A 144,179-nucleotide genomic window follows, 5' to 3' on the forward strand; every position below is an offset into this window, starting at 1 on the left:
AGTTTGACGTTGAATTACATAGTCGATTATCGAGCGCAGATTCCTAGTAGGTTGTATCCATGTAAATTTGTGGATGTCTCTACGTTGAAAAAATCCTTTGAGACACATTGTTTCACAAAAATCTCTAAGTCGCATTCCGTTGTCATTGGTTATTTGTTCCCCATATCTTCCTACGACTCTATTATTTTCTTCTCTACCTACTCTGCCGTTTAAATCTCCTAGTAACCTAGTACATAAATTTAATAGTTTTCTTTAACTTGAGAGATTATTTCATTCATCTTGTCGTAGAAATCGTCTTTACTTTCTGGATCTGCATCTTCATTTGGGGCATACACTCCAACAATTACGATATTGTGCCCATTCTTTTTCATTTCCAGCATCAGCAGTTGTTCATTTACTTCAGTCCACGATTTAATATTATTTTTAAGATTTTTTCGAATAGCAATAGAGACTCCTCTCTTAGCTCTGTTATCTTTGCCCACTCCACTGAAGATATGAATATACTCTCGTATCTCTTCATTTCCTTTTCCCTTTTTCTTGGTTTCGGTAAGAACACATACATCTCTTTTTCTTTCCGCTAATTCTTTGAATACTTCTGCTTGTTTGGTTTTTAGTCCTTGCACATTTCATGTAGCCAATATCATTTTTCTTTTCCGTTGCATTAGTCGTCTTTGTTTTGATCCTTCCGCATTCCGAGGAGTTTTGTCGAAATTTGTAGCATTTATTTCTTTTGACAAGGGACGAGTTGCTAGCCCATCGCCTCAACCCTCCTCCTTTATCCGGGCTTGGGACCGGCACAGGCATTTACTAAGCTACTCAATCCACCCAGCACTTACCGGAGGCGAGCACCCCAACTATTTAGAAAAATAAATTATATGTAACCTAATTATGTACAAAATGATACAGCCAAGTTATTATTAATTAAAGAAAAAATTCATGTACCTAAATTTAAGAGAGAAATGCAGTAATGATTCTAGCTTAAAAAAGATGCAGCCACCCTTACCAAGAAGATTATGGTTACAATAGTTAAGAAATATAATAGTTATATAGTTATATAATAGTTAAGAAATAAGTTTATTGTATATTCCTGAAAATGTTTATCACCTCTTAACAAAGTACCTCGCACAAACCTTATGGTAATTAGGTCCCAGTGAATTTAGTTCATACTTTGGGAAAATACCCTTTGAAGCATCCTGATAAAAAGTTCTCATGGACACATCTCGATCGTATTGAGGATTTTCAAGATATAGAGGCACAAACTAGGAAAATTAAAAGATTTACTGGGTATTCCAATTCCCTGAGTTACTGGTTATCTGGGAACATGTGGAAGTTTGGATTAAAGAAAAGTACTAGCAGTCTAGGATTTTTTCCTGGCTATCCATTGGCGATCTTTACTTTGACCTTGACCTTCAACGGACGTCACCTTCTAGAGTTTCGAGGGTTTTCAGCATTAAATTGATATAAACAAGTTACTCATGGGTTTTTGGGATCGCTAAACACGAATATGCCATCAGAATTGACCTCCGGAGGACGTGGTGGCCAGGGTCACTGCAAGGGACGTCATCTTCTAGAGTTTCGATGGTTTTCGGCATTTAATTGATGCAAGTGAATTACTGGAGGGTTTTTTGAGGTCGCTAAACATGAATATGCCACCAGAACCGACTCCCGAAACACCTGGTTTCCAAGGTCAATGAAAGGGGCTCCTGAAGATTCGAGGGTCTTCGATAATACATTGATGCAAACGGATTACTCATAGGTTTTTGGAGTTGCTGAACACGAATACCCCATCAGAAGAGACATCGGAGTACCTGGTGCCTAAGGCACATCATGCTTTGGCGATTCGAGAGCTTTCTCTACTAAATTAATGTAAACTGATTACTCACAGGTTTTTGGGGCTGCTGAACGTGAATACGCCATCAAATCCGACCCACGGAGCACCTGGTGCCTAAGGCAGGTCTTCTTCTGGAATTTCGACAGGTTTTGGCATTAAATTGCAGATGGGTATTACTCATGGGTTTCTGGGGCTGCTGAATACAAATACGCCATCAGAACAGACACCGGGGTACCTGGTGCCTAAGGTACGTCATCTTCTGGGGTTTCGAGAGTTTTCAGTACTAAATTCATGCAAGCAGCTTACTCTTGTGTTTTTGGGGTTGCTGAACATGAATATGACTTAGGTAAAAGACTTTGGAGTATCTAGTGACCACGATAAATAACACTATCAAAATAGAATATAGTAAATCGATCTTAAAGTTAATGAAAGAAAAACATTGTCAGATATAAATTGAGTTTATATTTATAAATAATTAAAACAATTGAATAGCACAACATAGTTATTTTAATAAAAACCTACAAATAGCAAAAAAAATTTTCACCAATTTGTATGCTTTCTTTGAACAGCAACTCAGAAAACCTCCGAGTACTCGATCCGAGTACTCGATGTGTACCAATCCGTTTGCATCAATTTAGTACCGAAAACTCTCCAAACTCGAGAAGATGAATAAACTTAGGCACCAGGTGCTCCGTGGGTCGAATCTGACTGCGTATTAGCGTTCAGCGCCCCCAAAAAGACAAAAGTAATCCGTTTTTATCAATTTAATGCTAAAAATCCTCGAAACTCCAGATGATGACGTGCCGTAGGCACAATGTGATTCGTGGGTCGGATCTGATAGTATATGCATGTTTAGCAACCCCAAAAACTTAAGAGTAATCCATTTGATTCCTCCGAAACTCCAGAGGATAATCTGTCTTAGGCACCAGGTGCTCCTGTGTCTGTGCTGATCACATATTCGTGTTCAGCAACCCCAAAAACCTATAACTAATCCGTTTGCATTAATGTAGTACCGAAGACCCTCGAAACTCTAGGAGCCCCTTTCAGTGACCTTGGAAACCAGGTGCTCCGGGAGTCCGGGAGTTTTGGTGGTATATTCGTGTTTAGCGACCTCAAAAAACCCTCCAGTAATTCATTTGCATCAATTAAATGCCGAAAAGCATCGAAACTCTAGAAGATGACGTCCCTTGCAGTGGTCCTGGCCACCACGTGCTTCGGAGGTCAATTCTGATGGCATATTCGTGTTTAGCAATTCCAAAAACCCATGAGTAATCTGTGTATATCAATTTAATGCCGAAAACCCTCGAAACTCTAGAGGATGACGTCCGTTGAAGGTCAAAGTGAAAGTAAAGGTCGTCATTGGATAGCCAGGAAAAATCCTAGACTACTAGTACTTTGATCCAAACTTCTACAGGTTGCCAGATAACCAGTAACTCAGGGAATTGGAATACCCAGTAGGATCTTATAATTTTCCGAGTTTGTGCCTCTACATCTTGAAAATCCTCCATACGATCGAGTTGTGCCCATGAGAACTTTTCATCACAATGCTTCAAAGAGTATTTTCCCAAAGTATGAACTAAATCCACTGGGACCTAATTTCCATAAGATTTGTGCGGGGTACTTTTGCCTACAAAAGGTTTGCTGCCTTTTATTATTGTGTGAGGAATATAGGTCGCAAACAAATGTCGTGGCTGCGAAATATAAAGAACTGGATAGACATAACTGACACTGGTGAATATAGCACGCCGCAAAAGACAGAGGTCTGACTTTACGACAATTCGCCAACGAACTATAGTGCACTATGACCACCATAATATTATATGGTGATGGTGTATATGTTACCATTAAAACCCGATTTCAGTTAAAACCCGAATTTACTAGGAAAAACTAGTTTTAACTATGCGCCTTAGACAATTCTAGTTTTAACTAGTCAAAACTAGATTTGACTGCTAAATTTAGTTAAAACTAGAAATCCAGAACACATTTCATTTAGAATAGTTTATACTAGTTCAAATTAGTTTTTACTGGAATTACTAGCAGTGCCGGATTAACCATTAGGCAAAGTAGGCAGTTGCCTAGAGGCCTCGACCCCAAAGGGGACCTCGCAGGGCCCAAAGCGAAAAAATAATAATTAGAATTAAATAAGAACTATAAATCATACTTATGTTGAAAATTTCAAATATCGCGCAACACCATAAAAGTGACGTATAAAATTACATTACAATACCTACTTTGATTCACATAGAAAGTCTATGCTGTGAGAATAAATCACTAATAAATGCCCTTTGGTAGAAGAAACAGTATTACAGATGGAAATAAGAAAAAAATTCGATAGTGGAGCAGAAAACGCAAGAAAAAGCAGGAGAAAGAAAAGATCCTTAAGCGAGATCTAAAACAGAACCAAAACTTATTTAAACTCAGTTTCACACAGAAATCCATAGCTAGTGAAGCTGCAGCCAATGAAAATACATGTGATGAAATAGAAATTACTGAGGGAAGCATAACCTCCGTAACTAAAGAAGATGAAAAAACATGTAACGACACTTCTATTCCAGTTCAAGAAGTTAAAGAACCAGAAACCAAAACTAAGACAGAAATTGAAGTTAAAGATAAATTGAATATGTAAGAATGTACATAAATACATAATGTCAATAAATGAAAAAGTACGGAAATTTTGGATTGGGAAAGGTCCTCATAATGTAAAAACTTTGAAGGAAGTTTTTCAGCATAAAAAAGAAATTTTAAAGGCGTTACCATTTTTACACAATCTACGGTTTTTCGAAAACATATCAGTGGAACAAAAATTAAAAGAGATTGGCTAACGTATTCTCTTTCAAGTGGAATATCATATTTTGGGTTTGTTCAGTCCGTGTACAACTTTTTGTCAGCCTCTACCCACCATTGGGAAGTTACGATCAAATGCTTAAATGAAACTCCACTAAGCGATCACATTCGCCACGATCTAGTCCTTAAAATATCAAGCAGCACAGATGGACTGCAAGGATACATGCAACAAGACCTTTGTCTAAAGGTTATAACACTTTCAAATCAACTCTTCATACTTTTACTGAAGACACTAATTAGAAAGCTGAAACAGGTCATGAGGCTCAGTGTTTGTTAGTTTGTTGAAGAAATGTCAAAAAAGAAACATTCATAATGAATTAGTTTTGGTCAACAATTTTAGAACGCTGTCAGTAAATCATTACAGAGTGAACGTCAAACTGCAGTTCAGCCTCTAAATTCACTTGAGCTCTTAAAATACCATAGAGATAGGTATGTACTTAATTTTGCTTACTGCGAGCAGAATGCCTGAATATTTCAACTCGAGTAAACAAAAAGCGAGCAAGAAAACTATATTTTGATGATGTTAATTCCAATAAAATTTTTCTACAGGATGGACAAAAGTTAAAGGTTGAAACGTATCTACGAATGTTCGATAAGATAATAACTGAGCTGAGTTGTTTGACAGTGTACGGGTCAGTGAACTTAGTATTTGGTCTTTTGCGTTTTTCCAAAATGGATTGAATAAAGAAGTGTGCTTCAAAACTACAGGAAAACTATCCTGATGATATTGAATCTGAACTTGAAGATGAACTAGAGCAGTTTAAATATTTTATAGCCCAGCTTCAAGACTTATAGGTTGCATAATAGTATATTATGCAACGAGCATTTAATGATGGTCATTATGAAACGAGTATGAGGGATACGAAACGAGCCGTATGCGGCGAGTTTCTTATAGAGTACGAGCTTCATAATGATAATTAAATGCAAGTTGTATACACTATTTTTTTTTATGATCATTCACAACCTCACTAAGGGGCCTCAAGATTCTTAATCTGGGCACATCCGGGTCTGATTACTAGCGAATACCAGTTAAAATCGTTGCGAGAAGAGACAAATAATACGATTTGGCTTGTTCGGGATAGGGTTAGTTACGAAGGCGGCTGGTTGGTAACAAACTAGTGTGTACAACTGTTGATTTTTCCGCATCGTTTTTATTGGTTATATTACACTACTGTGTATTATTCACCGTGAGTGATAATGTCAAAGATCAGATTAAGAGCAGAGATATAAGAGGAAATAACGTTTTTTGGAAAAGATCTTACAAAAGGAACAGAGCGAGAAGAAAGAAAATCACTACCGTGTTGCGACCAAAAGCATGTAGGTAGGTATAATAAAATTAATGGCCGAAGTAAAAGATGCGGAATGATTGTCTGCCAAGAAAACACCAAAACGATTTAGAATTGTTGAAGTTGGCGAAATAAAAAAGTTGGCTTCTAGAACTGAACCCATCAAATATTAGGTTTGTTCCAACCCATCACAAAAACTGTTCTTGAACGGTTATGACTATGCGCAGTAACGAAAAATGTGTTACTGCGCATAATAATTCGTTATTGCGCATGCGCGTGACGATTTAAGAACGGGTTTGTATCGAGTTAGAACAAACCTAATAGGTACCTGCTGAAGACATTTTTGACATAATTCAAGCAGCCCACATTGTTATCGGTCATGGAGGTTGAGATAGGTTGAACTTGCTTATCAATTTATTAACATAATATATATTCTTGACTTTTGGCGCACCATGCATTTTACCTTCCAATAATGGCCGAGAGTTCGTTAATGCAGTTATAAATGAGGTAATGTCATACTGGCCTGAGGCAAAATTATTTCATGGAAAACCAAGGCACAGCAAGAGTCAAGGTTCATTCGAGCGAGCTAACCAAGTCGAGAAAATGTTAGCAGTCTGGATACAACGTGGTCAAACGGACCACTTCTTCCTATCTGCTGCTAAAACTTTTGCTTCTTGCCACGATGTTCCTCTTTTCTTAATTATTTCCTTTACACTAGTGTTCCAGCTTTTCCTTGGTCTGCCCCTCGTGCTTTTACCCACTGCTTTGGCCTCCCATGTCATTTTCACTTGTCTGTCACCACTCATTCTTATCATGTGTTCAGCCCATTTTAACTTCTTTTCTTCAACTTTTTCGTTGAGCGATTTTACCTGTAATTTAGGTCTTATATCTTCGTTTCTTCTTTTGTCTAATCTTCTTTCTCCCACCACTTTTCTTAAGTATCTCATTTCTGTAGCTTGTAATCTTTTTCTTTGTCTGTCATTAAGTACCCAGTTTTCTGCCCCATATATTGTAATTGGCATATATACGGTTTTATATACTGTCATTTTGGTTTTTCTCGATATTTCTTTTTTGTTTAGGAATTTGTATACAGTGAATAATAAGTTCTCGTTGCCAATTTTATTCTATTTCCAATTTCATCTTCTTGTGTACCTTTGTTGTTGAACATTATTCCCAAATACTTAAAGAGGTCTACTTGCTGGATTTTTTGCCCTTCGATTTCAATATTCACAGTTGCTTCTTTGTTGGCTATTGTCATTACTTTAGTTTTCTCCATATTTATTATTAAGTTGTAGTTTTTTAGTTCTTCGGCCCAGATTCTTATGTTATCTGCGAGAGCCTTTTCAGTTCTTGCAACTAATACAATGTCATCAGCAAATGCACAGCGACACTGGTGCCATATTCGTGTTTAGCGACCTCAAAAAACCCTCCAGTAATTCATTTGCATCAATTAAATGCCGAAAACCATGGAAACTCTAGAAGATGACGTACCTTGCAGTGGCCCTGGCCACCACGTGTTCCGGAGGTCAATTCTGATGGCATATTCGTGTTTAGCGATCCCAAAAACCCATGAGTAATCTGTTTATATCAATTTAATGCCGAAAACCGTCGAAACTCTAGAAAATGACGTCCGTTGAAGGTCAAGATCAAAGTAAAGGTGGCCATTGGATAGCCAGGAAAAAATCCTATACTACTAGTACTTTTCCTTGATCCAAACTTCTACATGTTGCCAGATAACCAGTAACTTAGGGAATTGGAATACCCAGTAAATCTTATAATATTCCGAGTTTGTGCCTCTATATCTTGAAAATCCTTCATACGATTGAGTTGTGCCCATAAGAACTTTTTATCAGGATGCTTCAAAGTGTATTTTCCCAAAGTATGAACGAAATCCACTGGGACATAATTTCCATAAGGTTTGTGCGGGGTATTTTATCGATTTTGATACGGGATGCAGAATTTGTTTAGTATATTGTAACAAATTTAAATTTTTCCGTATGTTTCCTGTTTTTTCTTCCGGAAAAAGAGGTTTTTTTCCGGCACCCAATTTTTCCGGAAATTTTAAATCTCTAGTACAGACGGCTTCCAGGGAAAAAACCGGCATTTGTTGGGGCCACGCCCATTATTATTATTATTGCTTTATTACCCGGCATATTTTTTAAAGAAGATACGATACACCTTCTGTAGTTGTAGTAATAATACCTACATAGTAATATTCGATCAATCACCGTATATCGTTTTCGAATTTTTTTTTATATAAAAAAATATATGTACATATTTTTTAATATTACTGTTGGGAGTTGGGTGTGTAAAGGCACCCTATCGATCGAGCCCTACCTAAACCCAACTTATCTTCAGTATATAAGTTGCGTAAGATAGTCGTTCCCCCATCCGTACACGTTAGCTGTTGTCCACGGCGGTAGTGAGCGCGCACAAGTCACTTTTGAACTTCAAGCGGAGTAGTAATGTCAAATACTCTCTGAGTAGTACCTACCGGTTACAGAAGGAAATGTCATTTCAAAAATGGAATTCGATCAATTGGGGTGAAGTGTAACTTGATTGAAGAACAATCTTTTCGAAAAAGTGCTTTTCGTATTTTAAAACTTTGTGACAGGTAATACAGTGCTGTGAAGTGATAAGTCTGTTTTTTTTGGAAAAGTTGCCCTTGTGAATTATTAATCGACATTTTGCGACAAAATAGTAAGTAAATAATGTTATTATTTTTTGTATTCGTGACTGAAAGGTCAGGTATATGTGTCGAATGCGATAAGAAGGACGTGCTTCTGATAGTACTAGAAAATAGTATTGTTTATTGAAATGATCGCTGATAGAGTGGTTATCGATATTTGGACATTGGTCTTTGAATTTCACACACAACTTCGTCATAGGCTGGTTTTATTCGTCTTTGTGATTTTCGATTATTCCAAAGGTTAATTCGGAAATACAGAAAGTATTTCCTAAAAAGTGCGCAAAATAACATGCGTTCAATTTTTAAAAATTTCAAAACAAAAACTCTGTATTTTAAAAACAAAAAATTTGTTCACACATTTAAAAACTAGATTAGACTTAATCTTGTTTATATTTTAATAATAGATCATTAAAAATTAAATATAAATTTTATCATACAGTCCCTGAACTATTTATTAAGAATTTTTACATCATACCGAATGATACTTTTAATCTTCCTCTTCTATTATTGAGGTAGGATGATAGACGTAAATTAGGGAATATCTATTTTTTTTCTTTAGATGGCTATTGAATCTCCTTTGTTTTTAAGGTTTGCCGGTTACTGGTTTGCCTTTTGGTTCTTAAATTACGTGCCCTACTCTATTTGTGCTATTATATTGCTTCCCATCTTCACTTTCACTTATCACAATCTTACTTACTTAATCCATAACTCTTCTACCTTTCGGTTTGATTTATTGCGGAGTTGGGTTCTCCGTCGTTTTCTTCCACATTTCCTTCTATCCATGAAAAATGCTTTTGTTTCCTCCCATTTTATTCCTCTTTTGTCGGCCGCTTCCCTCACTTCTTCTGTCCACGTCTTTCTTTGGTCTTCCTCTCTTCTTTCTTCCCATATCTTTCGCTTATTCATATATCTGTCTTACTATTTTTTCTTCTCCTCTTCTCAGTACATGTCCAAGCCATCTAAGTTGTCCTTGTTCGATTATTGTTGTAACTGGGTGTATTTTCAGATTTTCTCTAAAGGTTTGATTTCTAATTTTATCTTTCCTTGTTTTTCCCTATATTGTTCTCAAAAATCTCATTTCTGTGCTTTTTAGTCTATTCTTGTGTCTTTTTGTTAATGCCCAAGATTCACAGGCATATATTATGTTAGAGTGGGTTTCACAACTTTTTTAACTATTTCCGTTTTTATACTCTTAGGTATTTCTTTCTTATTTAAAAAGTTACTCTTGATATTATTGTACAGCAGTGGCGCACCTAGAATTTTCCTCTGGGGGGGGTTGGCTTGGGTACAGAAATTTTTTTGTATAGTTTGTTAAAGACAAGTTACATTTTCCTACTATCCTTTATATGCCCTGGGAGGGGTTTTAACCCCCCCCCCGGGTGCGCCACTGTTGTACAGCTTACCAGTCTTTGCAATTCTTTCATTTATCTCATATTATAATTTTCTATCCCGGCTTATGATTACCCCCAAATATGTACTTATATCTGTCTACCTGTTTAAGTTGCTTGCCATCTACTTCTATTTTGTATTTTTCTTTTTGTCTTCCAATTATCATTGTTTTTGATTTTTCTTTGTTTATTTTCATGTTTCTGATTTTTAGCTCTTCATACAGTATGTTTATATTTTCTTATAATAATTGTTTTTCTGGCCCCCCAATGATCACCTGGTCGTCTGCGTAGCATAGTTGTGTTATTTGTATCATTCTCAACTTCCAATATCCTCCATTTGTGTTTGCATTTTTTTATTACGTCATCTAGTACTCTTACTTATCTATATACTTAATATTCCTCTTCTATTATTAAGGTAGGATGATAGATTTTTCGCATCCTTTATTATTTTCATTGTTATTAACATCTATTTTATCTTTAGGTGACTATTTTAAGTCTGCTTTGTATTTAGGATTTGCCGGTTACTGGTTACTGGTTTGTATTTCGGTTCTTAAAAATTACGTGCCCTATTCTAATTTTGCTATTATATCGTTTGTCATCTTTACTTTGTGACCAAACTACCTTAATTACTGGTCAACTTACGGTTCTTTACTTTTGCCGCACTTCTTCTGTATCATACAAAAACTTAACCTACTGGAAAAGGTGCTCATAACCTGAAATTTCGAGGTATCGTAATTTTGCTATCAAACAATCTGAACGAACTTTATGAACTATGAACTTAAAAAAAAATAAAAAATCCTGTGGAAAAATATAAAAGCCTAGTCTTGTGAAACCCTGTTCTGGGCCCTCGAGATTGTGAAAGAAATGTATGAGGGAGTAACAAGTAGTGATATGGCAGATGTGGGAGATACTCATAAATTTCTTGTGAACGGAGGATTGCCTCAGTCCTTTTGTATTCTAATTAGTGTTGAGCCAGGTAACAGGGTAACATTCTCTAGTGCTTGATGTATGCTGATGACGTAACAAGAACAGTCGATGCAAGACATTTTCTTCCTGCCCACTTTACTTCTTCCTTCAATCTTTCCTTTAATTAAGGTTTGCAGAAATTGGTATCTTTCCTTTTTAATTACGTGCCCCAGATATCGTTTTTCCCTGTTTAATTGAGCATAGCAGTTGTTGTTCTGTACCAAATCTTAGTACTTATTATGTGCATAGTACATATTTGTGAAAACTATTAGTTTTAATGACTTAGGATCGGTATTACAGAGTAATGATGAAAATAGACGAAGATGAAATAGTGAAATAGAAACATTAAAGAGGACCAAGAACAGGATATGTCGGTTCCAGGAATTGATACTGGTATGGCTTGCCCCCAAAAAGAAACTTGATGGAGAAAGGTAATTAGACAAGCTAAGTCCACATTAGAATAAATACAGAGGAAACAAAACAGAAAAATTTAACAGATAAAAGAGAGAACCAACAATGAAGTAAAGAACTAGTTCTTGAACAATGAAGAAAACAGGAAAAAGTGGAGGACGAAGAGAAGAAAAGACTTTGACATATGTCCAAGAATGGAGTATCTCAGATACAGGAAATGATTTTGTTCTGGGTATACAATTCACTTTACCTATTCTTCTAAAAACCACTGACTGCATTCTTCAATGTTTCTATTTTATAAGCCAACAGGGCAAAATCCAAGAGTCTGGGCCTTACATAGGTTTGGGAAAATAGATTATTTTATCCTAACTTTCATTTGTTTCATAATTTCTAATTTATTTAAATTATCAAAATATAGGCCGATTATCTTTTGTTTTTAACGTTTGCAAAAAAGATGTGGTCAGAATACCACAGCTCTCACAATTTTTATCATAACTAAGTAGATTAATGAGGTTAGATTAGATGCTATTGGGATTCCTTAATGTAGTAAATGCATAAAAATAATTATAAAACTAACGAGAAATAATATTTAATTTAGTTTAAATATTGTCTTATCTTATTTTGAAATCATTTTATTGTATCCGGTACACTCTACAGTCTACATCATATTACTCTCACCATGTCTGTGATTTTCTTTCTGAATATTTAAGTCTTTAAGACAAAATTGGTCAAACAATACTTTAGATATTCCTCTTCCTCTATGGCTTCGTCTTCCTCCGTTATTATATACTCACCGGAGAGGCTTCTGACCATTCTTTTGGCCTTTTTTCTTGCTCGCAAATATTTATTACCAATACATACATTTTCTATGTTAATATATTGTTATATGTATATTATTTCGGCTCCTTATCTGAATAGTTCTGCAGAAATCAACATAATATTATCAAAAACCTGTTTTTTGACCAATAACTCATATTGTAGAGCTCAACCTTGAATTTAGTCAAAAACCGTAACCCATAGATAGTGTTTTCAATATAACTGTCAAAGTCTACGAGCGAAGTCATATTTTTTCCTTTGTTCAAAAAAATCGAAATCGCCCACGTATTTGCAAATTGAGGTAATCTTATAAATATTCATAATTTTATAAATTGAATCACTAGTTGATGATTTTAAGCATAGAAAGTGACGTTTCAAAATCTGGTCAAATTTGTAATACACGGCAGGTTTATCAATGTAACTTTATCTAAATTATTTAAATTTTTGTTAAATATGCGAACTGTGATAGGTATAAATCGCCTGACATGTCAGTTTTTATGTCACAGTATACGAATATGAACCTAATTAGCAAAATATGTTTTTTTTTAAATTGTTTATCAGCATAAACCGTATTATTCTCAAGAAGATAGATAATTATATTATAAAAGTTTCTTCAGAGACTTCTGGATTTATTACTAGTACTACTATAGTCCATTTTTATGACGGAGAGAGTAAAATAGCATAAGTTTAACTATAATTTTATACATAAGTTATAATCTTGGTCATAAAGATGGACTATACTAGTGTTTTTTAATCTGTGGGTCGCGACCCCTAAGGGGGTCGCGATGCCTTACTCGGGGAGGCGCCGATTGAAAGAAAAAGTTGAGGTTTTTACACAAAAAAAACACAATTTTAGTGGAAGGATGTGCTTGTCTATTTTTTAAAAGTTTAACAAGTTGTGGTGCTATTTTTGAAACGTTAATAATCAAATTATTTTCAAATTGCAGTCTATTTCTCTTTTTAGTTTTAATGTCTACCATTGAAGAAAATGTCAGTTCATACAAGTATGAAGTGGCGAATTGTATTAATAATTTAAGAGCTTTCCTTGTATGGCAGTCAATGAGGGTATTTGGCTCAGAATTCCATCCTACTACATGGATTTTCTTGATATTTTCACAGTAAGTAGGGAATAGCTCAAGAAACAAAGTTTACCCTATGCCGATGTGCGCTTTTATCTTGGGGGTGGTTCCCACCCCTTCTCGGGGGTGAAAAATGTTTTGGTTAAAATAGCCACGGAAGAGGCTAAAAAACCTAATTTTAAGCAAAAACTTTTCTATAATTGTTTTTTGAAAACTCAATACTTTTTGAATTGTTTGTGATTGAAAATGGGCCATTTTCATTGAAAAATGGCACCTTTTCGGACGGATTTTTGCGAATACCTTAAAAACTGTGCATCTAACAAAAAATCTGTACAAAATATTTCTGTAGGTTATAAAAAACAAAGAGATTCGTTCCTTTATAAATCATCTAGTTAAAATACAAAGAGGGATATGGTAGGTAAGAAGAGTTTGTTTTTTTGCTGCATGCTCGAAAAGGTGTATTTTACTTGAAATAACAGAGAAACGGTCGATTTTAAGTGTATAATGAAACTAATAATTTTTGTAGTGCTTGAAAATACCTTTAAAATAAGCAATACTAAATGTCGATTACATTTAAACTAAGCAAGATAATCTGCAAAAAAGTTGATGACTATAATCTATTTTATAAAGAAATGCATATATTGTATATAAAGTATATTTAACCCTTCATCCATCAGAATTTAAATACATCATTTTCCTTCTACAATACTTTTTATTATAGTGTTATTTCTATGCTCAAAAAGTAGGACTGGTTTAAAATGAATGGTTTTTGAAAAAAATAAGATCAAATTATAGAGCGCATTTTTGAATTTTCTTAAAAATCTTCCTTTTTCTCCACGTAACTCAAAAATGAGATACGAAAAAAAGATGCCACACAAAAATGTAGGCTTTTTCAGATAAAAATTTCCTTTTTATTTTTTATTACTGTATCTCGTTATCATTTTCAAGTTACATGGTGAAAAAGGAAGATTTTTAAGAAAATTAAAAAATGCGCTCTATAATTTGATCTTTTTTTTTTCAAAAACCATTCATTTTAAACCCGTCCAACTTTTTGAACATATAAAAAACACTATAATGAAAGGTATTGTAGAAGGAAAACGATATATTTACATTTTTGTGGATGGGGGTTAAAATTACTTCTCATTTTTTCTTAAAATACATTAGTTATCAATTTTGTTTGCAGCATATCTGTCTTAGTTTTAATGTAATGGATCTTTAATATAGCTCATTTTAAAGGTCTTTTCAAGCACTACAAAAGGTATTGGTAACATTATACACCTAAAATCTACCGTTTCTCTGTTATTTCAAGCTTAATACACCAATTTAAGAATGTACCAAAAAACAAACTCATTTCACTTACCATATCTCCTTTTGTATTATAACTAGAAAATTTATGAAGGCAAGCGTGTCTTTGTTTTTTTTATAACCTACAAAAATGTCTAATATAAAAAAAGACTAAGTTTTCACTCTAATGGCATATAAAACAACATAATACTATTCTACATCCCACCAGAATGAAAACAATGGGAACCTTCTCTGGTTACACCTACGAGGCTTCTACAATTTGTAAGCCATACGGATGCTGAGACTAAGGAAGATGAGGCAATTCTACAATTTTAGACCAGGGCGCATCTGTAAAAATATTAGTACATTTGGACGTTGAGAGGTGACTCAAATTTTTTTGCAGAATATGCTTGAAAATAACTCAAATAATAATATTTGAGTTATCCTCCCTCTCAAAAAGGTCCGGAACATTGTTTAAATAATCAAAATGTCAAAAAATGAAGGAAAAATTCGATTTTTTTCTTCGTTTTTTGATTATAACTTTAAAAGTATTCATTTTCGAGAAAAGTTCAACTGACATAAAAGTTGCGTAATTAAATTTCCTACAGTATAGAATTGGTTAAAAATTTAAAAAATAGTCACCCTTGTTGCAAAATAGCAATAATTGCGAAAAAACCATACAAAAACAAGTATTTCCATTTTACGTTTTTAAACCATTTATGCTACACTGAGGACCTTCATATTTCATCCACAAAAACTTTATGATACAGTAAAACAATACTGTAAATTTCATTAAGATCGGTTCAATAAATTTGGCAAAATAAATTTTGCAATCCAGCTTTCGCAAAGAAAATTCATTTTTTCAAAATGTTACAGGACTGAAAATAAAGCAGATAGCAAGTTGAAATTTTTTTTGCTTATAGAAGTGTACTGTACCTTTTATTTGCAATTTAAAAAACTAAAATCGATTAACTAATACGGCGTTAGGAATTTTTTTAAATAAACATTAATTATTGGTGCTACGCGCAGGACAGCGGATAGTTTGCTCTGATTGGGCATTCCAATGACCTTTGATAATGATTGATACATTTTAATTTTTATTACATTTCGATATAAATAAATAAATTTGTTTATTGCAAAATAAAATCACATAGGTACTCTATCTTTGAAATAACACTTTTTTTAGCAAAAACTTTCTTTGTTCAAATATTTTAACTTAGAGAATAAATGTTTATTATTTTTAAACATGCAATTGTTTAAACAATATTTCACAAACAATAATAAAATTAGTTTGATTTTTGTGGAATTAAAATATTAAAATACAACAAAATATAGAGTAAGAAAATAATATATTAGATAAAGATTGGAAGAAATTTTGGTGGAAATCAACTTGTGTGAATCGAACACCGCTGTCAGGGGTGTAGCACCAAAAATTAATGTTCATTTAAAAAATTTCCTGACGCCGCCGTGGTAATTAATCGATTTTAATTTTGCAAATTGCAAATGAAAGGAACAGTACACTTCTATAAGCAAAAAAAAATTCAACTTGGTATCTGCTTTATTTTCAGTCCTGCAACATTTAAAAAAAATGAATTTTTTTTGCGAAAGCTGGATTGCAAAATTTATTTTGCAAAATCTATTAAACCGATCTTAATGAAATTTACAGTGTTGTTTTACTACACTACTCAACAATTGAAGTGGATAATTTTAAAATTCCTAAAATTAACATATAAAACTATTTTTAAAATAATTGCCTGTACTATACTCTATATGCTATCTTTATTGCCAATATTTTTTGCATGTGGTTTTTTTCTCCCTATTCTTATCGGCCCTTATCTCGTACAAAGAGAGAAATGTTGTTCCAAACATGAATATATCATTCGTATAAAAGTGCTTGTATTGGCTTTACCAGTTGTCAATAAGTCAAGAAATCTATTTATCACAAAAACATTATGCCGCAAAGACGTTTAGAACTAGTGCATCTCGAGCAATTAGTTCGTTGGATCCAACAAGGCATAACTCAACAAGAGGTTGCTATGAGGCTAAATGTGTCGCAAAGTGTGATAAGTCGTGCATGGAATCGGTATGTAGCAACTGGATCTGCAACATGCCGGCATGGAGGAGGAAGAGAACGATCTACAACTCGTCGGCAAGACCGTTTTGTAGTTCTGATGGCAAGAATATACCCAACATTCACGGCTTCCAGAATTAACAGTATCTTCAGGCATGCTACTGGACGAGCGATTTCCAGTCAAACTGTCAGAAGACGGTTACATGCATCCAATTTAAGGGCTAGACTGCGCGCTACCCATCCGCGACTAAGTAGGGAGCAGTGTGTATGCAGATATCGCTGGGCGATGGAACACTATCAGTGGAATTTCGAAAGTTGGAGGAATTGTCTCTTTACTGACGAGTCCAGATTTCATTTGTATACGAATGATGGCCGAATATGTGTGGAGGGAAAGAAAACAGCGTTACAATGAAAATCTGAGAGTCCCAACCACTCTTTTTGGAGGTGGATCCGTTTGTGTGTGGGGAGGCATATGTTTTGACGGTCGCACGGACTTAGTCGTCTTAATTAATGAGACAATGACTGCTACACGATATCGAGACAGAGTCATAGTACCAATAGTTGTTCCATTTTTGGTGCAATAGGCGAATAATTTGTTCTGATTGATGATAATATTCGCCCTCACCGTTTGAGAATTGTCAACGAGTGTATAGAAGCTCATGGCATTACAAGAATGGAGTGGCCACCGTGTTCACCTGATATGAATTGCATTGAACATGTTTGGGCCGAAATGTCTAGGTAACAAAACAGGCTCCTTCAGCCGCCCCAAACCTTAGATCAGTTGGCCAATACATTACGCGCGATTTGGGAACGTATACCGCAGCAGTTCATCAATAATTTAATAAGAGGTTTTCCAAACAGAGTTAGAGCGCTAAGGCGACACAGAGGTGGACCGACACACTATTAATTTTTCTTTTCGGGATATTAGAAATTGAGCAGGAATAGAAATTTTAGGTTGTTAATTTTACAATTTTTGTTTATTTTTTATTTTCTTTTTCTTAAAAAATTTCTTCCTTTCGGTTTATCTGTACGAAAATACGAAGTAAAAATAAATCTTTATTTATATCACTCCATTTTTCTATTTGACCTTATGAACAAAAAATAAAATACACATTTTCATAATATCCACTTCAATTGTTGAGAAGTGTATATCATAAAGTTTTTCTGGTTATAACATGAAGGTCGTAAGTCTAGAATAAATGGTTGAAAAACGTAAAATGCGAATACAGTAGAACGTCAATAATCCGGATTAATTGGGACCGGACCCCATCCGGATTATCAAATTATCCGGATTATCGAAATTACCTCAAAAAAGGCCAGTATACACATTAAAGTACAACAAACGTTTTAAAATTTTATGTTTTCTCTTGTACAGTAAAGTGCATAGAGGTGAAATTAATCAAAACATTTTTTTATCTTTAAACACTGTATTGTAATTAATTTATAATAGCACCATGTGTACAGTAAAAACATCAGACACTATTTGGGCTTTTAAAAAATGTGTAAAATATTTTGAACTGCGGTAGAGGTTCGTTTTTCGCAGCGAAGTTCTTAATTTATTTTAAAAGAATCAGATATTTTTCCTAGATACAAATCCGGATTATTGACGGTCCGGATTTTTGACGTCCGGATTATCGACGTTCTACTGTACTTGTTTTTGTATGATTTTTTTCGCAATTATTACTATTTTGCAAAAAGGGTGACTATTTTTTAAATTTTTAACCAATTCTATATTGTAGGAAATTTAATTACGCAACTTTTATGTCAGTACAACTTTTCTTACAAATGAATAGTTTTAAAGTTATAATCAAAAAACCAATAAAAAAATCGAATTTTTCCTTCATATTTTGACATTTTGATTATTTAAGCAATGTTCCGGACCATTTTGAGTGGGAGGATAACTCAAATATTATTATTTCAGTTATTTTCAAGCAATTTCTGGAAAAAAAATTGAGTCACCTCTCAACGTCCATCTCAAAACAGATGCGCCCTGGACTATTGACAATTCACGTCCCATCTGCTCAGCGCGGTAAAGTTCCAACGAGAATGGTTCCCTTCATACTCCAATCAGAGTAAATGTAAATCAAAAATCAAAAATGAATAACCATTTTCAATTTCGTTGCAAAACGAAAATACAGCCGAACCATATTCCAGTCCAATCAGAGAGTGCAGCAAGCACCTCTACCGGTTTCGAAACTTATTAGTCTCTCATCAGGAGGCACATATGCTGCTCTCCCTGATCCAACCAAAACAAACCCCAGCGTGCAGTCCAGGATTGCAACGAACGAAATGGCATAGATGCCCTAGCGGCAACTGCTAGCAAAAAGACTAAGTTTTCACTCTAATGGCATATAAAACAGCATAATGCTATTCTACATCCCACCAGAATGAAAACAATGGGAACTTCTCTGGTTACACCTCCGAGGCTTCTACAATTTACAAGCCATACGGATGCTGAGACTAAGGAAGATGAAGGAATTCTACAATTTACAATTCACGTCCCATCTGCTCAGCGCGGTAAAGTTCCAACGAGAATGGTTCCCTTCATACTCCAATCAGAGTAAATGTAAATCAAAAATCAAAAATGAATAACCATTTTCAATTTCGTTGCAAAACGAAAATACAGCCGAACCATATTCCAGTCCAATCAGAGAGTGCAGCAAGCACCTCTACCGGTTTCGAAACATCATTAGTCTCTCATCAGGAGGCACATATGCTGCTCTCCCTGATCCAACCAAAACAAACCCCAGCGTTTAACTATATTAAACTATATTAAATGTTTAATATAGTTTTTTTAGTTAGACGCATAGTTTTTACGCAGTTTTTTTAGTTAGAACGCAAAAACCGTTCGAAAGGGTATTATGTTTCAATGAAAATGGCCAATTTTCAACCTCGAATAACTCAAAAAGTATTGAGTTAAAAAAAATTATAGAACCGTTTTTGCTTAGAATTAGGTTCTCTAGTGAATTCCGTGGTAATTTTAACCAAAAAATTTTCCACGCCTGAGAAGGGGCGGGAACCACCCCCAAGATAAAAGAACGCATCGGCACAGGGTAGACTTTGAATTAGGAGATAATTAGAGGCTATTCCCAAAATTCCATTAAAATCCATGCAGTAGGATAGAATTCGGAGGTAATATCCTATTCTTGCTCCCATTGACTGGCGTATTGCCAGCTCTGGATATTGGTGTTTTCTTTTCATCCAAAATACGTCGGAACTTGCGAATAAAATTCCATTTTAAGCATGCCATCAGCACCTAAATCTAGAGGATATTCATTCATTTTATCAGCCAGATCTATTGATTTGTCCAAAAAATGGTTTAAAATCCATCTACACCCATTGTCAGCTTCAGACTGCAAGTCTGGAAAGTATGTCAAAAGTTGCTCTTGTAAATTATGTAAGCTCTGTGTCATGCAAGGAATGTGAGCCGATACTGCAAAACTTTGGTCTGTTGCATTATCTTCAACAATCTTCTGAACACATGGAAAATACTCAAAAACATTTTGTTTGGCAGTGAGGTTGACCACAAACGAATGTTTGCGTGAAATGCTTTTACTTTATCTTTAGCTGTTGAAATATTCTCTTCTCTTCCTTAAAGGTTCTTGTTCAAATTGAAGGTCACTAAACAGATCTACCAAAAATTCTAATTTAAAGAGTCAATAGGGTCAGAAAAACGATAGGCATATTTAGATTTTGCATCTTGTAAGAACATTAATAATTCAGTTCTCAGTTCCAGAACTTTTTTGTCAATACCTTTCCTCTGGATAGCCACATGACCTTGTGTGATAAAGGAGAATTTGGTGAAGCGAGCCCATATCTTCACAAGCGATTCTGAATAGACGGGTTTGCAAAGCTTTACCTTTGAAAGAATCCACAATTTTTATTACCTCCATACAATCAATATTGCACTTTATTATTTAAAGTGCTTTCTAAAAACCTATCTTGCAAACACTGGCCAGTAGTGTCTGTAGGAAGTGCTTTATAAAATAAGATTTCTTGCGTGATACTGTCATCTGTTTCAAAGCGCACAAATCCTTCTGGGGCGCCAGAATATTTCGACCTGTAAAGGGGTCGCGAAATCAAAAAGATTGAAAAACACTGGACTATACTATCGGTTTACAGCGTTCTCCGACGTCTTCCGTGTCCTAGCCGTCATTTTTCTCTGTTTAGCCGTAGAACTGGAGGGATTTCTCTTTCCTATAGTTTTTTTTTCAATTCCCTCCCTCCAGCTTCTTCTCGGTCTTCCTCTTTTCCTTCTCCCTTGTGGTGTCCACGTCAAAATCTGTATAAAGATCCTGTCATCTGGGATTCTCTGTACATGGCCGTACCATATGAGTTGATTTATTTTTATGTAATTAATTACACAGCCCAACAAAAAAAATTGTCTTGCTGCCGAAAAAAAATCAACTAATTTTAGTTAATTCATCTATGCTGATTCCAAAAATACAAACCTTCTCTTTGTATCAGCTCTAGTTTTCGAGATATAACATACTTATCAAATACTTAAATATTCTTACATTTCTGTATATTCCACCACTATAATTGCAATATGTTTATAAAAAAACTTAACAAATTCTAAGACAAATGGGCAAATGAACAAAAGGCTATTTTGGTGTTCATTTAGGAGATCAAGATAAATCCTGAGCTCCACATTTAGTGTGCAAAACTTGTATTGAAAACTTGCGACAGTGGACGAAAGGACATCGAAAATGTTTAACCTTGGTTTTCCAATGGTATGGAGGGAACCAAAAAATCATTTTGACGATTGCTATTTCTGTCTTGTAAATATAAAGGGAATTAATCGTAACAATCGACATACGTGAACATATCCTAACCTGGATTTAGCAATAAGACCAATTCCACATCAGCTTGAGCAGATACCCATTCCAATATTTAGCAGTCTACCTATGTTACCAGAGGATAATGCCGAAACGTTATTTGAGGAACTGCAGACTAATAGATTTGAGGAAGACGACAGTGATTTTGAAGGGGATTCAACACGTCCTGAGCGCTTTACTCAGGAAGAGCTAAGCGATCTTATCAGAAATTTGAACCTTCCAAAGGATTCTTCCGAGTTGCTTACCTCCAGACTAAAAGAAAAGAATGTTCGTCACTCAGACACCAAAATTACATACTACCGTAATAGAGATAAAAGATCTTTTGCCTTTCTTCAAAGAGACCGTCCTTTTAAAGCCTTTGCAAGAAAATCATATAAAAGGAAGTTTTTAGGTGACGCCGAATAACACATTTTTGTTGCGACGCTGCCGGTTAGGTTAGATGAAAAGTTAAGTTTTTTTGGCAGATATGTGTGATGATTTTTGTAAGTACATTATTGTACAATTAATATCTTACTTTTTATTCATATTTGGTTTATTTCATGAGTAGCAGCACTACATATGTAGGTGATATTACCATATCTGTTAGAAATGTGATCTGTTGTCGTATTTTGTGAAAACGATCTGATGGAACAAATCTGGTGGCATTTTTGGATTCAGCAGACCCAAATTACCTGGAAACAGTAAAAAAATTTCCGGCAGCAAACTGTGTGTTTACCAGTGTTATTGTATGTGTGACTCCATCATTTCTCGTATTCTCTCATTTGGTATCCGATCTCTTCTTGATTTGCCTGCTGCTCTTCTCCAGAAGTCCATCTCAGTTACTAGCATCATTTCCTCTGATCTTTGTTTAAGTGGTCAAACTTCACCGCCATATGTGATTCTACTTTTAAGTATGGTATTGTATATGAGCTGTTCGCTTTAAATATTGTTTGGTCATCATGGATATAGCTTTTCTACCCTGTATGTTTCTGTCTTTTATAGTAGCATCGAGTGTTCTGGATTTATCCTTTACGTCTTCACAGGACATTAACAATTCTTTTTTCATTTAACAGTATTCTGATACAATACTACTACTACATGTCTGTCTATAATGTTCTCCGCCGTTTTACGTCCGGTTGTTCCATAGGTTCTCTTCCATGATTCTTTCTCTCAGCTTTGTGGCTATTCCTTTTTCCTTCTGGTTGACATTTAGTATTTCCTTTGATATTTGTTATATATGTTCCTTTGATAAGTTATCCGTGACTGTTCGGTTGATTTCCATTATTCCTCTAATGTGTTCGTTGGTACTCCTTTCTCTTCTAGATCTTCCTGCTGCTATTCTCCAAAAATCCATTTCCGTTGCTCTCAGCGTTGCCAGTGTTATTTCTCTCAACGGCAATACCTCACAGCTATACAGGGTGATTGATTAGTGTGAGGAAGCTCAGTATATCTGTTATAGTAAAAATTACAAAAAAAAGTTATTGACAAAAATTGTAGGCAGCTTTAAACTCCACATTTTAAAATTAGCTACAATCTTACAGGGTGTTCCATAAGATGGTGGCAGAGGCAGACCAAACTTATGTTTTTTTAAATAGAACACCCTGCATTTTATTTTAAACTTAAAATCTGCTTCACTTCCACATCACAACAATGTAAAGTTTTAATATGTTATACCGGGTATTTAAAAAGTTATAACCAATATTACCTGAAAATCGTATCAAGTTTAACTCCCTGTATAACTAAAAAAGAGCATAAGAACATTGATCTATTGCAACGATAGTTTTTTAATAATTGTTAAAAATTGTAAAACATATTCGTTTTCATAATATTGGTTAAATCAAATACAGGGTAAGTCAAAATGCAAGTACATTATTTTCTTGGTAATTTTAAATAGAACACCCTGTATTTTAGATCTCTATCAAAAAGTACTACTATCGTACTTCAAATTTTATGAAGTACTCCCTATACCTAAAGTTATCAGTTTTCTAGATATTTTTATTTTTCCATCAAAGTATTAATTTGGTAGATATTTTAACGTTTACCAATAATTATTGTGAGTTGGCCATGCTTGATTTGTCAGAAACTGACAGTTTGACATTATTGTTTATTAATTCAGTATTGGTGTACACCGTAAATTAGCAACAATTATTATTTAGTAATTCAGTAATTAATTCAATTTAAATTAGCAATAATGAATTTTACTACTGATGGAATGGTAGATATGATCTGGATTTTGGGGGAATGCAATAAAAATTCATTACTATCAGCTAGAATTTATCAAGAACGGTACACCGTAAATTAGCAACAATTATTATTTAGTAATTCAGTAATTAATTCAATTTAAATTAGCAATAATGAATTTTACTACTGATGGAATGGTAGATATGATCTGGATTTTGGGGGAATGCAATAAAAATTCATTACTATCAGCTAGAATTTATCAAGAACGGTTTCCAGATAGGCGGCAACCTAGACAAGATACATTTGAAAAATTGAAAGATCGATTTAACCGCACTGGTTCAGTGAATTATGAAAAACATGAACGAACAAAAACTAGTGTGACAGAGGAAAACGAAATGAGTGTTACAGAAAACCCACACACAAGTATAAGGAGTATTTCCAATGAACAAGAACTTAGTTACTACCCTGTTCAAGACATTCTATCTAAAAAAAAGATGCACCCTTATCATATTCAAAAGCACCAAGAATTAAATAATGATGATTTTCAGAAACGAATAGTATTTTGTGAATGGGCCTTAGGAAAAATTAATGAGCAGAGAGATTTTTTTGATTATGTCCTATTTGGTGATGAAGCTACATTCCATCGAAACGGTTCTGTTAATAGGCATAACTTTTACTACTATTCAACAAGTAATCCATACCACATAGTAACACATAGTCAAACAAGATGGTCTCTAAATGTGTGGGGAGGTATCGTCGGTAACCATGTAGTAGGACCATATTTTTTTGAAGGTAACTTAAATGGTGAGATTTATTTAGATTTTATGGTAAATCAGTTACCGATATTATTAGAAGAGGTTCCACTTAATATACGTGAACAAATGTGGTTTCTACATGACGGTGCTCCTGCGCACCACAACGAATTAGTACGTGGTGAACTTAATGATCAGTTTGGTGAAAGATGGATCAGAAGGGATGGACCGGTAAGGTGGCCCCCAAGGTCACCAGAGTTCAGTAAAATGGACTCATTTTTTTGGGGTTACGTTAAGAACGAAGTATATAAAATACCTCCAACAACAAGGGATGATATGAAAAATAGAATCCGAATTGCATTTCAAAATATTTCTTTACAAATGCTTAGTAATGTAAGCAACTCTTTCAATGACCGCTTTCAAGTATGCATAGATGTTTTGGGAGGTCATTTTGAACACCTTACTTAAGTAAGATAAGTTAAAATTACTCTTGTTTTTTATTTTTTTGTGTTGTTATTTTTTTTTTAATTTTCCGTCGGTTATTTTTTATAAATTTTATTTGAAATAAATTGTTTTCTTTTCTGTGTCGTTATTTCGTTACTGAATTAATAAACAATAATGTCAAACTGTCAGTTTCCGACAAATCAATCATGGCCAACTCACAATATTGGTAAACGTTAAAATATCTACCAAATTAATACTTTGATGGAAAAATAAAAATATCTAGAAAACTGATAACTTTAGGTATAGGGAGTACTTTATAAAATTTGAAGTACGATATTAGTACTTTTCGATAGTGATATAAAATACAGGGTGTTCTATTTAAAATTACCAAGAAAATAATGTACTTGCATTTTGACTTACCCTGTATTTGATTTAACGAATATTATGAAAACGAATATGTTTTATAATTTTTAACAATTATTAAAAACCTATGGTTGCAATAGATCAATGTTCCTATACTCATTTTTAATTATACAGGGAGTTAAACTTGATACGATTTTCAGGTAATATTGGGTATAACTTTTTAAATACGCGGTATAACATAATAAAACTTTACATAAAAAAAACATAAGTTTGGTCTGCCACCATCTTATGGAACACCCTGTAAAATTGTAACTAATTTTAAAATGTGGAGTTTAAGGCTGCCTACAATTTTTGTCAATAACTTTTTTTTGTAATTTTTACTATATAACAAATCTACTGAGCTTCCTCACACTAATCAATCACCCTGTATAGAGTGATACTTTTCACTATAGTCTCATAATAATATATCATCTTTTTATTTTCTTTCTTGATAGATTGGTCCCAAATATTGTGATGGCTTTTCTACCTGACGTATTTCTTTCTCTTATGGCTTTGTCTAATGTTCCATGGTGCGAAAAATTGTGAGAGTCTAATATGAGATCTTTTTGTTCTCCTTCAATGTACGAAGTACGAATATTCGATTTTCTTTTTACAGTCGAACCCGCTTATTGGAATAGCCTTCGTGCCAAGCAAAAGTATTCCTATAACCGGGATATTCTAATAAACGATCATTGGTGACCACTAGAAACGCTTCGGAACCTCACACTTCTATTCCTTAAAGCGGGATATTCCTATAACCGGTATTCTAATAAGCGGGTTTGGCTATTTACTTTTAGAGCCCATATATCATACTCTTCAAATGATTTTTGGATTTTTTCGTGGGCTTTTCGATCTTTTTCTTCTCCAATGCACAAGTATCCGGTTTTCTTTTTATTTACTTTTAGATCCCATATATCATACTCTTCTATATCATCTAAAGTACCTGATAATGGTACTTTTAAGTCCATCTTATTTTTTCGGTCATAACTTCTTAAATAAGCTAAAAGCTTTGTTTTTCCAACGATCCTATAGTAGAGTACCTACAAATCTTATTGTGTATTTAATACCAATTCGTTTGAACGACATTTGAAGTTTTAAACATCAGCTGATACCTAATATTTAACAGAACATTCCCAAATTACATCTACTTCAATACTTGGGATATAAGGGTACCATAATTTGGTACCATGGTACTCAAATGTACCATGGAGAGACTAATGAAGGGTGCAGAAGAAGATCTATAAAAATGGAATATAAAAAACAAGAAACCTTTGTACACGAAAGGCGTGATAATAGATAATTTCCTACCAGCAGTATCAGCTGTAAGTAAGGCTTGTAGTGCTGATATAATTTATAAAAGCTGATACACAGGAAATCTCAGCTACAAATTTTTAGTTCTCGAAAGCAGCGGATGTTTCTTGTTGCTATATTTTTCGTGTAACTGTACAGAGGTATGTTTAAAAATAAATATTGACACACCTGATAAGATATCTTAAGTGCTAGGCCAATATTTCAATCGGTATTATCATTTGCATTCAAATAAAACATTTAAAGTTGAAGCATACAGAACTTTTGTGTGTGTCGTTTCGTCATCAGTTTAAATAATAATTTTTAACTGTATCTATCTACAGCAGGGGTTCCCAAACTGTGGGGCGCGCCCCCCCCCTGGGGGGCGTGAGGACATATCAGGGGGGGCGCGAGACAAGTTGAACATTAAATTAAATTTAGTTATCCGCTTGTTAAATTGTGTCTGGTAACGCAGAGTAAGCAAAAGTATCTCAAATACCTCTTTTTGACAACACTGTGAAACGCCGCATTGATGATATGACCAAAGACATACAAAACCAGGTAGTTTATGCAGTAAAATAATCGCCATTTTTTGATATTCAGCTAGACGAGAGTACTGACATAGCACAACGTTATCAGTTAATTGTTTATGTTTGGTATATTCAAAACGAAAGAATGAAAGACGAGCTACTCTTTTCTTCAGAGTTGGAGACTGGAGACCACGACAAAAGCTATTAATGTTAGATATGAAAGCAGTGTGAGAGTTTTTTGACAAACATGAACTCTCTTGGCAAAAACTGATCAGTTTATGTACAGATGGAGCACCTTCAATGCTTGGTTTTCGTTCAGGCTATTTGCAATTAGTAATAGAGAAAAATGCTGATGTGATTGGGATACATTGTTTTATACATCGACAAGCTTTGGCAGCAAAAACCCTTCCAAATGAACTTATGGCTGTCTTAAAGTTGTGTATTAAAGTAGTGAAGTACATAAAAAACAGTGCGTTGAATACTCGACTGTTTAAAACTCTTTGTGAAGATTTAGAAAGTGATCACAAAACACTGCTACTTCATACAGAAGTACGATGGCTCTCAAAAGTAAACATGTTGGCAAGATTATTTGACCTTTGAGATGAAGTAATTACCTTGGAACATCAAAAGCAATATGAGCTAAACATGGCTTTCAAAAAACATTGTACCCAAGTAATTGGGTAATGGCTTATTTGTCAGATATCTTTGACTCGTTGAACAGCCTCAACCTAAAACTGCAGGGTGGAGACTCAAATATAGTAGTTACTCATTGTGATGAAGGCTTAGTTACTCAACTTTGGAGGCGTAAAATATCAGCAAACTCCTGAAATTATTCAAATTTCTCTAAAGTAGAGCCAATCTCAGAAGAAACACGCTTCAAGGACATTTGTGAAGGATCAAGTTTGAAAATCCAAATATCAAACCATTTGGAGAGCTTAATTGAAGAGTTCCAGAAATACTTCCCAAACACTTGTGACAATTTTATTTACAGAATGTCAACTGATCCATTCCATGTCAACATAGACTCCCTGCCTGAATCACTTCAAGAAGATGCTTTGCAAATAAATCCAAATGATTTTTTGCATGATTCGTCTGCCAAATACTTTGTTATAATTAATAATTATAATGGACAAACCTTCATTTTGGTTAAAATATTTCAAAGTGTATCTTAGTGTATCACGTGAAGCTCTTCATTTATATTTGCCTTTTTCAAGTAACTATTTGTGCGATTTTCAACACTTGTGGCAAAAAAAAACAAAGTATCGGAATGAACTTGATGTTGCTAATGACTTATGCTGTGCACTTACTAAAACTCGGCCACGAATAGGCATACTATAGTAAATAAAATGCAAGCACATCCTTCTCACTAACCAATCTAATATATTTTTCTTTTATTAATAATTTTTGTATTTTATGGAAACTGATATTGTTGTATCTTATGGCAGAATAAATAAGTGTTTTGTTTTCAAGCTAATACTTATTTGTTTTTGTTTTGTTCCTATTTAGGCCCATACAATTTATTGTAAAGGGGGGGGGGGGGCGCGAGAAGCTTTCATTTCAACAAAAGGGGGCGTGGTACAAAAAAGTTTGGGAACCCCTGATCTACAGAATGTATCTATATTTGAGCGACAACGCCCGCTTACCCAAAGTTTGAACTATAAATTAAAGAGTTGCCATGACAAATATTTATTGAAATGATTCTGTAAGTAATGTTTGATCAAAATTCCATCTGTGCATTCTAGCTATACGTCATATTCATTCCTTCTAAATATTTTTCTATGTTACCACTTTTTACACCTTCACTAGACACTAGTCATTCCTTTTCCACAAGTCTTTGTTTTGTCTTCTCCACCATACATTTTCCCTTTCCAAAATCTTGAAATATAAATTAAACAGTTGCCATGAAAAATATTTCTTGAAATGATTCTGAAAGTATGTTTGATCAAAGTTCCATCTATGCATTTTAGCTATACGTCAGATTTACTCCTTTTTTCTACATTGCCACTTTTTACACCTTCACTAGACACTTTAGCCATGTCATTTCTCCATTCCACAAGTCTTTGCTTTTGTTTTGTCCACCATACATTTTTTATCACTACAGATAGTCACTTTTTACTATCAGTTTTAGGTACATTACTTAGGTTGCAGCATTTTCTTATAAAATAGATTACCAGAGCAAGAAAATGTTAAATAGGTACTTTGGGATGGTTTGGTTTATCTCGATAAATACGTCATTAACCAAGGAATCACTATAGAAATCTAGAGTGAAAATATTTTCATTAAAGTAAAGATATAGTGCTTTCAAAGAATATATACCTTATAGAAAGGTACTGCCCTGTAACGTTTCAGCATAGGATTTTGTACACCAACTGAGTTGGTGCAAGTGGCCTGACAATGACTACGGTATTTTCAAGGGACAAATAAACGTGACCATCTGTTCCATTCAAATTCTTCTTCTATGAGAGTATATATTAATATATTCTTTGGATAATATATTGTAGCGTGATTAGTGTAATTACTTCTAATTACAATAAAACTAGCGGTTCGTAATTTATATACGACTTTATTTATATAAGTTACAGACGAATTTATCTTATACACTAAACTTATTTACAAAATATGCCCGTATTTATACCCAGTTGTTATTCTGGAACAATCGACTCCCATCTCGAGCTATCGGCTTGTTCCGCCTACGTGACGTACCTTCCAGAATTCTCCGGCGAGGCCTAGCACATCCGATTACGTCATTCTCGAGGTGTTTACTGTTATACGGGGATCGGCCAAGATTTCTCTTCCGCTACACTGCTCCCCTCTTAAGATCTGAGCGTCTCGATCAGCAACTCTAAATGAAGGCCCAGGATGGCGGAATCTACACGACTCTCCAGCTCTGCATACACCCTTCAAGAAGAAATAACAGTCTACTGTCTTTGAAGGGTACGACATCTTCGGGTTCATGCAACACACAGTGATTTGTACACCAGTTCCTCTGAAGACCACTTCAAGCATGCTTCTCACAATCTTCCAATCCAGATTTTCTACTGCATGGCCTATTTTTGGTAAAGCCAAATTTTTGATGTCATAATTACACACGATTTTCTTCAAATTAGTTAGAGCACGCCATATGTTCTCGTAGCTTGGCGTGTCCGTATAAGACTTTCTGGTCACCATATACAGTAAAGATCGAGGACCATCTTCCAATCGCAGTACTCTTCCAATTTTAGGCTGCTGATTTCTTAACTCGTCCAGGCGGCCGAACTTTCTATTGAATACGGACGATATTCCTTTAGTCATCTCGAGGTCTTGGGCAACACAGTGGGCCAGAGAGACGTTTTCTGGAACACCAAACAGATCTTGCTGAACTTCTGTGGTCACGCCGAATCTAGCACTCTTTCTCGCTGCGTAATTTGACATAAATTGATTAAAACTTGGCTGTGCGACATCTTTCATCTCCTGTTGGAGGACTCGTGCTTCTTCTGTTTCATTTGAGCCAGCATATGGTGCAAGACGATTTATGTGAATAACTTTTGGTTTACCGTTTGGCAACTTCTTAATTCTATATATTACGTCATTTATTTTCTTCTTAACTTCATATGGACCTTCCCATTGTCTTTGCAGTTTAGGACATAAGCCTCGACGACGTTGCGGATTATAAAGCCAGACAAGATCACCTACTTCGAAGCTTTCATTCTTGCATCGAGAATCATATTGATCTTTCATTCTGTCACTGGCTATCTGGATGTGTTGTCGGGCAAGTTCATGAATGTTGTTCATTCGTAATTTCAGGCGGTCAACGTAGTCTTCGCCTGCAACATGTTCCTCGGAAGGTCCGCAGCCAAACTCTAGGTCGCAGGGCAACCGAACTTCACGACCCAACATCAGGCAGGTTGGTGTTTGACCTGTAGTTTCATTCACGGCCGAGCGGTAGGCCATCAGGAATAAATGAATGTGTTGATCCCAATCTCGCTGATGTTCAGATACAACTTTGGACAAGTGTTTACCCATCGTTCGGTTCATCCTCTCGACCATTCCATCTGATTGAGGATGCAGGGGTGTTGTTCTGGTCTTATTGGCACCAATCAATTTACAAACGTTTTGGAAAAGAGCTGACTCAAAGTTTCGCCCTTGGTCGGAGTGGATCTCCAAGGGAACACCAAATCGGCTGAAGAATTCTTTAACAAGTACCTCTGCAACGGTAGCAGATTCTTGATTCGGTAATGCATAGGCCTCGGTCCATTTCGTAAAATAGTCCATGGCTACCAGAATGTATTTATTTCCAGCATCGGTTTCTGGAAATGGACCTGCAATGTCGATTGCTACTCTTTCCATAGGACTTCCAACATTGTACTGTCTCATGGGTGCTCTCTTTTTACCAACTGGACCATTACCGGATGCACACAGTTCACATTTCTGGCACCATCTTCTTACATCATCTTTACAGTTCACCCAATAGAACCGTTCTCGAACCTTTTGCAGAGTCTTCGTAATACCAAAGTGTCCACCTGATGTACCGTCATGCAACTGACGCAATACTTCTGACACTTTACTTTTAGGTACAATCAACTGAAGCTTAGATTCTGTACCATCATCGTTCTCAAAGGTTCTGTACAGAAGATCATCTTTTAGTATCAGGCAATTCCATTGGCTCCAGTAGGCCTTGACTTCTGGACTACATGCACTAATGTTCTGCCAACTAGGTCTCTCACCTTGCCGCATCCAATCCAATACTCTTTTTATACATGGATCATCTTCTTGGGCGTCTTGTAACTGTTGGGGCTGCCATTGCTCATTAATTACGGTGGTTCGTCTCACGGGGCAAAATCGTTCCTCTAATTTGGCACAGTGATTACAATTCGCACTGCATGGTCGTCTCGAAAGGGCATCAGCATTTGAGTGAACTCTTCCGGCCCTGTGTTCTATCTCGTAATCATATTCTTGTAATCGTTCTAACCATCTTGCCATCTGGCCCTCTGGATTACGGAATTGTATGAGCCATTTTAGAGCAGCGTGATCGGTGCGAAGAAGGAACTTTCTGCCATACAAGTATTTATGGAAATGTTCGCAAGCCTTCACTTTTCGTAGTACGTCCATCCCCAATATGAACTCGTCGGAGATCTCGGCAATTAATACTTGATGTTCAACTGTGGTCTGGCCAATGGATACTGACATATTAGCCTCGCCATATGTATTAATTAGCTCACCAGTTGCTGTTCTAAGCTTTACTGTTGCAGGTGATAATTTATTATGGTCTCGTACTACATCTGGACGTGCGATAGTTCTCGTTGCACCTGTATCCACCAAAAATGATCTACATCTATTATTGATACGACCTTCGATGTATAAGTTGTGGATTCCACCGGAGGACGTAAGGTTGACAGTTACTATGGGGGCTCTAGTTCTCGAGGTCGGCAGTTGCCCCTTGATGTCGACCCGCTCTAGTTTTCCGACGGCTGTACGATCTTCTTACAATTACGTCGAATGTGGCCTACGTCTCCGCAATTCCAACATCTAGGCTCGCGTCTCTTTGGCATCTGATTACTCAATACTCTCCGTATCATTTCCTCCAGACGTTCATCGTTGTGTTCGTCACTTTCTTCAATGGTTCTTACTCTATGGCTTCGTGAAGTTTGACTAGCCGTTTCGTGTTCCAATGCAATAGCAAGTGTTTCATCTAAAACTTTCGGTCTTGCTAGTCGTAAAGCTTTCTGTAGTTCACTATCTTTCAGCCCATTGACAAAGGTATCTACCGCAATTTCTTCTAAAACGCTGTCTGGCACCTCCGGATAAGCCAACCGCACCACACGAGCCACATCTGCTTCAAATTCTTGCAGATTCTCACTTGCTCGTTGACTTCTATTTCTCAGTTGTGCTTTGTATACTTGTTGTAGATGGGCATCTCCATAGCGTTTTTCTAGACGAGTGAACAAGGTCTGGTAACATTTTTCTTGACCCTTAGGAATTGATCTTAATATATCTGCAGCATCACCTCGCAAAGCAGCAGTCAAGGAAACAGCCTTTTCTTGTTCGGTCCAATGGTTGGCGGTCGCAATAGCTTCGAATTGTCTAAGGTATATGGACCAAGAGGACTTCCCATCGAATGGTGGTAATTTAAATCTCATATGATGCGATGTTTCGTCTCTCGGTGTTTCATCCTTCACTACAAGATCTAAAGCTACTGCATTAACTGATGGTTGTACTTTTGTATCAGTTATCATGCTCTCTAGTTGTTTGATCTTCTCTTCTAGCATTTCTTTATTGTCGTCTACACTTTTCTGTATCTTATCGAATGTTCTGGAAACTTCTTCAAATTTCTCGTCGGTCTGTCTACAAACGTCTTTTATTACTTGAGAAACACTTTCAAATTTCTCATCGCTTTTTCTACAAGTTTCATCGATCTTTTGAGAAATGGTTTCGAATTTCTCATTGTTTTTTTTACTAACTTCTTCAAGTTTTTCGTTGTTCTGTTTACAAACTTCTTCAAGTTTCCCGTCGCTTTTTCTAGAAGTTTCATCAATCTTTTGAGAAACACTTTCAAATTTCTCGTTGTTCTGTCTAGAAGTTTCATCGATCTTTTGAGAAACACTTTCAAATTTCTCGTTGCTTATCTTAGAAGTATCATCAATCGTTTCAGAAACAGTTTTTAATTTCGATAAGATTGCTTGTTCTGCTGACTGGAAGTGGAACGTCTCTGGATCATCTCCGTTCTTCGTTAGGACTTCCTCGAGTCGTGCTTGTAGGACTATCTTGAGCCCACTGCTGTCCAGATCCCGTTCCTCTAGCTGTTCACGGAGCTGTTTTACTGTAAGTTCTCGTAGCAACATCTTTGGTCGGCACACACGTACTTTCCAAAATGTCTTTTAAAAGTCTTTCCGAATACCGAACAATCAACGCACTTTAACTATTCCCGACGAATAAAGTCCAAAAGTCTTTTAAAGTCTTTCCGAATACCGAACAATTAACGCACTCCGGTTATTCCCGACGAATAAAGTTCAAAAGTCTTTTAAAGTCTCTCTGTAATTCACCTATTTATATCGCACTAAGTTTACCGAACACCGACACCAACTGTAGCGTGATTAGTGTAATTACTTCTAATTACAATAAAACTAGCGGTTCGTAATTTATATACGACTTTATTTATATAAGTTACAGACGAATTTATCTTATACACTAAACTTATTTACAAAATATGCCCGTATTTATACCCAGTTGTTATTCTGGAACAATCGACTCCCATCTCGAGCTATCGGCTTGTTCTGCCTACGTGACGTACCTTCCAGAATTCTCCGGCGAGGCCTAGCACATCCGATTACGTCATTCTCGAGGTGTTTACTGTTATACGGGGATCGGCCAAGATTTCTCTTCCGCTACAATATTCTCTAAGGATGGTTTAATTCTGGGTATCACCTAAGTTCCATTAATCTTCTCTTGCCATATGGAGCTAGCTTGGGAATAGCTCTCCATGCCGTAGCTTTTCGTGGAAGACTAGGAACAAGCAACGTAACTCAAATATTCTGAAGCTATGGAATTAGATCGTGTTACTGGCTGGAGATGAAGAGAAACTGCTGAAAATTACCAAGAAACGAGTTAAAGTTCAGCAAGCGAGGAAAAGGTTTAAGTACCTCTCTGTTGAAGCTTCGACTCAATCGAGATTTGGGAGAAGGCTTGAAAATCTGTCCGAAAATTAAAAGTATTGATGTAGAGTTGTAGAGTATGACATAATATAATAATATGTATATTATACATATTGAAGTGTGGAAAGATCTAAAACTTAGAAAAAGGTTTAAAACTTAGTAGGACAAAGACAGAGTATTTGGAGTGTTCATTTAAAGATGGAGTTACTACAAATAAAATGGTATCTTTGGATGGTGAACTGATTGTAAAAGCAATAGTTTTAAGTACCTGGGATCGGTATTACAGAGTAATGGAGAAATAGATGGAGATGAATGCAGTAGAATTAGGGCTGAATGGATGAAGTGGAAGGAAGCGAGTGGTGTGTTGTGTGACAGAAAAGTTCCAATTAAGCTGAAAGAAAATTCTATAAAACAGCCATAAGACCGGCTATGATGTACAGAACTGAATGTTGGGCACTGAAAAAGAAAGAGGAACAACGAATGCATGTGGCGGAGATGAGAATGCTTAGATGGATGAGTGGAGTGACAAAAAGGATAAAATTAAAAATGAGTATATTAGGGGAAGTCTAGGTGTAGCATCAATTGAGGCCAAAATGAGAGAGCATAGGTTGAGATGGTTTGGTCATGTTCAGCGTTGAGACGTTAATCATCCAATACGAAGAGTAGCTGAAGTGCAGATTCCTGGAAGGAGTAGGAGAGGAAGACCAAAGAAGACGTGGGGGGAGACGATTAGGCAGGACATGTTGGTAAAGGGGATTAATATTGATATGACCCAGCATAGAATTGTGTGGAGAAATGCAATTAGGGAAGCCGACCCCGCATAGGGATAAGGAAAAGGGAATGATGATGAAGTGTGGAAAGATCTACCAAAAGCCACACTTTTTATCTGCAGACTACAAAGGAAAACAAATAATCTTATGCAAGAAGTACACCTTAAGACCCATATATCCCAGATTTATGATAAGTATATCATTATTATTTTATCAAAGTTATGACAAATTTAAAACAGGAATATACAAAGAAAGACATGGAAATAAACCTAAAAAAAACTGAATACCTAATAACGTATACTAAAGAAATAAAACAGCTGACGTAGCTGAACGTAAAAGGAACAGTCAAGTACAAGTATTTAGAATACATATATAACAACACGACAAGAAGTATTCTTAAATGAATTTCGACTCGATTCAAGTTCTCTGTTTAACCCAGGTATGACAATACTAAAAGGCACCGTTAGGAAAATATTCCAATTTACGGTTCAGAGAATCCGTATGAAACGAGTCTGTGTACTCTAATACAGAGTATGGCATTAGTAAAATAAGAAAATCTACGGTTTCGTTTTGATTTAATCCGATAGTACTATTTCTAGGTCTACCTGTTGTCAAGGAGGCTCTAAAGAAGACACCAACATTTACACCAACACGACCGTAGTTTCTCGATATAAATTAAAACTATTTATATCGCAGTATGGTTAGAACGCCCTCTAACGGGGAATAAGTAAAATTAATTTCGACTCGATTCAAGTTCTCTATTTAACCCAGGTATGACAATACCAAAAGGCACCGTTAGGAATTGGTCGAAGCTTCAACAGAAAACTTAAATTGAGTCGAAATTCATTTCACTTATTCCCCGTTAGAGGGCGTTCTAAACATACTGCGATATAAATAGTTTTAATTTATATCGAGAAACTACGGTCGTGTTGGTGTACATTTGTCTTCCTCGGAGCCTCCTTGACAACAGGTAGACCTAGAAATAGTACTATCGGAGGATGGAGGGAGACAGATTTAAATCAAAACGAAACCGTAGATTTTCTTATTTTAAGTATTCTTACTTATGGGTGTGAAAATTGGATAATAAATAAAAAATCCATAAACAAAATAAACACAACAGATATCGAATTCCTAAGGAGGAGCTGCAGAGTAGGAAGAGATAGAATAAATGACATAGAGATTAAGAAAAGAATGGGAATGAACTCAGGTATAATAGACTACATAGAACAGATTAACCTGGTACGGACATGTCAGAAGAGCAGGCAAAAAACGTTGGATAAACAGGATAACAGAGTGGAGCCCGATCGGAAGAAGGAAGAGAGGCAAATCCCGGAGATCTTTCAGATATGAAGTGGATGAAGCAATGTAAAGAAGAAATCTGCAGGAAGGGAAGGTGACTGGCAAAACAGAAAGTTTCAGAAAGAATTATATATAAGAGACATTTACAGTTGCTTCCTCTTAATGGATAGAAGTACTTTTTGACAAAGACGGTAATAATTGGGGGGCCAGACGTAAAAGGGTTTAAGTGCAGTTTTGATAGTTCTGAGATAATCAACTTCAAAGTTGTTTGAGTTTTATAAATTCTAGGAGTCATTAAACTAAAATATGTCTAGTGTACAACGTACTATAAAATGATAAAAATATAAGGGTATATTATTACTCTTAATATATCCTTCCTGTTTTCAATTATTAAAAAATTTACTTGAATCGGTACATGGTGTGGATAAATGTTACTGGTAAAACGGTTCAAGTGCAGATTTTAACTACATATTACTAATCATTTTTGTCACAGCTGTTATCCACAGTGTAACTACAACTGGCACGTTGCATAATACTTAATTAGTCTTCAAAATTGGTCACAAATCTAGTATTTATTTACTTAAAATATAGTCCTGTATTAACACGGGTTTACACATTACACAATACTAAAAATAGTTTTGTGGTAAAATGGTTCAAGCGCACTAAACCCGTTTATTACTATGTATTTGTTTTTACAGAATACTAAAAATAGTTTTGTGGTAAAACGGTTCAAGCGCACGGTTAAACTTGTTTACTACCAAAGCAAACTGCAATTGTTTTCAGTGAACTAAATGTAATGGCGATAGATGGCGACTATAGGGCGAAATATGCTTAAATCTTTTTACCACAAAGTTCTAATAGCATGTAAGTATGCGAATCTGTACTTAGAGTAAAATTTCAAAAAAGTGCACTTAAACCCTTTTACTTCTAACCCCCTCAATTATAAAAAAATATAGAATATGAAAAGAGACTAAATTAGTTGCAAAAAATTTATATACGACAGAACTTTTTAGCTCTTTGTAACGTTTGTTGAGTCATTTTTAATAAACGACCGTAATAATCTATTTTGTAGTTCTAATATTAGCATTCGACACCACTGGCGTCTTAAACATACAAGCTGGACCAGTTTAAAAGGGGCTGAACCTTTGCAGTCAAACAAAATTCATATATGACTAGACGCCACGCTTGTATTAGAAATAGCATCAACTTATTAAGTTAAACTTACTAACTTACACTAATCATAGTCAAAGAAAGTGAGAACGACCAGCGTGTGATCCTTCAACTTACACTGAGAAATAGTATTTCTTGCACTGATTTGAATAAGATATACTTTTTTAACAATAATTAGAAGTTTTAAGATTCGAGTTGCGCCAGTATTCGTGGTTTCTAAAATTTGCAAACCAAGCGAACGATAAATGAGAGAAGACTCGGGGAAGTCTACGATTTACACTTCACTACCTGTCTATTCATCAAGGCAAAAGATCCAACACAATTTTTTTATTTGTTGTAATTCGACATTGGGAGACAGACTATTTTTAAGTTCGTTCAGAGGTAACCATATACCCCTCCGATGATCCCTAATAAGGGTGAAACCTTTGTAAGGTATTTTATATTTATTTTTTAAAATCGTTTGTTGTTATAAGTGGTCATACTGTAGCTAGTTGTTTCGTATAACCTTCTAGCCCAGGTTTTGGTGTCAACGACTACTGGACGGGACCAAAGGCTTAACGTTGCCCTCCAAAGCACGGTGGTGGCTAAGTTAAATTAGAAATTGAAAAATTTTCACCCTAGTATTTTTATTTGAGTTTACCTCTTATATTAATCTACTCAGAGATTTTGGTTGTTTTAAACATTTATCAAGTATTTTTCTATCTATTGTATCAAATGCAGATTTCAAGTCTACGAATGCTAGTACTAGTTCCTCCCCTGTCTCCATTTTTCTATCTATTATGTTTCTCAGTACAAAAATATTAATCGTTGTCTGTCTCTGTTTTCTGAAGACCGCTTGTTCTAGGTTTTTTTGCAGTATTTACTATTTTAAGTGCCACTTGTACAAGACATATCGCTCTATAATTCTTCCAGTTGGTTCTGCTCCTTACTTATAAATTGGTAGAACAAGATTATTTTCCCAATCTTTTGGTTTATTTTTAATCTCCCAATTTATCTCCCACTTTTATTTTGCTTCAATACTTCATCTTCATTTAAGCTGTTCCCAAATTCTTCCGAGGATTTTATCACATCTCTTTGTCAATTTTATTTTTATTGTTCTATAGTTCTTTGTCCCTTGTATCTTTGTTTGCACGTATCTTTTCCAAGCTTCTTTTTACTAGTGATAGCCACTTTTACTGGATTTGTCCACTATCTGATTCGTTTTTGGGTTATCATTATTTTCTTACTTCCATAGGATTCTTTATCTGATTTGTATATTATAATCTCCTTTAATTTATTCCATTTTTCATCTAGTGAGTCCCTTTTTTAGTTTTTTCGTTTTTCTATAATGTTCTATTTATTTATTTTGATATATGCCCCTTATTTTGTTTATATTTAGTTTCCTTATGTTTATCTTGCTATACTGTATTTTGGTGTTTCTCTTATTTTTTCTCGATATTTGGTGTTTCTCTTATTTCCGCTATTACTAGTCTATGTTGTGTGTTCAATCCTGCTTCATTTATTGCATTTTCTTCTTTTGCCAACGTTTCTAACTCTTGTGAACATGTTGTGTAATGTGTAATCTATGATGCTTTTTGCTTTTCTTTCTTCGGCTATGAAGGTATGTCTTTGATTTGTTTGTTGTTCCCATAGACTATTTGCTATTTTGATATTATTGGCAGTACAGAATTGGATCATTGTATCTTTGTTTCTATTTCTTTCCGTTTCTCTGTATTTCCCCACGCATCCCTGTGCTTATATCATTTCCTATCATAGCGATCCGGTCTTCTGTCATTAGTAATCTCATTTTTTTCTTGAATTGTATCTAGTGTGTTTTGTAATTCAGTATAGAAGTCGTCCGTTTTGGTATCATCTTATCTCTCAACTGGGTCGTATATCTGTATTCTGTTTATATTTCTTTACTTTATGTTATTGCTTTATACGTTAAAATTTTCGTTTATAGTGTGTCATTTACTATTATTCTTACTCCTTCAGCCACTCTTGTGTTCTCTTCTACGTATGAGTAATGTAATGTACAGTTTTATCTAGTATTTTTATCCCTATTTCCTTTCTTTTAGTTTTACTTAATCCTATAATATATTTATTCTATATTTTTCCAGTTGATGAACTATTTCTATTTCTTTACTATTTAGTGATGTTATGTATGCTACGATAGTGTTATTTATATATTCACCTGTTTCATCCATCTTCTTTTCCATTTTGTCCGGTCGTATTATTCAGTTATTATTCAGACTGTTTTGATTTCAGTTGGTCCTTGTTGTTTTTTGGATCTGTATCCTTTTTATAAGTTTTTTAGTTATTTTTGATAGTTTCTTCATAATAATGTTCTGGAGATTTTTCGCTGGCTGTTCTTGTTTTCCGATTGGGTATAATTTGTTGTTGTGTCTCTGCCGTTGTTCATTTACTTCTTTTCCTTATCCTGACATTTCCAGGATATACCATTTCTCCTCAATTTTTAATCTGTTGGTACTTTGTAGACGGTTTGTCATTTCTCTCTCGCTTCTTTCAGGTATTGTGATAGATACCTTCTTTGATCTAATATTTTGTTCGAGAAGTCTTCATTTATAAATATGTTATTGTCCGAATTTTTGCTTGTTTTATAATTTCTCTTTTTATTGTTTCGTTTTTGATCTTCAAAGCGAAATATTAAAAAATAAGCCAACGGTGGCAAATTTTTACAGACACCTACAAAAAAATGGATTTTGCGGTTAAGAAAAATCAGAAATCATCATTGAATCATGTGAAACAAAAAATTCAAAATGATTTCAATGCTTTCAAGATTATTAGTTTTAACGATTTTTGAGTTTTTAGTATCACTCAAAAGTCAAAATAACCAAATTTTTGGCAAAAAGGGTGAAAATCCTTACTTCTAATCTTTACTAATAATACTTATTATTTTTAAACAAAATATAAGAATAAAACAAAAAATGTCTCGACAGCGTTACCTCACTAGATGTCTTATGAAAATCTATGCAAAATTTCAGATGGACCGGTCAATTAGTTTTTGAGTTGCAATGCCCACCGTGTTTGAGAAAAGCAGTTTCGAGAAAAACGCGAATAAAGTTTTGACAACTTTTATTTTAAATTTATTTTTTGTATATCAAATCGTAAAATGATGCACACCGGCATATGTTTTTGAATCGGAGAGTAATTTATAAAAGAGAATGGGAACAGCTGTGGACAATGCCGGATTTAGGGTATTTTCGGCCCTAGGCCAAATTAACCCGAGCGGCCCCCGATAACTTCACGATTATGTAATTAAAGCATAAAAACTTAATAATAATAATAATAATAATTAAAACGTTTATTTTAATTTTACTTTTTAAAATTCGTAATACAAAGTATATAATACAAAATTCGTAATAAACAGCGACGCACAAGCCCTTTTAGGAGTCCGTGTATGGAGAAGAGCAGCCACAGACAGGCAAGGGTGGAGGCAAAAAATAAAGGAGGCCAAGGCTCAATTTGGGCTGTAGTGCCGTAGAAGAAGAAGAATACAAAGTATAACATAAATGAATAGAAATGCCTCTAATGTTCTATTTGAATACGGACATAAATAGTTTGAAATGTATTTACTAATTAAATAATCTTGGTTTGCAAATTTGGGTTAAACCCCAAAACAGGTCTAATAATTTCTATATTTATAGAAATTTCGAAAAAGAAGAAAGAATTCTATATTTATAGAAGCCTTTGAGATGTTGGTTTTTCGAAGGATGCTGAAGATCTCTTGGACAGATCACGTGACCAACAACGAGGTGCTGAGAAGAATGGAGACTGAAAGAACAACTTGATACGACTCATATTGGAAGGGAAAGTGGAAGGAAGAAGAGGTTCAGGAAGAAGAAAATGCTCCTGGCTGAAGAACGTGAGAGACTGGACAGGTATGGACTCACATTCGATACTAAGAACCGCTCAAGATAGAGAACAATTTGCTGTGGTTATAGCCAACCTTCAGTAATGGAGAAGGCACCTTAAGAAGAAGATAGAAAATATATAATTCAAAATGTTAGCAAACAGCAGTTATTTGTAAAATTATTAATATTGCTAAAATGAGTATATTACAACTAATTAGTATTGTAGTTAATATATTAGAGAGTTTTTAAGCCCCTTATTTCAGCAACGTTAAACGTTATACGCTATTCTGCTCATGCGCATTAACTGAAAAATAACGTATTACCTTATTAGCGGATAAGGTATCCCCTTATTTAGGTAGAAATAAGGGTCACGGGATTACGTATTTGTAAGATTGCCAAATGTCATAATATATCTAAATCATAAAAAACGAAAAACAAGTCATATTATGAGCTGAACCAAAGACAACTAGAATAAAAAATATAGTAACGATGTATAAAATTGTAATCAAAATTTGTTTTTCTTAAAAACTATCAGGTAATAAACATATTATATAATTGAAGATAATCTGCTTGGCAACTCTGGTAGAATTATTCTAAATCTAAATTACACCATTTCTTGAGAAATCTGACACTTGATTGAATTGTTTTGTTAAACTTAGGATGGATGTTTTGTATTCTAAAGTAGTAAATTATCTTTGGTGAACGTCTTAATACGTTTTCTTCCATTATTGCAAATAATTCAATAAAATAAGTTATAGCTCACAACTGCCGTTTTATAGGTTACGTTTGCCAAATGTCAATTAACGTTAATCTGTGTGCGTATTTTCTGAAGGGTTTCAAAAACTATTTTAAGCAAACACGTTATCCCCTATTTATCACTCAGTGCGCATGACAAGTATAACGTTTTACGTTTAACGTACGTCAAAAAGTGGAGGGTCTAAAATCTCTCTATTATACAGTCGAACCCGCTTATTAGAGTACCGGTTATAGGAATATCCCGGTTAATGGAATATAAATTCGAGGTCCCGAAACGTTTCCATTTACCCTCTAATAAATTTATCCGTTTATTTGAATGTGGTTTAGTAAAGTAATACAGCATATTAGAATAATTTTTGAGGTAACGAATAAATTTTTACGTACAATTTCCTAAAAATTTAAAATTTGCCTGGTTTAATTTGATTTATTTGTCGATAAGAGCTTCGAAAGCCTGATGTTTTGTATTATTACGGTTTGTCAGGTACCTAAAAACACTTTTACTGTGTTATGAGTAGACGCTCCTTTCCCACAGAAAACTCAATCGTTCGCCAACAAGTTCATAAAATAATTTTATTTGTCTACAAATTTCCATAGGTTCACATTGCCACCCATTTGGCTGTTTTTAGAAACAGCATTTTTCTATAAGATTATTTATTACCAATAGTTGATCGTTTGTTCGGAAGTCTTTTCTAAAAAAAAAAAAAAAAATAAAAAGGAAAAGATTCCTCTCATTGGCTGTATACCATAATAAAAACTTACTAAGGAAGTAAAACTTCACTTGTAGGTAAATGGTATATAAATTTTTATTAAAATTTTATCTAAAATGATCCAAATTGGATAAAAGTGGGTACATCTATAATACAAAATCACACAAACGTTTTCGGACCAATCAGTCCATCATCAGGTGGTAGAAACCTAAAATAAGCAAACCACTGCATTAAAAAAGGCCAAGATGAAATTTTGACTGTTTGAAAGTTAGGAAAATTAGAACATGTGGTTACATACTTTAGATCCAAAGTAGTTGGAACTAGCTACATAGATAGGTCAAAAGACGTTCATTTTACAATACTTAATATATTAAATAATTATTGTAAAATGAAGGTCTTTTGACCTATCTATGTAGCTAGTTCCAACTACTTTGGATCTAAAGTAAGTAACCACATGTTCTAATTTTCCTAACTTTCAAACAGTCAAAATTTCATCTTGGCCTTTTTTAATGCAGTGATTTGCTTATTCTAAAATGATCCAAATTGGATAAAAGTGGGTACATCTATAATACAAAATCACACAAACGTTTTCGGACCAATCAGTCCATCATCAGGTGGTAGAAACCTAAAATAAGCAAACCACTGCATTAAAAAAGGCCAAGATGAAATTTTGACTGTTTGAAAGTTAGGAAAATTAGAACATGTGGTTACTTACTTTAGATCCAAAGTAGTTGGAACTAGCTACATAGATAGGTCAAAAGACGTTCATTTTACAATACTTAATATATTAAATAATTATTGTAAAATGAAGGTCTTTTGACCTATCTATGTAGCTAGTTCCAACTACTTTGGATCTAAAGTAAGTAACCACATGTTCTAATTTTCCTAACTTTCAAACAGTCAAAATTTCATCTTGGCCTTTTTTAATGCAGTGATTTGCTTATTTTAGGTTTCTACCACCTGATGATGGACTGATTGGTCCGAAAACGTTTGTGTGATTTTGTACTATAGATGTACCCACTTTTATCCAATTTGGATCATTTTAGATAAAATTTTAATAAAAATGTATATACCATTTACCTACAAGTGAAGTTTTACTTCCTTAGTAAGTCTTTTCTAAAACCCAATTCCAATTTATTTTCTAATCGTTTCATTATTATTTCTGTAAATAGATTTTAAATTTTTATTCACATAAAAAGACCTAAAACCAGCTTGCCACCAATGATCGGTTATTAGAATATCCCGCTTATAAGAATATTTTTGCTTGGCACGAAAGCTATTCCAATAAGCGGGTTCGACTGTATATTGCGGTGCTGAAAGACAAACGGTTAAGCATTTGGTGGAGGAATGCCCCATCAGATCGTACAGTGGCAATCGGTCCGATTTTTTAATGGCGACCAATGACTCGATTCAATATATTTATCAACTAAATTTTCGTTTATAAAAATTAATTATTATTTTTTTTATAATGTATTGTGATCTTTATTTTTATACAAAAACTGTGATATAGCCATACTCTAAATAAATAAAATTGTAGTTAATTGTTAAAATTAAATACCATTTGTTTCATTCGGAGGGAAAAGTATAGAAAAAGTACAACAAAAACTAAAAAAAGCCGAGCTGAAAAGACATTATAAGTAAAAGAACAAGCAAAATAATATGAACTGTATTAGTAATAGGCTACGGTACTGAAAAATAAAAATATTAATGCCTGGTTGCACCAAGATATCTTAAGCTCCAGCTTAACCCAGCTCAGCTTATAGATAGGGCCGATTTAAGTGTTACATACGTTGCACCATAATTTTCAATTCTTATCAATGCAATCCACATGACAATCCATTGTGGCAAGCTGAAAATTGATCTAATACTCAATGGTGCAACGCATATATTTCGTTAATGCACGCCTTAAGCTTAAGATCTGATGGTGCAACCAGGCATAAGAATACAACAAATAAACCAAATAAACTTCTAGATCGTTCAATTCATTATTCATTATTCTCTTATAATAAATATCATATCTAAACTCTAAAAACTCACTTTTCTAGCCTTTTCGGCTGCAAAATCTTTAATCAAATTTTTAAAGTCTAAGGCTTGAAAAAGCTCAGCATTTGAAACAAAACTGGCCGAACTAGACAATGTAGAATCTTCGTCAGAAGTCGAGTTACTCAAGTAGTTTTTGATTCTTTTTAACACGCTGAATGATCTTGCTCCAGCTGCATTAGATATCATCATGCATAGTAGAATGCGCAAAGCCGTGTCCATATTCGGAAATAATGTTGTTAACTGTTTTTCACGAATGATTTTCAGATACTCCAAAAGTGTCTTTCTCGGAGGCTTGGTAATCTTGTTGACATGAGGTTCTCTTTCTTCATCAAATATACCTTCAACAAAGACTTTAACTGTACACACTCTTCTCCAAAATCGCCATCTATGCCGATTCGATACTTTTTAGTCAAAATAGAAATGTTTACCCCGATTTCTTTATTGGAAATTGATGATAAGTTGTTTTAAATCCATATTCTTCATTAAGACTTAAATAAACTTCGGACCTTTCATTCAATTCTGAATAAAGCGTGTCAGTTACAACATTGAATCTTTAAGTTTTCTTTGCCATTAAAGTGGGGTTCAGTGGATTTATCTTCTTTGTCTTAGCCAGGGAGAGCTTTTCTTTTCGGGCGTCTTTTTATTTCAAGAATATAGGTTTCATTTTTAGACAACTCTTTTCCTCTTTTTTCATAGGAATCAAAGTTGTCTCTCAGACTCAATGCATACTCCTTTGTTGAAAGGAGCTTTGTATGTTGCAAGTCACATTCAAGTCTGTAGCAGATAATGTTTTGCTACTCTTGTCAAAACGTTGTAAAATACCGTACCACGTGTTTAGTAGAATAGCCATTCTCTTCTTTGAAAAATTGTTTACTGATTTCAATTCAAATATTAAAACTTTTTTACCAAAAAAGATTTTTTTTTGACAATAGGCTGCGGTCCCCTTTGCTTGCGGCCCTAGGCCGCGGCGTAGTCGGCCTAGTGGTAAATCCGGCACTGGCTGTGGAATATTTCTCACTACGCTCAAGTGAGCTGGCGCGAAATTGCTGCAAAGTGAGTCGAATGTAAGGATATTCAACATGCTGTATTTTCGATAATTTTGTTGCAGTCAATCTGAAATTTTCAGAGAGTATTCTTGAAGCTATGTACTTTTATTTAAAATAAGAAAAAATCGAAAATTTCAAAATTTTCAAACCATACCCCTCTCCTTAACCCAGTGACTGTTTTAGTTGATAATGCAACAACATGGGTATTATGTATTCTTGTCAAAATACAACGTATAATTTGCAAAATATTCTCAAAAAAAAATTATAAAAAACTAAGCTCCCACAAACTGGGATTTGTATTAATACAAATTCTACGCGAATGCATAATGTTTCTGCGTGTATGTAGCAGCTATATTTATCTGCAATTTCAAAGTTACGGGAAACGAGGCAACGTATTCTTATTCTGTAATCGCTTATACATCTGAGCGATAATGAGTATGTTACAAGAATTTCAAAATTTTCAATTACTCACATCGTGAACTCCTGTTAAAATGAATAGGTAGCAAGATTAGAATTTAATAGAAGAGTGCAATTATCACACAGAAAATGATCAAAGATGTGCAATTTTAATTTTAATTGTTGTTCAATCAAATGTAAACTTCTTGTTCTTTACGTGCCATCTCCGCGACGGAGGTTGGCAATCATCATGGCTATTCTGATATTAGATGCTGCTGCTCTGAATAGTTCGGTTGATGTGCATCCGTACCATTTCCTCAAGTTACGCAACCATGAGATTCCTCTTCTTCCTACACTTCTCTTGCCCTGGATTTTCCCCTGTATAATTAATTGAAGTATGTTATATCTCTCATTACGCATAACATGCCCCAGGTATTTCAGCTTTCGTGTCGTGATGGTTTCCAATATTTCCAGTCTTTTGTTGACTCTTCTCATGAATTCGTTGTTTGTTACATGCTCGGTCCATGATATCTTCAGGATTCTTCTATAAACCCACAGTTCAAATGCTTCCAACTTTTTAATAAATTAGAAAAGACTCTAAGACTTGTACACACTTCTAAGTACATAGGTCAAAACGGCAAATAAGTGTATGTTCTCAAAAAATTGATAGTGTATAAAAAATGTTTTATTATCAGCTAACTACTTTCAACACATAACGTGTCATCATCAGAGCTTCCTAAAAGGACATTTAAGATAAGATTTTTTATAAAAAAACTTATGTCCTCTTATAAAACCTTCATAGAAGATCAATTATTGCTAAACGACACAATAAAAAACGGGTCTAGGACGTTTCATCGCCGCCGTTTCGATGCCGCCAGTTCGATGCCGATGCCGGCCGATTCATCGCCAGTCAATTAATCGCTATCTGATATATTTCCGAATTTTCGACAGTTACAATTATTAGTTATTTTTAGTATTAATTAGGAATTCTAGGAAATGCGAGATATGACGGCGATGAAATGGACTGGCGATGAACCGGCGGCATCGAAACGGGTCTAGGACATTTCGCCGGCGCCGTTTCGCCGTCGCCATTTCGCCGTCGCTGTTTCGCCGTCGAGCCATTTCGCCGTCGCCGTTTCGCCGTCGAGCCATTTCGCCGTCGCCATTTCGTTGTTAGCATTCGTACTTATAATTTCGGGATGATCATTACTTGTATATAAGTTTTGAATGGTTTTCGAACGATTATATACTATCTCTTTTGCATAATGAAGTTTTTTATTTTTGATACAGTAAAAACAATTGAAATTGAAATCCCTTTTCTCAATATTGTTTATTTCCGGGAATCTGATAATAGTCATATTTATCTGTTTAATGATGTATTCTAATTATACTCTTGTTTATTGTCCTTAATTTCCTAGAAATAATAGGTTAAACTTAAAATCTGCCACCCTTGAAAAAGAAAAAATATAGGGACGCGGACGAGCGAATTTTAAGATTAGTCCGAAACTTCAATGTCGATGCAGATATTTTAGAATATCTTAGAGGACTTGCCCATAATTATGACATGTAAATTTTTAAATATTTTTAATACTGTAAATATTTTATTTTTCAGACGAAAACAATGTATAGTTAAATACGAAAATAACTTGGTTTTACTAGCAACATCAGCATTTTATTTACGCTGACATTTAGTATAAAAAAAGTTAGTATGTTATCACGTTCTTGCGACATTTAGGATAAAAAAAGTTAGTATGTTATCACGTTCTTGTAAACTTAACCAATGCCGGGATGGCGACGTCGAAACGGCCGACGGCGAACTGGCTCGACGCCGAAACGGCCGACGGCGAAGTGGCTCGACAGCGAAACGGCGACGGCGAAATGGCGACGGCGAAAAGGCGACGGCGAAACGTCCCAGTCCGCATCGAAACGTCCCATTCCGATAAAAAACATAGATTTTGGGAAAATCCTTATAATATACAATCGCGTATAACAACCCCTTAAAATGAATAAATTCACATCTAATTTCTTTTTTATTTTAAAAAGACAACATGGCTGACAAAATGGTTTGGCTCAGCCATGTTGAATGAATAAAAAGTGTTGGTTGTTTTAAATGTTATTTTGATGTTGTATTTATTTTGATAAGCCTTTTACATGATATTGCTGTTATCTTCAAGGCCCTTCTTATAAGAATTTCTGGATCGCTTTTGGTGTCTTTTTGTTTTCTTTATTAATTGCCATTTCCATTATAATAAATGACAATGCATATAATAATATTTTTTTGTTAAAATCTTTGTTAGTAGATTTTTCTTCTTTCCATTTAGCACAACGTAGAAGTGTCTATTGCACAACAGTGATCTAATGATCTTTACCAGGTCATAGTCAACCACAGTGTTATAGATCTTAGTTTGCAAGGATCTGTGTTTTACTGGATCGTATCCCACTGTGAGGTCTATTAAGGCTACTCCCACTATCTCTTTGTGCTCAAATCCCTTCTCTATGTATTCTGTAAGTTCAGTACTTGGCCTGTGTATGATTTACCTTTCTTAAAGCCTGCTTGTTGTGGGATTAGTTTTGCGGAAACGCGTAAAAATAGCAGAAAACCGACAAATATAAAGGTAAAATCATATTTTCATCAGTAATTTGAATAAAAATTTCGGTAATTTGCGTGACCCGCTAAGTAATTGAACATTGTCTGAAGCCCGTGAGTAAAACAGTTATTAAACTGAAGTAAGAAATTTAATTACATTGTTATGCAAGTCTAATAGGACTACCTACTCGTTTGGCAATATAAATTGTCAAAGACGGTGCGACCATGACCCGTATAAAACCCGTATAAGTGAGCCTACTCATTTCGTTCTTTCGTGTGAATTCTCGTTATGCAAGATCTCTAACAATACAATAATGCAAATAGGAAACGGGACGTTCTTTTTTCTTTTGATGTTGCATGCATTTAATAAACCTTAATAAAGAAGTGGTATGTGCTATAAAACGAATACATGCAGAAACTTCTTATAGGCAGCAAGTTTGGTAACTTATTAGTAATCGTTGGGCTGAAAAGTTGGTAGGCTAGCATAAAAAAACATTTTTTTTTATAAAATTTGATTTTATTATCAATATAGTTACCTTCGAGAGCGATACAAGATAGCAGAACAGTAGATCAAAAATTTGATAAATCATCTAGTATAATTGAATGCCAAAGTATACTCTGAATTAAATCGAAATTTAAAATTCCAAGAAAAAATTTATTGCTCTTTTTTTTAAGTTATCGCATGTTCTACTACTAAAATCTACTATATTTTCTACCAGATTCTAAAATCTACTAGATTTAAAATTTTCCCACTAAATCACAAGAAATTCTACTAGATCTAGTAGAAAATCTACTAAATTGGCAACCCTGAATGGTACAAAGACTTCTATTGTGCAGTGAAGGAGAATGGCTACTCTAGAGTTTCTAATCGCATCTGCTTTTGGTAGTAATTATTGATAAAATTCCCACGGTTTATTAACTTCTTAATAAAATTTAATGTTCCAAGAAAAAATTTATTGATCTTTTTTTTAATTTATCGCATGTTCTGCTAACTTCATAATCAAACTAGCAGAACAGTAGTTCAAAAATTGATAAACCATTTATAATTGAATACGAGAGTATTCTCTGAATAAATGTAAATTTAATGTTCCAAGAAATACTTTATTGATGTTTTTTTTTAAGTTATCGCATGTTCTGCTAACTTGATTTCAATCTATAATAATAATATAATAATTATTACCAAAAGCAGATGGGATTAGAAACTCTAGAGCCATTCTCCTTCACTGCACAATAGAAGTTTTGGTACCATATTCAGGGTTGCGAATTTAGTAGATTTTCTACTAGATCTATTAGAGTTTCTTGTGATTTAGTTGGAAAATTTTAAATCTAGTAGATTTTAGAGTAGGGTAGAAAATATAGTAGATTTTAGTAGTAGAACATGCGATAACTTAAAAAAAAGCAATAAATATTTTCTTGGAACATTAAATTTGCATTTAATTCAGATAATACTTTGACATTCAATTATAAAAATGATTCATCAATTTTTGAACTACTGTTCTGCTAGCTTGATTATCGAGTTAGCAGAACATGCGATAACGAAAAAAAAGGGAAATACATTTTTTCTTGGAACATTAAATTTGCATTTAATTCAGAGAATATTTTGGCATTCAATTATAAATGATTTATCAAATTTTTTAACTACTGTTCTGCTAGCTTGATTATCAAGTTAGCAGAACATGCGATAACTTAAAAAAAAGAGCAATAAGTTTTTTCTTGGAACATTAAATTTGCATTTAATTCAGAGAATACTTTGACATTCAATTGTAGATGATTCAAATTTTTGAACTACGGTTCTGCTAGCTTGATTATCAAATTAGCAGAACATGCGATAACTTAAAAAAAAGAGCAATAATTTTTTCTTGGAACATTAAATTTGCATTTTATTTACGCATTATTATGCTATAAGAATAACTGTGTTCTGCTAACTTGATGGACGTCTTCAACAGAGACACGAAATTCCTTTTTATTCATTATTTTCAACCAACCAAATTTATACACGCATCTTTTCAAGGTTAAGGTTGACTAAAAATCATACGGATTTAATAGCTGTAGTGACATCTATATGTCAGCCTACGAACTTTTCATCCCACCTTACGAGGCTTGTTCAATTGCAACTCTTCTTGGGCCCAGAAAAAAATTATTGGTAAATATATCTATAAATAATTACCACGATAATGAAGGCACTTACCCCATTGTTTCACCAACCGATATATACAATGCTTAAACAGTTCTTGTTACTGTTGCTCCAAGAATTCTTTTACGGTATTTTGTACTTCTTCGTCCGACTGATAAACGATTACTTTTTAGCGCATTTTTCAATGACCCAAAGATATGAAAAGCACAAGGCGATAAATCGGTATTATAGGGTGGATGATCTGCTATCCTTGGTTTTCTTCTACCTCTCCTTTCATCAACTTAGTTGATGGAAGTTGAAAACCGAAAAGCTAGCAGCAAATAACGATGCTTGAATTTAAATGTCAGTGTAAATAAAATGCTGATGTTGCTAGTAAAACCACGTAAAACCAAGTTATATTTTTGTATTCAACTATACATTGTTTTCGTCTGAAAAATAAAATATTTACAGTATTAAAAATATTTAAAAAGTTACATTTCATAATTATGGGCAAGTCCTCTAAGATATTCTAAAATATCTCCATCGGCATTGAAGTTTCGGACTAATCTTAATATTGAGAAAAGGGATTTCAATTTCAATTGTTTTTACTGTATTAAAAATAAAAAACTGCATTATGCAAAAGTGATCGGTAATCGTTCGGAAACTATTCAGAACTTATATACAAGTAATGATCATCCCGAAATTATAAGTACGAATGCTAACAACGAAATGGCGACGGCGAAATGGCTCGACGGCGAAATGCTCGACGGCGAAACGGCGACGACGAAATGGCTCGACGGCGAAACGGCGACGGCGAAATGTCCTAGACCCGTATTATTATTTCATTGCATAGGAAGCTATTTTGTAATATTGATTTGTCATTTACACCTATTTTTAAAGAAAATTACTCAAATTTCATTATAACGACGCGTGTGTTCATTAATTTAGCACTGATTACAATTCTAATGGCTGTAATTATGCACATTTACGACAAGAAGTAATGAAATAGTCAGTGAAAGCCTTAATTATTATATCCATAATTTGAAACTAACTTTATGGGCAATTGCAATAATTATGAAATTTTTTAGTATAGTTAATAACGGAAAGTGCCAAATTCTTAAGTAATTTCGAGTAGCGTTATGAAAATCGTTTTTAAATTACAATGTGTCAAACGTAGGAAAAAGTTTTGAAATCTTAAGGTTCGGATCAACGACGCGTTGAAGCGCGTGTTGAAAAGCGCTTCACCAGTTTACTAATTCAGTGGCGCACTTAGAATTTTCCTCTATGGGGGGGTTGGCTTGGGCACCAAACTTTTCTTGTATTGTTTGTGAAAGACAAGTTACAGTTTCCTACAATTGTTTATATATTTCTTATATGCCCTGAGAGGGGTTTTAACCCCCAAACCCCCCTCAGTGCGCCACTGTACCAATTTAAACGTCGGCAAAAAGAGATATAAAATATATAATATTGCAAAGGAAAGAGAATACAATTGGCACCCCAAAGTACTGTAAAATTGGTTAATTCATACAATAATAAAAATCTTAACACAACGTAGTTAGACCACTAGGTATATAGTGAAATTACCACGGCAGTGATCGTATCAGCGCCCTAGAAGTCGAAAGGGACGATTTAGTACCTGTATATTAAATTCCTTTAAACCGTGTCATTTTACCGACAATTCACGGGAGAACGCGCGACGCTCCACATGACAATAAAAATAGGGTATAGAGGCCATAAATTAGGGTTCGGTATCAGCCCTAGGATCATAAATAATAAATTTTGAGAGAAATTTCACGTTGCGCGTAATCCCGTCTTCAGTTTTTATCTTTTTCTGTTACATTTTTCTATTTTGCAAAGCGCGGCTCCGCACGCTCCGTAGAAATTATTTTTTATTAGCTTAAAAAATTTTTTTGGTGATTCTTGTGGATTGGGGCGATTTTTCCCGTGAATTGTCGGTCAAATGACACGATTCAAAGGAACTTAACATATAGCTACTAAAGCGTCCACCCTTCCGAAGGGGCTACGATCGGTGCTGTGGTAATTTTACTATGTAGTGGTCTAACTACGTTGTGTTAAAATTTTAATCATTTTATGAATTAACCAACTTTACCACGATGGGTAAAGTTTAGTAATAAATAACTATTTAGCTTTTGAATGGAGTGCAAAAAATCGAAAAAATCGCGATTTTTGCACTAAATTGTTAATAATTAAAAAACGGACGCGAACTCTAGGCAGGAAACAGGTAGGCTTTCTTCCTATAGGTCTACATCAACTACATCTACAATAACTAAAAAAGTACTCAGCTACCTGGATCTTTGAGTGTCCCGAGAAAATCCTTATTACTCTGAACTATAATGCCAATAGAGAGATTGTGGCTCTTGAAGAAGGCCCCTATCCGTTTGTAGGGGGATCTAGATTTTCCGATGCCGAGGTATGTAGTTGTAGTACGTCACTTTTCTACAGGGGTTTTGTTGATGTAGAGTTGACTTTCTGTTATATTTTTCTTGTTAGTAATAATAAGATTTGTCTTCTTTGTGTTAATACACAAATAGGCAATTTTGTTCATAAGGACTTCTAGGCTGTCCGCAAATACTACGGTGTCATCTGCATATACACCCGATGTTATGTAGCCGGGGAAATAATAACATCGATTACCTAATAAGGAATAAAAAATCTAATATTGTAATCGATTGTACCGAAGCCGAAGGAAGAAAACGAGGCTGTGTTTTAATGCAAAAAAACGTCAGATATTCGTAGGAGTACTTAAAAGCACTCGACATCATAAATCGCAGATTTTCACTGTCCTTGGAAGCTGCAGTTCCTTATTTATTTTTCTTCTCACGGCGCATTTACTTTCAAACAGAACAGATCATTAACCCACACTATTTATAATGCAACCTTAGATGAAATCGCATATAAATTATTTTATGTTTGGTGTAAATTTTCTAATCACCTTCTGTGTTATGCTGAGATTGGTACTTAACCAACTTTTACCACCAGCTATTCGGAAGATCCATATAAATTGATAAGTTAATAGCTGTACGCGAAGAAACTTATTATGATGGCTAGTTTAGGATTGCAATAAAATTATATTTACGGGCGAAGTCAAAAATGCCTATTTATGGGATAGAAAGTTATTTGAATTTGTCGCATATTTCTCTTGAATGCAATATTTTATACCTTAATATAATTAATAACAAAATTTACACAAGAAAACAGTTTCACTTTTTGTATCGTATAAGGTAGATTTATAAGGCTCATGCAGACTTGCGTGTACGCTGCGAGCAAGCTGCTGGTTTTCAAGCCAAGTTTTCCGTCAATACACAATACACGCCAGAAATAAACAGCTCTCTATCTACGTTAAAATCCACCGCGCGGTCAACTTGTACTCACTGATTGCCCAGCACAAACTGCCTGACTTCCTGACTTGTTTTCAAGCTGCTTGCACGTGTCTGCTTAGCAGAAACTGTAACTCATGTATAATACTGCCGAACCGCCAGCGATCGCACGCAGCGTGCACGTGGCTTGAAAAGACGCAAATGTTCATCGAACCTTAAAGTCTACCACAACATAGTTTTTTCGTCATTCCAGTGCTTCTGCATTTTTTGACTGTTACTGTTATCATCAAATTTTCATCTTTTCCAGGAGCGTCTTACACTTAGTTGGTGTTTTCTTTGTGTTGAAGTTTTTGGTACTTCTGTAATAGTTCCTTGCTTTCGTTGTTTCAAAAGTCTATATAAATGGTTTTGCTTCTCTAACTCTGGTCACGGTCGAACCATTAGAAACTATACTCCATGCAGTTCTAGTCATAATGGGGCTTTAATATCCAATGATACATGCATAATCATTCCTCTTCTACCGTAAGGTGTCGAAGGAGGTGCGTCTAGCTTTTGATGAATTTTCTTCATTATTTTGTAAGATTATGTCACTGTTCCACTCTTTCCATGAATTTTCTCCATTCTTTTCTGTTCTTCGCCAGGTGTTGCTCTTTGTCATGATTTACCTTTATTTTGTAAGATTTTGGCTATGTCACTGTTCCACTATTTTATTAATCCGCTCCTTCTGTTTTTCCCTATTGGTTTAGCTACTCATTTTACCCTTTTCACTTGCCTTTTCTCCATCCGTGTTATATGACCAAACCCTGCTAATTTTTTCTCCTTTTTATGTATTGTGCCAATTAACGGTTTAAATTTTATTTGTTTCTCATTTCTTCATTTCTGAGTTTGTCTGTCTTTCTTGCCTATATCGGTCTTCTGGTGTATTTTATCTCTGCTGCTTGTATCCTATTCTGGTGTCTTCTGATTCAAATCCAGTTTTCTGATCAATATGTCAACAGGTCTGGTATATTGTCATCTTCATTTTTGTTGATATTTCTTTGTTGTTGAAGAATCCTCTTTAGTGCCTAGAAGAGTTTTCCTGGACTCTCTAGTATAATTCCTCTGTCATTTATTATTATTTCCAGCTATTTGTATATGTTTGTTTGATTTATTTTTTTGTTGATCTATTACTACTTCGAATAGGTCTTCCCTACCGTTTTTTTCTTGTTAATTTCATTATCTGTGTCTTCTCTTTATTTACATATAGATTGTATTTTCTTGCTTCGGCGTTCCAATTTTTTAGAAACTATGTCATCTGCAAATACGCATATCTCTGTAACTATCATTTTCATTCTATTCCATCCTATAGAGTATTTTTTAAAGATTTTTTTACATTCATCTATTACATTTATAAAAAGTACTGGGCCCAAACTACATCCTTGTCCAACTCTTAGCGTTGTTTCAAATAGTTGCGATTGCATATTATTTGGTATTCTTATTGTATTTATTGTTTTCATATGTATACTTTTATTTGCTTTTATATGTCTTTGCTTACTTGTTTTTTTTCCAGGCTCTCCGATATAGTTTTCCTTTCTATTGAATCGAATGCTTTTTGCATGTTTATAAAATTAATGTATACTTTCAGGCTTTCTGTATTTCCTATTGCATAGTGAATATATGGTTTTGTGTGTTATATCCTTTTCTGAATCCACTTTGTACTTCCTTTAGTTTATGTTCTATTTCTATTCTAATTTTTCTTTCTATTATTATTTCGTATAGTTTTGCTGCTACACATAATAGGAATATGCCTCTATAGTTCTTAGAATCACTTGTATTTCCTTCTTGTACACTGGTACAATTATTGCATTTGACCATTCTCTAGGCAATATTTTTTTCTTCCATATTAGATTTAGGATGTAAAATAATCTTTTCTTTGCTTTTTCTCCTATACATTTCAACATTACTGGACTAATTTCATCGCATCCAAGAGCTTTCGCAGTCTCTATCTTTTTATATCCAATGATAATGGATAATTAATGATAATTAGAATTCCAAATATGTATTAAAAAGAAAATGGATCAAAGAATGAAAAATACGAAATAAGAAAGTTCAAACAAAAAAAGACATACAAAAATGCAGAATATAAAGAAAATATAAAAAGAAGACTAGAAAATAGACAAAAATGCAACTTAAATAAAAATTGGAAAAGTGGACGTTGAAATGATTGTGAAAAGTAATACATAGTTATAAAAGGTAATAGTAGGTACCTACGATCGGTTTTAGCGCAGAAACAGACGAGCCACTCTGCAGCGCTACTGAGTGGATCCACAAAGTGGCTTAAACGGGCGATTTTTTAGCGCCAATGATTTTGTAATGGACGCTACAAAATCGCCTGTTTAAGGCAAGCGTCCACAGACCCGCATCGGACGCCTCGTACGCAACGGATTTTAGTTTGCCTTGTACACAAACTTATGTAACCGCGTCCACTGATCCGCATCGTACGGATCGCATTATCGGCAATCATTGTAAAGCAAACTAAAATCCGTTGCGTACGATGCGGGTCTGTGGACGCTTGGCTTTAAGCCACTTTGTGGATCCAAAGAGTAGCGCTGCAGAGCGGTTCGTTTGTTACGGTTCTTACTGAGTAATTGGGAAATATAAACTGGATGAGAGCGTCGCAGGATAGACGGGGTTGGAAACGAGGGGAGGAGGCCTATGTTCAGCAGAGGCCTTTTGAGGCTGGATGATGGAATGGGGAAATATATAGAGATGTTCCGATGGTAGGTTACGGAATCAATTAAAAATAAGTGTAAACAATGAACAGTAATATATTTATTTATTTTGGGTAAACAAGCGTGCTTCGTTTATTATCTCGTAAGGGTTTGTTAGCGAGGGTGTGTCTGAATAGTTCGCCTGCTGTGTCGATACTGCCAGACCACAACACTCTATTATGCTATCATGCTTGCGGTTTTACAATATGGCTAGAAAGGCAATAAATTACTAACATCTGCGTTTTAAAAGATGAGAAACTTTCTGTATTTTAAGAAGTTGACATAAAGAGCGTGGCAATCTGGCCTCGGAATCTATTAGTGTTTCCTTGAAAAAAACATTAATTTTATACAATCTGTTTAGGGATACATTTCGTTTCTTAAACTTAACGGCCCTTGTTAGCATATTAAATGTTATTTCGTTTTGAGAAAAGTTATTAAAAATTTAGCAAAAATAGTAATTAAAGCGTATCGCTATAGAGATAATGCATGTAGTAGAATTAGGGTTGGATGAATGGAAGGAAGCGAGTGGTGTGTTGTGTGACAGAAAAATTCCAATGACACTGAGGGAAAAAATCTATAAAACAACTATAAGACTGGCTATAATGAATAGAACTGAATGTTATGCAGTTAAAAAGAAAGAGGAACAACGCATGCCTGTGGAGGAAATGAGAATGCTTTGATGGATGAGTGAAGTGACAAAAAAGGATAAAATTAAAAGTGATTATATTATGAGGGTGGCACTAATTGATGTCAAAATGAGAGAGCATAGGTTGAGATGGTTTGGCCATATCCGACATCAAGACCTTAATCACCCAATATGAAAAATTGCTGATCGGCACGTTCCTAGAAAGAGTATAACTGAACAGATTTAACTGAAACCTTCAAGGTCACTTGCACCGCATCAACGAACGTTTGTAGTGTCTTTTCTCGCGTTTGCAGATAAATGGGTTGTACTGTACGAGGTAACACCTGTGGGAGACGCTTAGGCAGCTCATGTCGGTAAAGGGACTGATATTTTTTTTTATTTAAAAAAGACAAAGTCGCACCCACCCGAAGGTTATTAGCGACATTTCTGTAACATTTGTAACAATATTAAATCAAAAATTGGTAAAAATGAATTACAATTTGTAGACAATTAAACCTTTGGAGCAATAATTGGATTCCACGCACTAACACTTTATTTTTGAAATGAACTTTTAGATCGCTAGCGACACTCCGACACTCTCTTTCTGATGCATCATTAGTGATAGCGTTACGCGCACTAGTATCTGATTGTTCATATTTCCTTCTATGCCTATGTGGGATGGTATCCACAGGAAGTGGATTCTTTTGAAACTTTCTTGAGCTTCCATTAGTTCGGCCTTGGTTCTTTTCTCAATGGGGTGTTTATGGTATATATTTTGCATAGCTTTGTCTGTGCTACGAGAGTCGGAAAGGACTGGACAACAAGGGAGGTTTTTAATATATACATGTTTGATGGCTTTAAACAAACCAAAGAGCTCTGCAGTATAGATGCTGGAATTCAGAGAAAGATGTAGGAGCATAGTAAGGCGATGAAAAAATCCATCAATATTATTTTGAAGTAGAAACTTGAATCTTAATGTTGACTTAATTGAGATGTGTCACTCTCCCAGTCCGATGCCTCACTACCAAGGTGTTTATAAATGTTTTTCCTTAAGGACGTGAATTTGCGTTTTATAGATCTTTCCTTTAAATGGGGGTAAACTTCAGTGAGCATATCGGTCAAGGCTGGTAGGTCTGTGGTATATTCTTGAATCGTGGCTATAAGATCTGTTGATCCCGTGATATTCGTTAGGAGCATGTTAAGTTGATCAAAGTGTAAAGCAAACTAAATTGTCTTGAGAAATGAATATCCTATATATCGTGTTGTCAAAAACAAGAGTAAATGACTCTGGTAGTGTTAGACTGTGAGGACTGATATAGATTTGTCTTCGAAAACTAAGGATGTGATTGTACTCAGGCATAGAAGCACTAATTTTGAGGAATGTCATGGGGAGACAGGAACTATACCGATTTTTTTTAACTCATTGATTAGCAAGTCGTGCGGTATTGAAGGACATACGCCGGAGAGCACAAGTCGTTCCGCTGGTGTAATTAACCTTCTTGCTCTGTCAATTTCACCTTGTATTTCTATTTGATCATGATTATTCATAAAATCATCCACTATTTGTTTATTGGATAAATACATACATATGCGATTATTAGATAATCTAGAAGAGAAGATTATATTTTTGGGTTGAATTATATTTCCAAGTGGGAGAAGGTAGTCTTGAAGTTTGGTGTTTTCTAAGGCACTAAAGATAATTGCTTGGGACTTTAAAGGAAATTGCACTCTCGACGCTGCCAAAGAGTATGGCTGTGATGCGTTTATTTGACTTTGTTGGTCTTGTATTGTAGAACTGTTGTGTGATTCCATGTTTGAATTCATTTCGATAACCGTTAAGTGAGAAGTAAGTCCGACCCTGTACACCTGCTGAAACAGGTATATCGGTCTTTACTAAAAGCGGTTATTTTGCTGGTAAACCTGGATTTGTTTATTGACAACAATAACAAATAATTGCAATTTTCTGACTTTAATGCTAATTTAACTGGATATTATGTAAAGAGTTTGTACACAGTACAGGGTTATTCACTATATTTTGACCCCCTGTAAACTGATTTATTTACAGAATTAGAAAAAAATGTTAAACATAAAAGTTATTCGATTTTTTAAATTATGATTTTTTGACATATATATCGTACTAGTGACGTCATCAATTTGGGCGTGATGACGTAATCGCCTATTTTTTTTAAATGGGAATAGGGATCGAGTGCTAGCTCCTTTGAAAGGTGATTCAATTCCCTATTCAGTAATATAAACATTAACATGATTACTTATACAGGGTGTCCAAAAAAAATTTTTTAATTAAATTAATTGACACAAAAAGAAGAATGTATGTAATTTATTTAATTCAAAATACATTCTACTGTTGTCAGAAAACAGAAATAAATGTATATTAAACATATAAACATTCCACTTAAATTCAATGTTCAAGCTTCCACCCATCTGCCTCTTGGCAGTTTGAACATTGAATTTAAGTGAACAGTAATATTTATTTGTTAATTAAACATTTATTTCTGTTTTCTGACAGCAGTAGGATGTATTTTAAATTAAATAAATTACATACATTCTTCTTTTTGTGTCAATTAATTTAATTAAAGAAAAATTTTTTTGGACACCCTGTATAAATAATTATCTTAAAGTTTATATTACTGAATAGAGAATTTAATTACCTTTCAAATGAGCTAGCACACGACCCCTATTTTCATTTAAAAAAATAGTCGATTACGTCTTCACGACCAGATGGATGACGTCACTAGTATGTTATATATGTCAAAAAATCATATTTTAAAAATCGAATAACTTTTGTATTTATTAACATTTTTTTCTAATTCTGTAAATAAAGCAGTTTACAGGGGTTCAAAATATAGTGAATAACCCTGTACACTTACAGTTTATTTCAATATATCACTGAGATTCACAATTTATAACTTATATTAAACTTTGTTAATATTAAAAATATTCAGAGCCCACATTGAATACAACATACAACATTATAGTTATCGATGTAGGACCGGCCCCCAAAGGGACTGATATTAATCTACCTAATTTCACAATATAATATAATCACCAATTTTTGTTTTATTTTATTTGATTTTACTATGTAGAACATTGATAAAAACGGTGCAGATGTGTACAATTTTTTTCAGTGTAGTATTTAAAGAGCGAAATTAACCTTCATCTCCTTGACATTTTGCCAAACGGGCATTAACCTTAACAACTCCACTTTTAAATAATAGAAAAATAAACTGATTTGGTTTTTGTGTTTCTCGTGTTGTGTTGACGAACGACCAGGTAGATATATGTCCAGGTATATACCAACATCCGTCAACTCTCATTGGATGAAAGAAATCGTCCGAGAGAGATTTCTATCGTGGAATTGCCAACAATTATTTCTGTGGGGATGATTTTGAAAGATGAATAGATCGCACGAGATACGATTGTCCTGTTGTTATTTGTTTTTAATCGCTGGTGACGCTATTCTTCAATCATTTTTATTTAAATTTATAATTTTTGTAACTTTCTGACAAAACGTAGCAAATAATAACATGAAGAGAACGGAATGGTGGATGGGCGAAATACGAGAGAAAATATAGAACAAAAAAGACAAATGCAAGCACAAAGCACCCGGAAGATTAAGAGGAAGAGGCATATAAAGAAAAAGGAAAGAGGTTAAAATAGCGGTGAAATTAGGAAAGGAAAGGTCATGGGAGAGGTTTGGACAAAAAATGACAAAACATTATGGGGAAAATCAAATACTCAGACATGGGGAAGGCAACGGGAAACCACCCCATTATAATCCCTAGTAAAGTTCATGAAATCAATTAGTGAAACGAATAACACTACTGATCATGGGCTGCGGAACTCAAGATCCGGCAGGGGAAGGAATACAAAATTAGGGTGAAGTCGAGTTCGCTCCGCTTCGTTCAGGTATATTTTAGAAGGGTGCGAATTGGCTCCCGCATGAATGCGGGTAGGCTCTCATATAATCGCGGAAACATTAGACATTGTTGCCAAATCGTGTAATATTTAAACTGCTTAGGAAATTTACATAGTGATATAGACTTTTTATAGGAAAATTATACCTTTAGACAAATACTTTTAGAGTTTGTTTTAGTTCAACATTGGCATATGTGGCAATTTTAACACAAATTATCGGTGTCGGCCGGTATGCGCTCGACCGTTTTGCGCTCTTACCTGAAATCGGCCGGTTTGCGCTCTACACTCTAATACCCGAAAGTTAAGTTAGGACCGAAGGGTTAGGTCTTCCTCCTTTCCCATAGATATTTCTAGGAAGGTACCTGTTTCTAACAAAAAGAGAAAATTTGAAAGAAGTGACAACGCTGGGTGATATTTTCGACATGTTTAGGTAAAATAAATTTTGTCTATGGGAGCCAATTCGGACTCTACCTTTTTTAGTTCAGGTAAAATTCTTACCATTGGGAGCGAACTCGACCCCGTCCCAAAATCCCACAGGGCAGGACTCGACCCCGTCCCCGACCTCCCACAGGGCTTCCCAGGTCGCTAGCCAGTGAAATTCCTGTGAGCAAAACATCACCAGACGTAAGAGATGAAAATGTAGAATCCGTATAAAATAGCTACATGGAATGTAACAACTTTATATGAAGCCGGTAAGTTGAGAAATCTACTCTCTGAATTATTGGACAGACTAAACATTACTATCATGGGGGTGAGTGAAACAAGATGGCCAAACACAGGGAATTTCTTAGCAAACGGATACGCCGTTTATTTTTCTGGAAATCAAGACCATATGCATCGAAACGGAGTAGCAATAATTATGAAACAGCATATTAGTAAATATGTGACTTCATCCCAGTGTCAGACAGAGTAATTTTAATACAGCTGAATGCTAAACTTGTAAATATAAATATCATCTAAGTTTATGCTCCCACTACAGATGCAGATGAACAGAAAATTGAAGAATTCTACCATCAAATAGAAGAAGTGCTAAAAACAACAAAGAAACACGAAACAACAATAATTATGGGAGAATTTAACGCTAAAGTCGGACAAAAGATGACACAAAACATCATCGGAAAGTTTGGCTTGAGAGAGAGAGAAATCAAAGAGGTAAGCGTCTAATAGAATTTTGCCAAGAAAATGACTTCGTCATTACAAATAGCTGGTTTCAACTTCCAGAAAGGCGTCTCTACACGTGGAAATCCCCTCAAGAGGGATATCAAGGTAGAATAGTACGGAATCAAATAGACTACATCCCAATAAACTATCGATTTCGGAACAATATTAAAGATGTAAAGCTTACCCCGACGCCGATATAAACTCGAATCATAATTTACTCTGCTCCAAAATTCAAAAATCAAACTAAAGAAACTAACAAAGCCAACTAAGCCTAGTAAGATATATCTCGACCCCCTTAAAAACCCCCAAACGCGCGAACACATTCACAACAGATAAATAGTAAAATGAATATCAAATATACCAAACGAAAACAGAACTATTAACAAATGTTGATCGATATTCAAAACTCGATTTTAGAGGACGTAAGGGAATCTTTAAAAACACCTATAATGTTGGCAAAAAATGACTGGATGAACCAAGATATTCTAGACCTGATGGAAGTACGACGAAAATTAAAAAATATAAATATTATCAAATACCGTGAAATTAACAAACTCATAAAAAGAAAAATTAAACATGCCAAAGAATCCTGGCTCTAGAATTCATGTAAGTAAAGAAATAGAAGACCTCCAAAAAAAAGCATGACAGTTTCAACCTCCACAAGAAACTTAAATATACCTCCGGAATTAGAAAACAGAAAAATGCTCACGTACTTAAAACCGCAGACGGAAAAATTTGTGATCACGAACTACCGTGCAAAGAATGGCAGAGACACATCAGTAACCTTTTTGACGATGCTTCTCGAGAAAATGCTCCAAATACTACCTGTGACAACCAATTAGACAGAGGTCCCAGTATACGGCCATTTTCGCATTTTTCAAATTTTTAATCGCATATAACTCGACAACAATCGATTTTAGAGAAAAATGATAAGAGACGTTTTTTGCTCAGAATGGCCCAAATTGTCTAAAAAAATATTGTTCGAAATGAAAAAATTATTTTTGTGAATTTGTTTAAAAAAAATTGTTTAAACAATTTTTCGACCACGGCACCGCCCGGCACCCTGTGGATATGTTATTATAACTTATAATAGTCCAGGGTAATAAGGTTTTTTCCATGACACTTGAACAGCCAGGGTACTGAAGCGTTTTTTCGACAGGTAATACCTATAAGAGCAAATTGTAACTATTTCCTGCGTAGGATCTGGCGGCCATTTTTGTTTATAAGCAATTAAGTGTCAAAAAATGGCATTTTTCACTTTTTTTTTCAAATCAATGGAAAACAGGTAAACTTATAGTTTTTTTAGTACAAATATCTTCGAGATTATGGAAAAAGCTTTAAAATATCGTTTTACAAAGTTTGATATACTCATTTATTGTTAATATAATTGCAAAAAAAGGTCGGAATTGCAAAAAAAATTATTTTCGCAATAACTATTGTAAAAATTAGTGTACAACTTTGAACTTTTTGTCAAATAAGGATTGTTTAGTGCTTAATATGTGATAAAAATTTCAAAGCGATTCATTCAATTGTTCAAATTTTATTTAAATTGTTTATCCCAGAGAGCTTTTCTTTGCAATAACATAAGTCAGAAAAAAATAATGTTCGAACCATTCTAAAGGTGTCAAATGAAAGAGCATGAGCTATATTTTCAACTTGGTTTAAAAAAGTGATTAATAAGTGCGTTTATTAGTAATAAATAATTATGCAAAAGTATCGTAAATCTTTCCTTATAAACTTTTTATTTTGTTATATAAGAAATTATACATATTTATTACAATTTTTTATCAATTATGATATAGATAACATTACTTGGTAGTTGTGCACTTAAATCAGGGTAAAAAATTTAATTTTTTTGGAAAAAGTTATTAAAAAATTTTATAAAGAAAAATTGACGATACTTTTGCATAATTATTTATTACTAATAAATGCATTTTTTATTCACTTTTTTAAACCATTTTGAAAATGTAGCTCATGCTCTTTCATTTGACACCTGTGGAATGGTTCTAAAGTCATTTTTTTCTGACTTATGTTATTGCAAAAAAAATGCTCTCTGGAATAAACAATTTAAATAAAATTTAAACAATTGAATGAGTCGCTTTGAAATTTTTATCACACATTAAGCACCAAAGAACCCTCATTTGACAAAAATTTCAAAGCTGTACACTAATTTTTACAACAGTTATTGAGAAAATATTTTTTTTTGCAACTGTGACCTTTTTTCGCAATTATATTAACAATAAATGCGTATATCAAACGTTGTAATACGTCATTTTAAAGCTTTTTCCATAATCTAAAGATATTTGTACTAAAAAAATCATAAGCTTCACTGTTTTCCGTTGATTTGAAAAAAAGGGGAAAATGCCATTTTTTGACAGTTAATTGTTTATAAATAAAAATGGCCGCCAGATCCTACGCAGGAAATAGTTATAATTTGTTCCTATAGGTATTACCTGTCGAAAAAACGCTTCAGTACCCTGGCTGCTGAAGTGTCACGGTATATTTTTGTCTTATTACTAGAGAGCGGAATATATGCAAAGTGCATATAGATGCATATATTGCATATTTTCAGACAACAAACACAAAATTGCATATTTAAGCTTAACACGATTTATTTTGCATATTTTAAAAATAAATTATATAAAAGTTTAAAATTTTCCTCTCTTAGTTGGAATTTTATAACTTCGATATGAACGAACTCGTTATTTATCTATCTATCGCTCATCTGGACTTTCCCATTACTACCTGGATTTAACAATTATGGGTGTTCCCAGAAAAATATTATTTTATTAGCGTAGCAAGTCGTAGGTACCTACCTGCTTTTAAGGGTCTAATAATTATTTTGTCAGTTTCCGGCCAACATTTGTTTAAAGTAAACGTTGTATCGTATTTAGTGTTTTTGAAGTGATTGGTATGTATTAAATTTAAATATGTCTACCATTCAAAAAAGTGCTTGGATAAAGTGTTTTCCCGAGTTAAAGCTAAGTGGAGACAAAGTATTTTGCAAGGCCTGTTCCAAAATCGTAAGTTACATTCATTTTCACATTTCATTTTTTAAATGAGGAACTGACAAACAAAAGCATCATGTCCCACAAAAGAAATTTTTCTGGAAAGAGTGTTTTTATTCGACAAATTCGCTTTTACTTCTATAAAGACGGACATAGAGAGAAGCATCAAAATACAAAAATCCATCAAATTGTAGACAATTTCGCTTTTGTTCTTCAGCTAAGTAACGTACTTTGTTCTTTAAGTAACGTACAAATTGCTAAAGAACTTATGTTCATAAAAGTTAATTTTAGTTTTTTACCAGATCTAATAAAGTCATTAGAACAAAGGAATTTACTATTAAGTGATTCGGTTAATCTTGTTAACACTTTTTCTGCTCATTGTCAAAAAATTCCCGGAAATACAGGGATTACAATTAGAAATAAATTAAAAAATGTTTTAGAAAAAAATGAGGGCTTCGATTGTTTGAGGAAAGTTGTACGTATTTTTGAAGGCAACTTTTCTGAAGATCTTACGACTTAATATATTGTTTTATTTTTGCGTATTTTTAATATGCATTTGCATATTTAGACAAATTTAGAAAAAAATACCTGCATATTTGTAGTAAAAGTAATGCATATATATGCGCATATTTTGGTAATGTTGTGTTGCATATATTCCGCTCTCTACTTATTACCCTGGCCTATAAGGACCTCTTTTTGATTAAGTTTGTGCAAAAAAATCGAATCGAAATAATTTCGCTAGTGGGGGCGACGATACAGCCCGATCTACAAGTATGTAGTTTTTATTTATTGCCAGATTATTTTTAACTGATTTATGTTTAAAAAAACCTTAACCCGCGAAAGCAAGAAAGGTAAGTAACGACATAGTAATGTGGTATTTTTGGTCTTATTTCATAAACTGGTTTTTCTTGCAATTTCGAAATATGTAGTTGTTTTTATGGTAGTAGTTGTCTCTGTTGTATACGTTTACATTTAAATGAATTTTTTCAATTCGAATCACAAGGTCGTTTGTGAATACCTAAGAAAATTAGGAGGACTGGCTAGACAGTGGTCAGAGTCTACGTGTCGCCCAGAGTAATCAGGTCAGGCCATTCACGACGATGATTCTCGCCGAGATTTTGGATCACAAAAGAAGTAAATACCGGATGCGCCTTTACAGTTGACACATATCTTTAAATCGTTGAATAAGTATCTACACCTGACTTTGTAATAAAGAGCTACGATAAAAAATTAGTTCTACCTGGAGAAAATAAAATGTGTGCACATGTATACAGTGAGGGGCAAAATTATGGAATAAATTATATATTATATAATGGATTTCTACGGCTGTCGCCGCCTCCATACCCAGCTTCCAATTTTTTCTATCGTAACACATATCTTCATCTAATTGCCTCGAATCCATTGCCTCCTGAATATTGTCCCTCCAGCTTCTCCGTGGTCGTCCTCTTTTTCTTCTCTCCGGTGAGACCCACTCTAATATTTTTCTCGGTCAGCGAGTCTCATTCATTCTTTTAACGTGACCAAACCATGTCAGCTGTCTCTTTTCAATATCGTCTATTATAGTTTTTTCCACCTTCATACTTTCTCTAATTCTTTCATTTCTTACATGTTCTAATTTCGAAACCTGACGACTTCTCCTCAAAAAGTCCATTTCTGTACTAAGTAGCTTCTTTTTATTTCTTGTACTTATGTCCCAAACTTCTGCACCTTAGATTGTAGCGCTCTTTATTATACTTTCATATATTCTTCTCGTTGTTTCCTTCCTGATATCTTTGTCCCATAAAATTGAATTGAGGGATCTAGTGATGCCTCTACCTTTATTGATCCTGTGTTGTATTTCATCTTCACTATTTCCTCGTTTGTTAAATATAGCTCCCAAATATTTGCATTGTTTCACACCAACAATATGTCCTTGTTCTAATGGTAGGTTTTCAATGTCTTCGTTTCCCACTATGAAGTATTCTGACTTATCCATATTTATTACTAATCCTGCCTGTTGGTAATGTTCATTTAGCTTCCGTATCATATAGCTTAAGTCATCTTGATCTTGGGCTACAACAACTTGGTCGTCTGCAAAGTATGTATAATGTAAATAGGGAGTCGTCTCCCACTTTCAGTCCCATCGGTTTTACTGCTTTTGTCCACCTCTGCAAGGATTGGTCAAGATATATTTTAAAGAGAGTGAGAGATAGACAACATCCTTGTCGAAGGCCTTTTGAAGTATTAAATGCCTCATTGGAATTTTTGCCGTTTTTGATTCTGGTGTTAGTGGTCTCATATAACATTTTAGTTGCTTGTATGAGTTTTCCATCGATACCGATGTCTTTCATTGACTTCCATAATTCTATTATGGGGACACTATCATAGGCTTTTTCTAGGTCGATAAGAGCGAAGCGGGTTTCCTGATTTCTCTCTATTCTTTTTTCTAGTGCTATTTTTAAAGTGAAGAGATTGTCTACCGTTGAACGTCCCGCACGAAAACCAGCTTGTTCTTCAGCTTGCTTTCCTTGAATTTCTTGTTCTATTTCATTTCTTAATATCCTGGAGTATATTCTTCCAATGGTGCTGATGACTGCGATTTCCCTATAGTTTTTGAGGTTATTTTTAGGTCCCTTCTTATGTATGGGAGTAATATGTGATATTAGCCATTCATCTGGTACATTTTCTCCATTTAGACATCTTTCGAAAAGTTTTTTAAGCATTTCCCATAGTTTTGGGTGGTCCATGTTGTATTAATTGAATAAATGGAATAAATTAATTTTTTTTTTAAATTAGTGATTTTGGAGATACATCCGAAACAGGTTGATTTTTTTGTTTTCATCCAATTTTGAAAAAATGTGAAAACGTTGAATTATCCACGTCCGTCTGTCCGTCCGTTCGAAAACACAACTCCTCCGTCATTATACCAGATATAATGACAAATGAGATGTCGAATGAAAGCTGATAGCCCAAGGATGGTACTAAAGGTGAGAAATTTTACCTCGGAATTCCGGTTTTAGAGTTGTGACCGGAAGTACTGTTTTAAAGTCGTCGAAATAGTGCCAGCGATACCTATATTATTTGACACGCCTTAGCAAGACGAGAACAAATATATACTTCTGGTTTCATGACTGTCTGCCCGTCCGTCCGCGAATATAACTCCTCCTTAGTGTACCTAACTACATTTCAGTTCACAAAACTTCATGTTACACTGTCTGTCTCGTACTGTCATTAGTCAGAGACGCTTTCACACCTGTCACCTGTAATCAGTTGGCTTGCACCTTTCTCTTTGTGAAGACAGAGAAACCAACTCAACCACCCACATGCTCGTGGTATAGTCATATGATGCTTTGAGGTATATCTTTTTTAAATTTCACCCATCGCCAGGATTTAATATATAACACGCCAATGTAAGGCTTTCAGTCGGCATTTTAAGGGTTTTAACCCATGTATTTTTGGTGGCTTAGCATGTAGAGCTTGTGAGTATAACCTAATTTTTTAGCTTGGTCAACCTTTAAATTTTTTACTCTTGTCTGCACTAATTATGGTTATACTTATTTAGGTTTAGAACACTGATGATGCTCTCTTTAGAGCGAAAACGTTCTGTTTTTTAATGTGGCCCGTTATTAGGGTTTTCAAATAAATATACCTTTTACACAGAAGATCTTTGTCTTCAATTTTTGTAATTAATGGTATACAGCCAGCTACAGGAAATTTTACCTTATGGATTATAACTCCTCCGTTATTAATACAGAGATAATGACAAATGAAGTTTCTTCAATTTTCCCTTTGGTCGAGCTGAATTTGTTATTTACGAACAATTTCTTCAGATTTGGGAACATATAATAATCGGAGGGGGCAAAATCAGGAGAACAAGCCCCATGAGAAAACAATTCGAACCCCAACTCGGAGCAACAACACTTTTTCTTCTGAATATGGGGCCGTTTCTCACTGAATTCCTGCTTCAGTTTGTCCAGTAATTTACAAAAATATTGACTATTGATAGTTGTATCTTCTTCAAGATAGTCAATTAAAATTATGCCCTTGCAATCCCCAAATAAAACTTCGTTCAAAATATGACTTGTGCGCCCTTTGCTAATTCTCGTGGACTCCAATTCACGTATCTTCACTTTACAATCAGCTAGAACCTTTTCGTGGACCTTTTTTTTTATATTTTCCGGTGTAACTGCATTGGGCGGCCGTCCAGTACGTGATTCATCTTCTTTTTCTTCTTTCTTGTATGTAGGCTTTAAAGCCTGTTTCTTCTTCAATATTAGCCTCCTAAATTGTTTAAATTATCGCACCATCTTTTTCTTGGTCTGCTAATACTTCTTCGTCCATTTGGTGACTTATCTCGTGCTATTCGTACTGTCCTATCCTCTGCCATTCTACTAATGTCTTCGTTCCACTCCTGTTTCGTTTTGTCACCCATCCATTTATGTCTTCTACATTTCATGCTCTTCTTATGTTTTCGCTTCTCTCCCTATCTAACAGACTTTTTCCTGATATTCGTCGAAGTATTTTCCATCTCTGTTGTTTCTAGTAGTCGTCTCGTTTTAGATGTATCACGTCTTGTCTCCGCCGTGTATGTCAGTATAGGTCTAATTGCTGATTTATAGATTCTTGCTGTTGTGCCTTGTCTTAGGTGTTTGTTGTTCCAGATTATGTTATTAAGAGATCCCGCCGCTTTACTTGCTTATATGTTTTGTTGTCGCACTTCTTTTTCAACATCTCCGTAACTATGTTGTTTTATTTATTTACACGGAACCAAAATTTAACAGTGTAGTCTAAGGAGCATTAGCCCTATAGTATATTATGCAGCTCTTCTTTTGGTTCCTTCGCCGTTTAATTTCTCATCTAATAATGTTTAATGGCAGATCGAAAATAGTTTTTATGCGTTTTTCCAAACACGTCAAATTTATGCAGCTGTCAAAAATATACTAATGGCCGCATCGCGCTAAAATTTGACATGTGAGCCTAAAAAAGGTTAAATCGGAAAAGGAAGTTATTTATACCAGATAAGATTTTATTTTCCTCCCAAAATTTGATACAGATTTGATCTATTTGATCATAATAAATACAGATTTGATCATAATTTATGTTAGGGATGTGTGAATCAACAACCCACGAAATTTGAAGATTTAACTGTTTGGAACAAACATCGTATATCTCGTGAAAATACCAATTTAAGTTTACACACAACCAAACTTATATGGAATCATCTGATATTTCTTATTATTTCGTGCGAATTTAAAAAAAAAACGAACACACGAAGTTAAACAGGCAATTAACAGACAATTAACAGGGTTAAAGCAATTTACTCACAAATACATATCTAACAATTAAATGAAACAAGAAAGTATTTAAAAAACAAGTTCAAACTAGTTGTTTTAAAGTTAATAGCATAAAAAATTTCAATGTAAAACAAATAATGTTTACATTGTTTTTATTTATTTATGTTTTTTTTGGTAGTCTGGTAGTTTGGTACCATCTCTAAGAGTCAGTATGCAAGCTTCAATTTGCGTGGGCATGCTCCTAATAAAATTATCAACATTTTGTTGTGGTAGGTTGCTCCATTCTTAAAGAACAGCTTGTACTAGCCGTGTGGTGTTTTGTGGATTATCCCAAATTTTTCTTGTGGAGCTCAAATTTTTGTTTTAAGCATATCCCACAAATACTCTATAGCGTTAAGCTCGGGTGAGCAAGCAGGCCCCTCCAAACAAGGGATATATTCTGCTTCAATGAAGTCTCTAGTCATTCTAATGGTATGTGGAGGTCCATTATCATGCATGAAAATTAAATTTTCGCCTGTTGCACCTTTCCAGAGCCTAACTACAGGTTATCAACATACCTGTGAGCAGTTAAAGTTGATTCGATGAAAATGAAAGGAGTTTTTGTACGGATCACAATGCCTCTCCAGAACATTACACTTCCCCTTTTATAAATGTGAATATATCTGACAGTATACAATTTTATGGGTCATCTGATTTTACACAAATCCTGGCTTTTTTTGAAAATATCACATTTTGTCAATTGCCAATGTTCCAGTTTTGGATCAAGGGCGAATCAATCAATGTTCCAGGCGATGGAATCAAATCCCAATGTTCCAGGCGATCAATCTTGTGCTACCTGGATAACTCGGGAACCCATAACTGTCTCCTGCTATATACTTCTTGGCATAAACTCTTCTCTTCTTATCGTTTCAACTAAAACAGTTACACCTGTAGCTTCCAAAAGCTGCTTTTGGAGCTGCAGGTGAGAAATGGTTGGGTGTCTTCCAGCTGATTGGACAATTAAACGATCGTGGCGAGCCGTTATTACTTTTTGATGACTTTCCCTTGCTTTATTTTTGAGCTTTCCTAATTCCTGTTGCCTAGCATAGGTTTCGGACAGAACGCCCTGTGTTCCTAGCTTTGCAGCTATGTCCCTCTGAGATCATTACTTGCTCCACAAGACCAATAATCTTTCCCCGTTGTAAGTCCTATAACCCCACATAAGGCATATTTTCGTTTTTGGACGCAAAAGTTAGTTTATTTATTTTCGTTAAAGGACATCGCACACATCTTATGGAAAATATAATGTCACTCAAATTCAATAAAATTTATATGAATATATTCGTTTCAATTTAACGGTCAATTCTTATCATTGCGCCAACTCTTAATTTTCAATAATAAGAGCAGAAATTGATATAAATCACTCTGAAATCAAATGGGTAGGTACATAAGTTAGAGAGAGAAAAAATATTTGAAAATACCCAAATTATAGGTACTTCATAAATCTTCTCGGGCTATTAAGCATCTTATTATAATAGTTTCACTAATCCGCTTAGGCCCAGCGGGGTTTAAGCTGTTTTGAATAGCACCCAGAGCAATAGTGATTATAACTGACACGTTTATAGACTCGAAAAATGTGATTTCGATAAACTTTAATTGCAATTTTCGCCGTAATTAATCATAATTAAGAGTTGGCGCAATGATAAGAATTGACCGTTAATTTAAAACGAATCTATTCGTATAAATTTTATTGAATTTGAGTGACATTATATTTTCCATAACATGTGTGCGATGTCCAAACTCCAAACAAGGGATATCTTCTGCTTCAATGAAGTCTCTAGTCACTCTAATCGTATGTGGAGGTCCATTATCATGCATGAAAATTAAATTTTCGCCTGTTACACCTTTCCAGAGCCTAACTACAGGTTATCAACATGCCTGTGAGCAGTTAAAGTTGATTGGATGAAAATGAAAGGAGTTTTTGTACGGATCACAATGCCTCTCCAGAACATTACACTTCCCCTTTTATAAATGTAAATATATCTGACAGTATACAATTTTGTGGGTCATTTGATTTTACACAAATCCTGGCTTTTTTTTGAAAATATCACATTTTGTCAATTGCCAATGTTCCAGTTTTGGATCAAGGGCGAATCAATCAATGTTCCAGGCGATGGAATCAAATCCCAATGTTCCAGGCGATCAATCTTGTGCTACCTGGATAACTCGGGAACCCATAACTGTCTCCTGCTATATACTTCTTGGCATGAACTCTTCTCTTCTTATCGTTTCAACTGAAACAGTTACACCTGTACCTTCCAAAAGCTGCTTTCGGAGCTGCAGGTGAGAAATGGTTGGGTGTCTTCCAGCTGACTGGACAATTAAACGATCGTGGCGAGCTGTTATTACTTCTGGTGACTTTCGCTTGCTTTATTTTTGTGCTTTCCTAATAATTCCTGTTACCTAGCATCAGGGACGCGTTTAGGTCAAGAGACGCCCTAGGCAATTCTCTAGTAGCCGCCCTTTAAACATGTACCATTTTTGCGAAAAAACAAAGTTTTTGAGTTTTTTTTTAATAAAGCGTAGTTTAGTAAGATATTTGTAAGCTGAGTTGTGTAAATTTGAGAGTTTTGTAGGTAAAATTGTTGTATTAGTTACACATTTTTAAATCATTTTAAAACAAAATTCATGCAAGTCTCACTTTCCGCTCACACCGTACATATGCCCATAAATTTTTTGTCTTTTTATTATAACTGTAAGATAACCTTAATGTTTTTCTTTCATTTCCAATTTGCCAAATTTAGATTGATCAATTAGTTAAAAAATTATGGTAAATTAATTTAATCGCGCGCTTCGTAGAACGCTGTAATATTAGTGCGCCAATGTTTGTGAAAGGGGCGACTTGAGCGTTATAAAAGCTGTAGTTTTAATTTTAGAGAAATCTTTATACTAATATAAGGTTTCTTGTGTAAAATTTTATGAATTTTTCAATAGCTAAAATATTGTTCAATAGAACAAAAATCACAGTATGAATTCACTTTTTAAATACCAGTGAACAAAGAATGTTTTACATACTACTAATAATGAAAAATTATGATTATAAATAATTTGCACTGGTATAAGATAGGGATGTGTTGCGATAGCAGTAGCCGTTATTTTTTAACTGTTATTTCACTGAAGCTGCTTCACACTGTGACACCATTTTCATAATAACTGAAATGTTCAAGTAGCTGACTACTATTTTAGTTATTGTAGACCTATAGGAAGAAAACCTACCAGTTTCCTGTCTAGAGTTCACGTCCGTTTTTTTAATTATTAACAATTATTTAATTTGTATGTAATCTTTTTTAAATTTTTATGTAATTTCTACATACATTACAAATGTGCAATTTTATTATAAATGTATTAATTAATAAAGGGTCTAATTTGTTTAAACATTCCTTGAAAAAATATTTTTTTTCCAAAAATCTATTTTTAATCATACCATTAATGATCACAGAAAAAGTTAAAGTATATTTTAATAAATAAATTATTTTTATTAAATAATGAACATAATTGAACATAATTTATTTATTAAAGTATACCTTAACTTTTTCTATTAATAATGATAGTATGATTACAAAAAATGGATTTTTGAGAAAAAATTATTTTTTCAAAAATTGTTTAAAAAAATTAGACTGTTTATTAATTAATAAATGTCTAGACAAATTACATATTTTTAATGTGCACAAAAGTACATACAAATTAAAAGAAGAAAGATCAAAATCCATTGAGTAGATCCCAAGATATAGAAAATAATAGTAGTTTTAAGTTGTTTTTTTAGATTTTGAACTCATGCATTTGTCGGCTCCCGCCAGGTAGCTGACAACTTTTTTAGTTATTGTTGACCTATAGGATGAAAACCTACATGTTTCCTGCCTACAGTTCGCGTCCGTTTTTTAATTATTAACAATTTAGTGCAATCAAAGCAGTAGCTCCCCCTTCACTTACCATGACTAGCCACCATTTGTACTACATTTTTAAAAATTCGAGTAAAATATCACCTTTTCGGATATGTAAAAAGATGTTTTCTACGGACAATTTTTTAAAAGTTATTCTGAATGTTTATAAACTAGGATTTTTTACTCTATTAGATAATTTTTTATCTTTTATTAATACATTTTGATAGTGTCACTTTTCTACTTTCATTTGGAATACGCAGAATAATTGTCCTATCTTCATTATTTTCTGTCATTTGTTATTGCAAAACAAAGGTCTCTGGGATAAACAAATAGAATAACTTTTAAACTAATTAATCGATCGGTCTCAAATTTTGAGGGTTTGTTATGTACCCCAATACCCAACTTTGAGTGAAACACTACAGTTCTAAGTTAGTTTTAGTAAAAGTTATTAATAAATAACGATTTTCAGTTATTTTGCAATTTTCGAAGCAACAAATTAACTTTTTGACTTTCAAAAACCGTCATTTTGAAGGTTTTTCAATGTTCTAAAAAAATAAATTTGTAATTTTATGTCAACTATTTAGCTTTTTAATTGAATGCAAAAAATGGAAAAAAATCGCATTGATTGCACTAAATTGTTAATAATTAAAAAACGGACGTGAACTCTAGGCAGGAAATATGTAGGTTTTCATCCTATAGGTCAACAGTCAACAATAACTAAAAAAGTAGTAAGCTACCCCGATATTTCAGTGTCCCGAACATGGTCTATTTCTTGCTTATTTCCCTGGAGTATTTATATCTGTGCGACGACACGAACCTTATCCACTTGTAATAATACAGTTTGAAAACCCCAATTCTAACTCTATGTCCTACTGTAGATAAGTCAAATCTTTAGTTTCTGAAAAATGTGCAATATTGAAGTGTTCAATCGCCCACCGCCTTTGCCCAGCTGCCGGCGGCCTAGTTATCATTAAATTTATGACTTCTGTTCTTTTTGAATGAATAGTGTTAAGATGTTTGTTTTATTTTTGTTATGATTGCAATTTGTTTTATTCTATTAGAAATGAATGCCCACTTCTATTTCATTGATGGATGAACATACATACTTGTTATTCGATTTTAATTTTTATATACCAATATTTTTTTGTACAGTATTTTTGCTGCCCTCTCACAATTTACCGCCCTAGGCAACTGCCTATATTGCCTAATGGATAAAGCAGACCTGCCTAGCATAGGTTTCGGACAGAACGCCCTGTGTTACGCCTAGCTTTGCAGCTATGTCCCTCTGAGATCATTACTTGCTCCAGAAGACCAATAATCTCTTCCCGTTGTAAGTCCTATAACCCCACATAAGGCATATTTTCGTTTTTGGACGCAAAAGTTAGTTTATTTATGCAACTCACGCAAATAATTTATACCGTACCGAGCTGCACTATCTGATTGTCCTATCGATTTGTTTATTTTTAATAAAAACCTTTATTCTTCGCAACAATAACCAGTTTTTTCAAAAGAAATAAATATTGCTTTGAAATACATGGTGATTCCATATAAGGTTGGTTGTGTGTATTCTTAGCAGTTCTAAATTTAGATTAAATCTTTTACGTTTTCACAATAGTTTCTCGTAGACTCCTAAGAATCGTCTGATTACATAAAAACGAAATCAGTAAGCAGTCACGTGGTGTGAAGTACTACCGCTGCAGTACCGCCGTCCTAATCGCTTACATCTTCCACTGCTGAAACAATTGGCCTCCTTTCTTATAAAAATTCAGCGTTACTAAACCGTTGCGACCTTGCGGATGACTCATTGCTCACTTCTTAAAAAGTACCGAACAATATGTAGGTAGTCGGTACCACAATCGGTACTAACGGTACTTCCGCTGATTTTTAGTGTTCCAAACCCAATCTGTATGAGCATGACCGTAAAGTTCTACGACTTTTTTAAATGAAAAAAATGTGATATAAAAAAATTAACCTAGCGGGATTTGGTACTCATTTTAAATCAAATAAGACGAAAAAGGAGAAGGTTATGAGGTTAAGATTACCGGCAGATAATTGAAAAATAAATTTTTTAAATTAAATTATGGAAAGAATGTGCCAAAAACCGATTAATTAAACCAAAATAATCAAGTTTTACAGATTACATATATCGATATCACCTCAAAATAATTTTGAATTCATTTAAAAATTCGTAATGAGTAATGAGTATATTCCGGTTGAAAACTATTGATAGGACAGTTTTTGATCCGAAGAGAACTTCGAGAAATGAGAAGAGAATTCACAAATTTTTTCTGAATGAAACATGGATTAATGAAGGACATTGTGTGGACAAAATGTTACAAATTTTCGATAATTTTTCCTATTGAAATACAGTAAAACCTGCCATATCCGGATCAATGTGGCGTACTGATCCGGATATGAAAAAATCCGGATATCAAGACCACTTCTGTGACCACTTCTTTTATAGTGTCTCTGAAACGTTTTCTTCTTCATACATTCCAGTAATCAACGCCGTCAATAACTTTCGTCGATAGACACGTTTTATAGATTCTATAATACATTATTTCGTCATCTTTTAGGTGATGATGAGAGGGTGCGTTGTCCAACAGCAGGACTGCCTTTCTCGGTAGATCCGGACGGCAGAACCGTCCGGATATGGGGAGGTCCGGATATGACAGGTCCGGATATGGCAGGTTGTACTGTAGTCCTGTATAACACTTATTGTAATCTTCTGGCATAAAAGCTGTGATATTCAGCATTGTGTCCTTCTCATTTTTCAGCTGATATTGTTTAGTGGGTAAGAACAGAGCCGTGCGGTACATCTTTTAAATAAGATGCAAGTCTTCGAAATGCCGCCCCTTAAATATTATTGAAACTTAACTTTTATTTTTATTAAGGTCATCGGTACATAATTCGCAAATATTTTACGGCTATCCCTACTTTTCCTGTCTTTACACGGCAAATTACGTGTAGTAAAATTCACACTGGTATGGATATGTAAACATTACTAGAATGTCATTCTACTTGAAAATGTCATCATTAACTTTTAAGAGATGGCTTTTGAATGTTCTTAGATAACTGTTATTTGTATAATTGCAAATTATTAATTCAGTTAATAAATATGTGATAATTTTTCACTAACTATGTATTCAGTGATTGTAAAAATTTATAGGTATGTACACCAAAAAATAATACTCAATCGATAAAAGAGGAAAAGTGTTAAAGTGATTTTTTAATAATATATTGTTACTATGGAACGCTTACAATTTTGAACATCTTTAACAACAAAATACTTGGATCACAGAATATATTATCCTGATGTATTCTCTGCTTGAATCTTCGACAAATAATACACAATAAATAACTTTTTATTAAGTTCACGTCTTAAATCAATTATTTATGAAATACACTATAAATCAATATTATTTAGTCAATAATATTATTATATAATAATATTCCCGATGCCATGTCAAATATTTAAAATTGTCACTGATTGTCACTGTCTGACTGACAATATGCTGACAATATTCTATTCGACTGAGTGCGTTGTAAGCCAAGCCGCACACCAAAGAAACATGAAACGAAAAACATGAAACATGAAACGAAAAACATGTTTCATGAAAAGAAAACACTGCTAAACAAATCTCAAAGTCCGCCTACCAATGAAACGAGTGTGATTCATGCTCATGACACATTTTTATTTTCGAAGAGTTTCATAAATGGTCGGACATTATATTTGTTTAGCAGTGGTTTATTTCCATGAAACGTAATTTACGTTTCATGTTTCTTTGATGTGCGGCCTGCCTAAGACAAAGATAGATTTGGAAAATATTACCACGGACATTCTGTTCATTTTTTTCGAATCCTGAAAAAACCAATAAATATTTTTGAAAATTTGAAACGCAGAATGAAAGACTAAATTATTACCGAGGGCCGAAAGTCCCTTAGAATAAATAAAAAGTTTATTTTGAATGAGATATTTGAAATTAAAAATCGCACTAAATTTTCTCTTAGTTTTTCACCCCTGCAACTTATTCAACCATTAAAATAAACATTATAGAAGTTCTTAGGGACTTTCGGCCCTCGCTAACAACGCAATATTTCATTCTGCGTTTAAATTTTTCAAAAATACTTATTAGTTTTCTCAGGATTCGAGAAAAATGAATCCCCATTTGAATAGCATTGCAGCCGAAAATGCGTACCCAACCCCTTAAAGGAAACTACACAAAATGAAGCAAAAATTTTAAAAACAAAAAATACTTTAAACTAAATGAAATATCTATTAACCCTACATTAAGTGGCTAGGCGCAAAATTTGCTTGCAATGCTTTTTAAATGCATTCATTTTTTTTGAATCCTGAGAAAACGAATTAGTATTTTTGCAAAATTTAAATGCAGAATAAAATATTATTTTATTACCGAAGGTTTTATTACCTTATTACCTTATTACCTTATTACCTTATTGAAGGTCTACAGGTGTTGCTGCAGTTTCCTATATACTTCGAATACTTGTGGTCTATTCTGCATTCTGATAGTGCTTTCAAGATAGCAGCTGTTTCCACTGTGTCAAATGATTTGTGGAAGTCAATAAAAATAAGAACCAGTGGTCTATTATATTCGATAGACTTTTCGATTAGAGTTTTAAGGCACTGTAGATGATCTTTATACAGAATAATAAAAGGAGGAAAGATATTATTAGAATTAATAAATATTTTTGTAATATTTACATAACATTCATCACGATATTACAACACTTAATCAAACAGTTCTATTTATGTCACCAAAACATCGTATATTCAGTTGACAAATTAATCTTTGTAGAACCAAATATTTCTAATCCTTTTACGGGTTTTGTTATCTGTTATCTTTACTTTTATGATGACTTCGGCGACAGATATACCTAAAAACATAAAATGGTACAATAAGTACCTGTAATTGTTAAGAAAAACGTCTAGACGAACAGGTACAAATTCTTTTAACAGAGATACCTTTCCCTGATAACTGATCTTCCGGTTTCTCTTGTGTAATTATTGTCTTGCTAATATTAAAAGGCCATAGAAAATTCTAGATATGGAATGGGTGCTTTTTATGTTATGGAACACATAACTTTATAATGAAATATAATGCAGAAAAATTATATTAATTGCCAAAAAATTGGCCCTGCCTGAACGATAATTTTTTATCCCTTTTATTTTTTTTATTTGAATATGATTTCTGGCATCTGACATATCATTATCGTTGGTTCCAACATAGCTTAATAATCTTTATATTATTTGCATTTATAGATCACCTGACTCTTCCGTGGAACTATTTTTTCAGAACCTGCTTAATTTGTTAGATGACCTGCTCCATAAAAGCAGAAAAATTTTATGCGGGGACTTCAACATTAATTATGCTGCTGCTTGTGCTACACAAATATCCCTGGTCAACATATTTGAATCGTATGGTCTAACAATGCACATTGATTCTCCTACAAGGATTACAAAAGCTTCATCTACCATGATTGATTATACCTATTGTCTCAGATTTCTCAGCCCGTGATGTCTGCGCTACAACTGTTAATGCGGGACTATCTGATCATGAAGCGGTTTATACGAAGTTTAACACCTTCAGAAAGCCCTCCTCGAAAACTCGACGTTTAGGCAGCATTTTTCCACTTGGAACTTTCGTAAATTTCAAAATTTATGCTTAACCTCTGAGTGGCCCTTTCCTTCTATGAACGTCGATAATAATTTCAGTGACTTTTTGAATAATCTTGTCTGTATCTTCAATAAAGCATGTCCTTTAATCACAATTAAGCCAAAACATCGCAAACCCTGGACTACCAAAGGTGTCCGCATATCAGCCAAAAATATGCGTTCACTACTGTACATCAAGAAATTTACTACCAACGTCTCCGTTACTGAATATATCACCAAGTACAGGGCAATCTATTTAAAACTTATAAAATCAGCCAAAAAATTGTACTATCAAAATCGTCTCAGAAGCTCTAAAAGTGTTGCAAAAGAAACTTGGTCCATAATAAACGATCTTCGAAATAAAACTCACACAGCTCAAACATTTTCCCTTCCAGACCCAGAAAATCTAAATGAATACTTTGTTAATGTGAGTAAAAATATAACATCAACTATTGTGTCACAACAAGATCCCATTTCCTATCTCCCTAATTCAGGAAAGGTCTCGAATTCATTCTTTATAAGACCGGTTGATAAATCTGAACTGATCCAAACAATCAATAGTATCAAAAGCAAATCTTCCTGTAGTACCGATGGACTATCCATATTAATTTTCTCAAATCTCCCAGACAATGTGTTGGGAGTCCTCATATCTCTAATTAATGATTCTTTTGAGAAATGTAAATTTCCAGAGTGCCTAAAGAACGGCCATCATTATTCCTCTTCATAAGAGTGGTGAAAAATCTAATGCCTGCAATTATAGACCTATTGCATTACTACCGGTACTATCCAAAATTATTGAGAGACTCATAAAAGCCCGACTTATGTCCTTTCTCGTTGATAACAACATTTTATCACAAAATCAGTTCGGCTTTTTAAATAATAAATGTACCACCGATGCCATGTTTTCTGTACTACATGAGGTTTATCAGGCATTAAACAATAATCTGCCACTGTTTTTTGTGATTATGCCAAAGCTTTGATTGTGTAAATCACGACATTTTGATAAAAAAAACTAAATTTCTATGGAATTCGAGGTATTTCTTTGAACTTGGTTCAATCTTACTTGGATAATAGGAAACAACTGCTTAGAGCAAATGATACAGACTCAAGTCTCAAAAATGTTGTATGTGGGGTACCACAAGGTTCAGTATTGGGTCCTCTATTTTTCCTTATCTTTATTAATGACATCACTAGTTTAAAAATCGATGGAAAAGTTTTTCTTTTTGCTGGCGATACCAGTATCACTTGGAGCAACTCAAATATCGCAACTCTTCATGCTACTATAACTTCTGATCTACTCACAATAAAATCCTGGTCCGATGCTAATTTACTCTCATTTAACGTAGATAAAACAGTAGCATTATCCTATAAAGGAGCTCTTCAACCCTTACCTCTTCATAACAGCCAGATCAGTTTTGTTGATTCTGTAAAGTTTCTTGGTATTTTTTTAGATAGCAACCTTAAATGGCTCCTTAATATCGATGTGTTAAGCAAGAAACTATCCTCAGCTTGCTTTGCAATAAGATCTGTTTCGAAGGAAATGAATTTAGACTCTTCCAAAATAACATATTTTTCTTTGTTCGTGTCCCTGGTTCGATATGGTCTCCCTTTTTGGGGTTCTGGTACAGCTGCCCAATGCGATGTTATTTTTAAATTACAAAAAAGAGCAATAAGATATATGTTTGGCCTCAGAAGAACAACACATTGCAGAAGGTACTTCAAAGATCATAGGAGTCTAACACTACCTTCTTTATATATTTTAGACACTGTTTGCTTAATTCGTAAACATCTACACGTCTTTCCAGCACGACCTAGACATGACTATTCCACCAGAAATTCTATTTTAACATCTATTTACCGATCCCGTCCAGTGAGTTAGTAAAGAAATCTATATTATATTCTGCAAAAAAACTATACAACCATCTCCCTGTACAACTTAAATCTACAACATCTTTCCAGAAGTTCCGTAAAATGACAAAAGCCTATTTATCTGAAAGACCATAATATTATTCAATATCAGAGTTTCTTAACCAGTAGCTAAGAAATTACAGTTTCTTATGTACAAGAATATAATATGTAGAATCATAAATAAAAACCATAACAAATACAATTTATTAAGATTATATAAATCGTCAATATAAATAAAATATAATAAATTGAAACAAAAAAACAGTACCAATCTATTGCAAAATTTAAAAAAATTGCAAATTGCGTAATCTATCTTAAGAAATTTAATAACTAATTAAAATTAACTAAATTTAACTTATTAAATTTCGTAAGATAGATTACGCAATTTGCAATTTTTTTAAATTTTGCAATAGATTGGTACTGTTTTTTGTTTCACTTTATTATATTTTATTTATATTGACGATTTATATAATCTTAATAAATTGTATTTGTTATGGTTTTTATTTATGTTTCTTGTAAGCTTTGGCTATAAAATTGTTAAATTTTTCATGACAATAAAGCATATTTCTATTCAATTCTATTCTAATAAAGATGTTAAATTTTTGATAGCTTTCTAGACTTTACATATTATTATTTACATGTCGTCTAGGTGACGGAGGTCGACCACCGCTCTGAATAATTCTAGTCATTCAATGTCCGCTTGTCCACTGCTGGACATATATCTCCCCCATAATTTCCATCTGTTTCGATCTTGCGCCTCTTGCATCCAATTTCCTGTGGTACCAGTTTAAATCGTCAGCGTCAGTCCAACGTGTTGGTCGACGACCTCTGCTTCGGTAGGCATCATCTCTTGGTCTCCATTTTAGCATTCGCTTTGTCTATCTGTTATCTGTCATTGGAACAGTCATTGTTTTTTGAGGTCGCTAGACACGAATATGCCACCAAAACCGACTCCCGGAGCACCTGGTTTCCAAGGTCAATGAAAGGCGCTCCTGAAGTGTCGAGGATCTTTGGTACTACATTAATGCAAACGGATTAGTTATGGGTTTTTGGGGTTGCTGAACAGGAATACGTGATCAGCACAGACACAGGAGCACCTGGTGCATAAGACAGGTAATCTTCTGGAGTTAAAAACCTAAGAGTAATCCATTTGATTCCTTCATTTGATTCGTCCGAATCTCCAGAAGTTAACCTGTCTTAGGCAGTAGGTGCTCCTGTGTCTGTGCTGATTACGTATTCGTGTTCAGCAACCCCAAAAACCCATAACTAATCCGTTTGCATTAATGTAGTACCAAAGACCCTCGAAACTCCAGAAGCCCCTTTCATTGACTTTGGAAACCAGGTGCTCCGGGAGTCGGTTCTGGTGGCATATTCGTGTTTAGCGATTATCAAAAACCCTCCAGTAATTCATTTGCATCAATTAAATGCCGAAAACCATCGAAACTCCAGAAGATGACGTCCTTTGCAGTGGTCCTAGCCACCACGTCCTCCGGAGGTCAATTCTGATGGCATATTCGTGTTTAAAGATCCCAGAAACCCATGAGTAATCTGTTTATATCAATTTAATGCCGTAAGCCATCGAAACTCTAGAAGATGACGTTCGTTGAAGGTCAAGGTCAAAGTAAAGGTCGCCATTGGATAGCCGGGAAAAAATCCTACTAGTACTTTTCCTTGATCCAAACTTCTACATGTTGCCAGATAACCAGTAACTCAGGGAATTGGAATACCCAGTAAATCTTATAATTTTCCTAGTTTGTGCCTCTATATCTTGAAAATCCTTCATACGATTGAGTTGTGCCCATGAGAACTTTTTATCAAAGTTCTGATGCTTCAAAGAGTATTTTCCCAAAGTATGAACGAAATCCACTGGAATCTAATTTCCATAAGGTTTGTGCGGGGTACAAACATAGTTTGTGTGTAACATTTTCATGTTAGGTCCTAGGTGAGTTCTAGGTAACTTGAGGTATATTTTGTTAGTCATATTTTGTACTAATAATACAAAACTATCCTTAAATAGCAATAGCTTGCTTATATTTTTATTATTACCGATTTCTGATAATTTCTAATTAATGCCTACTGTCATCTGTTGGATATATGTGATAAATTTTTGAGAAGGTCCCGACTGCTTTTAGTATCTTTTAATTTTTTGTAAGAAAAAGTGTGTTTTTTTATTTTGGTGATTGTTTCATATTGTGCAATTATCCTATAAATAAAAAGTTTATATTTTAGTTGTTTTTTGTTTATTGAATTATAAAAAAAAGAATGTGTGTGTACTTTGTACGCACGTAAGAAGTTATACTTCTATTATTTTCAACGAAATCAATATAATAGTTTATTTATATTTTATTTAAATATTAAAGTAATTTTAATACTTACTACTTGATTCTCCAAAAATTTTTATTAAAACAATAGGAAAAATTAAAAAAAATAAAAGAATAAAACACACGCAAACACATTGAAAAATGAAACCAAAGAAATTATTTCTGAACAATTGTTAAGAAAATTTTAACTAAATACGTATTTTCTGAAAAAAAATATAATAAATGTACTTACAATCATAAAATGTATAAAAAAAGATAAAAAAAATAAAAATTTGTATTGGTAATTGAACCTGCGTCTATCAGGTTTAGATTATTTTGAACTCACCCCACGCAGAATTTAACTACCCAGGCATGTGAATGAAGTGGAAAGATATAGGTACCTAGCAACTAAATGTTTTAAAAATTTTTTGACAGTTGCTTATTCTGTTAGTTTAATCAAATAAGTTTGATTCTTGTGGAATTAAAATACGACAAAATATAGACTAAAAAAGCAATATATTAGATGGAGATTTTTGTTGGTAGTCAAATTATGTAAATCAAAGCATTACCTACTAGCTAGGTAGGTACATTTTCCAAATAGGTATTTACCAAATTTGTAATTTTTTATTACAATACTGAAACATTTACAATAAGGTACGTACCTGTTGCCTTTAAAAACTATTTAAAAAGTCACTACAATTATGAACTTGCTTTTTGTCACTGTCCTCACACCAATAAAAACTAATATACACAACATTTTGTTTATCCAGAATCTCCATTTTAACAATTATTGACAGATGATTTTAACACCCAATCAGATCCCTCATAACGTTTCATACCATACTGTCGGTGTGCGCATGCGCCCAGCAAAATAAAAATTTACCCTCGTGCCTAAAGAAGTATAACTTCAAAAATCGTCACATATTTAGAAACGTAACAAATTTGTAATAAATTCAAATTTGTTATTTAGCAATAAATTAAAGGTGAAATTTGTATTTCATAAATTTTTAAATAATTCTAGAAGAACATTAATAGAAAAAAAAACACACTTTTCACATTTTTATTTTGGTTTGCCAAGAAAAGGGTTAATATAAGGTTGTTTGGCTCAGATTAAAGTTGGTTACCTAAAATCTTGCTTTCCGACCTATAGAGATCTATAGTACTTCGGTCCTTTGGAATATTATTTGTTTGCTTTCATTATTTGACTAATTGGAGTATTATGTTATATTAGCATCTTCATTTGTGAAGGTGAAGCATCCATCTTCCGATGTACCTGTTTTATATTAAAATTAATGTAGATTTATACTATTTTAAAAATATATTGCTTTGGTTAAGTTTTCGTGGTTTGTGATTTTATTTATTTAATCGTCAATTACTTATGGCACCAGCAGTTAAATTTTTTTTGCAAACTTCCGCTACTAAACTCAACCTGTCCCATGTTCTTGGTGCGCAAGAACGGTCAAATTGATTTAGGCGCTACTTAATGTTTACAAACAAAATTGCATACACTTATTGTTTATTTGTGTTACGGCCAATTGATGACAACCATCTATCTTCATCGTCTTTAAACTGACAAATAGAGTACTTATCGAATTTTGAAGTGCATTACTTGTTAAAAGGGGCTTGTGCAAAATCCAAATGTTGTACGCTTCAAGGCCTTTGGTGTAATTTGAAAGACACACAGTTTGTTTGTACACTTCTCCAAGAAATTAACGCACCACCTTAAAAATTGGTCATTTTTAATGTCTCGAATTTCTTAAACCTGTTGTCCGATGTAAGTGATTTTTTTAACATGTTATTGCCTTATTCTTTAACAATATCGCTGTAATAATATTGTTGCTAGACAGGTAAATTGTCATTGTATTCCGGGTATAGGGGAGAGTCAGATAATGGTGCGCGTTGGGTAATTGTGCGCATCAATGTTTCTAATCTCCTATTTAATAAAATTGTAAAAACTATATTGTCGGGCCATCCAGTAGCAACTGCCATATCTATCCAACACAAATGAACGACGGGAGATACTTTACCGGTTGGCAGTTATCATTTACATATTTTCGCGTGGTATTAGTACCGGCGCTAGGGTATAAGGTGCCCGCCTGCAAAACTAGCAAAGGCGCCCTTCGGTTTTATTAAATTGGTATTTTGTATAACACCAGAAGAAAAAAACTCTGTCTGCAGTGCATTCCTTGCAGGCCCGGTATCGCCGGCCCTGCGTGGTATGATATTGTTTGTGTGTCTGAGAAAATAAGCGATAACTTTTTTTCTTGACAGAAATATAGTTTACATAGTACTTATATATCCTTTATTTATTTATCATTTTAAACACTGATATAGTTAGTTTTGCTCGATTCTTTTTTGTTTTTATCAAATTTTGTGTTATGTGGTGAAGTGTAACGTCGTTTAATGGTGCGCATTGCGCACCACTAGTCGGCAAGGTATATAAAGGCATTTTTTACGTTTTGTGTCTGCGTCATAAAACGTAAACAAACGTTAAACAACCGTCAAAGTAGAGAAAGGGGCAAAGAGAAAACCACAAAATTGAAAAAAGGTACAAAAAGGAAAATTTTTGAACACAACTGCTCCGAAGTTATTTCAGAAAGTGAATTGTGCCATGATGATGAGTTGGACGATCACTTGGACAACACATCTCGTGTCAGATCAAAATGACTTCTGCGTATTGTGGTGATGATAGCAAAAAAGGCGAGGTATGGTGCAAGTGTTCGATATATTGTCAATGGTCTCATGCCATGTGTATACGACAGGATAGTCCAGAAGACTAGTATTTGTGACTTTTGCAATACTTAAAATTTTTTTAAATATCTGTAACTTGGTTTCTTATATTTTTCCGTAAATTTGTTTGTTCTTTTAATATGTATGTTCAATAAGCTGCATTTTCGAAGGTTATTTTTAAGTTTTATTATTGCCAACCGTTATCCGACATATGCGCACCATTAGCCGTATAGGTCGTGCAATTGTGCGCATTACACTAATTGGAAATTTCGCCTCTCAGTTTTCTACTGTTCAACTGTTCATTAAATGCGGTCCCTACCAATATACCTAAGCCTTTGAAGTATATCTTCAAAAAATTTGGAAACTGAAATGTTTCAAGTTTGTGAAATATCCTGAATTTGCCTTAGGTGCGTACCAATAGCCGACTCTCCCCTACCAATCAAACTGTGATTTTTTCTCAAAGTTCGCGTCATCCTGTGGAATATTCTAGCATTTATAAAATACTGAAATTAAAACCCAACTATAGCCTCATGTTTCCTTAACATTCTGTTATTTCATTCATTCGCTTATGTTGGATAACGAAAAAGTTAGGTACTTTAACAACTAGCATTGTTTTTCATTAATACAGTGTGTTTTTAAATACTTGAAGTTTGAAGTTTGAAACTTGAAGGTTTGAAGTCGCTACAATATAACATGGCAAGCTTTTAATAATATTACATCTCAGAAGAGAACACATCTACGTCCTTAGGTCGTCTTTGGATAGGCGGTGGTCTCCAATAAACGCCGTATGCTGCGTATAGCGTTACGCCGAACGTCGCGTCTATATGCTTTATACAATTATGGATGCAGTGTCTTAAGCTCGATGCACACTTACGTGTTTTCAAGTTGCGTGCAGGCTATGAGCAGGCTATCTGCTTGTTTGCAAGCCAAGTTTCCCCTCAATACACATTTGAGCGGTTTCTCGGCGTCAATATACGCCAGAAATAGACAGCTCTGTATCTACGTTGAAATCGATCGCGCGATCAACGTGTACTCACTGATTGCCCAGCACACACAGCCAAACCGCCTGACTTGTTTTCAAGCTGCTTGCACGCAGCGTGTACGTATCTTGAAAAGACGCAAATGTGCATCAATCTTTATTGTACACTGAACGCAGCATGCAAGGACTGTACAAGCATGTAGACGCTGCGTTTGGTGCAACGTTGTAAGCGAATTGGAGACCACCACCTTCATGCAGCATTGTTAAAAGGTTTTGTTCCTCAAATAAAAGTTCAAAGTTTCTTAGAACATCACAATCTAAGGCTCGATTTGATTTGAGTACGTGATTTAACTTAAGCACCAATTATACATTAGTATTCAAAATTCAAATTATCTTTCGGAGAAGCTATACAACTATACATATTATAAACAAAACAAGTTTTAATGAAGGAAAAAATTCAATGAAGAAATGTATTTATATCAGAGTTTTTATTTTAGTGTAGAACGTGTTGTGAATATATTTATCATGAAATGTGAACCGATAAATTAATTTCGGTACTTTATAGCATAAATCCAAAACCTTGAATCTTACAAAAAAAGAACACTTTTGCTAAAGTGAAGGTTAACTCCATAAATGTCTCCAAAACCAACCGGTTATAGCGCGTGCAATATTATATAATATCTTCTTTTTCGAAGGGATGTTGACTACAGTGTCTTTAATAATGTTTTTTAATACGGAATGATTACACAGACCCAGGGCCGTGCCTTGCTATGATGCGGTGAGGCAGTCGCATTAGACGACTTCACAAGGGGGCGGCATAATCAGTAAAATCAAAATACAAACTAAATCATTCAATAAAATTAAAAATATACATATATAGGACCAAGTGTTAGGCGAAAGTAGAAAAATATTATATACTATAACGCCTATATTTTTCTATAAGTAGTTCTTTGATATTCTGACATTGAGGATATGTTATAAGTAAAGCTCGGATTTATAGGCAACAAAAATTGAAGAAAAAGGCGCCTATATAGGCAAAGATTTTTATTAAAAAAGGCAGGAATATTAACATTTAGGCATAATATAGGCAATAAAGGAATATAACTTATTATTTATAACCACTTAAAATTTTATCATTAATAGAAACAACTAAATGTTTTTCAATATTTTCGGTCTTAAAACTATGTCTTCGATCACTTAAAATTAATTTGTACATTGAAAGCGAACGTTCGACATCGACAGATGTAATTGGAGCATATTTCAGAGCTGATAATAAATCTGGCATAATTTGTAATTCCTCGGAAAATGTCCCATTCAAAACTTTAGCAACATTAGATAAAAACGAAAAACCTTCATTCTTGTCGAAAACATATTTCATTTTTTTAAAAATTAATTGACCGTTACTTCCAGGTGCCGATTTAATTTTCGTCTTTAAATTGTCTATTAATTTTACTGACTCACATAAAATATTTTGTTTTTCTAATAAGGTAATTGTGGTAACTATTAATTTACAATTGTCATTAATATAAGCGAGTTCCTGTTTCAATTTGGGATTTTTTAATATTTTTTTTTTGCTTCTCGAATGGCTTCGGAAATATCATCAAATTCTGACATAACTAATTCTATTTCATTGCAGTGTTCAAAGTAAAAAAAACTGCTTCGAGCCAGGTTCCCCACCTTGTAATTACTGGTTTAGGTGGCAAAGGGACACCGGGAAGTCTTTCTTTATATATTTGCACCCTCAACGGAGCCTTTACAAAAACTTTTTTCATAAAATTTATAAAATTATTTACCAACGGAAACAGATTTCTTATTTCTTCAGTAATTCTATTTACCCCGTGGGCTACACAAGTGCAATGAATTAAATTAGGATAAAAAATCTTTAAATTAACAGCAGCTGTTAACATATATACCGCAGCATCTGAAAGCATTAAAACTATTCTATTCACTGGTATAGGGTTGCGTAAAAAGTTTAACAAACCATCTTGTATAAATCGACTTATTGTTAAATTGTTTGTTTTTTCCAATTCTTTAACGGCAACTAAATAATGTTTTCTCGCAAAGTTTTCGTTCAAAATTCCAATCATTTAATTTAACTATATACCTGCCGCATACATCTGTCGTTTCATCCACGATAATATACAAAAAATTGCCCTCTAACTCCCGCTTAATTTTTGAAATACATTCCACATAACATTTTTCGACAGTATGTTTTCTCAATGTACTCTCGTCCGGTAAGGATTTATTAAGATATTTTTCGAAAAAGCATTTAAAACTAGGGTTATTAACTTTATATAGAGGAATGTTGGATGCAATCATCATCTGGCATAAATCAAATTTAAATGTGTCTTCCTCCTTTTTTTTTGAACTGCTTAAACTATCCCGCAGAGATATTTGGGCTAACTTAGAAAAATTTAATTTTTCCAAATTACGTTTATGAAGTGGGGTTCCACAATGCTGGTCAATAAAGTACTTTTTTCTACTTGAAATCTGAGAATTAAAAAAAAATAATTAGAATTCTAAAACCGCTTTAGAATTTAGTTATGTTGTGTGACGAGAAAAAAAGAGAAAAAATAAAACTTACCGATTTGCCGCATGGTTTACAAAATGCTCCATCTCCTTCTAGAGAAAGTTCCGAATAAGGTGCGATCCATAGCCTTAATTTAGATGTCATCTTTTCACACAAATGTCTAAAACGTTTTAAAACGTGTTCTTTGCTTTTCGGTATACGCAACAAAATTAACTAGGATATAGCAATTTGTGACTAAACTCTGATACAGTAACCGACTGTACAACTGATAATAAACTAATAAAGCTTAGGGATTTCCAAATAGTTAACCCTCAAGTCTCGATCAGGTACATTTTCCTAGAAATCTGTTATATAAACAAACCATTGATATTTTATTATTGACCCAAAATTTTATTATAGAATGGTTTAGTAATAGAATAATATCATGGGTAGTACCATGCAATTTTAAAAAAGGCACAAATAGGCGGAATTTACGAAAAAAGGCAAAAAGTGCAAAAAACAATTATAATAGGCAAAATAGGCAAAAAAAGGCATTTTGCCTATAATCCGAGCTTTAGTTATAAGATTTATGAATTTATGTTTTTACAGCAATGTTTTATCTAAGCGAAAAAATGAAAAGTTACAGACAATCTGGCTATGACCAAATGAAATTGCCGAAAATCTTGATATAAGTTGATTACGAAAAGCCTGTGGATGAGCTCTTAACAGTGGAAGCTAAATTTAAAACAATTTTTTTTCATCTATTATTTTAGACATTGTCATTAATGCTTCGATTGATCGATTTTCGCTTCTAGAAACTCTAATTTTAAATTTTTATATGATAGTTTTAAATTGAGAAAAATAGATGATAAAACACTATTAAAAAATATTGTATAAATCTTCATTCAATACTTTCAATATAAAAAGAAAAAGAATCGGATATAGAGGCAAATGATTTTCTAGAAGAATTTCGTGATACACATACATATCCCAAATGATACCATGCACACTCCATGAAATCTTTAAAGATTTTGAACTATTTGTATTTGTGCCAAAATAACCTAATTTATTTATACCTAAACGTAGTTGTATCTTGTATCACTAAGAATTTTATTAACACGGCATATCTCGGTAGCTAGTGGGCAAATAAGTTTTTTAAAATTAAAAATTATTAAAAACTATTTACAAAGCCTCATAAGACGAAAAACACTAAAAAATTAGCACTCGTTTCAATAGAGCTAGCTGCTACTTTAGACTACACCAATCTGATTGACAAGTTTGCAAAAATTAAAGTCAGAAGGGTAAAATTGTAATTTTTGTAAATGTTATTTAATGTTAATACATATTTCATTTAATTTAAAGTAGGTATGTTTTATTTTTAAAATAAAAGTTAAATTCAATAATATTTAAAGACGTAGGCGCAACATTTTGGCTCCAATGCTTTTTAAATGCATTCATTTAACAGAATAAATGAATAAACAGAATAAACAAAAAGTTTCTTTTGATGAGATGTTTGAAATTAAAAATCACACTAAATTTTCTCTTTTTTTCACCCCTGTAACTTATTAAAATAAACATTATAGAAGTTTTCAGGAACTTTCAGCCCTCAATAATAATGTAATCTTTCATTCTGCGTTTAAATTTTTCAAAAACATTTATTCGTTTTCTCAGGATTCGAAAAAAATGAATGCATTTAAAAAGCATTGGAGCCAAAATTTTGCGCCTACTCTTAAGGGGCGGCATTTCGAACAAATGCATCATATTGAAAAGATGTACCGCAAGGCTCTGCACAGACCGACAAAATTTGACCAATATTCGAACCCAGAGATCTTCTGCGTAAGATGCCTTCTCCATTACTGAAAGTTGGCTAGAACTACCTACTGTACCTACAGCAAATTGCTCCCTATCTTGAACTGTTCTTAGTATCGAATGTGTGTCCATGCATGTCCAGTTACATTCTTCAGCCAGGAGCATTTTCTTCTTCCTGGACCTCTTCTTCCTTCCACTTTTCCTTCATTATGAGTCGTAAAAAGTTGTATCTTTCTTCTCCGTAAATATGTCCTAGATAAATATGTCCTTTTCTGTTTTTTTTTATAATATTTAGGAGTTTTCTCTCAGTCCCCATTCTTCTCAGCACCTCGTTGTTGATCACGTGCTCTGTCCAGGCCCGTGCGCAGGAGGGGTTTTGGGGGTTCTAACCCCCCCCCCATCGAGAATTTTTCCACATAATTTTCCACTAGCAATAGTCCTTATTCTACGAAAGTCAAACCGATTTGATAATAAATATTTTGTTGTCAATTTTTGTTTCGACATTCTCAACTTTCTCGATCTTGTGCACGTTTTTTTTTGAATTTTCCCGCCTTTTTTACCTCCTATTATCAGTGTCATTGTGAATGCAACCATCGATAGTATCGATTATGGAGACCTGTAAGAAGGAGTGGAAACGCAAAGCATCGTTTGTGGGCTAACTGATGTTTAAATTTAGTTAATAAAAATATAATATGTAAATTAACTACAGACCGACAGTCTGACTTTTATAAAATTAATGTTAATTTTTGTGAAATATTTTGTCTCAAAAAATGCATTGTTTCGACAGAAAAACTTTCAAGATCCTCCGATTATCACTACCATTTTCAGGTTAAAATGTTAAAATAAAAACCAATAATAGGTAGATAATACACAAATTCTATTTACACCGAACGAAATAACATACAAACGAATATAATCCATGAACGTTATAAATAACATACACCTCGCAGAGTTAATTTATTATATAATAACTGAATATCAAGTCAAGACCAAGACACAATAAAATGTCTTCATTTATAAGAAAAGTTTCTTATTATTTTTTATTAACTTCATAACCTAACATGATACACATATGTCAAACCCCCCCCCCCCCCCCATAAACGAATTCTGCGCACGGGCCTGGCTCTGTCCAAGAGATCTTCAGCATCCTTCGAAAAATCTATATCTCAAAGGCTTCTATACGCCTCATACTTGTAATTCTGAGAGTCCATGTTTCTACTCCGTATAGCAATATGGAATAAATGAATGTTTTTACAAAGCATCGGATATCCAACGATAAGGTAGAGTATGTTAGGAATTTTTTCATTCTTTGAAAAGCGGATCTAGCAAACTCTATACGAGCACCTATTTCGACCTCGTGATCAAGGTCGTTTGTTATCCAGCATCCAAGATACTAGAATCTTTGTACGGGTTCTATCTATTTGTTATAGATATGAATATTAATGTCGGCATTTGGTGCACGTGTAACAGCTATTACTTTTGATTTATTTGTGTTTGTATTAAGCCCCAAGCTATCTCCCTCTCTGGTTATGACATTCAAAAGTAGTTGCAAACCCTCAGCACTGTCCGCAAGAATAACGGTGTCGTCTGCGTATCTTAAGTTGTTTACGTATTCTCCGTTGACTTTTATTCCTTCTTCAATATTTTCGACACTTTTATTCTCAAGTATTGGGATATTTTGCGGTTCTTAAATATCCAACTAAGTTTTACAAATGCAGCAAGACTTATCTCTTCTAGTGATTTCCTTACTCTGGTTCTCTTTACTCTAGAAACCATACCTTTTAGTCCACACAGCAGACAAACCCACCAAATCCTGGAATCCCTAAGATTCATTGCTTATTGTAATTACACCAAACTAAAATCACATAGTCAGGGTTTCTCCTCCCTTATCAGTTTGATGAGAACTTCATCATGAGCGCAGGGTAAATAGTAAATATATGTATTGCCTTTCCTATTTTAACAAATATTTCCCTTGTCTTGGTGGTACTATATCTACATAAAATATTATGTGACTGGAAAAATCCCCCAAAGTTGATTAAAGTCAACCTTGGTAACTATAAAAAAAGATTAAATGCAAAAACATGCACAGACTACAGAATAATTAGCATAATGAGCCAACAATGTACTTATTTCGTTTTTAAAAGTGATACACAGCAGAATGTATAAAAAATGAGAATAACAAGAAGTAGTGTCATGGACACCCAGGAGGCTCTATTCGCTGTGAAAGTGCTTATGCAGATATTATACAGGAATGTCAACTGTGACATATATATTTGTTTTATTGACTACAAAATGCATTTGATGAAGTAAGAAATAATAAGCTCATCTTGAAAGAAGCCGGCTTAGATGGCAGATACTTTAGAATCAGATATAATCTATATTACACTAAACTGGCTCACATTAAAGTAGATTACCAGTTGACAGAGGCAATCTCCATATATAGTGGAGCCAGGCAGGATGAATTCTGTCCATGGTGTTATTTAACATGTACTCTGAGCATATCTTCGAACAAACACTGAAAAAACTACAGGAAGGCGTATTAGTAAACACATTATGTCTTATTTACGTACATTAAATAATATCATGACGACTCAGTAGTTTTAGCAGGTAGCCTATACAATTAAAGAGCGCAAATTGGAATATTTTGGCCATGTTGTAAGAAATGAACTGAGATAAGGCTTATTGCAACTCTTTTTCCTGGCCAAGGTATTTGTAAATAAGAAAAAATATCTTGGCTTCAAAACCTGAGAAAGTAGGAAGAACATGTCCATCAGAGTCTAGGCCATCTGGGGCGGTCATCTAGTCAATTATTCGAGGGGACTGGTCTTAGAAGAACTCTAGCTTTATGTGAACTACTTTGACGGCCATATTTAACACTAAGTTGCAGAGTAGTGGTTTCTATTCTATTCTATTCTATTCTATTCTATTCTATTCTATTCTATTCTAATAACCCACCGCCTTGTTTTGAATCACTACTCACTACTAATACAGAAAAAAGTGTCAAAGACAAAAAAGTGTACTTTTTAGAAACAATTAGCTGGTAGAGGTGAAACCTCTGATGCGTTGAGATGTGATTGGCCTTTGGCGCTGATTGGTACTAATAATAATTGTAAGTTGTCACTAAATCATTACTTACATTGAAAGTAATAAAAACCATAAATTAGAGAATTATTTATAAGTATTTAGTTAATTATATAGAATAAAAATATAATTTAATAAAAAGGAAATTACTAAAAACACACATGTTAATAGCAAGCTCAACAAAACAGGGTCGAAACTAGTAATTATTTGGGTGACAAGAAATATTAACTTCAAGAAATCGTTTTAATCAAAATCAATTTCATTATTTTGTTTTTGTATCCAGATTTTACTTTCCATCGAACAAATATCTGGTCTGTTGTTGAATTTTGTTTGCATTTTTTTTAACTATTTTTCGGTGTATGACCTTAATCTTACATAAATGATATTGGATAAGATCTTGTATGATGTGTTCACCAGCATGATTCTCTGGTCTCATTTTAATGTAATGGTACAATTATTATGCCAGTGTTACATTTATTTGTAGCTGCTTGTCCATACATTTATTGTTAGCCCATGTATTGCATTCAGTAATGAGTTTCCTTCTTTCTTAATTAGCTCGGATGTTATAAGGTCTGTTCCTGGTGCCTTATTATTCCTTAATTTGTTTACTGCTTCTCTAACCTCAGCGATTGTTGGAAGATATTTTTCTCTAATAAATTACAATGCTTCTTCTGCTTCTAATGGCGCTACAACCCTTTGTGAGTACTTTCCTTCGCCACTGCCTGATGTTCATGGTTTCAAGATCCTCCTCTACCTCGTCTATCCATCTTTACGGGGCCTTCATCTTGTTCTATTTTCTTGGACATTACACAGTGTTTTGTATATCGGACAATTTGTGGATTTAAGGGTAGGATATGGTTTGAAATCAACATTTCAAGCATATCCTTGTGTTTTTTTTGAAACTATGGTACATTTATTTTATTCTTAAATTAAATAATCATATTAAGTACCGGGTGTTCCAATAAGAATGGCTTTCGGACATATCTCAGGAATCGTTTACAGTACAGCTTTGAGAAAAAAATATTTATAACAAAAGTTGCCTCGGGAAAAGCCTGGAAATTATTTTCATAATTATAGGTCCACCGCTAGAGGGCGTAATTGAATATCAAAAATCAAAAAATCAAAATTTTACAAAATTTACCTAATGAAAGGGCACTGGAAATCCAATCATCGTATTTTTCATAAAATTCTGCGCATATTTAATTTCACAAGTTTAAGTCTACCTTTGCAAATAAGAGGTGGGAGTGAGTGGGAACCTTCTTATAAAAAAATGGCTGTAAGTCCGGTTCTGCTAAATCGAATTTTGCATGCTTGGTCTTGTTGAAAACAGCTCTTTTTCGACAGTATAAGTGTCTTATTTTCGAAATAGCCTAATAAGTAATATGCAAGGTAGGAGGCGTTATTTATTTATTTTCAGAAATCTAGTTTTCTTTATAAAATATTAAATACATATATGCATTTTAATCCTGTATTACAAAATTAGACCAAATTAGCAACATAATACCGAAAACCGCATGTCGATACCTTTTTTCTATCTCGAGATATCTTAAGAAACGTGTAAATTTTAAACAAATGTTAATGTCACCGGTAAACGAGGTTAAGGAAAAGTAGTGTACTATGGAAAAAACAAAGAAACATTTTCCAGATGTAAACGTATATAATTAATTAAAACAACAATAAGACAAACATTACTATAAAATATAACAAAGAAATAAAAGGAACTACTTACTTAGTGACGACCTAAATGTTCAAATTGTGGACAATCATTTTCGATGCAAGCATTTACTCTTTTAAGAGTAGATTAAACAACAGTCTTAATTTCTGCTTTTGTAATGCTTTGGATGGCGTTTCGTATTCTCTAGATTCTAGATCATGTTTTCTCGCGTAGTGGGCCTAGCGGTAAAAACAAGGTCTTTAATCCGTCCCCATAAATAAAAGTCTAAAACAGTTAAATCTGTTGCTATTCATTCTACTCTTCAAAGAGTAAATGCTTGCATCGAAAATGATGGGCAGCAATTTGAACATTTAGGCAGTCACTAAGACTAAGTAAGTAGTTGCTTTTATTTCTTTGTTATATTTTATAGTGTTGTTTGTCTTATTGTTGTTTTAATTATTTATATACGTTTACATCTGGAAAATGGTTATTTGTTTTTTCCATAGCACACTACTTTTCCTTAACCTTGTTTACCGGTGACAGTAACAGTTATGTTTAAAATTTACACATTTTTTAAGATATCTCGAGATAGAAAAAAGGTATCGACATGCGGTTTTCGGTATTATGTTGCTAATTTGGTCTAATTTTGTAATACAGAATTAAAAATGCATACTTGTATTTAATATACAAGAATACTACATTTCCGAAAATAAATAAATAACGCCTCTTAGTTTGCATATTACTTATTAGCCTATTTCGAAAATAAGACACTTACATTGACGAAAAAGAGCTGTTTTCAACAAGACCAAGTATGCAAAATTCAATTTAGCAGAACCGGATTTACAGACATTTTTTCATAAGAAGGTTCCCACTCACCCCCACCTCTTATTTGCAAAGGTAGACTTAAACTTGAGAAATCAAATATGCGCAGAATTTTTGAAGAATACGCTGAGTGGATTTCCAGTGCCCTTTCATTAGGTAAATTTTGTAAAATTTTGATTTTTTAATTTTTGATATTCAATTACGCCCTCCAGCGGTGGACCTACAGTTATGAAAATAATTTCCAGGCTTTTCCCGAGGCAACTTTTGCTATAAAATATTTTTTTCTCAAAGCTGTACTATAAACGGTTCCTGAGATATGGCCGAGAGCCATTCTAATTGCGACACCCGGTACAATTCAAAGAATATTAAAAAAAAATTAAGGAAAATATTGAAAAATAAGCCAACAGTGGCAAATTTTTACAAACACCTCCAAAAAAATGCATTTTGCGGTGGACATCAGAACTTGTCACTGGATTATGTGAAACAAAAAATTCAAAAAGATTTTAGCTTATGAGTTTCTCGAGGTAATAGGTCTGGATCCCGCGTATGAAAACAAAGTTGATTAATAGCAAGCTGAAAATTTGTTAATAGCTTAAGGGTGTCTAGTCGGATAAACTTTGATACATGGGAACACTGCAACGGGGGCAGTTTTAATTGTGGAACAGGTTAAAAATTTGGAACGGTCAGACCTCGAAAACGGCACATTTATTTTGTCCGACAGATTAGACTTAAACTCTCCGAACAGAGATTAAACTCTCATGCAAAAATCAGACTGCTATTTATCACCTGTCACAATTCCTGTCATTTGACATATTCTACATGTTCCACCCATTAAAACGCCCATTTGGTGATAAATAGCAGTCTGATTTTTGCATGAGAGTTTAATCTCTGTTCGGAGAGTTTAAGTCTGTTCTGTCGGACAAAATACATGTGCCGTTTTCGTGGTCTGACCGTTCCAAATTTTTAACCTGTTCCATAATTAAAACTTCCCCTGTTCCAGTGTTCCTATATATCAAAGTTTGTCTGACTATACACCCTTAAGCTATTAACAAATTTTCAGCTTGCTATTAATCAACTTTTTTTTCATACGCGGGATCCAGACCTATAACGCTGTCGAGTTTTTTTATTTTTAACGATTTTTAAGTTATTGATATCACTCGGAAATCAAAAAAACGAAATTCTTTGTAACAAAACGGTGAAAATCAACATATTTATTATCTTCAAACAAAAAATAAGCATAAAACAAAAAATATATCTCGACAGCGTTACCTCACGAAATGTCTAAAGAAAATTTATGCAAATTTCAGGTAGATCGATGGAGTAGTTTTTGAGTTACAATGTCCACCCCATTTGAAAAAGCTGTTTTGAGAAAAACGCTTTTAAAGTTGTGACAACTGCATCTTCGTCTTCTTATTTGTCTGTCAAATCGTAAAGTGATGCACATCTGAATATATTTTTTGAATTGCGGCGTAATCTACAAAAGAGAAGGCGAACAGTTGTTGAACGTTTCTCACTACGCTCAAGCGTGCTGGCGCAAAACCGCCGTCAAGCGAGTCGAAGGTACTAGGGATATTCAACATGCTGTATCTTTGGTAATTTTACTCCGATCTCTCTGAAATTTTCAGAGTATTCTTGAAATTATGCACTTTTATTTAAAATACTAAAAACATTAAATATTTTAAACAATACCTCCCCTTAAGAGGGCAAACTTAAACGGTTCATTTTTCCTCAACCATTTCATAATATATTTCTAAAAATCTAAAACGTGAGATGACACCAATACTCTTTGACGACTTTTATTTCTTCTTCGAAACATAATTCATCTGTAACGTGTTGAAAATATTTATGGTATTCTAATATTTTTCGTTTTAGTGCCCTCTGTACTATAAAGTGAATTTTTATGAATATGTGAGAACAATGCAAAGTATTGTTAAACAAAAGCAATGACCATTCTGTTTAGTACCTTAATCAACTATGGTATTGTATGCAAGTCACATAAACACACATTTTAATAATTACGGCTCAAGTTTCTTGACCCTTCATGGAAACCATTAAAAATCATAGAATGCATAATTGTTTTGTTAGGTTAGGTAACTTATGGGTTACTACCATTTTCTTTTACGAAAGAGTTGTATATTGCTCATTATTTACCAATATTATTATTGGTTCTTTTCACCAGACCTTTTACCACTAAACTCATATGTTTTTCTCTTTGTTAGTTGTTTGTCTCTTTTTATATTTACTTTTCTAACAATAGAACACTGAAAACTTTTATTTTCAGTACTTCTACAAAATTTATTAAATTTGTCACTACAGCTGTTTCAGCAGAGTGCCTTTCTCAAGTACATAATGTATTTTTACTATGCGTCTAGTCTACACAAAGTCCCTAACTCAATAGGTTGAGGAGTGGGGAACTGTTTGTCTCAAGTTGGTCATCCAGAATTATATCTGCATTTTTTAATTGTCTAATTTCCATAGATTCTAATAAAGATAGCTTAATTAAGCCTTTATTAAACGCTTTTATTTAGTTCAATAGTTTGCATCAAATCTTTAGACGTCAATTTGACTGCCTTTTCTTCAATGCAACTGAATGAAAATTTGCAGACATATGTATTCGTGGGAACAATACACGAATAGTCAATAAATTTTTTTTATGTTTATTAATTGTTTAAATAAAAAAAAAAGATTTTAATGGAAAATGCTTAAATTCTCTTGTTTTTACAATGTAGAAACTTGAAACTTTTAGATACCTTTTGTAGCTAATGATATGAACTATACATAATTTCACTTTTTACATTAATTGTTTACGTTATGCTTCATAGATAAACAATGAAGTTTCAAATTTTGAACGCTCATATTTGTTTATATAAAAATTGGCGCTTATGGTAGGGGAAGGGGATTTTTCCAGTTACTTGAGCGCGTCAGATTATCATATGGGGAGAAACCTGGTACCCTGCAGATGTACCTCTGCCATATATTGGCTCGGGAAGTTCGTTATGGTGGACACGAAAAAAAAAATTATCCTTAAAAATACTCGAAATTGTCAGATTAAGATAAGGTAAGTTAAGTACATGCAAAAGAGTGTATATTTAAAAAATCTGTATTCAAAAAAGCGAAAATTTCGCGAAATGAACGTCAGATCGAAAAACCAAAAAATACGTCTCCAATATTTTTCAAAAATCGATTGAATGGTACCAAACATGACCCCCCACGGAGAAGGTTGGGGGGGGGGGGGTAAAAATTTTAAATTCAAACCCGCGATATTTCGCAAAATAAACATCAGATCGAAAAACTACAAAATACAATTTCATTATGTTTTTGAAAAATCTGTCGAATGGTATCAAACATGACCTCCCACGGAGGTGGGGTTGGAGGTTACTTTAAAATCTTAAATGGAAGCCCCAAATTTTTATTGCAGATTTGGATTCTTTACGTAAAAATAGGCAACTTTTATTCGAGACATTTTTTCGAGCTATGGATAGATGGCGCTATAATCGGAAAAAACGATTGTTGGAAATGGAAAATTAAATTAAAAAGTGGAAAGTTCCCACTAAAATGGAAAATTTTACTTAACTTTTTTTGGTTTTAGTACCTAATAATCACAACCCAATAGGTCCCCATAACGCTCGACTGACTGCAAATTTAGCATACTTTGCTCCCATATTATTATTCGTGTCAAATTTCAATATGATACGAAACAAAACTTCACGATAGCTTAATGTGAAAACCTCGTATCTCATTTCACAGAAAATTTTACAGGAGAGACTTAAAACTTAATTTCTGCATACTGTAACTTAAAACAAAAAAACTATGTTTACATATTTTTGATTCTGAGAATGTTTAGATCATTACACATACATTTTTCATATATATTTTGCGTTAGAGTATGCAGAAATTCAGTTTAAAGTCACTCATGTAAAATTTTCTGTACAATGAGATACGAGGTTTTCACACTAAGCCATCGTTCAACCAAACCTCGAATTAAAAAAATTCCTGTTTTTATCGTAGAGTTAGAAAAACCACCGGTAGAGAGGTTTTGTGCTACAATTAACATTAACGCATTCGTTTTGGCGTATTAATTAAACGTATTAGTTCAATCGTTTGGGTCAAATCTTTGACGTTAATTTGACTGCCTTTTTCTCAATGCAAATGACTAAAAATTTGCAGACATATGCATTCGCGGAAACAATACACGAATAGTCAATAAAAAAATTGTTTATGTTTATTAATTGTCTAAATAAAAAAACGATTTTAACGGAAAATGATTAAAATCTCTTGTTTTTTACAATGAAGAAACTTGAAACTTTTACAGATTGTAGCTAATTAAGTATATGAACTGTACATAATTTACCTTTTTACGTTAATTGTTTACGTTATGCAATAAAGTTTCAAATTTTTTGCCGATTCCGACTGCTTTTCATGTTTGTACCTACATCATAATGTTTTATACATATTTTAATAAACATGACGATATATTTTAATGTTTGAAAAGTGTAAGACTAAAAAGTAAAAAATAAAAAAATATGAAAAAAAAATTTTTTAAGAAACGCTTCTTTTTAGTTACGAGTGCCTAAAATTAAAAACATTATAAAAAATCAACTAAAAAGCAAAAAATAAAAAAAAATTGAAAAAATCTAACACATTCGTTAAAGAAAAGCGTGGGGAGAAAACCATTTAATTCGATGAAGACGCGCCACGCTTTTCTTTGACGAATGTGTTAGATTTTTTAAATTTTTTTTATTTTTTGCTTTTTAGTTGATTTTCTATAATATTTTTAATTTTAGGCACTCGTAACTAAAGAAAAGCGTTTCTTAAAAAAATTTTTTTTATTTTTTTATTTTCAATATCAAGAAGGTGAAGTGCGTATGTATAATCTGTTTTTCTATTATGGAAAGCCCTTTTGTGTTCTGCTATGCGTTTGCCAAAGGGTCTGCCAGTTTGACCGATGTAAGTTTTTGGACAGTCACCACATGCCAGTTTGTAAACACCACTCTGTAATTGCTTTCTCTTTCGGCTCTTATTGTTCTTAATATATTTGCTTAAGTTGTTGTTAGTTCTGAAAGCTGGTGTTATTCCTTTCTTTTTTATGTATCTGGCTATTTTTGTTGTTATCTTGCCAGTATATGTGATAGAGCAGAAGGTACTGGGTTTTTTCTCTGGTGGTAGTATTTTCTGCTAAGATAATAGAAAGCCTAAATGAAACCAACATTGACTACAAATTAACTGCGTAAGAAAGCCCTGAAATTAGTCTTCACACCACCACAGTACCTTCACAGTGTTCCCAGTGTAAAAAACTTAGTACCTTCTGCTCTATCACATATACAGGCAAGATATCAACAAAAATAGCCAAACGTATAAAGAAGAAAGGAATAACACCAGCTTTCAGAACAAACAACAACTTAGACTGATATAATAAGAACAATAAAAGCCAAAAGAAAAAGCAATTACAGAGTGGTCTGTACAAACTGACATGTGGGGTCTGTCCAAAAAGTTACATCGGTCAAACTGGCAGAACCTTTGACAAACGCGTAGCAGAACACAAAATGGCTTTTAATAATAGAAAAAGAGTTTCTACGTAAAGTTTGTTTAGCAGAAAATGGTTGACTTCAATTAGTGCGGTCGTAAATATTATTAAATTTATCTGACAGCCCATTGTTAAGACGGTCCGGAGCGATAAGCGAACGAGGTAGACAGAGTTGGTCTTTTGACAATTAACACTGACTAGACGGTACTCATATAAAAAAAGCAAAGGATCCACAAAATTTTTACCTGAAATATGTAAATGAAACATATTTATATTTTACCTGCAACCGGGCCTTTTATACTATTATCGGTTAACCCAGGATGTTTTAATTAAAGTCAACCATTTACTGCTAAACAAACTTTACGCACTTTACCTTCTAGATCATAATAGTTCTTTTAATGAACAGTATCAAACTCTTCATATTCCAAATAAAGGCCTTAAGCTATCTTTATTAGAATATATGGAAATTAATAAAATAAAAAATACAGATATAATTCTGAATGACAAACTTAAGACAAACATCTCCCCAGCCCTCAACCTATTCAGTTAGAGTCTTTAAAGTGTAGATGCATAGTAAAAACACATCACTTGAGGTACTCTGTAGAAACAGCTGAAGTGACAATAACTTATAATAAATTTTATGGAATTATTGAAAACAAAAGCTTTCAGTGTTTTATTGTGAGATAAAATGAATTGATATCAAGTAACGATCGAATCCATCAATTATTTATTTTTATTCTTTTTTTATCTATTTATTTTTCTTTTTTTATTTTTCTAACGATTTACTTTTTGTTTCAGATTACTCAAAATGTTGAAAGAAGTTTTCTTAATGGCGCTTATGCTGGGCAGCAGTTTTGGTGCTACTCTGGAACCATGCCCTGAAGGTTCTACGTGCCACTCAACCCCAGAGACGCTGAAAACTACTTCGTTCGAGTTTTTAAGCAAATTGTCCCAGAAGGACTTCCGATCAATAGGCAGCCTAACAATATCTAACTCCTCAGTTAATAAAATAGATCCTAAGCTGAAATATCTGAAAAATCTGGCGTACCTAGATCTGTCTTACAACAGTGTGCAAATCTCATCGATTCCCTCGTTGAATAGTTTAAAAACTCTGATACTGAAAGCTAATGATTTAAAAGATATAAGTATTTCACAACTGCCACAAAATATAGAAAATTTGGATTTATCCGATAATCTGTTAAGCGCAATACCAAGAGACTGGAGACTGTTAAAAAATTTAAAAACTTTGGATTTATATAAAAATCCAATAGACTGTGATTGCAACAACGTGCTAAATTATGAACTACTAAACAAAAGAGTCATCATTCCTAGACCTCTCACTTGCCATTCCCCTCCAGAATACGCTGGAAAAAAAGTAAGTTCCGTCAATTGTTCTCCTATCGACATGATGCAGTATGACGCTCCTGTGGAGGGCTCAGGAGAAACAGATATTTTTGATGATTCTTTCGCAGAAAAGACATCCGATATAAAGGTTATCAATGAAGAAGAGGATGATGATGAGAAAACCAACACAATTGTAGATGATAGAGATGAAAATGTAGCTGAAACTACTACCATTGATCCTTTAAATGCAGGTGTTCACGATGAAGGCAGTGGAGAAGAAGGCAGTGGAGAGTTTGGACGTATTCCTGAATCTGGAGTACTAGGTTGTATCGAAAACTGCGAAACACCTAAACCACTGACTCAAGATCCAACGGCATCGCCTCTTCCTGGTTTCTTTGACCAGTTTAAAATGATTATTGACGATGTAAACATATTCAAAGAACCTACAACTGAAGCACCGAGTACAACAAGTACCACCACTGAGTCTGTTGCTACTCCAGCTGTGGTCAAAGAACCAAAAATATTGAAAGACAACGTTGGTAGTGTTGGTACTGGTAATGATAGAAAATCGGAAGTCGAACAAGTTGATAACGCAAATGGTACTGCTACAGGAGAATTAGAAAGGGCATCTATGTCTCCCAAAAATTCTACGGCTGTATATGCAGTAGTAGGAGTAGGATTAGTTATTGCAGTGCTTTTCATTCTAGCATTTATTAAAAAACGTCGATCAAAGAGACTAAAAGAAAAGAGACGGGAGATACCACTTACTGGTGAAGAATTGAAACCACTGAGCAAATATCCTATCACAGCTGTTAATGATAAACCAGTCAAAAACACATCGAATCTACCTGAGCAAATTCCTCTTATTAATGGCCAGAATGGCAAACCAAGGGATGATACTCCCAAATTGACTTCCTTTGTTCCATTAGCGCACCCAGAGTTACCAAACGATGATGATGATAACTCAGTAGAACTTAACCTTCCAAATGGCAGCCCAGCAGACTCCGACGAAGTAGAGATTCGACCCAAGATCCAATCCGAACTGCTGACACCACAGAGGGAGAGAGTAACTATCCGGGAGGCTGAACTTCCAGAGTCAGTTCCCAGAACACCGCTCTTGGTCCATCGTCAGAAGAACAGTGAAGGTGAAATTGTCACCACACTTGTTTCTTGAATTGACAAGTGCAGTGATACCTCAGTATTTATTACCTATTGAATACCTTTGTGATAAAATTAACTTATTGCGTCGTTCCTATAGGGGGCCGATATTAAAGGTCACAGCAAATAATTTTGATCTGAAACGATTATTTTTTTAATTACTTTTATTAATTTTCTATTGATTATAATAATAAGAAGCATTTTATATTGCTATAAGAATAAGATGCTATGAGTTGTGCTACAAACGTATAAAATTTTTTGCTTGATTTTTAATAGAATTTTTGTAGCTGCCCCTAAAGGGAGAGCTGTCTTGCGAATTGACGCTCTACTTCGAAATTTTGATAGGTTTGTCGACTGTTACAGACTTTACATACTTACTTATATGTATTGATTTTGTTGCCAAAGTAATTTCCACTGTTGAAACAATGACCGGACCAGAAACGTAAGAGGGATGGAATTAGAACAAATTCACCCTTTGAAAGAATTTCAAATTCAAATACAGCTCCCGGAACGAACCATGGCTGATGAGAAACGCTGTGGACGGTCGTACGCCTACTTAAACTCTACTGTCTCTACACAGACATGATTTATCTCACTGGCCATGGTTCACTCCGGGAGCTGTAGTTTGAGCAACATACTATATTTATCAATGTTGATTGAAGTCATCACAATAGCAATCATCCAACATAGGATTTGTTGCTATTTCGTAATCAGTTTTTAAAATGAAATGTCTAATTATTCCACTTAAAGTTTCTGCTACTTAAAGTTACTTAAAATCCTTTATTTATTCAATCCAAGTTCCAGTGACCTTTTTGAAGTAACTTTATTTACACTGAGTGATTAAATTATTAGAAAACCTGGTGATATTGAATTTATTAGTCAAAAAGGTGCAAAATGCGCAGTAATTTTGGTTTAAGAATTCTTAACCTGCTTAAGCATGTTTGTCCATAGTACTGTCAAATACTGGTACTGTGGCATTGTTCCTTCGACAATATACAGTTTACCAGTTTTCTTTATGCACGATATATCATGTTACCTGATATATCTATCCTATGGTTGGTTCTACAGCCCAATTCAAACCCTGACCTCTCTCAGCAAACCTTTCATTCATTATGGTCTGTAGCCATTCTCATCTACGATCGACTGCCAAGGAGACTTCTGGTGTTCTCATCCAACCATCGCTTTCTTGGTCTTCCAATAGGTTTCTTCCCCTGGATTCTTGCACCCAACAGTTTTTTTTTGGAAGCCTTTTTTCTTTCATCCTATTACATGGCGTGTCCACTGAAGACGCTGTAGGTGAATGATTATTGGTCTCTGTTCTCATTTATAGGGTTCAGTATCCTTCTCAGTATCCCAATAGTAGATTAACATCAGCCTTCCATCTTTTTCTGGGGCAGTCTACTGAAGTACCGTCTAGTCTCTCAAAGAATAATGACTTTTACACTCTGTCTTCCTCTGATCTTAACACATGCCCTGCCCATATTATCCGGTTAGCTATGTCTGATGATGTGTTCATTACCATACATAGTCACCAATTCAGCTTATGTCAATACCTTTGAGGGCCTTCAATCATCATCATGATCATTCTGAGAACCTTCCTTTTAAATACCAGCAGCTTATTTATTTTTCGCTAATGTAGAGTCCATGTTTCACTTCCATATGTAACAACTGTGTTAAATCTTTGTGTTATTTGAAATGGATCTGTCATCTCACGTTGTGTGTGTACTTGAGCTATTGCGTCCGTCATCTCCATTCGGATGATCCTAACTAGTTTGGACGGTATAGGCTTTGCTAAAAACTTGCTTAACCATGACTACTTGGTCGCTGGTTGATCTTCTCCGTAAGGGGTTGTAGTCTTTGGTTAAATATACTGGTAAATATTTTATATCCATAACACAGCAAGGAGAATCCTCTATGGTTTTGACAGGGGAGTTTGTCGACCTTTGTATGGATTGGACAGACTATATTATAAATGTGGCAGCTCCGTGGTTAGGTGTATTAACCGAATTATGTGAATTGGTTAGTAGTAACAGTAACCAGGTGGTTTTTTAAATTTGATCATCTCATCTTAACTTCATTGCTATAAAAATTTCAAATATCCTTACTTAAATATCAAACATTCTTTACATTTCACATTAATTGTTAATTTGTACAGACTTCAAAAAACAAAAATTTATAATCTTTGGAGATAGTTTCGTTTAAAAATTCATCCTTCTTTGTAGTCACTTCGGTCCAACATTTGTTTCTGCGATCGGTATGGCAGTCTAAACCCATTTGGCATCTCATGAACACAGCAATTTTGGAACTGTTCTGCTGAATTCATGAGCCAAATGAAGTTTTTTAGCTGTATGTTGTATAAATGACTGATAAACCAATCATAGAACCTGCTTAGTAGTCTAGAATTCGTAGACTGTTCATACATCACTGTAAATGAGCTCAAAAAGATTAGATACGGAATTATTGATTATCTAGTGCGAAATAGGGTGTATCAGCATAAATATATTTATATATTTATGATTTTTATGGATTTATTTTTAAATTTGTTACCAAATATTTTATTTACTAAACTAAAGTGCACAGAAATCGGCCCACTTTAAATTTTTGACTTAAATTATATTTTTTTTTTCAGAAACTATTACTCGGATCAAAAAAGGTTTAGGGTGACATTACGGTGACGATTTCTTAACACGTTTACCGCCCAATTGAAAATTTTTGTTTTGGCCTTCAGGCTCCATATTTAGAATGTCAATGTTATTGTGAATTATATGTAACTTACATAACGTCTGAGCCAAACAGAGTGTAAGTTAAATACAACTCACGTGGCGTTTAATGTGTTAATAATGTTGAAATGTTGATACATTGAAAGAGATCATCACGAGCAGTTGTAAATCTCTTTCTACCTGTTCCAGGTCGTCTACATCCTAGGATTCGTACAATAATAACGAAATTTGACAAACTTTTTTTATCGTTATAAAAATCAAATAAACATATATCGGTTGCTACGCATATAAGTGATAAGCAATCCATGACAAATTTATACTCATATTAAAGCATATTAAATTATCTTTCAAACAATGTATCCCTTTTTTGATGCAAGTATGTAATTAGTTTCAGAAATAAATATAGTTCAAGTCAAAAGTTTAAACTTAGCCTATTTCTATGCACGCAAGTTAAGAGGAACAATTAATTGAAAATTGTGGTTCATTCCAATTAAATACAGTTTATTAAAATTGTTCAAATGTGTTTGAGAAAACATATTTGATCGATTTCCTGAAAGAATTACCTTAGTGTATCTTAGAATCTACTTATGTAGATTATCTAGATCTAGATGTAGATCTATGTATAATTTAAGGACAGTAAAACATACAATGTATCTTAACAAATAAAAAAATTATTTTGTTTAAGTAGCGACTGAAAAACAACAATGCATACCTACTTTTATAAAGTACTTATGTTCGATGTGTTATATCGGCCGTTTGGCGGTTTAATCTCTTGGCCTTGATTGTTTTTTAATTGAGGATTGCACTTTTCAATGAATCATAGTTGGCACAAACATGAACTACCTGCATTTGCTGAACTGGAAAAAATAGTGTACATGTCGATATGGATAGTGCCAAAGGAGGTCGCATTTCCTTTATCTAATTGTGTGCTGGTGTTTTTGTAATTGTCCTCAGGAGGGAATGCTCTCATAAATTTAGATAATAAGAGAAGCGTTTTTAAGTAATTCAGAGAAAAAAAATGAATGGTAAGGCGGCCTCCAACGGAGTGTGGCGTGGGACTTTTTACCACATTTACCAATTTATACGTCGAAAAAGAGAAATATGTAAATATTATACACAAAATGGGTCATTTTTGATGTCTCGAATTTCCTAAACCTGTTGTCCGATTTTAGTGATTTTTTTAATATGCCTTATTCTTTAACAGTATCGCCGTAATAATATTGTTGCTAGATAGGTTAATTGTCATTGTATACCGGGTCTACCAATCAAACTGTGATTTTTTCTCAAAGTTCGCGTCACCCTGTGGAATATTCTAGCACTTATAAAATACTGAAATTAAAACCCAACTATAGCCTCATGTTTTCTAAACATTCTGTCTTTTGATTCATTCGCTTATATTGGATAATAAAAAAGTTGGGTACTTTAACAACTAGTCTTGTTTTTCGTCAATACAGGGTGTTTTTAAATAGGTAAGGCAAACTTTAAGGGGTCATTCTGGATGAAAAAATAATGAGTTTGCTTTATAAAGGTTTGTCCGCAAATGCTTCGTTTCCGAGATAGGAGGTGTTGCAGTTTTTCTTACAAACTGATGACTTATTTATTGCTTTAAAACCGGTAAAGATATGCAAATGAAATTTGGTGGGTTTTAAGGTAGTTATTGTGCATTTTTTGACATACAATTAAAAATTTTATGTTCACCATTGGCGCACACAAGGGTCATATTACCCGTATGCACCCCAATATTAAATATTAAATTCCTAATTGTATATCAAACATGCATAATAACTACCTCTTAAAACGCACCAAATTTCATTTGCACATCTCAACCGGTTTTAGAGCAATAAATCAATCGTTAGTTTGTAAGAAAAATTTCAAAACCTCCTATCTTAAAAACGAAGCATTTGCGGACATACATTTATAAAGCAGACTGTCATTATTTTTTCATGCAGAATTACCCATACTTATAGTATGGATAATTAATAACTCATACATAAACTTTGCCATACTCATTTAAAAACACCCTGTATTGATGAAAAACAAGACTAGTTCACTAGTTGTTAAAGTACTCAACTTTTTATTATCCAACATAAGCGAATAAATAAAAAACAGAATATTAAGAAAAGATGAGGCTATAGTTGGGCTTTAATTTCAGTATTTTATAAATGCTAGAATATTCCATAGGGTGACGCTTACTTTGAGAAAAAATAACAGTTTGATTGATACACCTGGTATACAATGACAATTTACCTGTCTAACAACAATATTATTACAGCGATATTGTTAAAGAATAAGGCTATAACATTAGATAATGATAAGAAAATCACTTAAATAAGACAACAGGTTTAGGAAATTCGAGACATCAAAAATGACCCATTTTTAAGTTGGTGTGTTAATTTCTTGGAGTACTGTTCTTATATACTTTTTGATAAAATCGGTCGGGTCATCTTGTCCCATAGAGTATCGAGGGACAGCACCAGTGTTGGAGGTAGAACTTTTTGTTGGTTGGTTAATTCATACAATGATAACAATTAGAACACAACGTCTTTAGAATTACCACGACATGGACCACACCAGTTGTAGTGTAGCCAATTTCGAAGAGCCCTGGTCAGCTTCTGATTTTCTTATTTTCCAAATTACGCTCATTTACCGACAAACGATTGGACAGTCCAAGCCACCACGCACTTGCCATAAATGACCATAAATGGTTTCCTCTTTGTCCAAGCATCGTAAATCACAAATTCTGAGCAAAATTACGCTATTTCACCTTGCGCTGATTGCCGTCTTCAGATTTTATCTTTTTCTGTTACATATCTTCCATTTCGCAAGGCGTGCCACGTTACGTTCCGTTGGATGCCGCTTTTACACAAAATATCAAATTACAAGAACAAGATTTTTTACGTAAAACGATCATATATCAACAGATTATTGGCTAATTTGGTATACATTACCTACATATTTCATTAGATTATATTTTAGCATCATTAACCATTTGAAACCGATATCTTTGGTTTCTGATTTAGATTTCAGGATAAAATTACTTAAAAACACATTTCATTTGTATGTGTATACCAAATTTTTGTTTTCTACCTTTGTAATAACATTGTTATTATTTAAAAAGTAATAATAGTGTATAATTATTTTGAATTACTTTTGTGCAAGGAAAAAATCAAGAAAATCTACCTCAATATATCAGTGGTGTCTTTTTTACTAGATTTTCGATTTGCTGATGAAAATTCCATAGAAAACACACACACATGTACCTACTTTATATACCTAATTTTTCCTTTTTGGCAGTTTTCCCTATTCTTACAGCTGTGATTGGTCCAAAATATGTATGCGTTATATACTTTATTGGATTCTATATTCAGCTTTATTATCTATTTATTATAAAAACACATACTGATCGACTTTTGCCATACTCTGTATATACATTTCTAATATAGATCATCCTTAACACATTTGCTGCCACCTGGCACCAAAAGGTGTTTTGCGTGCGTGAGTCAGGCGCCACCGACGCCTTTTGGCGTGCATAACCTGTGGAATTAAATAGGGTTCTTTTCATGTGGCTGAATATATAGTGGCAGAGAATGTGTTAAAAGTCATTCCAAATCATTAGATAGCTTTCAATAAAGCGTTATGATCTAGGCAGATTCCTAATCTCACAGAATAATTTAAATCTTTAGATGTTATGAATATTACTGGCTGATATCTGTCACACCCGTAGATAAACTTTATGCATTCCTGAATAAAATTATCGACTGAATTTTTATAAAAGTAAAATTTGTCATATGAAGCTCACAATTTTTAAATTGTTTAAAAGTACGATGTATTTGTAATTATTGTAACTTACTAGTGTATTGTTTTTATACTCGTTTTTATGTATTTTTAGATATATCGATACATTGGAAGAAGAATGCCATCTTACAAAAATAAAATTCAGAAAACTGAGAATTTAAAGGCTCTTTTAATTTGAACTCAAAATACCTTCAGAAATATTTCATATTTCCTTCAAATTTCAGTTAAACGAGCTATATTATAATATGAAGGATAAATTGCAAAATTTATCTTCGAAATAATTTATACACATTGTTTCAAATGAAACATAAATTGGAATATTTGTAATATGCCCAGTTTACCTGATCTTTTCGACCAGAAAGTACCCAGTCAATCCGTCTAAAATTGACCATGGTCCCGAATTTAAGCTGAAGTCAGACATAAAACTAATACCACAGAGTAAGATACTGAAATGATACCATATTCATTTATGGTTAATATGATTGACAATTTATAATTTGCGTATAGTCAAAATTTGGAAAATGACGATCCAATGTAGAGATATACCATTTGTGCGTTTACTGATTTGGTGATTGTTTTCTTAGAACTATGTATGTATTTGTTTCGTTTAAATTTTTTTAAAGTGTTCAAACTTTGTACTAAGCTGTGTTCTATGGTTATGTTACAGTTAAAACTATATATTCCGTTTTGTTTTTATTGTATAAATTTTTAGAGAAAATAAATTTGTAAAATAGTTTTTCTGCGTTTTCATTTTTTTTTCATTTTTTTAAAACCCTCTGTTTAAACAATCTAGACCTCAGTAAATAAGATGACTGTTATAGTACAAAAAATTAATATCCATTGTAGAGAATCGTCGAAAAAGAGCAAAATAAAACCAAGTTTTGGAATAACTTCAACTTTTTTACAACCATCAGATTTATTTAAAACATAAATTAAAAAAAAATAATATAATAGTTTAAAACACACTGAAAAAAATAAATAAAAAACAAATAAGTAAAAAAGTAAATAAGAAAATAAAAAAAACATTCTAATAATAAAAAAATATATATAAAAATTAATAAGCACAATAAATAAATGTTGAAAAAAATATAATTTCTGGATGCCAAACTGGATAATACTGGAAAAATATAATGGATAAGAATCTGGACATTTAATACAAACTGTAAACGAATGTAGAATCTTTTACCGTATTTATATTGTTTTTAACATAATATTAATAATATATTAAAAATAATTATAATATTAATTTAAAAAATGAATTAAGATTTATTTTTTTACAAGAGTCAAAAATTACTAGGCGAATGAAACCACAGGTTTCGAAGTCAATATTCCAACCACACAAACACGCTATTTGGATTACATTTTAACATATACAGAGATGTTCAAAATTATGGAATACTTTAATTGTTTTGAGAATAGTCCACGTTGGAGAAAAATTCCCGATTCAGGTCGATTTTTACTTTTAAATTATAATTTTTTTGCATCTGTATCATACTAGTGACGTAATCGATTATTTTTTAAATGAGAATAGTGGTCGTGAGCTAGGTCATTTGAAAGGTCATTTAATTCTCTATTCAGTAATAGAAACATTAATATAATTAACAAAAAATTTTCCCATTGATTTTATTAATATAATTATTTATTGTTATGATCTGCTTCTTATTAATTTTATATTAATTATTATTTATTTGATTAATTATTTAATTGTCGCAAATCATACATAAAAAAATGAATAAAAAATCTCAGGGTGCCTTTTTATAATATCAAGAAAGTGTCTAAATTATCTTACGTTATACTTATCTTCTCTCGTGGGTTCAGTATCTCTTAGTTGATCCTAATCGGGATAAAATAGGGAAAAGAAATAAAGCAAAATATAAAATAAACATACAGAATTGTCTTTTATTTATCAAAATCGATACTCTAAAAATCTATCAAATCTAAAACCTGTGGACACAGATGTCCGAATGAAATTTCTACCATTTAAATTTATTCTAGTTAAAAAAAAAAACAATTTATCGGTTTGTTCCCGATGACTTTGGTACAACAAAATAAACAAAACCAAATTATGTATTCGCAAGATTAGCTATACTCCCTATTTACTTTCTGAAATATTGGAATTTTAATTCCTACGCTTTTTACTCAAAATTTTAGTTTCCGAACATAAAAATATCTTTCACATAAGTTGACTGACCTTTTGCTTCACTCACTCTGATGTCTTCTCGTGACCCAAAACAGCTCTCCCTCGTTGACTATGTTAAAGGCTACTCATCAAAGCCCTCTCCGTTCTCCAGCTTCAAAACTATCAGCATAGCAGCACCAATTCTCCAACAAGCCAGGCCTCTTTTGACCAGTACTCGATTCAAACAAAACTCCAAAAATTCTCTGCTCTCCTTCTCACAATAATACAGAATAAAAGAGGTATTTCGTCTCAATTTGATCTGTCTCTCGTTCCACTTTTCAGCACTATTCTCCACTATCAAACAACCACTGGTACTTGCTAACTATCTATCCACGAAAACGTCGAACTGCTCCTCAGCGATGCCAATAACATAATGACTTCTTTTTCAAACTCACTCAATCATTCCAACTACTTTTCCCCTTCCAAATTGCCAAGAATCAGAAACATTTCTCTTTTCCATTCGATAAACAAACAGTCATTCTTTCAAAATTATTCCGACCATCCTAATTACTTTCGGGGAACTCTACAACATTTACTCGGGGTGAAACAAAGATATTAAAATTCCAAACTTTCTTTTAAACCATTTTTCTAGAAAATGCTAATTACCTCTACCTGTAGATTCTATAGTTCCCGTAATAAACAATCTTTTTCCATTTTAAACCTAAATACATTGTTCTTTTCACTTTAATTATTCACAAAAGTCTTTAATGGTTCATCGGAAAGCTCATAAAAAAAGAAATCCACTTACATCCAAACTAAATTCTAATAAATATTAACAGATCAATATACAGGGTGTATCAAATTTATGTGCACGCGTTATTAAAAAAAAATTAATTTAATTTTTATTTTGCCTTTGATTGATAAAATTGAAAACACAATATTATATAGGGTGTCTATTTGATTGAATAAACATTGCTTTTCGCCTTAATTAAATGTTTAAACTGCCAAACGGCAGGTGGCTAGCAGTTTGAATATTGAAGTAAAGCGAAAAGCAATGTTTATTTGTCATATAAACATTTTTTTTTGTTTTCTGCTGTAAGATATAATTTGGATTAAAAAATTACATGCATTCTTCTTTTTGTGTCAATTAGTCAATTTTTGTGTCAATTAGTTTATTAAACTTCACTGGTATGATATAATATATATGCCAACAAATCAGAAATTAAAAATAAAAATGGACCTGTCTCGGGATTTTTCTCCAAGGTGGTCTATTCTCGAAAAAAAAAAATGAATATATTTCAAATTTTGAACCTCTTTATATAGTGGACTTATTTGTGAATAATATAATAATTGAGAAATATTAGAGATGCTAGTATTATAAGAGTTCTATTTTAAAAAACCACAGAAAAGAGGCTAGAAAATAAAGAGAATTGGCGAAGCTGAAAAGACCTTTAAGAAAAAAGAAAGCAGAAGTGAAAACAGAGTACCTTGGATAGGTATTACATATCTACAATTATCGTGTATCTATGAAGGTTGGTGGCATATGGAAAATTTAGGAAAACATTATTCTTTTAAAAAATTCTATATAAACTATCATCTATCTAAGCATATCGTCGCTGATTTGCAAAAAGGGGATAAGTAACATTTTTATATTTTTGCTAAGTGGAACTTATATTAGCTCTTTTCTATTCAACCAGTTTAAAAAAATGTTAATTGGCATAAAAAATTATGAGACTATCTGAACAACAGTAAGTAATACACTTGATCCCTTTTTTACAGAATAGGTAGAACCTTCGTACCTATCATTTTTGCACCCCTTTTGCATAAAATGTCACTTGACACCTTTTTGCAAATCAGCGAGGAATATGGAAAATTTAGAAAAAAATTATTCTTTAAAAAAATTCTATCTAAGCTATCAGACATTAATAAATGCTTTTAGTCGTATACGAGGTTTGTTAAAAAAGTGATTTTTGTTCAAAACTAAAATATCTTTATTTTCCATAATATCATTTAGCGGTTAGTTCAATTATCATTTAGCGGAATTCACGAAGTCAGAAAATGACATGGATACCACATGGGAGCGCATAAAATCACGATACTATGCTATGCCGATGATGCAGTACTAATTGCTGATAACGAGGATGACCTACAAAGGCAGCTATACACTTTCAATCTCACAGCAAATAAAAATATGAGAATATCGGTAGAAAAAACTAAATGTATAGTGATAAGTAAAGAGCCGCGTAGATGCAAGTTAGAAATAGACGGCAAAATTGTAGAACAAGTAATGAAATTCAATTACCTAGGAGTAGAGATCACTAGTGACAGGAATATAAGAACAGAGACCACAACACAAGCGACAAAAGCGGCAAGAGTAAGTGGTTGCCTCCGAGAAACCATATGGAGAAACAAATATCTGACCACGGAAAGCAACATAAAAGTATACAAGACAACAGTAAGACCTATCCTAACATATGCAGCGGAAACAAGGAATGATACAAGAAAGACGAAACAACAAATCAACAATATCGAAATGAAAGTATTAAGATCAATAGCGGGTATATCATTAAGAGACAGACAAAGCAACAGAAGTATACGAGAACGTTGCAAAATTCAAAATATTAACAGGTGGATAAAAACAAGAAAGAAAAACTGGAACGAACATGTAAATCGAATGGAACCAGATATATTAGCGAACATCTGTAAAAACAACAAGCCGTATAGCAGAAGACCCGTTGGAAGGCCGCCGAAAAGGTGGAAAGACAATGTACAGTCAACAACAACTGAAACAGAATAAGAGGCAGACAAACAGGAGCAATCCTAGTCGCGCGAAGAAGAAGAAGAAGAAGGTTAGTTCAAAATGGTTGACCATTTAGAGAGAATAATGAATAGTCATAGAAGTGGTTCGTAGTATTAACTGTTAGCATGGTTATAAAAAATAATAATGTCCTAAGAAAATTTTATAATTGAACGGTTAAATATATGAATATATATAGGATATGAGGGGACATTAGAGTCAATTAAGCGTAATAATTGTTTATCTTTATTTATTGTAACAAATAAATTGATTTGTTAGTCATTTAAATGCATCGTTACAACGTTTAAAACTGATGATTAAGCAGTGTAAAAGTTATCGGTGTATAATAAAAGTTAAGAGATAATTGTTTTGATAACAGTACATTTTAACATAAAAGATTATTTATATAGAATTGTTTTATCAAATTTATAATTATTAAATGTAGGTATTGCATTAATGTGCAAAAGTAAATTTTGAACTTTATCACAGACAAAATGTAGAACACAATAATCTGTTTGATAAAAAAACCAGGTTGCGTATTATTTGAGACTTATTTTTAATTATAAAACTCTTACTTTAGAAAATTTTTCGATATTGTCAAAAATACAGATGATATTCTTTAGTCAACATCACATTTTCTGACAAACCTCGTATACTTAATAAAATTTGATTTTGGTGATTGCATTTTAGGTTTTGGACCATGGAGAACTTTTTATAAAAATTTTTTCGTAAAATTAATATTAAAACAACTTCTAGATTTAATAAAAAAAATGAAATAAAAACTTCTGACCTATGGTGCTATTGATGGTATATATTTATTATAAATTGTAAAAATTATAATCCAAACTGATTAAAATTTCCATTTTAAAGACGTTTCTTATATAGCGCCAACTTACGTAGATATATGACACATGAGAGGATAATATGGTAATTAATATCTACAAATGGAGAGGATCTGAACCACCTATGACATCGTTTTAATATCTGATAGAGTTGATAAACCTACAAACATTCTTGAAACGCTCTGTGAAGGGCCAAACACAATTGGTCTTCTTCTTCTAAGATCAGGCGAGACTCGTTAGTACAATAATCGGTCTTACAATTAACAATTAAAAACCTTATGACCAACCTTGCAGTCATCGATAAAATTCAGATTGAAAGTTATAACATAGACCAAGTAAAAGTTTACAAATATCTAGGGCACGAGATTCGCTTAGGTCGAGATAATTAGACAACTGAAATCTGAAATACAAAGAAGGATAGGTCTCACATGGGCTGCATTTGGTAGATTGAACAACATCTTTAAGTCTAATATTCCAATTTATTTAATAAAAAGAAAGATTTCTAACCAATGTGTTTTACCGGTTCTTACATATGGTGCCGAAACACTAACTCTGACAAACGGAACAAACAATAAATAAAATAAGAGTTACACAACACGCTACAGAAAGATCAATGTTAGATATTACCATCAGAGATAAAGTACCCAATCTAGAAATAAGAAGAAAAACAGGGGAGTCACGGATGCAATTGAAAGAATAGCCATGACTAAAAAATGGGCTTGGGGTTTGGGCATGACATGTTGCCAGATTAACGGATGCTAGATGGACCAGAAAGATTCTGGATTGGCAGCCAAGACAAGAGGCATATTGAAGCAGAGGACGACCATCGACTAGACTAGATGAACGGGATGATATAAATTACACCACCACAAATTGGATGCCAGAAGCTCAAGATAGAAGCTCAAGAACCACCAACACCTGAAGTTACGACAAACGAAGAAATAAACATCGAGGAGGGAGAGGTAAAGGAAGCATTAAGAAAATTAAAAAATAGAAAATCTTCAGGAGAGGACAAAATATCGAACGAACTCCTAAAGTACGAAGGACAAGATCTAATTAAACAACTATTAAAACTAATACAAAAAATAATAGAACAAAACAGAATACCCCAAGAATGGTGATCAAGCATCCTAATACCTCTCTTCAAAAAAGGAGACAAATCAGATCCGGAGACATACAGAGGGATTAACTTATTAAACACAACATTAAAATTAACAACAAAAGTGATAACAAACAAATTGAATGAAATTATAACATTAGCAGAAGAACAACAAGGTTTTAGGTCGGGAAGGTCATGCACTGACGTTATATTTATAATGAGGCAAGTTCAAGAGAAATCGTTGGAATACAATAAACCGGCATACATATTTATGTTTCGTGGACCTTAAGAAAGCATTTGACAGGGTCACATTAAAGGACGTTATCCACTTGTTATACTCGAGAGAGGTACCTCTGGGAATAATTAAAACGATAGAAAACATCTACCAGAACAACACAATAAAAGTAAAAGTGGAAGATGAACTAACTGACCCAATTGAAGCCGGCAATGGGATAAGACAGGGGGATTCCTTGAGTCCTTTATTGTTCAACCTGATCATGGACAGTGGCGTAGCTAGGGTGGGGCGGAGGGGGCGGTCCGCCTCGTGTGTCACCCATTCAGGGGTGACACCCGAGAGACCCGATCACAGAAGAATGAATCGTTAATTTGTGACTACTCACTTAACAATCTAAATACAATTCGATATTATTTTGTGAACACACGAAACCGAGAAAAGTCGAGGTCAAAGAGGTATTTCTTCGATTTTTTTTCGTTAAAAGGAAAAAGCAGTTAATCTAAGTAACGAAATTCTCAAGAAGCTTGAAATTGATGGTTTAAAAATATTATGAAGTGCCGTTCACAGGGATACGATAATGCAGCTGTTATGAGCGGCGTACATGGAGGAATACAAGCTATTATTAAAGCAAAAATCAAAAAGTCCATTTTCGTCGAATCTATTCATCATTTAATTAATTTATGTGGCCAGCACTCTTTTACACAAAACACATCTTGTGTGACATTTTTCGTCATCATGGGACTGTAGATCATGGGACTGTAGAAGAAATTTTTAATTTTTTTATCTGTTTCCATTAGCTGCCGGGAAGTGCTTATTAAACACAGCAAAGCATGTGTTAAACGACTTTCCACAACGCGTTGGAGTGCTCAGTCACTGCTCATTATGCTGGCTGCAGTTAAAGTATTGGCAGAACATTTTTATAGTGTTGTTGCTTCAATTGCGGAATTATGGCATGAACAAGAAAATTTATACACCAGAGGTGCTGCACAAAACATACATATAGAAAATGTGATTTCAGAGTTTATCGCTAGTAAAGCTAAAAAAAATATTTTAATTCATTCACATAGTGTAAACCAAAAAAGTAAATAAACTGTTATATAGAACTACCGGGAACTGGATGGTGGTATTTCAAGATAGGGAGACATGGAGAAATTTAGAGGAAGCCTGTTCAGCAGTGGACGATAATGTCTAGATGATGATGGTATACAATTTACTGCAGTTTTATTAACTATAATTCTTAATTTTTTCGTTATTCAACACATATGTTTATCGGATTTTCATTGTTTTTAACAATCTTTATTTTTAGGATTTGGGGTGACACCATCGATTACCGCCCCGGGTGTCATCCATGCTAGGCTACGCCACTGGGTTCAATAGAACTATTTTTGGTCCCAGAACATGTGATTTAATTTATCACCTGTCTTGTTGTTACACCCTGCACTGGCGCACACGGGGGGGGGTGGATAAAACCCTCCCAGGCATATAAAAAATAGTAGCAAAATTTAACTTGTCTTTTACAAACAATACAAAAAAATTTCGGTGCCCCAGCCAAACCCCCCCCCCCCTACGACTAACACCCTGTATAAATAAAGGTATAAAGAAAAAAGGAAGAAAATAGTTGAGAAACAAAAAGCTATTTATATCCCGAAATAAATATATCAAATATTTTTTAATCCTAAAAAACAAGATAAGACGAAAAAATCCCCCGTTGTATAACTGATCATGAGTTGTTTACAAATATTAAAAGATTTAGACGTCTGTCCGTCCGACCAGTTACCAAGAAATACATCTTCACGATGAACCACCATTAAGAAGTCTATACCCACGTCAAAGCAATATTTTTTAGCGAGTATAATCAATCACGTGCTGCAGAATAGCATAGAAAACCAGCCAACCTTAAACAAATATTATGAGATTTAATTTAACCACTGGTGGTCTGGTAAAGCTTAAATTAGTTTTTATTGCGACTATCAAATGCCACTCTTCTCTTTGCAGAGTAGATTACAATCAGGTTTGACTAGTAGGTATGGTGTATGGTAAATCATAAACGCTGAAGAGGGGAGCATTGCCCTTCACCGCACATGCAATACGCCATAATAGCTACTGTGGAAATAATTGACTCATTCGATAAAACACTGATAATGAAGTTATAAAGAAAACGACGAAAAAATACTCGCTACAAATCTACAAAAGTAGAGGTAAAAAGAGGAGTAAGGCAAGGTTGCATACTCTCCTCCTTAGTGTTTAATCTACGTTTGGAAGTAAATTCGGAAGAAATCATTAAAAATCTATCGAAGATGTAACAATTGGAATAAAAGTCAACGGCACACCCATCAACAATATCAGATATGCCGATGATGCTATTATAATTGCAGATAATATACAAGACCTACAGACACTCTTAGGATAATGTAGTAAATAATAGTGAGGAAAGCGGACTAAGGCTTAACGCTAATAAAACAAGATCTATGACAATTTCCAAAACACAACAACAAGACATTCTAAACATAAGAGGGGTGCCAATAGAAAAAGTTAAAAAATACAGATATCTTGGTACAATCATTAATGAAAATAACGAGTATACAGAAGAAATAAAAATGTGAATTGGACAAGCTAGAGTATGAGAAAAGTATAATGCAGTAAAGACTTAGTTTGCAACTCAAAGTAAGATTATTACGTTCATATGTGTCTTCGGTGCTGCTGTATGGGGTGGAGACCTGGACCTTAAAGAAAGAAATAAGCGATCGACTTAAAGCATTCGAGGTGTGGACCTACCGAAGAATATTAAAAATAAGTTGGGTAGAAAGAATACCAAATGTTGAGGTCCTCAGAAAGATGAAAAAGGAAAAGGAAATCATGAATACGATTAAGATAAGAAAGATACAATATCTCGGCCAAGTTATGAGAGGGGATAAATAGGTGTGGCTACAAACCATAATGCAGGGAAAGATACAGGGAAAACGAGGTATTGGAAGAAGACGTATCTCCTGGTTCGACAATCTGAGAAAGTTATAATAATTGCAGTTCCATTGACTTGTTCAGAGCTGAAATCTCAAAAGGGAAAATAGCTGTGATGTAATGGTTACCAACCCCATAGAGGAGACGGTACCTAAAGAAGAGGACAAATCTTACTAAAAATTATTTTATCACACAATAGAAATAACTTTCACATAGACAAATACGCGCATAAACAACAGATGAAATTTTCCTCATAAAGGAATATAGTTTGCTTAGTTTACGCTTGAGCTAGAACGTGAAAAATTAAAAAAGAAGATCCTTGAAAGTCTCTTCCAAGGAATGTTATTCTTAATTGGATTCGGTTAAGGTAATTATTAGGTAGTAAATGCTGAGGTGCCAATGTGGTGGAGGCGGTGAAGGCGGCATATGGTATTCTGTTGTGTTAGCCCAAGAAGGTTCTGTTGAAGGGCTTCTTCTGGTGGTCAATTCAATGAAAATGTTGATTCAGGATATATTATAACCATTGCGGTTTCTTTCAGATTGTTTGGTCTACCTTTAGTAAACACTTGGAGCATCTCTCTCTCCAATGGCGCTACAGCCTAAATCGAGCCTTAGCCTCTTCCAATCTTGCCGGTCCAACGACGACCTTCTCTTGGTTCTCACGTTTAGCAAATATTGCGCGTCCGCTGCAACTTCATCCTCCTACTAGAGCCTCTCTTGGGCTTTTTTTCGGTAATCTGTCAGTCTCCATTCTCGCTACATGATCAGCCCATCAAAGTCTCCGAAGTTTAACGAATTATGAGATCGGTGTCTCTTTGAAGAGTTAGTACAGTAGTTCATAGATGTATCTCAGTGCCGGTTTAAGGCAAGCGTCCACAGACCCGCATCGTACGCATCGGACGCATCGTACCCAACGGATTTTCATTCGGAATGCCGATCAGTGGACGCACCCCACGGAATTTCGCTTGGGCCAGTGGGAGCTAATAATATACGGTTATTTGCATTTTGACGATCGTCTTGTCCGTAATGAAACAAGTAAACTCAGTTTTAACTGTTATTTTATATATAGGTATATTCAGAAAAAATATTACAGGCCATGATAAGTTGATTATGGGGATTAAAATATCATAAATTACTCACTTTTTATATTTATTAGTCTTTTTCAAGATATCTTGAGTATCTAACTGTGAAAATTATTCTCGTTAAAAAGAAACAAACACATTTTTCTATGTTGAATGACACAGCAATGAATTTTTTAAAAAATATTAGACTTGCTAATGATGTTTCTGAGAGAAGTGTAAAATTGATGCGAGACATTTTATTATCCCTCACAAAAGATGAAATGGGAACCATAGAAAAGGGAACAATGTGTTACAAGTAGTTGAAAACCAAAAAAAGTATTTAAGAGTACACAGTAGCGATCAACAGGTAGCAACAAACGCGGTCCAAGATTGCGAAGTTTCTGCGAACTTTCAAAAGTGAGGCAACAGTGCGTAGGTAATTCGATACTGACAGTGACGTTTATACTATCAAAAACAATAATTTTTATATACATAGGCGCGAAATGTTGCCAAGTCAGTGACGTTCGATTTCTTGTCATAAAAAAATTGATTTTTAGTAGTTCCAATGTGACCCAAAATCTAGGCACGGGATAAAAAAGTTTATTTGAAGAAAGTGTATTTTTTGTCTTTCTTAATGGCGGTACAGGCTACTTTTTCCAATATTCTATTTAGTTATAGAGTAATTTCCACATACTAACATATTTTTGAAATTGGGCTCTGTACCGCCATTTTTTATTATATTACGAATATGTGTGCCAAATATCTCGACAAAATATTCAAAATTAGAGCCGCAATCTTGGAACGCGTTTGTTGCTAAGTACCTATTGATCGCTACTGTTTGCTCTTAACCGATTTCAGAAAGGCAACTTAATCTTTAAAGAAACTTTTACTGATATAGTTACTATTTTCCATTTAAATCACATTGTAACAGCTTTGTGCATTCCTTTATATTCAAATTATGTATAATTACTTAGAAAAATGGGTGCTATTGTGCGGTCTACCATCGTGTTTCTGCTATAGCTTGCGGTCTACCGTGAGAATTCGTGTGTAAGCTGTAATATTACTATGCCGATAAAAAAATGTTTACAAATAATTTTTGAATCTATTTTTTAAAAACATGTAGAGTTTGTGTAAGGTTTTATAGGTCCCAAGTTAATAATTTTCGAAATATTTAAAATGACATATGAGAGTTTTATCAGTATAGTGTCATTTTTAAATAATTTAATATCTTTGACAAAGGTACCTATATGGTATATCAATATAAAATACAATGTGATCACTATTTGCAAATACATTTTTTTTTTTCATTTTTTTAAGTGGTACACCCTGTATATTGTATATTAGTATTGCATTTTGTAGTAAATATTACAGGCTTTCTTTTAATATCAGGTTGTATGTACCTAGCATGTTTCGTTTTGTAGATATTTAAAAAAGAACTATACATTTTACGTTTTTGTGGATTTTTTATTACTAAACAAATACATTAAAATATCATGCGAATAAATGTAGTTAAGATGCATAAATTAATTATTAAATTAAATAAACAACCAATTAATAAACAACCAATAAATAAATAAACAACCAATTTTAAAGTCTACCTTAGTAATTTTTCTACCCTAGCAGGTAGTGGCATCGGCAATCCGATCGCTGCCGATACAGTGGACGCAGTATGAAAAATTAATCCGATGCGTACGATGCGTCCGATGCGTCCGATGCGTCCGATGCGTACGATGCGGACCTGTGGAGGGTCCGCTTGCCGTAAAGGCTTACCTTTATGCACTGGGCGCTTGGGGCGGGCCCCGGAGGGGCCCGTAGGGACCCGTCCCTTGTTAAAAAAGTAAAGTCCGCTAAATAATCTCCATATTTTCTTAAATAGAGGAAAATACGACGAAATAGTCTAATTTTAATACTGAAGACTTTATAATAACTGTGATAAATTTTAAACCAAAGAGTGATTCCTTAGAACAGGGGTTCCCAAACTTTTTTGTACCACGCCCCCTTTTTTTAAAGAAAGCTTCTCGCGCCCCCCCCCCTTACAATAAATTGTATGCGCCTAAATAGGAACAAAACAAAAACAAATAAGTATTAGCTTGAAAACAAAACATTTATTTATTCTGCCATAAGATACAACAATATCAGTTTCCATAAAATACAAAAATTATTAATAAAAGAAAAATAGATTATGTTGCTTAGTGAGATAAATGTGCTTGCATTTTATTTACTAGGATTCCTAGGCTGAGTTTTAGTAAGTGCACAGCACAAGTCACTAGCAACATCAAGTTTATTCCGATACTTTGTTTTAATTGCCACAAGTGTTGAAAATCGCACAAATAGTTACTTGAAAAAGGCAAATATAAATGAAGAGCTTCCCGTGATACACTAAGATACACTTTGAAATATTTTAACCAAAATGAAGGTTTGGCCATTATAACAAAGTATTTGGCAGAGGAATCGCGCAAAAATCATTTGGATTTATTTGCAAAGCATCTTCTTGAAGTGATTCATGCAGGGAGTCTATGTTGACATGGAATGGATCAGTTGACATTCTGTAAATAAAATTGTCACAGGTGTTTGGGAAGTATTTCTGGAACTCTTCAATTAGGCTCTCCAAATGGTTTGATATTTGGATTTTCAAACTTGATCCTTCATAAATGTCCTTTCCTCTGCGTGTTTCTTCTGAGATTGGCTCTACTTTAGAGAAATTTGAATAATTTCAGGGATTTGCTGATATTTTACGCCTCCAAAGTGGAAAGCCTCCATCACAATGAGTAACTACTATATTTGAGTCTCCACCCTGCAGTTTTAGGTTGAGGATGTTCAACGAGTCAAAGATGTCTGACAAATAAGCCAATATTACTTGGGTACAATGTTTTTTGAAGGCCATGTTTAGCTCATTTTGCTTTTGATGTTTCAAGGTGATTACTTCATCTCAAAGGTCAAATAATCTTGCCAACATGTTTCCTTTTGAGAGCCATCGTACTTCTGTATGAAGTAGCAGTGTTTTGTGATCACTTTCTAAATCTTCACAAAGCGTTTTAAACAGTCGAGTATTCAACGAACTCTTTTTTTATGTACTTCACTACTTTAATACACAACTTTAAGACAGCCATACGTTCATTTGGAAGGGGTTTTGCTGCCAAGGCTTGTCGATGTATAAAACAATGTATCCCAATCACACCAGCATTTTTCTCTATTACTAATTGCAAATAGTCTGAGCGAAAACCTAGCATTGAAGGTGCGCCATTTGTACATAAACTGATCAGTTTTTGTCAAGAAAGTTCATGTTTGTCAAAAAACTCTCACACTTCTTTCATAACATTAATAGCTTTTGTCGTGGTCTCCAGTCTCCAACTCTGTAGAAAAGAGTAGCTTGTCTTTCATTCTTTCGTTTTGAATATACCGAACATAAACAATTAACTGATAACATTGTGCTATGTCAGTACTCTCGTCTAGCTGAATAGCAAAAAATGGCGATTATTTTACTGCATCAACTACCTGGTTTTGTACGTCTTCGGTCATATCATTAATGCGGTGTTTCATGCACAGTGTTGTCAAAAAGATGTATTTGAGATAACTTTTGCTTACTCTGCGCTACCAGACACAGTTTGACAAGCGGTTAATATTGAATTTTAGAAAAATATAACTAAATTTATTTTAATGTTCAACTTGTCTCGCGCCCCCCCTGATATGTTCTCACGCCCCCCAGGGGGGGCGCGCCCCCCAGTTTGGGAACCGCTGCCTTAGAAAGTTGTAAAAAAGTGTATCAAGATGGAGACAAAGCTTATTATAGAAGATTAAATGAAAGCAACGTTTATATAGGAAAACCCAATGGAGCAAAGAAAAGAGAGATTGGCTAATATACGACGCAAGTGTTAAATCTGTTTATTGGTACCCGTGCAAATTATTTTCAATTGAAAAAAATAACTGATTTTGGATGGACCCACTGGAATCATTTGAATAGTTTGCTCTACAAATAAGTGACGAATCTCACGAAAAAAGTAAATTTCATCTGAATTCTATGGTTACATTAATAATAAGATCTTCATTAATTATTGGAGTTATAGACGCTGCGCTGGCTTAAAAGAGCAAGTAGAACGCGAAGCTGACTATTGGACAAACTTCCTAAGAAGAGTTGTCACTACTAGATTACTTGCTTCTCAAGGACTAGCTTTCCGTTGATCCAATGAGGATTTAACGAGTCGTCGTTTAAGGAAATTACTTAAGTTGTCTTGTATACTAGGCTAAATATCTATAATAGATTAGACTCTATAATAGATTACCAACGCATATAAAATTGTGTAAGAGCCTGACAAGCTTTTAACTAAAGGGCCTGCCGGGTAAGATGATGAAAAGTGCCCCCAACTCGATTCGAATTCCATATAGGTCACCGTTTAGCATATGTAGTGAAATTAACTTTCTGAAATTTTTAGCCCCCTAGGTGGTCATGTGACCCACCTAGAGCATAATTAGGGTTTTATGTTTTTATTTTTTATCTCAGCCGCATCGAGAACTAGCGAAAAACTTTAAATAAAAAAGTTGTAAGATTTAAAAAGTTATGTCCGAAAAATTTTTTTTTCAATTTTTGGCGGGAAATTTAAATTTTAGGACGATTTTAAAATTTTAAATGAGTATAAAAAAATAACTAAGACATTCGTTTTCACGAAAAAAATATATAACATGTATTTTTGCATAATGATTCACCCTGAATTTTTTCAAATTTTTAAAATTGGTGCAACGCACCTTTAAAAATAAAAAACCGCATTTTTTGGTTTTTTTTTCGTTTTTTGATACAATTTTATACATATTTTTCAAAGAAGGTAACACCGTCACTAGAGTAGGTAAAAAACTGAAAAATAATTGGGGTTTGCTTAATAAAAAATTTTTGTAACGCCATCCATTTTCAAGATACAGGGCGTTGAAGCAAACAAAATTTTACACATTTTTTACGATTTTGCCGAAACTACTGACAACATTGTAATAAAACTTGGCGGGTTTTAAGAGGTAGTGATTGTGCATGTTTTGACATCCAATTAACCCATTAACCGCCAAGCAAAGAAATACTGCAATAATATGTAATATATTTGATTAACTAGAGTAAAATAAACTTAAACATTCGTAAAAAAATTATTTTACACTTTGATAATGGCAGGTGTCACAACAACAAAATGGTTCGTTTTCGAACCTTTGGCGGAAATGAGATATAAAAATTGAAATACACAAGTTTATTTTTTGTGAAAAGTCTCAAAACATTTAGAGTGTAAATGGACCTGGAAGTTTTGATAAACAAAAATAGTATGGTTAGAACATTGCCTACACCTTCTTCAGCTTCTTTCTCAAAAACGAAGTCGAACGGCCCTCTATCTTTTTTAGAAATTATTTTAGATATTTCCAGTTTACACTTTCCAATCCTGTATCTTGCACTGTGCCAGTTGCATAAATTCGACAAATCGACTTATTGTCTACAACACTACACAGCCTCCCTTATGTAGCCCCCTCCCCCACCCTAGATTATAACAAAACTGAATACCAGACTACCCGTCTTTCTAAAGGTACGTATCCACTACGTTCGTAATATTGGACCACCGAGGCACTGCCGCACGGTCGTTGGCGCACTGTTGCACGGTCCGGGAGCGCCAACCATCCAATATATTCACGAACCTCTTGCACTCCGCGCTCCCTGCAACTGCTCCAATCGATACGGTATGCGCTCCTCTACATATAAACCGACACCAATTGGAACGCCGAGGCGGAGTGCGCACTGTTACACGGTCCGGGAGCGCCAACCATCCACTATGTTCACAAACTTCTTGCGCTCCGCGCTCCCTGCAACTGCTCCCATCTACATGCATGCGCTCCTCTACATATAAACCGCCACCTATTGGACCGTTGAGGAGGAGCGCACACTGTTGCATGGTCCGAGAGCGCCAACCATACACTATGTTCACGAACTTCTTGCGCTCCGCGCTCCCTGCAACTGCTCCAATCGATACGGTATGTGCTCCCTTACATATAAATTGTCCACAGATTGGAGCGCCGAGGCAGAGTGCGCACAATTGCACAGTCCGGGAGCGCCAAACGTGTCCACTATGTGGAGCAGTTGAAGGAGCTCGGAGCGCAAGCCTAGTGGATACGTGTTTTTACACATAATAAAGAAATATCCCAACAAATTACTGCCTGTGCATCACCTTGACTTATTCCTGATCAGACAGGATTATATGTCGACTTCCGCCAATGGTTCGTTATCGAACCATTATTTTCAAACACGAGATTTGATGACTCAGAAAATACTTTTTTTGTATTTTTATAACAATTGGTGTACAAATAGGTTAAAAAAATAATGTTTTAATTTATTTGACCATAAAAGTGTTATGCCAATAAAATTACTACAGTAAAAATAAAGTTGTGTCGAAGGATTGAAAATGTCGGACATTTAGAAAATATTTTTGTGATGAAAGCACGAGTTTGGAAATTAAACAAAATTAAATTTAGTTACACTTATATCTTGTGGTTACTTAAAAAATACAAAGATTTAAAAAAAAATTAACGAATTGTCAAAAAAAATTCTACAAAAAAATGGTGCGTTTTCGCACCTTTGGCGCTAAATGGGTTAAGGATTTTATATTCATCATTGGCGCTCATAGGGGTAATGGTCTGAACTTTTCAAAGAAAAAAAGATAGTACGCCACTTACATATTTCAAATTAACAATCATTCTTGAATTCCTCGTTCAATTTGCGATAAAAAAACTATCTTCTCATTTTTTCATACGACGCGCCGTTTTGCTGTAGAAAATAAAATATCTTAACGCTTCCAAAGTATTCGAATTAGTTTTTATAATGGATGTACGAGTTTATGTAGATGTAGAAACTGCTAGAAGTTCGAATACTTTGTAAGGGTTAAGATGTTTTATTTTTTGAATAAAAATGGCGCGTCGTATAAAAAAATAGGAAGACAGATTTTTTGTCACAAATTGAACGAAGAATTCAAAAACGATTGTTAATTTGAAATATGTCAGTGGCGTACTATCTTTTTTCTTTAAAAAGTTCAGACCGTTACCCCTACGCGCGTCAATGACAAATATAAAATTCTTAATTGTATGTCAAAAATTGCACAACTATCTCTTAATACTCGCCAAATTTTATTATAATGTTGCCAGTAGTTTGGGCAAAATTGTAAAAAATATGTAAAATTGTGTTTTCTTCAACGCCCTGTATCTTGAAAATTACAAAATTTTTTTTTTAAAAAACCCCAATTATTTTTCAGTTTTTTACCTATTCTAGTGACGGTGTTACCTTTATTTATATAAAACCGAAAAAATGCGGTTTTTTATTTTTAAAGGTGCGTTTCACCAATTTTAAAAATTTGAAAAAATTCAGGGTGAAATATTATGCAAAAATACACGTTATATATTTTTTTCGTGAAAATAAATGTCTTAGTTATTTTTTTATACTCATTTAAAATTTTAAAATCGTTCTAAAACTTAAATTTCCCGCCAAAAATTAAAAAAAAAAATTTCGGGCATAACTTTTTCGGGCATAACTTTTTAAAGTTTACAACTTTTTATTTAAAGTTTTTCGCTAGTTCTCGATGCGGCTGAGATAAAAAATAAAAACATAAAAACCCTAATTAGGCTCTAGGTGGGTCACATGCACATGACCAACTAGGGGGCTAAAAATTTCAGAAAGTGAATTTCACTACATATGGTAAACGGTGACCTTTATGGAATTCGAATTGAGTTGGGGGCACTTTTCATCATCTTACCCGGCTAGGCCCTTTAAAGGAATTTCTGATGACACACATTTTTTATTCGGTTGAAGAATTTCTTCAATTTTAAATGTATTTTCATTGTTAGTTTGTGTAGTGAAATTGTTTATTTGTTTGTTATATTTACTTAATGTATTACTTCTGACTAATTCTATATAGACTCTGTCTCTCTAAAAGAAAATAAAGTATTTATTTATTTATTTATTAAATGTGACAACTTCTTAGCTGAGAATTTTCAACGGAATGCGAATAAATACACAGGTTTATTTAGCTATCTGTCTCACCAAATTTGCATCGAATTCTTGAAAGTGATGAAAACAAAATTTGTAGAAACTTTTGACGCTGTAAATGCTTTATTTAAAAACTAGGGATCCATCAAACCTATTTTTCCAGTTAAGCAATAATAGAGACAAAAAATCAGCAGTTTAAAATAAAGCCAAGACACTGCAGACTAAAATGGATACCTTTGAGACATCTCTATTGACATTGATTTGGACAAAAACTTTTGGAACGAGTTAATGTAACAAGCAAAACGTGAACGTGAAGAAACTGTGGACTTGAACATGTCAATAATTGGAGTAGAATTAATGACATCTACTTTGAGATTTGTTGGAGACGTAAGAAATATGTTAAGCGAAATTGAACTAGAACCAAAAATATTTTTTTGTGAAGACGAGGATATCTCAAACATATTCTATACAACTGACCTTCACAGAACAAAGAAGAGAAGAACATTTTTCTATGAAGCAGGTGAAAGTAAAACAATTTTAAAGGAACAAGAAAGATTCAGAATTGAAGTATTTAATGTTATATGCTACACAGAGATTTAAATGCTACAAAGATACACATCTACATTAGCTGTCAAGACGTCAATTAATACTTCATGTCATAGAAAAAAGACAAAACCAAAGAGAAGTTGCATAATGAAATTACTCATTCTGTAACGTTGTGCCAAAAGTTGAATAAACATTTGAAAAATTAGATGCCATCCATCAAGTAAAGGCAACATTTCCCAATATTGTACCTTTACTGCAAGTTTATTTGACGATACCAACTTCTAAGGCATCAGGCGAGCGGTCTTTTTTGGCTTTAAAAAGAAGAAAAATATATTTAACGCCAAATTTGGGTCAAGAAAATCTAGACGCATATAACTATTGTATTATAGAAAATGAAAACCTGGAGCAAATTAATTTTGTTAGTATTATATGACAGATTGCTAATGCGTAGTCAAGAAAAAAGAGTTATCTAATTTTTGTCTTATGTATTTTTTAGAATAGGTATATTTTTTGTTTGTCATGTGTTGTTTTGTGGAACTTTCTGTTTTTTTTATATTTTTGTATTTTTTGGAATATTTTTTACGTTTGCTATTCTTCTTGTTTGTTTTAAAAAAATATTGTATGTATAGATTTTTACAATAAATATTTATAGTTAATACATGTGTTTTCTTGTTAAAAAAACTGACAACGAATAACAATTAAGGGGGCCCCTAAATATCCAGTGCCCAGGGCCCGAAGTTAGGTTAAACCGGCACTGTGTATCTAGATCTGCATCTCCGTTTTCGTTAATAGGTTCAAATACTTTCCTTAGAACTTTTCTTCCAAAAACTTTAGACTTTTTTCTAGCTTTCTTTGTGTGTTTTCTGTCATCAGTCATCACCCATATCTCGCATCTATAACATACTATTGGTCTGATAAACAGATAATAGATAGACTCTGATTTTCGATCTCCAGTTTGTGTTTTAAAACTGAACACATGGGCGATTGAAAAATAAGATTTGTTTCTCGATACTTTGCCTTTGAATTTCTGCTTTTTCTGTTCCATCCGTTTTTAATGCAACCCCCAAATAGGTGAAACTTTCTACACTTTCAATATCATACGTGGAGCACAGTTGTGGCTAAATTCTCACATCATAATAGCATTTTTGGATGTTGTTTTATGTGTTATTAGATTGAAAACTTAGTTTTTTGCTAGCAGTTGCCGCTAGGGCATCCCTGCCATTTCGTTCGTTGCAATCCGTCACTGCACACCGGGGTTTGTCCTAGTTGGGTCAGAGAGAGCAGCATATGTGCCTCCTGATGAGAGACTAATAAGTTTCGAAACCGGTAGAGGTGCTTAGTGCTTACTGCACTCTCTGATTGAACTGGAATAATGATGCGGCTGTAATTTCGTGTTGCAACGAAATTGAAAATAGTTATTCATTTTTGATTTACATGTTTACTCTGATTGGAGTACCAAAGGAACCATTCTTGTTGGAACTTTACCGCGCTGAGCAGATGGGACGTGAATTATAAATTGTAAAATTCCCTCATATTCCTTAGTCTCAGCATCCGTTATGGCTTGCAAATTGTAGAAGCCTCGGAGGTGTTACCAGAGAAGGTTCCCATTGTTTTCAGTCTGGTAGGATCTAGAATAACATTTTTGGATGTTGTTTTATGTGCTATTAGATTGAAACGTTTTTTGCTAGCAGCTACCGCTAGGGTATCCCTGCCATTTCGTTCGTTGCAATCCGTGACTTCACGCCGGGGTTTGTCCTAGTTGGGTCGGAGAAAGCAGCATGTGTGCCTCCTGATGAGAGACTAATAAGATTCGAAACCGGTAGAGGTGCTTGCTGCACTCTCTGATTGCACTGGAATAATGATGCGGCTGTAGTTTCGTGTTGCAACGAAATTAAAAATGCTTATTCATTTTTGGTCTCACTCGTTCTTTACTTATTGTACAATGAGACCAGAAAATCACATGCCTTTTAATCTCAACTATCAAATGTGAAAATTGGAAGAGAAGTGTTAGAAGAAACGGAGATAAGGAGAGAGGTGCAAGGTTGCATACGTTGCCGTTATTTTTTAATGTTTATTCTGACGAAATCATACAAGAAGCTTTGTTAAATGAGACAGTCGGCATAAAAGTGACTGGAAGTTTAATTAGTAACATTAGGTATACCGACGATACAATCATTTAATAGCCGACAACCTGGAACAAATAGAAAGAATAACGAACAAAATATTAAGATATAGTGGAGGATACAGACTCACAACAATAAAAAAAATCAAAGGGCCTAGCCGGGTAAGATGGTGAAAAGTGCCCCCAACTCAATTCGAATTCCATATAAGCCACTTTTTAGCACATATAGAGGAACTCACTTTCTGAAATTTTTAGCCGACTAGGTGGTCACGTGACCCCCCTAGAGCCTAATTAGGCTTTTTATGTTATTATTTTTTATTTCAGCCGCATCAAGAGCTAGCCAAAAACTTTATTTAAAAAAGTTGTAAGTTTCAAAAAGATCTAAATAAATTTTTTTTAAAATTTTTTGGCGGGAAATTCGAGTTTTTAGAACAATTTTAAACTTTCAAATAACTCTAAAAAAACACTAAGACACTCGTTTTTACGAAAATCAATTATAACGTGTATTTTTGCACAGTCTTTCATCCTGAATTTTTTCAGATTTTTAAAATTGGTGAAACGTACCTTTAAACATTAAAAACCGCATTTTTTCGGTTTTTTTTTTCGTTTTTTGATACAATTTTATACATATTTTTCAAAAAAGGTAACACCGTCACTAGAATAGGTAAAAAACTGACAAATAATTGGGGTTTGCTTTATAAATTTTTTTTGTAACGCCATCCATTTTCAAGATACAGGGCATTGAAGAAAACAAAATTTTACATATTTTTTACGATTTTGCTGAAACTACTGGCAACATTGTAATAAAACTTGTCGGGTTTTAAGAGGTAGTTATTGTGCATGTTTTAACATGCAATTAAGGATTTGATATTCGTCATTGGCGCGCATAGGGGTAATGGTCTGAACTTTTTAAAGAATAAAGATAGTACGCCACTGACATATTTCAAATTAACAATCGTTTTTGAATTCCCCGTTCAATTTGTGGCAAAAAATTTATCTTCTTATTTTTTTATACGACGCGCCATTTTTATTCAAAAAATAAACGATCTTAACCCTTACAAAGCGTTCGAATTTCTAGTAGTTTCTACATCTACATACATTATAGTATAAGAGCTGTGAGACATTTTTGAGTAGGTATTTTAGGCAACCTGAAAATTTTTTAGGTGACTCTTCCATGATAGCCTAATACAAAAATGCCGGTCTGGCTGGAGGGTAGCGGTTATTTTCCCCAAAAATCCCCCCCAAAGTTAAAAAAAGGGTAAAAATTGTTATTACAAAAAATATCATTGACGTGACTTTAAAGTAAATTTAAATATTCAAATATAAAGAAAATAAACAGGCCAGGCGATTTGAGGGCGATTTTTAACTCTGCAAGATACTTGCATGGGCGCCCCAGGATTATTTTCAGGGGATGCATCTGAACTTCAGAAGGTTTCATCTGAATCTGTACATACTATTAACGAGTATAAAATATACAACTATACATGAAAAGCTATGTACATTCCTTCCGGACAGGGAAGTACAATTATTATTTTGACAGGGTATTTTTTAATATTAAAAATAATTATTCTAAAAAGACAGGTTTTTTTTTGGTGAAATTTTCCAACTGCCATGTGATCGAACAAATTACGCGTGCATATAAATTAAAAGCGCTATAGGTAAGCAGGAGTGTGAGAAAGAGCGTATACCGATAGCTGTTTGCATCCTCTGTTGTACCTGAGCGAGTCCGTTCACTCGAGAAAAATCACGTGACCTGGCGATCCCATGTTGTTGTGCCTCGAAACGTCAGAGTAACTATTATATATTATAGTTTTTTAAGTAACTTTTTCTTAATTAAAGGAAAATAATAGGTACTATACAATAGATTTTGCAAATATGATAGAAAAAGACAGATATATTATTAAAAAAGTTATAGGTAGAAAAGTATAAAAGTATAAACTAAATTCTGTGTGCGAATCTTGTACTTCTTCTTCAAACTCCTCATCTGAGCTTAAATATTCACTGTCTTCTTCTTCGTCAAACTCCCCTCGAAACTCAGATTCCTCTTCTACATGATCTGTAAATAGTTGTAATATGTATTTATAATTAATTAAAAATTAATTACTGATTAATTAATTGAGTTGCTACGTATTCTCTGTCCTTTTATACGAAGTCGAAGCCTGGACAATCACGGGCGCATCTGAAGATAGACTTGCCATTGTTGAGATGTGGTGTTATCGAATAATGTAAAAAAATATCATGGACGCAACACGTAACAAACACGGAAACATTAAGAAAGATAAAAAAAGGCAAAACAAACACTAAACACTATGAAAGAAAGAAAAATGAGCTACTTTATAATATAAGGAAAAGTATTAAGTATTAGTTATATAAGTAAGAATACGCAGCAACTCAATTAATTAATCACTAATTAATTTTTAATTAATTCTAAATACATATTTACAACTATTTACAGATCAGGTAGAAGAGGAATCTGAGTCTCGAGGGGAGACGAACGAAGAAGAAGAGAATGAATATTTATTTTGGCTCATTTTTCTTTCCTTTATAGTGTTGAGTATTTCTTTTGCGTTTTTCATCTTTCTTAATGTTTCCGTGTTTGTTACGTGTTGTGTTCATGATATTTTTTACATTATTCAATAACAGCACATCTTAACAATGGCAAGTCTTTCTTCAGATGCGCCCGTGATTGTCCAGGCTTCGACTCCGTATAAAAGGACAGAGAATACGTAGTAATTTAATTAAATTGTCGTTAATTAATTTTTAATTAATTCTAAATACATATTACAACTATTTACAGATCATGTAGAAGAGGAATCTGAGTCTCGAGGGGAGTCTGACGAAGAAGAAGACAGTGAATATTTAAGCTCAGATGAGGAGTTTGAAGAAGAAGTACAAGATTCGCACACAGAATTAATTTAGTTTATACTTTTATACTTTTCTACCTATATATTTATAATAATAAATCTGTCTTTTTCTATCATATTTGCAAAATCTATTGTATAGTACGTATTATTTTCCTTTGATTAAGAAAAAGTTACTTAAAAAATTATAATATATAATAATTACTCTAAAGTTTCGAGGCACAACAACATGGGATCGCCAGGTCACGTGATTTTTCTCGAGCGAACGGACTCGCTCAGGTACAACAGAGGACGCAAACAGCTATCGGTATAAGCTCTTTCTCACACTGCTGCTTACCTATAGCGCTTTTCATTTATATGTACGCGTAATTTGTTCGATCACATGGCAGTTGGAAAATTTCACCAAAAAAAAACCTGTCTTTTTTAGAATATTTATTTTTAATATTAAAAAATACCCTGTCAAAATAATAATTGTACTTCCCTGTCCGGAAGGAATGTAAATAGATTTGCATGTAAAGTTGCATATTTTATACTCGTTAATAGTATGTACAGATTCAGATGAAATCTTCTGAAGTTCAGATGCATCCCCTGAAAATAATCCTGGGGCGCCCATGCAAGTATCTTGCAGAGTTAAAATCGCCCTCAAATCGCCTGGCCTGTTTATTTTCTTTATATTTGAATATTTAAATTTACGTTAAAGTCACGTCAATGATATTTTTTGTAATAACAATTTTTACCCCTTTTTTTAACTTTGGGGGGGATTTTTGGGGAAAATAACCGCTACCCTCCAGCCAGACCGGCATTTTTGTATTAGGCTATCATGGAAGAGTCACCTGAAAAATTTTCAGGTTGCCTAAAATACCTACTCAAAAATGTCTCACAGCTCTTGGACCATCGTACATCCATTATAAAAATTAATTCGAATGCTTTGGAAGCTTTAAGATATTTAATTTTTTACAACAAAACGGCACGTCGTATGAAAAAATGGGAAGATAGATTTTTTGTCACAAATGGAACGAGGAATTCAAAAATGATTGTTAATTTGAAATATGTCAGTGGCGTACCATCTTTTTTTCTTTAAAAAGTTCAGACCATTACCCATATGCGCGCCAATGATGCATATAAAATTCTTAATTGTATGTCAAAAAATGCACAATAACTACCTCTTAAAACCTGCCAAATTTTATTGCAATGTTGCCAGTAGTTTCGGCAAAATCGTAAAAAATATGTAAAATTTTGTTTTCTTCAACGCCCTGTATCTTGAAAATGGATGGCGTTACAAAAAAATTTTATTAAACAAACCCCAATTATTTTTCATTTTTTACCTATTCTAGTGACGGTGTTACCTTTTTTGAAAAATATGTATAAAATTGTATCAAAAACCGAAAAAAAAAACCGGAAAAATGCGGTTTTTTATTTTTAAAGGTACGTTTCACCAATTTTAAAAATCTTAAAAAATTCAGGGTGAAAGATTGTGCAAAAATACACATTATAATTGATTTTCGTAAAAACGAGTGTCTTAGTTTTTTTTTCAGAGTTATTTAAAAGTTTAAAATTGTTCTAAAAATTCGAATTTCCCGCCAAAAAATTAAAAAAATTTTTTTCATATATATCTTTTTGAAACTTACAACTTTTTTAAATAAAGTTTTTGGCTAGCTCTTGACGCGGCTGAGATAAACAATAAAAACATAAAAAGCCTAATTAGGCTCTAGGGGGGTCACGTGACCACCTAGGGGGCTAAAAATTTCAGAAAGTGAGTTCCTCTATACGTGTTAAAAAGTTACCTATATGGAATTTAAATTGAGTTGGGGGCACTTTTCACCATCTTACCCGGCTAGGCCCTTTATGAAAATTAGTAGGAACGACAATACAAACGAAATATTAGCGAGAGGCGACCAGCAGATTGAGAGAGTAAAAAAAATATACTTACTTGGGAACGATAATCATAGAAAATAATATACTGCAGAAATAAGAGAGAGACTTGAAAAAGCACGTGCCAACTTCATGGAAATAAAAAAGATTTTATGCAGCAAATATCTGACATTGGCCCTTAGAATAAGGCTAATTAAAAATGTTATGTACACAGCAGTCTTGCAATATCTTGGATATAATATGATGAGAAGCGAAAGATACAATTATCTTATACAAAATATCTTGAGAATCATAATTCAAGGAAAAATAGAGGGTAGGAGAAGCGTAGGAAAGAGACACGTTTCCTGGTTGAAGAGCATGAGAGAATGGTTTGGTTGCAGCTCAAGGCAATTGTTCAGAGTAGCTACTTCGAAGGTCAGAATAGCCATAATGATTGCCGACCTTCGTCGCGGAGATGGAATTTAAAGAACAAAAAGAAGATGTCTTTTGTGTCATGATTGCGACACTCCTAAGGAGTGTGTTTGAGTACTTCTACTCTTTAGGGAGTTTCTAACGAAGGACAATGAAAATAAGTGGGGTGGATAAGTGGGCACCTGAAGGCACTCTAATTGACCTCAAAGTGTGTGTCTTGCTTAAAAATGGGTATCATCATCATCATTTTCAACTTGTACTCGTCCACTGCTGGACATAGGTCTCCCTTAGCTGTTTCTGTCTTGTGCGGACTGCGTCCAGTTACTGTAACACGCTTCAGATCGTCGGTCCATCTGGTTGGTGGGCGTTGACTGCTACGTAGTGCTTACATCATTCTCTTTGCCTTATCCCTATGCGGGGTCGGCTTCCCTAATTGCATTTCTCTACACAATTCTATCTTGGGTCGTATCAATATTAATCCCCTTTACCAACATGTCCTGCCTAATCCCAGGTCTTCTTTGGTCTTCCTCTCCTACTCCTTCCAGGAATCTGCACTTCAGCAATTTTTCGTATTGGGTGATTAACGTCTCGACGTTGAACATGACCAAACCATCTTAACCTATGCTCTCTCATTTTGGCATCAATTGCTGCCATACCTAGACTTCCCCTAATATACTCATTTCTAATTTTATCCTTCTTTGCCAATCTAAGCATTCTCATTTACGCCACATGCATTCGTTGTTCCTCTTTCTTTTTCACTGCCCAACATTCAGTTCCGTACATCATAGCCGGTCTTATGGCTGTTTTATAGAATTTTCCCTTCAGCTTCATTGGAATTTTTCTGTCACACAACACACCACTCGTTTCTTTCCACTTCATCCATCCAGCCTTAATTCTACTGCATGCATCTCCATCTATTTCTCCATTACTCTGTAATACCGATCCTAGGTACTTAAAACTATTGCTTTTCACAATCATTTCACCATCCAAAGATACCATTTTATTTGTAGTAACTCCATCTTTAAATGAACATTCCAAATACTCTGTTTTTGTCCTACTAAGTTTTAAACCTTTTTCCTCCAGAGCTTGTCTCCACTGTTCCAGTTTTTGTTCTAAGTCTCTTTCACTATTTCCTATTAACACTAAATCATCAGCATACATTAAGCACCATGGAATGTTACCCTGTAGTTTCGCTGTTATCTGGTCCAAAACTAATGAGAATAAATAAGGACTAAGCACCGAGCCTTGGTGCAATCCTACTTTCACCTGAAATTTATCAGTCTCTCCCACACCTGCCCTAACACTAGTCGTTACTCCCTCATATATATATATATATATATATATATATATATATATCTCACAATCTTTACATATTCGCCAGGGACTCCTTTCTTATTGAGTGCCCACCACAGAATCTCTCGAGGAACTCTATCATATGCTTTCTCAAGATTAATGAATACCATATGAGCGTTGGTGTCTTTATTCCTGTATTTTTCCATCAGTTGCGTGGTACGTAATCCTAGGTCTGATTATACATTACAGTCATAAATATATAGCCAGTACATACAAGGGACACTAGGGACAGGTTAGCTTGGTTGGTCATTTTTACCAAATGGGCGTTCCATGTAAGCCATTCTCAGTATGGTATTTTGTTGTGCACTCACGAGGATGCATACACTAATGGGATCTTGGTCTGTTTCGACGACAAACTTTTATAAGGCTTTTGAGGCTTATAAACAGGAAACGAGAATAAGACGAAAATAGTTTTATTAGAATGATTTGAATGAAATAAATGAATGAACATGAAATAAATGAATGAAATAAATGAATGAAAATGTATCTTCAGACTAAAAGCAGTAACTAGAGAGTGAATTAGTTAACGGTCTTAACAATCACATTTCGATATTATTATGAGCAGTTAATTAATTCGTTAAACATTTTTTATCAGACTCACATAAAGATTTCAGCCTTTAAATATTGATTTACTCACTGTCAATAAAACCTGGAATATTTAATCGGGCGTAAAGAGGGCCATCCGTGTTACTGTTAACATTTCAATAATTTACGACTTCTTCTTTCAGCTCCAACTATATTTAAATACTTTGAGATTGCAACCAAAAACTTTTACAATGTCGCCATTGTACTATAATTGGGAACAGAATTGGAACCCCAACATCTGGTATTTGTGAAGGAAATATGGTCGCTAGTGACCTTCCGACCATTATTCATCTTGACTGATCTCGTATTATAAGCCGAAATAAAATACTTAATGGTTCGCACCGCGCCCAAGGAATAGAACCGAACCGAACCGACTACAAGCACAAGCCGATTGCAGATCCTAGCTTTCTATGCATACGCGGTACGAATGGATTATTAATAAGTTCATTGATGTACTTAAAACATATAATTTTACCTAAAATACATCAAAATTTTAATAATTTTATAGAATGTAGGTAGGTACATTAACTCCTTCAGTCATAATCGTCGCAGATCTTTACATAATTATATGAAGCTTCGTAAAAAGTCATGTTTAATAGATTGAAATCTTCACCATTTATAAAAATAACTTATTATTTACATGAAATATTGATTAATAATGGCAACTAACATTTATAAAAATATCACAAGGAAAAATTCCTGTACTGGCTGTATACCATAAATCACAAAAAATAAAAACCTTATCTTGTAAAAGGTATATTATTTAAAATCCCTAAAAAGAGCTATATCACAACAAAACGTTTTCGAAATCAATATTCCATCATCAGTGTTATCACAGGTTTACATGCTTTAAAATACCAAAATGTACAGGTAAAAACCCTTGAGTTGATTTTAAACAGTTGAGGTTACATTATATTATCCGATTTTAAAGGATGTTAAAAATATTTCCAGATTAACCCCTGGCATCACATGACATCAACCATATTGGTTGGAAAATTGTAGGTAGGACCTTACATGGCAGAGTTTAGGTGATAACTCCGATATAAAATCGGATAATATAATGTAACCTCAATAATTGTTTAAAATCAACTCAAGGGTTTTTACCCGCACATTTTGGTGGCTTAAAGCAAGTTGTGATTCCGAAATATTGATATATTGATTCCGAAAACGTTTGTTGCGATATAGCCCTTTTTAGGGATTTTAAATATACCTTTTACAAGATAAGGTTTTTATTTTTTATTTATAAAAAATTTAATCCATTTTAGAGAAAAACTTTTAAATAGAAAGTTGTAGTAAATTAAGAAAAGCCACAATTTCACTAATTTGAGCTATGGCAAACAATTGGGATAGAATTGGGAAACAATATGGATAAACAATTTATAATATCTAAGCAAAAAGTTCACCGATCGGGCTTTATAAATTTCTTTTATATTTGGAATTGCAAGATCTTCATTTTAAGGCCTTAAAAAATAAAAAAAGTTATTTTTACAATAAATAATGTAACTGTAAAAACGGCCATTTTGGACCTTTCGCGGTTTGCTTTGCAACAACTAATTAACTAAATTAAACTTGCCATAGCTCAAATTGTGGTTTTTTAAATCTACTACAACTTTCTTTTCAAAAGTTTTTCTCTAAAATGGATTAATGGATATTTTTATAAATGTTAGTTGTCAGTATTAATCAATATTTCATGTAAATAATAAGTTGTTTTTATAAATGGTGAAGATTTCAATCAGTTAACATGACTTTTTACGAAGTTTCATATATAATTATGTAAAGATCTGCGACGATTATGACTGAAGGAGTTACTACCTACATTATATATCATCATCATTCTCTTTGTGTTATCCCTATGCGGGG

The 144,179-nt window shown here is 33.8% G+C and overlaps 1 protein-coding gene across 1 annotated transcript; it reads left to right on the forward strand.

Annotated features, from left to right (window-relative positions):
- The first annotated feature begins 8,343 nt into the window (after window positions 1-8,343).
- Window positions 8,344-114,201, forward strand: LOC114341727 (protein windpipe). Its single transcript, XM_028292539.2, has 2 exons — window positions 8,344-8,661; window positions 105,247-114,201. Exon 2 carries the CDS (start codon window positions 105,257-105,259, stop codon window positions 106,964-106,966), a length of 1,710 nt encoding a protein of 569 aa, XP_028148340.1. The 5' UTR covers window positions 8,344-8,661; window positions 105,247-105,256; the 3' UTR covers window positions 106,967-114,201.
- The last annotated feature ends 29,978 nt before the right edge of the window (window positions 114,202-144,179 follow it).

Source organism: Diabrotica virgifera, chromosome 10 (genome assembly GCF_917563875.1).
Source record: "Diabrotica virgifera virgifera chromosome 10, PGI_DIABVI_V3a".
NCBI classification, from domain to species: domain Eukaryota; kingdom Metazoa; phylum Arthropoda; class Insecta; order Coleoptera; family Chrysomelidae; genus Diabrotica; species Diabrotica virgifera.

Excerpts from the sequence above, each read along its gene's own strand:
- LOC114341727 (XM_028292539.2), top strand. The coding sequence starts at position 105,257 with ATGTTGAAAGAAGTTTTCTTAATGGCGCTTATGCTGGGCAGCAGTTTT.